At 32.1% G+C, this 111,075-nt stretch overlaps 9 protein-coding genes and 1 pseudogene across 13 annotated transcripts in view; 5 read left to right on the top strand and 5 right to left on the bottom strand.

Moving 5' to 3' along the window:
* Positions 1–4,806: 4,806 nt before the first annotated feature.
* LOC124832966 (zeatin O-glucosyltransferase pseudogene) lies at positions 4,807–6,344 on the bottom strand (annotated as a pseudogene).
* Positions 6,345–14,454: 8,110 nt separating this feature from the next.
* On the top strand, positions 14,455–16,059 carry LOC124832965 (zeatin O-glucosyltransferase-like). The gene has a single exon (XM_047307319.2). The coding sequence runs from the start codon at positions 14,499–14,501 to the stop codon at positions 15,888–15,890; it is 1,392 nt and encodes a 463-aa protein (XP_047163275.2). The 5' UTR covers positions 14,455–14,498; the 3' UTR covers positions 15,891–16,059.
* Positions 16,060–28,960: 12,901 nt separating this feature from the next.
* LOC124845685 (calcium-transporting ATPase 4, plasma membrane-type-like) lies at positions 28,961–37,861 on the top strand. Its single transcript, XM_088097859.1, has 7 exons — positions 28,961–29,280; positions 32,966–33,020; positions 33,130–35,069; positions 35,154–35,312; positions 36,012–36,183; positions 36,267–36,565; positions 37,305–37,861. The coding sequence occupies exons 1-7, from the start codon at positions 29,104–29,106 to the stop codon at positions 37,605–37,607; spliced, it is 3,105 nt and encodes a 1,034-aa protein (XP_087953985.1). The 5' UTR covers positions 28,961–29,103; the 3' UTR covers positions 37,608–37,861.
* Positions 37,862–49,264: 11,403 nt separating this feature from the next.
* Positions 49,265–65,778, bottom strand: LOC124843620 (threonine-tRNA ligase 2). Of its 5 annotated transcripts, none has more exons than XM_088096068.1 (5): positions 65,611–65,778; positions 58,692–58,734; positions 58,503–58,594; positions 58,322–58,414; positions 49,265–49,526 (listed from the first exon to the last, which is right to left on the bottom strand). In XM_088096068.1, the coding sequence occupies exons 1-5, from the start codon at positions 65,683–65,685 to the stop codon at positions 49,482–49,484; spliced, it is 348 nt and encodes a 115-aa protein (XP_087952194.1). In that variant the 5' UTR covers positions 65,686–65,778; the 3' UTR covers positions 49,265–49,481. The 5 variants fall into 5 exon arrangements, with proteins under 5 accessions (XP_087952194.1, XP_087952197.1, XP_087952196.1 ...); XM_088096071.1 differs by having other exon boundaries at positions 49,265–49,494; positions 65,611–65,773; XM_088096070.1 differs by having other exon boundaries at positions 49,265–49,497; positions 65,611–65,771.
* LOC148194084 (uncharacterized) lies at positions 49,778–52,246 on the bottom strand (the record flags this gene model as incomplete). The annotated part of the gene is made up of 1 exon (XM_088096358.1): positions 49,778–52,246. A coding segment is annotated over exon 1 (2,469 nt), but the record flags the coding sequence as incomplete, so codon positions are not given.
* A 6,573-nt stretch (positions 65,779–72,351) lies between the features above and the next one.
* Positions 72,352–72,924, top strand: LOC148194083 (uncharacterized). The gene is made up of 3 exons (XM_088097102.1): positions 72,352–72,502; positions 72,577–72,738; positions 72,816–72,924. Exons 1-3 carry the CDS (start codon positions 72,369–72,371, stop codon positions 72,922–72,924), a joined length of 405 nt encoding a protein of 134 aa, XP_087953228.1. The 5' UTR covers positions 72,352–72,368.
* A 7,410-nt stretch (positions 72,925–80,334) lies between these two features.
* Positions 80,335–81,798, top strand: LOC124846639 (uncharacterized). Its single transcript, XM_047323933.2, has 3 exons — positions 80,335–80,495; positions 81,096–81,288; positions 81,382–81,798. The coding sequence occupies exons 2-3, from the start codon at positions 81,112–81,114 to the stop codon at positions 81,505–81,507; spliced, it is 303 nt and encodes a 100-aa protein (XP_047179889.1). The 5' UTR covers positions 80,335–80,495; positions 81,096–81,111; the 3' UTR covers positions 81,508–81,798.
* An 8,003-nt stretch (positions 81,799–89,801) lies between these two features.
* LOC124846642 (putative glycerol-3-phosphate dehydrogenase [NAD(+)] 1, cytosolic) lies at positions 89,802–96,525 on the bottom strand. The gene is made up of 5 exons (XM_088097503.1): positions 94,983–96,525; positions 93,777–93,998; positions 91,040–91,287; positions 90,527–90,666; positions 89,802–90,102 (listed from the first exon to the last, which is right to left on the bottom strand). Exons 1-5 carry the CDS (start codon positions 95,638–95,640, stop codon positions 89,976–89,978), a joined length of 1,395 nt encoding a protein of 464 aa, XP_087953629.1. The 5' UTR covers positions 95,641–96,525; the 3' UTR covers positions 89,802–89,975.
* A 3,565-nt stretch (positions 96,526–100,090) lies between these two features.
* On the top strand, positions 100,091–106,083 carry SFGH (S-formylglutathione hydrolase). Its single transcript, XM_088097281.1, has 7 exons — positions 100,091–100,301; positions 100,393–100,510; positions 101,303–101,350; positions 103,448–103,644; positions 105,206–105,304; positions 105,381–105,446; positions 105,737–106,083. The coding sequence occupies exons 1-7, from the start codon at positions 100,155–100,157 to the stop codon at positions 105,917–105,919; spliced, it is 858 nt and encodes a 285-aa protein (XP_087953407.1). The 5' UTR covers positions 100,091–100,154; the 3' UTR covers positions 105,920–106,083.
* A 4,915-nt stretch (positions 106,084–110,998) lies between these two features.
* The window catches only part of LOC148194082 (uncharacterized), a 1,016-nt gene continuing 939 nt past the window's right edge, over positions 110,999–111,075 (bottom strand). The window contains exon 2 of the mRNA XM_088097870.1: positions 110,999–111,075. This exon is cut by the window's right edge and continues 641 nt beyond it. The gene's annotated coding sequence lies outside the window, so the exon portion shown is untranslated.

Below are 111,075 nucleotides of genomic sequence, written 5' to 3'. Positions count from 1 at the left end.
GAGTTTTATATCTAAATCTTTTTCTTTAATAAAATCATTTAAATTACATTTCTAAATTTATTTTTTTAATAAAAAATAGATTTTCTTATAAATATGTAACATCCCAAAAATACAGTCTAAAACTATATTATACAATAATCACATTTAATAATATTACAGAACAGTCTTATATTAATAGAGAAAGTACGCTTGTGGCCGAACGGCCTTACAGAAAGACAAGAAATTAAAACTGCACAAGGATGCAATTCTGACCGAACGGTTTTCAAAAGTTATATCGAACGGTCCTACAAAAGAAAAGGGAAAAGGTGATCACCTTACTATCAAACTATAATACTGACCGAACGGTTCTATTGTTCGGTCTTAACTTCTATCTCAACTAAGTTCTCTTCTTCCAACGCTTCTTCCAGCAGCTCGTCTCCTTCTGCTCACATCCACATGGATGATCATTGCAACAGAAAGACAACCGAACGTACAAAACAAACAAGACAGGAAACATAGGGTAAGCTTATGTAATTTAATTCATGTATAAACATATAATTCACACAATCAACCAAACAAGATAATTCATCACTCGCTCATGCAAAGCCTAATACTAGACTCTCATTGTCCGGACTGTATGAATTATGTGTAGCTACGACGTTCGTGCACCCGGATGATGTAGTAACTGGGATACCCTCAACAGTTGTCACCCGAGGTTAGTCCTCTCTGTCCAAATTAACCATAAGGACTAGGACCTCCTGTCGTTCCCACACATGACTTACCCTCCTCTACGTGAGGAGAGTAATCACGGAACATCAGGATGAACCGCCAGCTTAGCATGCCCACATTCATACTTTACGAAATTCCAATATCCATTCTTGAGATATTCCTTCCCGGAATACTCGTTCATAATCATACTCATTTCATCTACATCATATTCCATAATCTTTCATTTTCAAACTTCAATTTGAACGAAGATCCCTTAGGATGCCAAATACCGAACGTAAAAATTTCAACCCCTAACAAGACCGAACACTTGGATTGAGACCGAGAGGGTTCCAGTTCCAGAACAGATCAAAACCGAGAGAGTTACTATCGGGGTTAGGGAGAGACTGATTACAATAATATTTCTCAAGATTTAAAAGGATCGAACGTTATTTACAAAGTGAGTCAATTTGATGAACTGACCTATGAGCGTTTAGACTGAACACCTTAAAGCCTAGACCGAGTACTAAGACTCTAGGCCGAAACCAATGGAGACATACACTACAAGACATTCAAATAATAGTACTTAAAAGAATTATATGAAGAAACCGAGCGCTTATAAATACTTAGATTATTTGAGTTTAACATCAAGAAAACCGAATGTCAGTCAAAGACCGAGCACGATAGAGAGTGAACACCATTGAGTTTGGACAAACGCTATTTTCATCAAGGTAGATTATAGAAAAGAGAATGAGCGCTTGGTGTAAGACCCAGCACTAAATAGTACGAGCGATTGGTGAAAGACCTAGCACTAAATCGTACGAACGCTTGGTAGATATAAGATATTATTTAATTAATGTTCAAGAACGAACGAACGTACTAATACATATAGACATACTTAAATTTATATCAAAGTACCAAGGAAAGAATATCCTTGGTGGAACGCCTGTACACAAATTGTACTAGACGAATACGCTCGTCCTCAACATAAATTCCTTCCAAATGAAAGAATCCAGTTCTAAACGAGTCCCCAAGAAAAACCGAACGGTCAAAGACCATTCAGTAATGAACATACATTATCACATAGGGAATTTCATACTTAGAATTATTTATCTTCAAAATTTCATACATCTATATCATAGTCAATTTCCATACTTCATACAATCAGAACATAACAACAATCATATCTCATATTAATTCAGCAAATCAACGAACATACATACAATCCAACCAAACATACAAATCAAATTAAATAAGCTTCCCTTACCTCTGAACGTGACCGAACGTTCACAGATAGGATTACTGATTCACCTCTACGAATCCTTCTACACTCAATGCTCAACAATTCTCCAAAAACTAAACCAAGTAAAATCAAAACACTATCAGAACTACAAATTTTAGAAGAGTAAACAACACATGAAACCAGAACTTGGTTTGCATGTCCAAAAAACCGCACGACTGAGTGAAGAGAAGAACTTACCAGCTCAGCTTCACAAACCGATCGATTCAATCGAAAGCTCTTAACACCGAGAGAGTGGAAATGGTGCCTGAGTGATGATCGGATGAAGAAACAATGAGAATTTCTTAGAGAGAAGATGAAGGAGATGTAGAGAGAATGAGAGAATGAAGTTTTTTCAGAATTCTGGGAAGAAGGGTGCATGCAGAGAGTGGTGTGAATTTCTCAAAATCAGAGTTTTCCTTTCAATGCCAAAACGAACGTCCACTCAGCTGCTAACACCTGCCTTCCTCCATCTGAGTGTCGGACCCCTCTCTTGACACATGTAATCCACTAAGACGGTACGTGCGTGGATTTTACTGGTTCTGACAAAATCTAATTTTAAATTTATATTTATATTTTATAAAAGTAAATATACTATTTCATTAATACATAAATGGATACAAAATTGAAATAAAATATTGAAAAAATATAATAATAATAATAGAATTAATAATATCAAAGAATAGATATAATATATTATATAAATTCTGAATATGAAAAAATCTAAAACCACCTAAATATTCATATAATCTCCGGAAAAAGAAACTAAAATAATTTAAATATTCACAAAATATTTATCAAGAACAGATTAAGAGAATTTAAATTTGTATATAATAACATACAAGGTTTTCTTAATTAAAAATTGTAATTATTATTTCTTATATATGTTAATTTTTCCTTATTTATTTATGGGTTAAATATGTTTTTAGTCCTTAAACTATTGGTCGTTTCTGGTTTTCGTCCCTCTTTCAAAGTAAGGTACAATTTGGTCCTCATTCTTTTCGAAACGTTCGTTTTAGTCCTCGGAATTTTGGTTTTAGTCCTCATTTGTTGCTAAATGAGGACCAAATTTTTAAACAGTGTTTAGTTTTCGAGGACTAAAACGAACGTTTCGAAAAGAATGATGACCAAATTGTACCTTACTTTGAAACAGGGACAAAAACCAGAAACGGCCAATAGTTTAGGGACTAAAAACATATTTAACCCTTTATTTTTTATCATATAAGAGCATATGTTACTGACACTCGTGCAAAAAATACCTAGAACGATAGAGTTTAATGATGTTTATAAAATCAATATAATAAAATAAAAAAGTATGGTGACATAATTGTAATTAAAGTCAACTCTTTAACGATTTAACGATGGTGTGTATTGACCGTCGTTAAATGTCTAAAATGGTAATGATGTTTTCAATCCATCGATGCTTTGGAAATTTAATTTTGGTTAAAACAATGTGTCATAATATGTGAGATAAACAATTTTTACTTTTATATATATATATATATATATATATATATATATATATATATATATATATATATATATAAACTAAATATATTAAAAATTGGAAATTATTCTAAAAAATAAAATTTGATAAAAATAAAGATGTTTAATTTATTTCAAAAAACAAACTTTTAACTTTGAATTTCAAATTAAAAATCATGAATCAAATTAAATATCATTAATATTTACTAGTTCCAATTCATAATAATGTAAGGTAATTATAATGTTCACAAATACGTGAGAAATAGATTAGGATTATAAATGAAAGCTAGAAAAAATGAGTTGAGATGTAGTAAGAAGAATAAAGTGTTTCTATTCATGGAATTTGGATTAGAAATTTAGATTTTTCAATTTTAAAATCTATATTAACAAAATCGATATCCAATAAAAAAAAGTTACAAAATATAGACCAAAAGAAAATCTAAATTCAATAAAATGGATTCGAAATAGATTAGATGGAGAAAAATGAAATAGTTTTGTCTAAACAAATTATTTTGTCCACTCTACTTCATAGTTTTCATTGCATAACTTTATCGGTGATTCACCGGTAAAAAGCAATGGTAAAAGTCATGGTCTGTGGTTAGGAGTTGGTTAAATGATAGTTAGGTTTGGAATGATGTTTACTTACCTAAAGAAGTATGAGATGGTTAAGTTTATCAAGAAATGAGGTTACTAGAGAAATATAGCACCAATAAAATTTAAACTCGGTCACATAATTAAGAAATTGATATTACTTTCAATTCAAAATGTTAAGGTAACGGATCTTCACCTTTATATACTAAATGCTCTCCTTTTTTAGCTTTATCTCAAACTTAAGTAGGGGAGATACAACACCAATAAAACTTGAGTCCAACCACATAAGAAATTGATATTACTTTCAACTCAAAACCTTAAAACAATGAATTAATGAGTCTTTATTTTTATATGATGTTTTACTTTCTCATTTCTATCTAATATAAGATTTAGACTTAGATTACCAATAGACTTTGCATCAATGGAGCTAAACTCATACATTAAGTTATTTATAGTTATATTAGATGACTGTAATGAATTTATATTTTCATCGTCGTTCTATCTTATTAAACATGTGATAATTCTTCTATAATATTTATAGCATGGGAATGAAATGTTACAAAGTGCGAAGATGAAATCCCTAATTTTGGATTTTCCACTTTAATTTCAATCATGTGGACCAATCAATGCTTGACATGTGGTGGAGTTAAAATGTTGTTAGAGAGAGGAATGAAAATATCATTATTATTTAATGGTGAGATAGGATTGACTCATGGAAGTAAATAAAAATTTTGCAAAAATAGAAGAGTCCTAATTAAACAGAAGCTTTATTCTTTATTACTTGATATTGTCATAGTAAACTATTTTGCATTAACCACATGATGACAACTAACTTCTGCCATGTTCTGCTATCAGAACCAAGCTAATGGTATATATGACTAATGAGTGATGTGAGAAATGAAAGATTCCATTTCCATTCGAGAAAGTCCACCTTCATTCATGGCCCTATGGATGTCATTTTTAAGCCTCACTGCTCTCTCTCGCATCTCCTCACCTTCCTTTGTTTGCATCAACCTTCTCACACAATTCTCAACATCTGATGCAGTCACTAACGCATTCCTCTGTGACCAATCCTTCACAACCAGACCAACCTTCAGAACTTCTGTGACCAAAGCTGCGTTTCTTGGTTGGTCAGAGTGCATGGGCCACGTTGCTATTGGCACCCCCATGGAAAAGCTCTCCGTGCAGGAGTTCCATCCACAATGACTTATAAACCCCCCTGTTGAAGGGTGGCTCAGAATTTCCAATTGGGGTGCCCAATCCCTCAGAACCACCCCCATGTCTTTCACTCTCTCCTCGAATCCATTTGGAAGATAATGTCTTTTTGCTTCATTTTCATCAAAGATGTTCCCTTTATCAGCATCTCTCAGCACCCAGATGAACTTCTGTTTGCTTTGCTCCAACCCAGTTGCAATCTGTTGGATTTGTTCCTCTGTCAAAGTTGTTGTGGTTCCAAAAGACACATATATCACTGAATTTGGCTCTTGTTTATCAAGCCACTCCATGCATGGGTGCCTAAATCCTGCTGAATCTTTCTTCTCAATGGCCAAAAGGTTGAGTGGCCCCAGTGCCCAAACTTTCTTGCCACCACCGAGTCGGTCCAGAAAGTCAACGTAAGGACATTCAATTGCCCTGCTGGTGTTGTAAATATGACCATGGCTGAAGTTGAGGAACTCATATTGTGCAGAAAGAAAACCCTTGAATTGGGTTGTGATGCATCCTTCGTCAGAAGGAATTTCTGGGAAATGGATGTCTCCAACATGAGGCCTTCCTTTTTCTTGCCAAAGATAAACAGCGTTATTAAAGGCAGAGAAGATGTGAAAAGTGTAGTTTTCAACGTTAGGCATGTTTATGGCATCTTGTGCCACTGATGCCATGAGGGAGTCATGGATGACTATGACCCTTTTGGCTTGAGATGAAAGGGATTGAAGAAGTTTTCCCACAGGCTCCCGAAGGTGTGTGGAGGCCTCAAAGGAAGGAATGAGATGAGATGGGAAATCACTTTCTTGATTGTTAGGGTTGGGAGGAGGAGAAACAAAGGGTGGAACTTCAAAGGCATGGAAATGGATGTTTGGAATAGAGTTTTGGTGTCGAAGTGTTGCCTGACGAATGTGTGTGTCAGTGCCAACATAATGGACTGGTATGTTTTCTGCCACGATTTGGCGTGAGAGGTGCAGAAGTTGGTTGAGATGAGCTTGTGCTGGGAAAGGTATCATAAGCACCACCACTTTTGTTTGACGAGGAATGTTTTCGTCATTCAAAGCCATTGAGAAATCTGGGTAGCAAGATGGTCTGGTAGCTTATGTTTTGCTTTGGTGGGTACCAACAAGATGGTCTGGTAACCTTTTATACAACTCAAGATTTCTAGAAAATAGTCTTATTTAAGATCAGTAATTAATGTGGAATGTTCAGATGACATGATGTATAAAGTAAAGCAAAAGTCTCAACATCAATATACAATATGTAAAAAATAAAATTGAAGCATGAAAAATGTATTATGAAATATAAATATAAAGTATTAAATACAAAACATAAACTATAAATTCTTACAAAATATAAAACATAAAACTTAAAATAGGCATGCACATTTATTTTCCACTTAATTTACATTTACACAGAAAAGCCGAAATTGGAGAAGCTTTTAAAAAACATAAGTTTTACTAGCAGCTTCTATAAATATCATGACCAATAAATATTATATATAAACACCACACTTTTAAGTGAATGAAACGTGATAGATAATTATATTTTGACTTTTTAAAAAACTATTTTACAATCTCATTTTAATATATATATATTAATATCTTAAGTTCAAAGATGGAAATATATAATTAAATCATTAACCTAATTGATTGTTATGTTTTTTTTAATGGGACAAGACATATTGTCCTGTATTCAACCATACTCTGTTTATTATAGGAATTTTGTGGAAAGTGAATCACGCATGACTCCTTAGCGTGAATTAATAATTGAATAATACATATTTTTATTGTTTAGACATAAAAAATTCATTATGGTTATTAATGTAAGACAATCTTTAATGTATTATTTGTTTCTAATATCTCATAAATATCAAGACACTTGTTTTTCTTATTTTGTTTATGTCAAGATAAATAACTATCATCATTATTTTCGAAATATACGTTCAGGTGAATTAACAATGAGATGATTATACCAATGATAACAATAGAACTTTGAAATGGTCAACATTCGATGGTTTCGGTTGATTTTTCCTTCACCTTTATAATTTGATCTGCAGTCCACACAATTAAAATTTTCAAGTTCATTTTGTAGTTTAAGATTTTTATTTTGAATTTTGAAATACATAATCTGAAAATATTTTAAAATGTATAATGCAGAATATAAAGATTATATTTCAAATTATACATCATAAAACATCAATTTTGCATTTTAGATTATATAATCTAAATATATTTTTTATTTTGTATTTCATATACAATTAAAATATAAATTTTGTATATTCCAAATTATGTATTCTAGAAAATGCATCAATAAAAATAATATTTTTAAGAAGAAAAATGTGAAAAGTGGGGGAGAGGAATGATAGGGAAGCAAGAATAAGGACGACCAAGATTAAAACAAGAAGACAATTACTTTCTATACCCAATCATTTTCTTCCTGCATTCCATTGTTTTTGGAATTTCTTTTTTGGAAAACAAAAAACAGTTCTGAATTATTATTTTTTTTTTAAGTCAAACATCCCTTTTCTTTTACAGAAAGTATTTTTCGGAAGTTTTTTGTGGGATGGGAGAAGAAATTTGATGAGGTAAAGGAAGCAATTGCCAAACAAGAAATGCAAGTAAGTCAAAATATAAAAAAAATTCAAAACAAATATTTTGGAAGATAATTCCAAATTTGAAAATGATTTGAAATATTGGATTCAAAAATATTTTTTATATTGTGTTTTGAAAAGTATTTTTTAAAACATCTAATTTAGAAAATACTAAAAAATAAAGAGATGTAAGGATTTTTGTTATATTTTTTTATTGAGGAATAATTTGAGAATTACAACTTGCATGGTTGCAGAAAAAAGTAGAGTGCAGGTAGTAGCAAAAACCTGAGTAAAATGATGATCTTCAGTGTTTAACTGCTCTGATGTGGGTGTCACTCTCCTGAAGAGAGATTTTCCAAGAATTGTCTTGCCAAGAAAACTTTAAGAAAAAATATTAAGATTTAGAAGTGATTGATCTAAACTGAAAGTTGTTTTCACTTTATATAATCAATAATCAACATCAATTAAAAAAAAAACTATTCTACAAATATAGATTTTATTAAAAAAAACATAAAACTAAAAAATTGTTTCAAATATATCTTGATATTAACCACTCTTTTTAATGATGTGTATCTTTCTCAAAACCAACTATTAGGAATGATATCGGATCAAATCTTTCAATTATAATGTCTATTCAATATCCAACTCACATAAAAAAATCATACATGTTATTTGTTTCACTATCACTTACCTGCATAAAAAAATTCATAATTTTTTTTAACCTGTGAATAGTTATTGATACATACAGATATTTAAAAAAAATGTATTCTTAAATAAGATGCAAATTAAATTGAAAGAAAAAATAAATAATAGCTTATTAAAAAAATTGTACTCAAAGTGTTTATATGTCCACCAACACATTCTGCTGTAAAATAAGAATATATAACAATCCCTAATGACATCCGTATATGCTGCATATTTTTACAGTATACACCAGATTGAAATAGTGAAAGTTAATAGTAAGAACAGAAGAAAAGCTTTGTCATGAAACTCAGAAGAAATTTCTTTCTCTATATTAAGCTTTAATGCATAATTAAGAGTAAAACATTACAAGAAATTATATTAGTATTTAAGTTTTTTTTAAATAAGTTTTTATAATGAAATTTAAACTTTTTGGAATATATAGATAATATCTTTCAGAAATAATTTTTGAAATAGTTCTATATGAAATATATTTCGGAAAGAATTTATGAACCACATTGAAATAGCTTTCCATAATGATTCCTCATTTTGACTTCGCTTCTTACTTGTTAGAAGTGGACTTTAAGCCTAACTCAATCCCACAAAATCGGTTTATAGAGTGAGGTTTGCACTCACTTATAAACTATGAATTGGCCTTATCTTTACTCGATGTGGGACTTCTAACACACACCCCCACGCCGAGGTATATACATCTCGAGCGTGGGATTAAACATTTTTAATGGGTGGTCCGATAGCGGCCCGACAACGGGTGGAAACAGAAGAATGCCCACATAAAACTCGCTAGGATAAGCTTTAACCATGGCTCTGATACCATAATAGAAAGTGGGTTTTAAGCCTAACTCAACCCCACAAAACCGGCTTGTAAGGTGAGGTTTGCACCTCACTTATATATTATAAATTGGCCTTATCTCTAGTCGATGTGAGGCTTCCAACACACCCCTTCACACCGAGGTATAGACATCTCGTGCGTGATAGTAGAAATCTAGTCGATGTGGGACTTCCAACACACCCCCTTCACGCCGAGGTATAGTCACGCTGATGTATAGACATCTCGTGCGTGAGAGTATAAATTAATGGGGTGGTCTGATAGCGACCCGACAACGGGTGGAAACAGAAGAATGCCCACATAGAACTCACTAGGATAGGCTCTAACCATGGCTCTGATACCATAATAGAAAGTGGGTTTTAAGCCTAACTCAACCCCACAAAACACTTTCTATTATTACTTGTAGCAGGCTTTGGGGTTGTGAAGGAAAGTCACATTGTTTGGCTTTGAAATGCAAGAAGAAGCGTTTGAGTTTGAGGAAATTTAGGTTGTTTGGCTTTGAAATGCAGGAAGAAGACGCTTTTGAAATGCAAAAAGAAGAAGCATCTCAATGGGAAGTATCTCGACGATGCAGGCGACTGGGATGGTGGTAGCCTCGTCTCTATCTGAAGAAGAAACTAAGAAAGAAGAAAGTAGAGAAAAGAAAAAGAAGTAAAGTGTGTGTTTTTAGTGTTTTCTATGGTGAAATTATTAATGTTTTTTCTTAAATGAATAGGTTATTAGATTAGGTTAAATTTCATGTAAAATAGGTTTTTGGTTGATTAGAAGAGTTAATATGAACTTAGGATCACAACTGCACATGTTTGGGTTTATGTTACTGCTTTAATCGATTAAGCATATTCTTTAATCGATTAAAGTTGTGAACAAAATTTAAATCGATTAAGATAATAACATAATCGATTAAAATAGGTCTGAAGCACACAAAACATTTGTTTTCTTTTTTAATCGATTAATAAAATGACCTAATCGATTAAAATAATGTGTAAAGCTTAATCGATTATGAAAATAACATAATTGATTAAATATACTAGTTTTGTGGCTTGGCTATATATATGTGTTATAATTCCTTTTGAGGCATGAAAAACATTCTGAATTTTTATCAAACTGAAACAAGAACAAGTTTTTGAATTGTCTTGGAGAAATCTTGGAAGGATCAACCATTGTTTAAAGGAGTTCAAGGTTTCTAAGTATCCAAGGGTGTAAGAAAGATCAACCAAGAGTTCTTCATTGCTTTTCTTTGTAAAATCTGCACTTGTGGTGCACCATATTCTGCTTTTCGTTGTGTATTATTTGTATTAGTTTAGTCTTAACTATAGGCAAGACTCCTAAAAGAGTGTGTGTGTGTAGCCTCTATTTTAGGTTGATATTTTTTTGTATTTGAGTGTGGTGAGAACACATTGTGTCAATCTTATATTCTTAACTTTCAAAGATTAATGAATTCCCTCCAACTCAAGTTGTTGGAGGATGACTGAATGTAGACTTGTTTAGAGTTAAACCAGTATATGTCTTATTGTGTTCTTTTGCTTTATTTTTTTTTTCATTGCTTTGGTGGTTAAAGATCTTTTGAAAACTGCAACAAACACCTAGAAATTTTTAAAAAAATGTTTTCAAATCAATTCACCCCTCCTGGGTTGAGAAAAAGTCTATAATTATAACACATCATGCACACACCCCACATCATTCATAAAGTTTTATGCTCATAGACATTCATCATTTGGCTTCGACACTCTAAGAACTCTCTCCTCCATCGAATTATCAACAACTAAGAGAGATCATCTCAAGGCACCAACTCGAGAAACACATGCTCTAAAGAGAGCCCAAACCACCATCATATTCATAACTCTTAACTAGAGTCTACCAACACAAAAATTAAAACACCTTCAAAACTTTCAACTTTAAATAATAATTTAAAAATCAAAACTTTCTTAATCCAAAATACTCACACACAGTTACACTCATAAAACTAAAAAAAAAATCTTAAGAACATATTATTTTATAAAAAATATCATCTTTTTCAAAAACACCCTTTTGAAACCTTAAATCCCAAATAAATTATCACTTTCTTTCCGAAAAATCTCAACATACTTCAAAAGACAATAATCAAAACAATAGAAATCACAATTTAACCCAAATTATACGCACATACAATAATAAGTCAAAATAACAAAACAAGAATGTAACATCCCATATCTCTTATTCCTTATCTACCAATCTCATAAAGACACATTACCTTATCTACTCAAGATCAAGCTGCTAAAAAAGTATTAAAAACCATATTATCCTATATTTGGAAATTATAGGAAGTAATATATCTCATGTTGTCAAATGTAAATTGTTGGCAAGAACTTTATCAAAGAAGTCCACCAAAATTGAAAAAGATTATGTTGCTATTATGTCAAATAGTCTTTCATCACGTAGTAGTCAAAGTATAAGACTCCTTCTTTCTTCCAAACACGTCTTTTAAAATCAAAATTAAAATAAAATTTTATACTCTAAAACAAACCATGTAGGGTGATTTGTTATTAGAAAAACTTTGAATCGAAACATACTAAAAACAATTTTATTTAGTATCGGATTCCTTGCGAAGGGAACCTATTATAGAACTTTGGAAGAAAGATGGATATACGTGTATTTATCAATGAGTAGATTCTTCTTCTTCTTTTTGTTATATTGATTTTGAAAGACCCAATTTTACTCAAGACTCATGTCCGTTATAATTGTATATTATGTATATTGTATATTTTGTTTGGTTATTGCAATTTTTAATTCATTTATGGTTTAATCATTTCGGACATCTTATTTCTGTAGGATCCTTGTATTGTAAATTCAATTAGGTCCCCTATTATGAAAAATTAAATCAATTTAGACCTTACTGTTAGTTTCGTACTAACACCGTTAAAGGAGGTGACACGTGTCAGTTCATGATTTTTTAAAATTTTTTAATTATTGTTTTATTATTATTATTTTAATTTTTATTTATTTTTAATTTTTTTTAAAAATGTCACGTATCAAACTGATGTGTCACGTGGCAATGATAGTGTGACATGGCAATGACAATGCCACGTGACATTATCAAGCCACATGTTATTGCATTAGTCTCAATTTGGTCTATGTATTTTTATTATGTCTCAATTTGATCCCTGTATTTTTATTTTCTCTCAATTTAATCTTAATTTTAAAAATTAAAAAAAAATCTCCTCAAATTCAAATAAAATTTAAATTGTATATAAATATTAACAAATATTTTTATTAAAATTGATATTTTTATTAAATATTTTTAACAAAATTAAGTTTAATTATATTTATATTACTTAATCATATAAATGTTAATTATGTTATTTAAATATTTTAATTAAAATTAAGACTAAATTGAGACAGAATAAAAATACAGTATCTAATTGAAAGATAATAAAAATACAGGGACCAAATTTGAGATTAATGCAATGACATGTGGCTTGACAATGACACGTGACACTATTAGTGTCATCTGTCATTACTACGTGGCACAATATCAATTTGACATGTGGCAGTTTTTATTTTATTTAAAAAAATAAAAGTAAATAAAAAATGAAAATAATAATAATAATAATAAAATAATTCAAAAAATTTTAAAAATCACGAACTGACGCATGTCACATCCTATTACGAAACTAACGGCGAGGTCTAAATTGATTACATTTTCACAATAAGAAACCTAATTGAAAGCATTTATAATACAAAAACTTATTTGAGACGATCCTTCAGGGATGTCCGAAATGATTAAACCTTAATTTTGTTTAACAATTATTCAGTGTTGTTTATTTGGATATTTATTTGAGGTCGTTTTTTTTTTTGCTCCCATGTAAATGTGTTGACGCTCCTTTGTGTTATGAATACTAAATTCATGGCAGCTACATTTGAATTTTTCAACCCATTTCATTATTCATTTCTTTAGTTCACTTTTTAGTATACATTTTTTATTGTATTCATTTTTTTATGACGTAATGAATTGTATATGTAAAACATAAATTTTTGTAAACGTTTTCAGTCAATTAATATGGAAAAATTAAAATTATTTAAACGTTTTCAATCAATTAATTGTAGCAATTAATTTGACACTGCTTATTTAATATATTGTCTCTAAACATTTATTGTTTATATTGTTTTTTGATGTTGTTTTTTAATTAATATTAGTTAATATGAATTTATATTTTTCTTTCATGTTGAAATGTTTACAGTAAATATTTATAATATTTATAAAAATTTATTAGTGATTTAATACTAATTGTTGAATATACTTTGTTCACAAGTTGCTTATTGATACACCATGTTAACCTTATTTCATGTTGCCAACAGTAATTAATTCTATCAATTATTTATTACTTATCAATCATATGTTTTTTTGTTCTTACTTGGAAATTATCCTATTTTTTTATTCGAATTATCTGTTGGGCTTAAAGACAGTAAATGGTTTCAATGTTGGATCCATACTTCAATCTTTTATTTTTTTTTTTCTATCTTGGTGTTTAGATTATGGTTTTTAGGACTACAGATCGTTTCAATTTTTTACAGCACCATGAATAATTTCTCAATATTTTCATTACTTCAATTTTATGTAGTTTATTTAATGATATCAATTGCTTATTTATTAATTTATTAATGAAGTGTATATCAATTGGTTTCCAATCAATTAATTAATTCCTAACTGTTTTAAACGTTTCGAATTGATTAATTAATTTATTAATGAATTAATTCTATGATTTACTTTGACAAATGCTTATTTAATATATTATTAAAACATAATTCATAATTTTCCAAAATCAAAGATATTATCAATTAATTAACTTAACAATTCACACCTCTATGACTCATTCTTATATGGATATTTTTATATGCATATTTTCTTATGTTCTTATTTATTTGAACGAATAAAAACTCACTCTCAATCTTAATATTTTTTTACACTTATATTTTACTTTTTTATATTCTTATTTATTTTAGCGTCTCGAAATCTTCTACCAATATCTTCTTCTAATTTTATTTATAAATAAAACATTTTCCTTTATGAATGTTGAGTAGTATAAAAACATACCCATATGTTCCTATTTACTACAACCTAAGAATAAGCTAACATAGCCTCTTGCTACCAAAATTTTCCAATGGCTTTGAATGACGAAAACATTCCTCATGAAAGCAAAGTGGTGGTGCTTGTGATACCTTGTCCTGCACAGAGTCACCTCAACCAGCTTCTGCGCCTCTCACGCCAAATCGTGGCACACAACATACCTGTTCATTATGTTAGCACTATCACACACATTCGCCAGGTAAGACTTCGACACCAAAACTCTATTTCAGACATCCATTTCCATGCCTTTGAAGTTCCACCCTTTGTTTCTCCTCCTCCCATTCCTAACAATCCAGAAAGTGATTTTCCATCTCATCTCATTCCTTCCTTTGTGGCGGCCACACAACTTCGGGAGCCTGTGGGAAAACTTCTTCAATCCCTTTCATCTCAAGCCAAAAAGGTCATAATCATCCATGATGCCCTCATGGCATCAGTGGCACAAGATGCCATAAACTTGCCAAATGTTGAAAAATACATTTTTCACATCTTCCCTGCCTTTGTTGCCTCTGTTTATTTTTGGGAGGGACAAGGAAGACCCCCGGTTGAAGATATTCATTTCCCAGAAGTTCCTTCTGACGAAGGATGCCTCCCAGCCCATTTCACGGATCTTCTTTCTACACATGATTATAATGAATTTCTCAACTCCAATGGTGATATTTACAACACGAGCAGGGCAATTGAAGGTCCTTACGTTGACTTTATGCAGCGTCTCAATGCCGGCAAGAAGGTTTGGGCATTGGGGCCACTCAACCTTTTAGCCATTGAGAAGAATGATTCGACAGAATTTAGGCACCCATGCATGGAGTGGCTTGATAAGCAAGAGCCAAATTCAGTGATATATGTGTGTTTTGGGACCACAACAACTTTCACGGAGGAACAAAACCATCACATTGCAACTGGGTTGGAGCAAAGCAAACAGAAGTTCATCTGGGTGTTGAGAGATGCTGATAAAGGGAACATCTTTGATGGAAGTGAAGCAAAAGAGCATGAGCTTCCAAATGGGTTTGAGGAGAGAGTTAAAGGCATGGGGCTGGTTGTGAGGGATTGGGCACCCCAATCAGAAATTCTGAGCCACCCTTCAATGGGGGGTTTTTTGAGTCATTGTGGATGGAACTCCTGCTTGGAGAGCTTATCCATGGGGGTGCCAATAGCAGCGTGGCCCATCCACTCTGACCAACCAAAAAATGCAGCTTTGGTCACAGAAGTTCTGAAGGCTGGTTTGGTTGTGAGGGATTGGTCACAGAGGAATGAGTTGGTGACTGCATCAGATGTTGAGAATTGTGTGAGAAGGTTGATGCAAACAAAGGAAGGTGAGGAGATGCGAGAGAGAGCTCTGAGGCTTAAAAATGACATCCATAGGTCCACGAATGAAGGTGGAATTTCTCGCATGGAAATGGAATCTTTCATTTCTCACATCACTCAATAGTCATACCATTAGTTTGGTTCTTATAGCAGAATATGGCAGAAGCTAGTTCTCATCATGTGGTTAATGCAAAATACTTTCCTATGACATTATTCAGTAATAAAGCTTCTGTTGAATATGTCCCTTCTAATTGCACATATGATGTCGACTGTAACAAATATTGGACGTTTTATATGACAGTAACTGTTATTTTTTTTTTCTTTTAAATCAACCCATAAAATGTCACATTGATCAGAACTTCGACATATAATTGTGGTTTAAAAGTAAAAAAGGATAAAAAAATTAAAAAGGAAGTAACTTGACTTCTGGGTGACAAATATTACATCGATTCTCAATCGAATTCGACGTACTATTAGTGTTTTAAAAGAAAAAATAATTAAAAAGAACTAATATGGTAGAAAAGATGAAGCACAAAAAAAGTGAAAAGTAGATAGTCACTAGTACAAAAATATTGTATAACGTCGTTGTTTTGTGGCCTTTCATGTCGAATTCGAGGTTGACGTCATATCGGCAGACATTAAATTGACGTCGAAGATGTTAACCAAATTGACATCGAATTTTGTTAATATTCGACGTAAAGCAATGTTTTTGTTTTTTTTTAAGGCTTAATACCTCTTTTGGTCCCTCTTTAGGGGGGCAATGTTCAAGTCCGTCCTACCTTTTTTAAAAAGTTCAATGTGGTCCCAACTTGTGAAAAAAGTGTGCAATTAAATCCTTTTTGATTACGGTGTTAATTTTTTAACGGTCCAAGTGCCCTTCTGGACAAAACATAATGAGGTGTCCACTTTTTGTGATTGCGTGGCACTGGAAAGTTAAATGACATGTTCAGCGAGAGAGAGGAATCTGTGCGAGAAAAGGGAGACTGCGAAGCTAACGAGCTCTTCGGCGAAGTGAAGAACGCGTTCGGCAGCTGTTGTGGAGAGACGATGGAGCTCGTCCCGAGTGGTGATGTGCTGTGTGTCATCTCCGACGATGGCAGTGGAATGGATAGCGGCCCAAATCTTGCAATTTGGGATTAGGGTTTTCGAATTTGGGTTTTTGTTTGATCTGAGTTTGGGTTCCTTTGAGAGTTAGAATCCCGGCTGTAGAGCTGCGATGGTTGGGGCAGGTTGCTAAGGTGTCGTAGGCCCTAGCGGCTTCCTCTACTCTGATGGGTCAAGGCTTGAGCGTGGGAATTGATGATTTGGGAAATCATTGTCTTTGCAAGGTTGAGATAAAGCCATCGCTATTCTCAAAGAGAAAAGGGTCCAAGAATTTGGAGGTCCAATATGGTAAAATTGATATCTTTTGGGATTTGAGTTGTGCCAAGTTTGGTTTCGGGCCTGAGCCGCTAGAGGGGTTCTACTTAGCGGTGGTGTTCAACAAGGAGCTGATGTTGCTGGTTGGGGATCTAAAAAAGGAGGCATGCAAGAAGATGGACAGTGATTGTGCTTTTTCCCACAATGGTACCATTTTCATCGCAGCGGAGAGCCGCATGGCCACCAGCAGGCTTGATTCGGAGGCCGCTATGGAGAGCAAGAGATTTTCCATGGCGGAGTTATCATAAAGCTTTGATCCATGGCAGAGTTATCATAAAGCTAATGTGTGGCAAGTAAATTGTTCTTTTAAAGTTCAAAATTAACATATTATATTCCACGTATGAGAAAAATAGGACAGCTTATTAAGTGTTGGCCAACTAGGCAGCTCTACCGTTAAAATTTTGATGCCGTAACCAAAAAGGATTAATTTAATCCGATTTTTCACAAGTTGGGACTACATTGAACTTTTTAAAAAAGGTAGGACGGACTTGAACATTGCCCCCCTAAAGAGGGACCAAAAGAGGTATTAAGCCTTTTTTTAATTAAGTGTAATACTTTTTTACAACTCTTTGAGACCCGAAAAGTAGAAAAACAAAAAAATTTAGCTTTTGGTATTTTATAAATCATGAACTATGAACGTGCAGTATAGTATCAACAACAAACAACAAACAAGTTCAATCAAACAACAACAACAAAAAGTTCAACCAAATAACAACAAATAACAAGTTCAACAAAAAATAACAACAAACAAGTTCAACAAATAAGTTCTTCAAAACGAAAGCGAAAACTAACCTTCAAAAGGTGGGTTCGTCGGAATAAAGTGTTTTCACTAGTGGGAGAGAAAGCAGAATGTGTATATGAAAGACAAGAACACGAAAATAATCGGTCAAAACAAACGAAAATTATACATAAAGTAGTTAATTAACATGCATTTGTATCAAATGAAAGATGACATGTGATGGTCGTCAAACTTCGTTCGAGAAAAGTTTGAGAAAAGAATAGGGTCTTGCGCGCTAAGATAAAGTGAATGAATTTTCAATCTCCCGCTCAAATTAAAAAGGAGAAACTTTTGGCTGACAAATAATACGTCGAAGCTCCTACAAAATTCGACGTATTATATGTGGTTTAAAAGAAAAAAGAAAAAAAGAATTAAAAAGGAGGTATTTTTTGGCTTCTAGCTGACAAATAATACGTCGAAGCCCTTACAGAATTCAACGTATTATTTATTGTTTAAAAGAAAAAGACTAAAAATGGTGATTCTTTGGCTTCTAACGTACTATTGATGGTCTAAAAGAAAGAAGAAAGAAAATGACGCAGTGATTTAAATAATTACCATCAAGAACGTAGAATTGAATTGGGTTTCGATGTTCTACAATTGCATTTATTTACAAAAATGTCACCGATCATTTTTAACGTTGTTGGTTATTCAACGGTTGAACGTTAAACGCGTGATGTTATACGCTGTTTTTGTACTAATCACTATAAATAAATTTTGTAGAAAAGTGTAAAGAGTAGGTCAATAGATTCATTTTAGTATATTGATGGTATTATAAATTCATTCTACTATATTGTCTTATCAATATAAATAAGAACTTTAACATTGTTTTGTTTGATAATATCATCAACTTATATCATCTGATTATTGAGATTAATTGAACTTATATAATTTGATTAGTGGTGATTCTTTGAATGAAGCCCTTGTCTCGTGATTTTAACTTATACCATCTTATCTTGTATCATTTATTTAATGAACATTGAATCTACAGGACATTATTTATTATTTTTATATTCTTTATTATTTATTTATTTTTATTTTATATTTTTATTATTCATTATTATTTATATTTATTATAATTTATTACTACTTATGACTAATCATTTTATTGGCATTAATTATATTTATTTTATTGTTTATTTTTTATTATTATTCATATTTATTTTGATTTATTATTATTTATAGTTATATTTTTATATTTATTATTATTTATTATAAATTATTTTATATAATTTATTATTTAAAATTAAATATATTTTTAGTTTTTAAATTTTGACGTAAACTTGTCTTTAAAACTTTGTCTGATCTCTAAAATTAAAAATTAAATTAATTTATTTTTTTAACTCAATTATATTAACGTGAATATATCTACTCATATTTTCAAAATTTGAGAACCAATTTCATATCAGAATTCAGCCATATTTAACCATATTATTTATTATCATTTATATTTATTATTAATTATTATTCATTATAATTTATTATGAATCATTTTATTATATATATATATATATATTATTTATTATTATTTATATTTGTTATTATCGGTTACTATTGATTATGATATATTTTCATTTTATGAACTATTTAACTATTATTTATTAATTACAACATTTTCACACTCAAATAAAACTATTAATAAAACACATATAAATTGATTCATTACAAACAATAATTTAAGCAAACACGTTCAAACTTTTTGAAAGCATAGCATGTTATGGAAACTCAAGAGGTTTCTCACCTTCATGACTCTTGAGGACAATTATTAGTTGAACGGTCAACTGTGAAAACGTTTGTCAAGCGGTCAAATGTGACAATGTACCTTTGAGATTGAGAAAATTTTCGTTTCTTTGAAAACATTAACTGAGCGTTCAGATAAAAATACTCGTGACTACTCGATTATACGGTACAAATGATTTAATAATAATAATAATAATATAATTAAATAATTTAATAATTACATGATTAATAAACTAAATAAAAGAATATTGTAAATAATAGTTTATTTAAACATTTGACAACAGGAAAAAATTATGAACTTTTCAATGGAAATTTTGAATAGAGATAACGACATGAATATTAAATTAGATTTCCAATTCAAATATAAATATTACTTCTAAAAATACTACTAATGTTTCAAAAAACATTGAGGTAATTGTATTATCAAATAGTGTAAACCTTTAAAAATAAGTAATGATTTCTTAAATATAACCATTGCGTAGATATATTGACATCATCATTTAATTTTATCAACATTTAATTTGAAAATTTTAGTTTCAAATTGTAGATATAAATGGAAAAAATAATGAGTAATTGATTATTAATTTTTTATTTAATAATATTTGAAACTAAAAATTGAAAAATTGATTAATGTATTTTTTATTCAATTTATAAAATTTGAAATTATAATTAAGTAAAAAGGATTGAATCTTTTTATTGTTCATAACATTAAAATAATCTCAATACAAAAACAAAATTATTAGTTAAATTAAAAATAATTTGCTACAATTACTATTATAATATGCAACATTGTACCATATAGAATAAAATATAACATATCAAAGTAATATATTTAAAAGTAATTATTAATAATTTGAAATTCATTATTATAAAAAGGCATTACAAATTTTTGTCTAGTGCATTTGCAACTAATCGAAAGAGAAGGTCTTTTTATTAGTTGTGGATAATTTTAAAAGACATTAAAACCTTTACATTTTACAAAACTTTTATATCCTTTATTAAGTAATGACTGCTTTTGTTAATGTTTTTTTCTAATGTGACAGATGGTTATTTGTTTCCTTTCATGTGTATTTATGATTTTTTTTTTGTTAAACTTATACAAGATTACTTTTATTTGAACAATCAATATTTTAATAAATTGATGTATTATTTCTTTTACTTTCCAAAATATTAACAGAAAATAGGATTCTTTAACAAAATAAACTTTAAAACTCTAGTCTCTTACTACTGTTTGACTGCGTGAGATCACTATATGTTTTTCACTGTCCTTAGCCTTCGAGAGAAGCTTCAGAGCACTTTTTTTCTTTACTTTTACAACTATGATTAGATCCGCTAATAATTTTTTTTAACAATTTTTTTTATAATAAATTATGTCTTACTATTTTATTAATTTGTATATTTAAAACGGAAAATTACAAATTATTGTGTAAATTGTTGTAAAAAATTATCGAAAAAAATTGTTAAAAAAATATTTTTCCTTTGATTAATTCACTAAACATGAAAATACAACTCTAATAAACACAAATGATTAAGTAAGACGTATAAATTAGTGAAACCAAAATACGTAGTAACAAATTTTGAATTTAAAATTCAAAAAGGCATAATAATGTAAAGGATAATAATATTTTGACAGTATTTTTTAACAATATTTTAAAATCATTTACGTGTCATTATGTGATTAATCTAAAATTACTTCACAATTAATAATAATAATCATAAACACCAACATAAATCAATCACAGAATGACACATAAATGATATTAAAATGTTGTAAAAAAATGTTTTCAATGTGTCGTTATAAAATATATAAGTTTGAGCAAGTATTGTTTGCATAATGAAGACAATGCAAAGTGCGCAGAGTCATAAAAGTATTTAGAAACCCTTATCACCAAAAAAAAGTAATAATAATTCAATTGTACTTTTTCCAGAAATCAAAATGGGTTCTTTTGTTGGACAACACAAAATAAATGAGACTTTGTTACCATTATTAATTTAAAGATTTAATACATCATTTGGTCCTTACTTTTAGGGGTTTGGTTCAAAATGATCCTACCTTTTCAAAAAGTTCTGTAAGGTCCCATATTTTGTTTAAAAATGTTCAATTCGATCCTTTTCGTGGACGCCGTTAAAAACATAACGGTGCTGATGCCACTGTGGCCAAATCTGAGTGAGGTGTTATGTTGAATGATTACGTGGCACTGTGAAGTGAAGTATGGGTTTTGTTATTAAAATCAAAGAAAATTCCAATCTAAAACCCTAACGTTTTAAGAACCCTAAAGTGAAAATTAGAATCAGAAACCCTAAATTAGGGAAAAAAGAGAAAGAATTAGGTGGCAGGAATAGTAGAGCAGAAAGAATAAAAATGCAGTCATGTAAGCGCGAAATTAACCTCATTCCTACCAACTTAACGGATAGGACTTTATTCATACAATTTCTACAATTTTAGGACTTAATGTCTTCATTTTTAAAACTGGGTAATAAACAAAAATCCACCTCTTAACATGAAGACGAAATAAGCATTTAAGCCTTATTATTATTATTGCTATTATTAGTATTGTTATTATTATTATACTATTATTAGGAGTGTTATTATAAGTATAATCTAGTATGCTCTACTTTGTATCTTCATTTCTTTAACATACAAAAATCAATATTAAAATAATATTATTTATTTTTAATTAATTTGTTATAAAAATAACCTATAAATCATTATTTAATTGTTTTCACATTATCAAATTCTTTATTTAAATATTATATTTATAATTATACATAATTATAATACTTTAATATAATTATTTAAATACATTTTTCACTTAAATATAATAATTATCATATTACACAATTTACTTACATTTTATTTTAGAAATGATCCCTGCATACATATTTCATTTTAATAAAATATATAATTTAAAAGTTTAACTGTAAATTTTAATCATACAATTTGTTTAATACACGTCTCTAATAAATTATTGTTTTATAATTTAAAATAAACAAATTTATATCCAATTTTTATTTTTTAATTTAGTATTATTTTTATTTTTATTTTTATTATTAATAGTAGTATTATTAGTATAATATATTACTATTAATAATATTGGTATTATTAACTATACTTTCTATGATCCAATACATTAATTTAAAGAAATCAACACTGAAACAATACTATTTATTTTTAATTAATTTATTATAAAATATGTAACTACCAAGAAAATAAAGTGTTAAAATTTATAGGAGTTTTAAAATAATGAGATCGAATATTTTAAATGTTAAAATAATTCAATAATATAAATAGAAATTTATAAACTCGTCTCATTATCTAAAAACATTTACTATCTCTCTTGAACTGTTTCTTTGAGTTTTCTTTTTCTTCTCTATGATTTCTAACTCTTAAATTATTTATTTAATGATCAAAAAGTTTCTAAGAGATTAAAGCAGTGTATTCTACATTTTCATCTGATCAGTTTTCCTTTTAGAGTAAGTCAGTTTCTACTAATTTTTTTTAACTCGTAGTTTAAGACATATGTGACTACAAGTTTCTCCTATGTGTCATCCATCCCTCCTTTCTAGTTCTCTATTAAATCTAGGTCCTAAGGACTCACTTTTATCAAAATTATGTGGTTTGTAGGCATTCGTATGGTTTCTTGGATTTGAAGCAAGGGTAGATCATTGTGTAAAGCTTGGTATGTTTTATGATAAGGTAAAGGAAGCTAGTGTTCAGTCTTAGATTCTAATTATATAATATGATTTGTGGTAACTTGAATGATAGGATGATTCATTATGATTGAGATATCTACTCTAGTGTGCATTGTATTTTGATGATTTAATTAGTAGTATGATTGTTTGAGTTGCTTCATGCGATTTTGTTATGGAATGAATTTAATCTTGTGAATGTTGTTGTTGTGATGTTAGTGGTACTATATTGATGAAACGTTGAGTAAAAATGAGTTAGTAAGAGTTATATAGGTCATTTTGGTCTAAAATGGGGTTTTGATAGGTGAGATTTTGTAGGAGTGGTAAATAAGGGGGAATTAAAATTTAGGGTCTATTTTGTAATAATCTGGAACTTCTTTGAGTTGTGAGTTGATAAATATGAGTTAGGACATAGTGGTAGCCAATTGGTTGCGTTTTGAATGGTGTTAGATGCATTTTAGAGATTTTTAGTAGTGAGTTTTAGAAGTAGTACGTCTGAGGCAAACTGGAGGGCTTAGGATCTATTTTTGGATTATTTTGGACTTGTTCAGAATCCTAAGTTGCTTAGTTATGAGTAAAAGTTGGTATAATCGATTTATGGTCTATAAAGTTGTGTTGTAGTTGATTTTGAGTTAGAATTCAATGATAAAATGAGTTAAACTTGGTTTGGATTGGATCATATATACTTGGATAGGTCTATTGTGGCTTAGAATATCAAATACAAATAGTAGAAGTTGGTAGAATTGCATAGGATATGACATGTGAGGTTGAGGGGGGTGTTAATTTAGTAGTTTTGGGGTCTTGCAGAATTATGCATAGTGGTTGGGCAAGCAAGTAGCTCGTTCGACGAGTAAACAAGAGTTTTGGCAGTATGTTTCAAGGGTTGGGCGAGCTCCTTCGCTAGGCTGTGAGAGCTCTCTGTTTTCGCTCTAGGTGAGTTGGGATTGCTCGTTGGACGAGCTAGTGCTCGCTGAGCGTTAGGATTTCAGGCATTGAACTTCTAGGTTGCCCTTTCTAGGTTGTTATGTTTCATTTATGTATAAGTTTGGATGTAAATGGTATGATACTCAATCTTATGTTTTGTAATGCAACTTGAAATATATGATGGTGTGGAAGGACTATATGTAAAGTATGTGAATGATGCTTATAAGGATTTCAAGAAGAAGTCCTTGAGATGGTTATGTATAAGTGTATATATTGATATAGGATGCTAGTAATTAGGGGTTATTTTGACGCTTTTAATAACTTTGAGTCTCAACAAGAGAATGATAGTTATGTGATGGAGAGTAACAGAAAGTTCTTAGTTTATTGATTAATTGTTTGGCCATAGATGCTTGAAAGGATTAACCTTGAAGTGTGGTAATTGTTAACGAAGAAGTTGTTGTTATTCCACCTCCAAGACAGGGTCTCTATAGTTGGATATCAATACATGTATTCAGATGATCAGTCAAGAGTTAAATGGTGAAATGCGTATAAATATTATTAGTGGTTGATAATTGACTTATAAATTGATTTTGCAAATGATTTTATCTACTTTCTTTAATAACAATAACTTACCATTTTCTCTTTGTTTGTGTTTGTTTATTTCTTGAGATTGCAATAATCATCTTTATGATGTGAGTAGACGAGAAGCCTTTGTTGGATCAGGTGACGAAAATGCAATAGAGGAGTAGATTTAGTTTCTTTATCTTGTTGACCTTGTAAATTATATATATATAATTTCTTTTGAAAACATCTAGCTACACTTTATCTTTCAAGTTATACGAGTTTTTATTGATTGAGATTTTGTTTCTTTTTTCTAGTATATGTTATATTTTATAGTTATACCTGGATAACTATAACTGTTTCTCTATTTTTTTTTTCTACTGTTCCAGTTTTATTAAGGTGTGATCAATCTTATAATAATGTTAATACTATTGAAAATTTAGAATGTTACAAAATATATCCATAATTAATTATTTAACTTTTTTATAACATCTAACTTTTGTATTTAAATATTATATTTATAACTATTTATAATTGAATACTTAAATATAATTATATAAATAAATTATTTTTTAAATATCATAATAATTAATTAATTTTTTTAGCACAAATTAAAAATGAAGGAAAAAAAGACGATTCCTGTATTCCAACGGGTCTAAGACTCATTAGAGAGAAAAACAGCTTCAAGACTTCCCCACATCAATGTTCCAGACAATCAATAAATGTATTCATGTATTTATCAACTTAAAAATATTTTTAATTATAATATTTTGAAGGATATATAATTTTTAGAAATATATAATTTTTAAAAATGAATGTTAAGATTTTTTATTATAATCTTTTACATATAACATTCGTTTAATAGATAATTTAATGTAAAACTGTCAAAATATAGGATTTTAGAAGTGATTAATACATATTATTTTAGAAGTGCACTGTGATAAAACCTTAACAGGACGTTTGGCTTACAAGTTGTTACAAGCACATTTTTTTAATATCATAACACCAAATATAGTAGCTTTTTCATTTGTTTCCATTTAGATAGTAAAGAAAAGAAAACATGTAACAAGTATATAGAAAAACATTTTCATTTATATTTAATTAAGGTTACAAAGAGCTTATTAAACGAAAAGACTAAATTACACAAAATAAAAGCTAGTTCAATTACCACAAAAATATGTTTAAAAGTTATATATATATATATATATATATATATATATATATATATATATATATATATATATATATATATATATATATATATATATATGAGAGATTACTAATTAAATTTTTGGAGAAGATCTATGAAATAATAACCATTACTTTTAACATAAAGAAAATATGTTATTAAAAATATAAATAAAAATTGCAAAAGAAATTTGTTACCAAAATGTTCAATTAATACACGTGTAACTATAAAAATTATATATTTCTAAAAATATTATAATTAAAAATATTTCTAAACTATCTTTTATTTTTTATTTTATTTTAAAAAACAACTAATACACGTCACAATAACTATAAAGTCATGGATAATAAATAAGTATCTTTTATTTTTTATTTTAAATTAAATTTTAAAATTATTAAAATACTATTGGATTTAAAGTATGTTTTTTTTAATGGAGATTTTTTTAACCTAAAACTTGATACACTTTACTAAAATTAATAACTAAAAAAAATACCTTACATAAATTAGCAAACCCCTAATATTTAATATTTATATTTATAATTTCTTTCTTAATATTGATATTCCAATAAAAAATGTGTATCATTTTGACATTTGATACTTAATAATATGACATTAGTTTATTATTGTTTTTGCGGAGATTCAGAACATAGATCTTTAAATATATGACAAAATTATAGTGATGACTTAATTGTTCTTGATAACTAACATCAAAATTCTTATTTAGAGAAACAAATTCACTTGTAAAATATTTTTTGACGTTCAAGTCAATAATGAAATCACGCACAACCACTCCAAGAAGCAATAATCTTGATCTCCAAAATGTCTGGATGAGCAAAATAGATCGTAGGAAGAATTTTGAAGGTCGAAAAAAAATCACATTCCACCTCACAGAGATGAAAAGGGTCGTTGAGTCTCGTTCCCTTGTAGGGGTAACTCAACATTCCAATGCCTGAGTACAAAAAAAATTCAACGTTCCAACGCTAGAGTATAATAGTAACTCCACATTTTAGTGCCTAAGTATAAAAGTAGCTCGACATTCCAATACTCGAGTACATGAATAATTTAGTGAGTACAAGAACTACTTAACATTTTAGTGTTCGAGTACAAGAGTAAACTTTGTGTTTCAGTACCTGAGTACAAAAGTAGCTTGGCGTTTCAATGCTTGAATACAAGAACAACTCGACGTTCCAATGTCTGAATACAAAAGCAGCTTATTATTCTAGTGTCCGAGTATAAAAGTAAATTGACATTTCAGTGTCCGACTACAAGAGCAAGAGCAACTCAGCATTCTAATACCTAAGTACAGGAATAATTCATTGAGTACAAGAATAACTCAGTGTTTCAATGTTTGAATACCAAAGTAAACATAATGTTATAGTGATTGAGTATATGAGCAACTCGGTGTTCCAGTGTCCAAGTACAGGAGTAAATTGTCGTTTCAATACCCAAACATAAACTCCAAAACGAGCAATAGCTCGGGCTGAAGGGTGATTGACCTTAGCGATATCACTCAAAAAACTTGGATCGAAACATTGGTAACATAATAAAAGCCCTCACACAAGACATCGAGTTACTTAGACACTAACATAAGAAAAACCTTTAAATGAGGCATTGAGTTGTCTAGATGATAATATATGCAAAGGCATCAAATGAGGTATCGAGTTATCTATATGGTAACATAAATGAAAGTCTCAAACAAGGCACAAATTACTTAAACACTAACAAAAGCAAAACCCTCATATGAGGCACCAAGTTACTTAACGGTAACATAACAAAGCTCTCAGACAAGACATCGAGTTACTTAAACAATAACATAAGTAAAGCCCTTAAACGAGACATTGAGTCACTTAGACAAGAACATAAGCAAAGTCATTAAATCAGGCAACTAAGATATTTAGACAATAACATATACAAAACTCTTAAATGAGACATTCAAGTTACTTAAACAATAACATAAGTAAAACTCTCAAAAGAGGTACCTGAGTTAATAAATAATAACACAAGTAAAAAGCCTACCTAAGTTAGTAACATAAATTAAGCTTGCACAAATTTTTATGACAAACACATTAAGTTCACAAATCCTATAAATATACATGGTATATTACACTAGAAAATACACGCAATTTTCTCTTATTTACTCATATACTTATATAAATTCTAGAATTTTTTTACTAACTTAAACATAGTATATCCATTGGAAAAATAAGAACAATTATATTTTTATTTTTTGTAAAAAATATCATTTAATTAATATTTAAAATATTAAGACAAATATAAATATAATGTTTTTCCATAATTGAGATGAGATAATATTATTTTGTAAGAATGAAAAAAAAAACTACTTACCCATTAAATATGTAGATGAATTTTTATTTTAAAAATATAAATAAGATAATCCAACTCACATATACCATTTTCATCCTTAATTCTAACAATACCTATAAAAATGAATTAATTTGTCATCTCCACTCAATTATAAATATTATTGTGATGTTTTCTTACCATTTTCCTGTTCTCTCGTTTTCGAAAACATTTGATTGATAGATTGATATTGTTCTTCACGCAAACAATTATGTTTCACACAATATTGTTTTTTGTTCATGAGTTAAAGATCGTGAAAAGCAGTTCTTGATGTTCTTTACAGTCTTAGTTGCAAAGATATTTGTATTATTTTCCCATACATAAAATATGAAAGTTTTTTTTTTGTTTCCTATTTCAAACTTTATAAATTAATAACTAGAGTACAGGTAATAACAAAATCGTTACCTAATTTTTAAAATTGTTGACAAAATATGTGATAAAATCTACGTGGAACTCACTATGTCGTTAGTCTTGTGATCTAAGCTTTCCATTTTAATATTTTTATTTATCGCCGATTGAATCTCGTAATTGTTTTCTCATTTACGCGGTTGTGGAGGGTCAGAGCGATACCATTACTAGACACAACAAATAAAATATCCCATTCGCACATATCCTCAGAACCGACCCCTGCTCTGGATAATAAATGCAGAGTGATTCCTTTGGAGGAGCAGAAGCGCCATGGATGATTTCATGAATCTCAAGGATTTCGAATTGAATCCCAACGATCGCTCCATCGAAGCCCTCGCCAAATGGAGATCCGCCGTGTGGCTCGTCAAAAACCCTCGCAGGCGATTCCGTTGGGTTGCCGATCTCGCCAAACGCAAACACGCAGAGGAGAAGCGCCGCAAACTACAGGTTCTATCTCGCTTTTCTTCCTTTTTCCTCACTTCCACGTATGTGCTTTTACCTCAATGGTAGCTGGTAAAAAAGTTAGGTCATGAATCGTAATACGTCGTTGTAGTATAGACTCCGGAAGACGAAACCGACTGAACACTGTAGAGGAGTGTAGGAAAAACTTGAAACGAAACACAGTCACAGGCGAATCTGGCGGTGCCTGTTGTCTGAAACTGAAATTAGAGAGCGATTTTTTTTAGCAGCGGGAATTTGATACTGCTATAATTTAGGAATATGATTTTATGAAATAGTTAGTAGTAAATCTTAGAACTGTGATTCTAGGCATTTTGTTTGGGGAAAATATTCATTTTCATAATAATACATCTGAAAGAATTTGTGGAAGTTGGAAAAGTAAAAAAATGCAAAATAGAAGGGCATTATTTTTTTTATTAACGAAATTAATTTTTTAAGTGGATTTCCATTTCGAGAATGATTTTGTGAAGATTTTGTAAAAGATATTTCCGAAAATCTTTGTTTTTCAAAACATCTTATGGAATCATACATTTTCAATTTCTTATTTTTGAAAAATTAAAAAGAATCATCAAATTCATTTGATCTCAATTTCACTCTTGAATTGTAATCGTTACGTTTTCATAGGTGATTTTTTATGCAGTGAAAACTGACATTGCTGTTGTGGCTGTCCATTATAAAAATTTGGTTGCGAGGAAAGTCTATAATCTTTGACGATTCAGCGTTAAATGCGGATGTTGACCGTTTTTTAAAATCTTGAATTTACTTGGGAATATATGCCCTGTTTTCACATGCATGAATGATGCATTGCATTGCGGTAGTATTGTCGAAATTTTTTTTTTTAATTATTATTATAAATCGATTTGGCTGTTTTTTATTTAAAATCTGAATATAGTTTGACCTAATTGGATCTAGATTCAATTGGAGTCTTTAAAAATGTGAGTTTTAATTAATTTGTCAAACTTCACTGCAAACAATTTTATAAAAAACATAAAAAATCGAATATTAAATATAACTCTAATTGATTATCTATTGCAGAACGTATATTCGAATGGAAAGAAGAAATTCAGTTTATGTTAAGGCATACTAAGAATTCTGAATGTAACTGTCTTTAATATGGAAATAAAAAATTAATAAAGTTTGGCTTTCTATTGTTTCCAATATTTAAATTCTTTAATTGGATTATTTGTAATTAAAAATGTATATCTAATGCACTGTTTCAACTTAAATACAAATATAATAGACGTTATATTTTTTATTGATAAATAGATTTTGTTTGTGGTCATGAGTGGCCCGCTCTTATCTTTCTTGCGGATATTCAGTCATTTTCTGTGAAAATTATATTTGAGAAAATATTGCAGAGTTTTTGTACAATATTGCTTATGAATTATGTAAGTGGGTATTGGTAATTAAATATAAAAAGGGTAAAAGTCAATGAAGATGTCTCTATCGAACATTAGTATGATCTTTCTTTTTATGTAAAGCTCAATCAAAAAGTTAAGGACGATATTATGTAAAGCTCAATCAAACGAGGAATTTACCTTTGTACTAACTGAGGCGAACTTTCTACTTTTCTTCTTTCTTTAATTCCAGATTTTTAGTTTGTTATATTATACTTCCAGTACATAAAAGATAACATATTGGTTTTTTTTTAAAATAAAAATGACATAGTCTTATATTAAGATTGTTTAAATAATGTAAATTATTTGATTATTCAATACTAAATTATGCAGCAGTAATAGATTGATTTTTTATGTGACGAATGTTTTTTAGTCACATATTAAAAAACAATTTATGTTTTTGGTAAGATATTAAAAACAAATTCTATTTATTATAATATATAAAAATATAACTGTTACTGACCCAACGAATACTTTCTGTAGTAACTAGGGATCTTTATTTTGTGTGCAGATTAAACTATTGGAAAAAGTAGCCATGATATGTGGTTAAAGAAAAACAATATGCTCTGTTTTCTAAATACTCAAGAATAATTGTTTATATCGATGGACTTGGTCATTCAGTGGCTAACGTGTCGTTATCACGTTCGTTGTTGCCGTTATCCCCAAAAAAGTTGTTGGGTTTTAGTATATTTTAATTGGACTAAGTTGGGAATGGACGGCAACAAACGTGACTGTCGACGTTGAGGCGCACTGCAGAATGTGAAATTATGTTTGTCCTCTGATGCTCATTTGGAGTTTTTTCTACGGCCTTTCATTTTTTTTTCTTTTTTAATTTATCTTATCTATAACTTTCAGCAACGAAGTTTCCTGGAAATTTCCGCGACCAACAAGCATTTACTTTGATGATGTAGTTAATGCGATCGACCTTTTTTTGGTAAAGTTAATTGATAAGATGAAGATAAAATTAAAGATATTTTGGTATTTTATTTCATTTTTTAATTAAGCTTATTTTATGTTTTTTTTCTTTTCTATCTCCTTTTTCTATCTCTACTTTGTATGCATCCTAAGACAAACATTGTCCGTGTTAAGTGCTTCAACTAAAGTTTGCATCAGAAAAAAAAGTATTTTGACATTCTCGTTTAGAAAAACAACCATGTTACAAATATTTTTAATAGTAAAATATAATAAAATATTAAAATAAGATATTTAATTGAAATATACATTATATTATTTAATTAAAAAGTGATAAAAATAGGTGTGAGATGAGTGTAGAAAATTTAATGGTTGTAAATTATAGTTTAACAGTTCGGTTTAATAATATATGTTAGTAATATCTATGATAATTTCGAATAAGGTGATAAAGTTTGATTTTTCTTACAATCTAGCACCTGAACTAGGATTAGCTGGAATCTAACGAAGGCTTCCGGTTAGGAAAGGTTTAAGATTAAAAGATGCTTATACGATGGAGTTTAACAATTCTAAAATGAATGGATCACATTATTTGAGAATAAAGGAAGAAACGTGGATATTTCATCAGAAAATTAGAACACTTGGAATTTTAGTAAATTAATCATGTCTCATGTAGAAGGAACACTAACAACATTTTCTTTAACGCTCTTCTTCTAATATTTTCTCTGTTCTTTATTTCTTAGTAAAAGTGTTGTTAAGATTCCATGTTTACCTTCTTCTATTATATGTGAGGACTTATCTTAGAAAAGTGAAATGACATAAATATTGCATTTCATAACTATATTTGAAAACGAAACATAAAAGGGAAAAGAAGTCAATATCATCCTTATAACGGACTGTGAATACTGAAATTGGGGTTTAATTTTGATATTCATGAATCAGTATCATTCGTCAGCATTACACTGGGCTAAGAAGCTTACATTTATAACTCAGTGGCTGTTCTAAATTGATGTACTGTAGGAGAAGCAGTACAAGCAAGCCTTAGCCTAGAATAATTCTAACTTTAATTTTATACAGTAATTGACTTGATCATAAGATTCACTCTATTTTTTCTTCTAAGAATTCACATAAACATTCACAAAGTACAATTTTAGCAATGATTATATGAAATACCTTGTCTATAGAAATGATAAAGGATTTTGCATTTTTCTTTGAAGGGACATGTCATTCTTAGTGTTAAATGCTAACGCATGACCATGACCTCTATCAGATGCAATGATCCCTGTTCCCCTATTAAATTTTCTTTTGGATATACATTGTTAATTTGTTATTTAGTTTAACAATACTATGTTAATCTACTCCATCAGGGAAAGATTCGGGCCATTATCTATGCTGAAAGGGCAGCAATGCAATTTATGGAAGGTAAGGTGCTCCAATTTTATAATTAAAATTCATATGATTTTTTAGAACTAATTATTTTTTCTTAACTTGTGGTCTTTCTCTTATAAGTTCATCTGATTTTCTTATCCAGCTATTGCTCCAGCTGAATACAAGGTGTCAGAAAAGACGAGAGAAGCTGGTTTTGGCATTGAACCAGATGATATTGCCTCACTGGTTCGAGGCCATGATTACAAGAGCTATAAAAGAATCGGTCAAGTTGAAGCAATTATAGAGAAACTTGGTGCCTCGGTTGATGACGGTGTTGGTAGCGGCAGTATAGATACCAGGCAGGAGATTTATGGAGTCAACCGTTATACTGAGAAACCTTCTAAAAGCTTCCTGATGTTTGTTTGGGAAGCACTGCATGACTTAACACTAATCATTCTCATGGTCTGTGCGCTAGTTTCTATAGCCATTGGGCTTCCCACCGAAGGATGGCCAAAAGGTGTTTATGATGGTCTGGGAATCATACTTAGTATCTTCTTGGTAGTCAATGTTACTGCTATCAGTGACTATCAGCAATCCCTGCAGTTCAGGGATTTGGACAAGGAAAAGAAAAAGATCTTTGTTCAGGTTACAAGGGACAGAAAACGACAGAAGGTCTCAATTTATGATTTGGTTGTGGGAGATATTGTTCATTTGTCAACTGGTGATCAAGTTCCTGCTGATGGCATTTATATATCAGGATATTCTTTGGTAATTGATGAGTCAAGTTTGACAGGTGAGAGCGAACCAGTAAATATAGATGAAAAAAGACCTTTTCTTCTTTCGGGAACCAAAGTTCAAGATGGTCAGGGGAAGATGATAGTTACGACTGTCGGCATGAGGACTGAATGGGGAAAGTTGATGGAAACTCTAAGTGAGGGTGGAGAGGATGAGACTCCACTACAGGTGAAATTAAATGGAGTTGCTACAGTTATTGGTAAAATTGGTTTGACTTTTTCTGTGCTGACATTTCTGGTGTTGACAATAAGGTTTGTGGTGGAAAAAGCAATTACTGGTGATTTTTTCAGTTGGTCTTCAAATGATGCATTGAAGCTGCTGGACTACTTTGCTATTGCGGTAACCATAATAGTTGTTGCAATTCCTGAAGGATTGCCATTAGCTGTAACACTTAGTCTTGCTTTTGCAATGAAAAAGTTGATGAAGGATAAGGCACTTGTGAGACATCTTTCTGCTTGTGAAACTATGGGTTCGGCAACTTGCATCTGCACAGATAAAACAGGAACATTGACCACTAACCACATGGTGGTTAATAAACTTTGGATATGTGGAAGGAGCACGGAGATTAAAGGCTATGAGAGCGTTGACAAACTAAAGACAGAGGTACCTGAAGAAGTTTTAAGCATCCTTTTGCGAGCTATATTTCAAAATACTTCTTCTGAAGTAGTTAAGGACAAAGATGGAAATTCAACAACATTGGGCACACCAACAGAATCGGCATTATTGGAATTTGGCTTGCTTTCAGGTGGCGATTTTGATGCGCAGCGTGCAACATATAAGATACTTAAGGTTGAGCCTTTCAATTCAGTCCGGAAGAAGATGTCTGTGCTAGTAGGTCTTCCTGATGGAGGTGTTCAAGCTTTCTGCAAAGGTGCTTCAGAAATAGTATTAAAATTGTGTAACAAAGTTATTGATCCTAGTGGAATAGTTGTTGATCTTTCTGATGAGCAGGCAAAGAACGTCTCTGACATTATAAATGGCTTTGCCTCTGAAGCTTTGAGAACTCTTTGTTTAGCTGTCAAAGATGTAAATGAATCCTCAGGGGAAACCAGCATCCCTGAAGATGGCTATACTCTGATAGCCATTGTGGGAATTAAGGATCCTGTGCGCCCTGGGGTTAAGGAAGCTGTTCAAACTTGCTTAGCTGCTGGAATAACTGTCCGCATGGTTACCGGTGATAACATAAATACAGCGAAAGCTATAGCTAAAGAATGTGGTATACTTACGTGGGATGGTGTAGCTATAGAAGGACCCCAATTTCGTGACTTGTCACCAGAGCAAATGGAGAGTATTATACCAAGAATTCAGGTCGTGATCCCACATTGTAAATTCTGTGATTTTCATCACTCATTTGTGAAGTTTCTCTTTCTAAGTTTCTTAACATGGTTTCAGGTTATGGCGCGATCCTTACCTCTTGACAAGCATACCTTAGTAACCCGTTTGAGGAATATGTTTCGTGAGGTTGTAGCTGTTACTGGCGATGGAACCAATGATGCTCCTGCACTGCATGAGTCGGACATTGGGCTTGCTATGGGCATAGCTGGAACTGAGGTTTGTGTCCCTGATATGTTTACTATGGTGAACCTGACGGTATTACATGTAGCAGTTCATTATACTGTTTTTGGGTCGTTGCCGGTATCTTGTTTAAGACAAACTATTGTCTTCAGTTTTAGCTACATTTTTCCTTTCCCTCTTGTCCCTCCTTTCACTCTTTTGTTTAGAGTGGTGGAGCCTCACTACTACATCCTTAAACAAGTCTGCTATTATTTAAATTCAGAAAGGCGTATAGTCTATATACAATGGAGAAAAGAAAACTTCAATTTTAGAAAACCTGGCGATAGTTTCCCTCTTAAATTCGTGAACATTTATACCTTTCAAGGACATAATCTCCTATTTTACGTGTTGTACCTTTTTGTTTTCAAGGTTTAATTACTCATCTGATTCTTATAGCTAAAAGCTCTTATCCTTTTAAATTCCTAAAGATACCTTTTTTAATCTTTTTAGTCTCTGCATATACCATTTCAGTTCTTTTATTCCTTACACCAAAGATTTAAAGGGACTAAAAACGGTATCTGAAAGGCTAAATGAAGATTTTTCAAGTATAGGGACAAGGACACTAAGGAAAAGTTTTTGTAATTATAGGGACAAAATAGTAATTAAATCTATTTTCAAAATCCATGTCCTGTCTATTGCCTAGTTGTTGTTATCAAAATTTAATAATGTTTTCTTTTTTGAATTATCCTATTACAGGTTGCCAAAGAAAATGCGGATGTCATTATAATGGATGATAACTTCACTACTATTGTCAATGTGGCCAGATGGGGACGGGCCATATACATAAACATTCAAAAATTTGTGCAGTTTCAGTTAACAGTCAATATTGTTGCTCTGATTATTAACTTTGTTTCTGCATGTATCACAGGTTTGTCATGAATTTCTATTTCCATTGGTGTTGTTGAATATGTTTCAATCAACAGAAGACTTAGTCTTTTTCCTTATTTTCAGGATCTGCTCCCCTCACAGCTGTTCAGTTGCTTTGGGTGAACTTGATTATGGACACTCTGGGCGCATTGGCTTTGGCCACTGAACCTCCGAATGATGGACTTATGCTAAGACCCCCTGTTGGAAGGACAACAAGTTTTATTACCAAATCCATGTGGAGAAATATTTTTGGTCAAAGTATATATCAACTAATTGTTCTTGCGGTTCTCACTTTTGACGGGAAGAGACTACTGAGAATTGATGGTCCAGATTCAACTATAGTGCTCAACACTTTGATATTCAACTCCTTTGTATTTTGCCAGGTAAAATTCGTATGCACCCTCACATCAATTGTGATTGACAAATATATGATTAAATGTTTTAAAGATGAAAAGTGGAAGAAAATTTTAACATAATTAAACGATTTAGTGAAGTTTGACAGAATTGGTGTTAGAAAAATTAACAAATATGTGAAATAAATACTCAATTTGGTTCTAAAAAAGATTGAAAAGTCAAAATTGTTCATGAATAATTTTTTTATAACTATTGTATAGAATTCTCATAAAAACCCTATTAACAAAAAAATTTACAAAAAAATACTTAGATGGTATAATATTCGAATACTAATTTTCATAAATTACGTATTTATTCCAAATAATATGATTAAACTTTCTCGAGTGTATAGATGATTAAGTGAAAGTTTAAAGTAAATAATACATGATTTGACAGTATAAAATGTATTTAATTCAAGCACTTAGCAAGATACTTGACTTAACTGATTTAAAATGATTTTGGTTTCCTTAAATTTGTTGAATTCACTTCCTAAAATTGTTTTTTTTAACTTAAAATGATCAAACTTTGTCTATTATTTTTCCATAGTGCTAACCGTGTACGGCTATGAAACTCAGTTTTAGCATTTTAATACCTTAGCTATTACCTCTATGATACCTAAAAATTTGGCCTTAAATACTATTTTAAACCGTTGAGGCAAAATGATCAAACTTTCCACTGTATTTTGCTAATTTTGTTTGCTGTTTTCCTTTTGCCCCATTCCTTTGCCAGGTTTTCAATGAGATAAACAGCCGAGATATTGAAAAGATAAACATATTCAAGGGGATTTTTGAGAGCTGGATATTTTTTACGGTTATTTTGTCGACAGTGGTATTTCAGGTAGTGATAGTTGAGTTCCTGGGAACACTTGCCAGCACAGTGCCTTTAAGCTGGGAATTCTGGGTACTCAGCGTGGTAATTGGAGCAATTAGCTTACCCATAGCTGCTATACTTAAGTGCATCCCAGTTGACAAAAGAGAAGCCACATACCACCATGATGGTTATGAGCCACTGTCTGGTCCCGAGCTCACATAAAGTACGTCAACACTATTATATCTTTACCCTTCTATCATTTTCTTTTTGTAAATCTGGCTGAAATTTTGGCCTTTCTTGTCTGTGTTCTAATTTTTAAGAAACTTTCTAAACATTAAAAAAATGGAGTTAGGAATAGCCACACACGTTCTTAATTCATATCGATCAATATGATTGAACAAATTTATTTGATTCAGAGTTTTAGTCTTAATGGGATTCAACTCAAATTCAGTCAATAGAACTATTTGATTTTATTAGGTTGGATTGATTTGAGTTGTGAAAAAAAAGTTGAATATTTGAAGTCAGTTTCACGTGACTAATTATTGATTTGAATTTTTTTATTTTTATCTTTTCTAATCTGGAAACGGTTACTACAAAGCTAATCAAAGTTTTTTTTTTTAAAAAATGAAAAATGTTTTTTTTTTCTATAATGACTAGTTTTGTGATGCAATTTGGCAAAATATCATTTCCAAATTAGAAATTTGTTGTGTTTTTTTCTCTTCTTGGCTATAAATCTTTAATGGAGAGAGGAACAAAAAAGTTGACATTTGAAAATAGTTATAATGTAAAATTATAATAAAGTTTTATATAATTTTAAGAAGAAAAAAAGAGAACCTTTCATCTTGTCCATTTTTTAATAGATAATGGATGCTATAGAAATTTCAGATTTTATGAATATATGGTGAGAATACATATTTATGGTAGACAAAAAGGTATATACTTAGACTGACTTTATAATCCTGTTTAACCTAAATGTAATTCAAAAATAACTCTAACCTTCTAGTAATTTTTTTTCTCAATAAAATAATTATGGATGCTTGTTGGAATAAAACTAGCACCAAACTAATTTTAAGTCTAACAACATAGCATGTGTTTTTTTTATCAGCATGTGTAATCTCGACTTTACATAGCATTGCAATACCTACTTTACAAATTATATTTTTTTTTTCTATTTCAAAAAATAATGATAATTCTGTCATGAGATCTTAACAATTAAGGAAAGTACTATTTTTTTTGTCTCCCTGAAATAAAAGTTATATATTTATTTCATTTTATTCTTAACAAAACAATTACAGTCTTAAAAAATTTGGACTTAGAATCTTTTATGGTTGGATTTGTTCTTCGTTATGGACTTGCTCATGTGGCGTTCTCATAATCATAATTTGTCTCAGTTTACACTTCTTCAACAAACACATTTTCGTGAAAGTATAATATCAACATGTCAAGGTTCTCTCAAGGCATCTTCAAAGAATAATCTCTATTAATGATGCTTATATTAAGTAAAAATTTGCATATACATACATCAATCAAATAATTCTAGTTGAATAATACAAAAGGACCTTAAAATTGTAGAGCTAGCTTAAAAACTCTAGTTCACCTTATAATTACTTTACAATATCACCTCCACTAAGACTTATCACCTATTGAAGGGATGAGATAATTATTTATCAGCATAATGCTTCAGTACATATTGTCCCGTAGTTTATCAATAAAACCTTTTTGTTTAGAGAGATGGTTATAAATTAATTTTTTTTGAAAAAAACTTAATGATTTAGTTTTCTAATTTGCTAGTTTGATTCATTTTTTTTTTCAATTTAGTCGTTTAATTTTTTTTTTGAAAAGGTTTAATTTGATATTTAAGTTGTGTCAATTCTTAAATTTTTAATTTTTTAATTTATTTATTTATTTTAATTTAAAAGATATAACCTATCACATGTCAAGATCATGATTACGTAACCATCACTTAACACGTGACAATTTTTTTAAATTAAGAAAATTAAAAAATTAAAAGATTTTAATAAAAGGAAGGATTAAATTGAACCTAAAAATATTAAAGGATTAAAATAAACCAAAATCAACAAATTAAAAGACTAAATCTCTAATTAAGTATTAAAAAACTTTAAATGAGTCTCACATGTGTTGTAGTTGTTAAAATAGGAAGATGTTTGAAAGACTTTTTTTCATCTACCTCCAAATAACATGGTGCCAACAAAGGATGGTGGGTTGTTGCTATTTTATCATGAAGATACTTTTACTCTCCTAAGACAATCATGATGTTGGTAGTAAGTGGTGGTATTGAGTGTGATGGTGTTTGAAATTATTATAAGAGAATTACATAGTGTAATGATGTGAAACACAGAATGAAGAAAATAAATAGAGAGCTCATGGTAGTGTGTGTACCGAGTAGAGAAGAATAGTAGTGAAGTCACATTAGAGTGTGCATACCGTGGTTGTGAAGTAAAAAAAAAAAAAAGTGTCTTTGAGCAATTAATAAAATTGAGGTTTGGGTTTCAAAGCAAAGTGTCTCGCTAATATCAAATTAGTATCAGAACTAGTTAGATCCATCATTGATTTCGTGAGTTAGTGAGGGAGTTGGTAAACAAAATTAAATGTGTGAGGAATAAGAGAGTTCTCACTTTATCAAATTTTTAGAGTTTATTGAAGATGGTTACAAATTACAATATTGTTTTGTTTGGTCACAAATTAGATGGGAAACTAGATTATAAGTATGGAGCATGATTGATGTCCATCCATTTGAAAGCTCACAGTATTTGGAGTTTTATTGAATCAAGTTTAAAGTAAGGAGTTGATGATGCACTCATAAAAAGAACCTTCTGGCACTATCACAAATTCATCCAGTGTAAACTACTGATTTTTGGCAAAATAGTAAATGTCAAACCAACCAAAGAAGCGTGGAATTTTTTGAAGTGGTCATACAAAGGAGTAGAGAAATCTCATAAATCCATACTATAGTTTATGCGTCCAGAATATGAAAAGTATGAGATGTCTAGTTCAAAAATATGAATAATATTTTCCATGGATAACAGACCTTGTTAATAAGATGAAGGTATATGGAGAATCCTAAAAACAAGGTGATGGAAATTTTTTTATGTAACATGCCAATGAAGTTTGATCATATGTGGTGGCTACCATAATTGAGTCCCTCACATACTATGATAGTTGTAGAATTGTAAGGTAACACTGAAAGTCATGTGAGTAAAAATTTTAAGAAAATTGAAAGAGTAAATAAGTCAAGTGAATTTGATCAACATAACAAAATCCAGTCAAAGTGAAGACAATAAAGGTTGCGAAGATGAAAAGATAAATTTTAGAGGTGAAGGTTGTGATAACTTTAGAGAAAAAGGTTTTTGTAATTTCAGTCAGCAATGGAAAGACAACTTTAGGCTACCTAATCAAGAAAGAGGTGAACACAATTTTAGACCTATCAATTGTGGAAAAGGAACAACTACTAAGAAAGGACAAATTTCAATTACACCAATGTTTAAAGTTCGAGCATATAGTTGTATATTGCATATTCAAACAATAGCCAGATATAATAGAAAATCAATATCAACATACTAGTGAAACTTTTGATAACTCATATACTTTACTTCTAGTAGAGAATAATCTTGTCGGCGATGAAATAATTTAATACTTAAATACTTACTACAAAAACCACGTGTGGGGAAAATGAGTTATTTTCCCCACTAGATGAAACAGTCAAATCTATTGTGAAGTTTAGAAATAATACAAATATTCTAATTTTGGGGAAAGGAAGAATTGCTATTTGATTAAAGGATGACTATCAGAATTTCATCTATGATGCTTTCTATGCTTTTGGTATTCATCAAAATCTATTGAGTATAAGACAATCATCAGAAAGAGGCTACAACATGCATTTTAGTAAAAATGACTTCTAATCGCTTATTTCCTTTGAAATTTCAACATAGAGAATTATCTTGCTTAAGTTCTTTCATACCAAATGATGATTGGCTATGTCACATGCGCTTTGGACATTATCATTTTTCTGGATTAATTTTTTTTATCAAGAAAAGAATATGAATCTAGATTGCCTGTTATAAAAATTTCGGAAAGTGTTTGTGAGACATCATGTGAAATTGGAAATAAGAACAAAGAATATTTTCCAACCAGAAAGTTGTGGAAAGCAAGAAAGCCATTGGAGATTGTTCGTTTAGATTTGGGCATGATTGAGATAATCGACCCATGGCGGTAGCAGATATTTGTATACTTTCATTGAAGACTTTAGCTTGGGTATATTTTTTGAAATAAAAATTAGAAGCATGTGATGCCTTTAAGTCATTTAAGGCATTTGTGGAGAAACAAAGTGATTGTAAGATTAAAGCACTAAGGACAAATAGAGGCAAGAATATCTTACTTGTGTAGATTTCTTTGACCACCATGGGATTTAACATCAACTAACAAACAAATACACTCCTCAACAAAATGGAGTTGAAGAAGGAAAGAATAGAATAATCATGGACATGGTGACATGCATGCTTAAAGTTAAACAATTTCATAGAGAATTTTGGACAAAAGTAGTTTCTATTGTTGTGTATATTTTGAACAGGTGTCCAACTTTGTGATAAAACACCAAAAGAAACTTGGAATGGAAGGAAGCCCTCAATTCAACATCTCAAATTTTTTGGATGTATATCATATGTCCATGTACTAGATCAAATCAGAGAGAAGCTTGATGATAAAGGAGAGAAATACATCTTTATTGGTTACAATACTAACTCAAAAGTGTACAAGTTTTACAATCCAATGGCAAAGAAAGTAGTCATCAGCAAGGACGTGACATTTAACAAAGAAGAAATGTGGAATTGGTCTTCCAAAGCTCAAAATAAACCTGCAGTAAATCTATACAGTTATAAAGAGGAGGACGATCATGTAGATCTAACACTTGCTGAACCAGAAATATCAAGCAGACCACAAAGGCAACAAAAACTACTAGTTAGATTGGAGGATTATGTTATAGAAAATGATAATGATCCATCTGATGAAAAAAATATTGATTTTTCTTTATTTATAAATTGTGAACCTGTAACATTTGAAGAAGTTTCAAATAATCAACATTGGAGGAAAGAAATAATTGAATAAATCCATGCCATTGAGAAGAATCAAACATAGGAATTGACATACTTACCAATAAACAAAAGGCCGATTAAGTAAAGTGGGTGTACAAAACTAATTCCAAACCCATTGGAGAAATGGATCGCTACAAAGCAAGGTTGGTAGCAAAAAGGTACAAACAAAAACAATGTATTAATTATTTTGAGATATTTGCTCCTATGGCTAGATTAGATACAATCCGTATGATTATCTCTCTATCAACTCAAAAATAATTTGAAAATTAATCAAATGGATGTTAAGTCTACTTTTTTTTAAATGACACTTTAGAAGAAGTATATGCTAAGCAACTTGCAGGATATGAGATTGAAGATGAGATTGAAGGCAAAGAAGATAAAGTCTACAAGTTGAAGGTGTTATATGGCTTAAAACAAGCACCAAAGGCTTGGTATAAAAGGATTGATTCTTACTTTGCGCAAAATGGTTTTCAAAGATGCTTGTTTATCATACTCTGTATACCAAATATGTTGACGCTAATAATATTCTTATTGTCTACCTTTATGTTGATGATCTTATTTTTATTAGCAATATTCTAAAGATGATTACAGAATCTAGGGAGGTCATGATTAAATATTTTGAGATGACACATTTAGGCCTAATGTCATATTTTCTTAGCATTGAAGTCATTTAGCATAATGATAGAATTTTCATCTCTTAGAAGAAATATGTTACAAACATTTTGAAGAAATTCAAAATGGAGAATTCAAAGTCAATATCAACACCTGTTGAAGAATAATGAAGTTGAAAAAAAACAACGATGAAAGAAGAATTAATTCAACCTACTACAAGAGTTTGATTGAATGTCTTAGATATTTGATTGCTACTAGACTAGACATTGTCTTTGGAGTAGGATTGTTGAGGAGATTCATGGAAAAGCCACGTGCATGTCACTTACAAGGAGCAAAGAAAATTCTCAGATATATCAAAGGTACTCTAATCGAGTAAATTTTTTATGTTAATATTAATGATATGAAGCTTGCTGAATATACAGATAATGATTAGAAAGGAGATGTTGAAGTAGGAAAAAACACGTCAGGGGATGCACTTCATTTATGAGTAGGTGCAATCCTCAAAGAAACAACCTATTGTTCTTCTCTCAATCGCTGAAGCAGAATATATGGCAAGAACTAGTTGTTCAACTTAGACAATATGATTAAGAAGAATTCTTGAAGTGATGCATCAAAAACAAGATACTTCCATAATGATATTTTGTGACAACAAGTCAGCAATTGCATTATGCAAAAATCCAGTATTTCAAAATAATCAAAACACATAGATATTCGGTTTGACAAAATTCGAGAATTGATAACCGAAAAATAAATAGTGATCGAGTATTGTGCCATTAAAAAACAAGTTGTTGATATCTTTGCAAAGTCACTAAAATCTAAGTTACTTATAAAAAAAAGAATATCTGGAATGGTAGAAACTTGGTTTAAGGAATATGATTAAAAGACTCTTTCCCAATCGCCTCCAAATAAGGTGTTAATAAAGATGGTGAGTTTTTTTTTTATCATGAAGATATGTTTACTCCTCCAAAGACAATCATGATAACTGTAGAAGGTAGTGGTATTGAATGTAATGGTGTTTGAATGCATAATGCAATACATTATGTGAAACACACAATGAAGAAAACAAATAAATAGAGAGTTCATAATGAGGAAAACAAATAAATAGAGTTCATGATAACGTGTGTATCGAAAAGAGAAGAAAAGTACTAAACTCATATTTAGTATGTGAAGTAAAAAAGAAAAGAAATGTATGTGTATGTGAGAGCAATGAATAAAATTAAAAATGTTTGAATTTTAAAGCAAAACGTAAGTTCCATGTCTCATTATTGTTATCAGATATACTTCATTGTCACCTTTTCCTATAACATTAGAGCGCTAAGGGAAGTGAGGTTGAATTGTAATGCAACTCTGCCTAATGCAAAAACATTTCCCATAACTTCAATTCAATGTCCACAAAAGCTCACAGAAAACACATTATTTATCAACGACCCTTTACTGACGACCTTCTCGCCTTCGGTAAAGGGATGATGACATAATTTACTGAGGGCTTCTGGCTTTCCATAATGTCCTCGGCGGCTTTAAGTCAAAAATTTGGGGTTCGTCCCCAAATTACCCAAGTTTCAGAAATCCCTCTCTCCCCAACACTTTTGTCGTGCTTACCCTAAGCCAAAGAGGAGAAGGTGCTTTGTTTCTTGGAGTGCCATTTTGGATGCCCTAAGGCGTTCTCGTGTTATTGACGTGGAGCTCTATTCGTTGGTGGTGGTGTTTTACGGTTTGTGTGGGTAGGGTTCGTGGTGTTTGCGGTAGGGTAGTGAGTCGTGGTAGTTGGCGTTTGCGGCAGTGGTGGTGGGTTGTCAAGGTTGGCTTGACGGCGATGTTGGGGTAAAGTGGGCTTGTTAAGTTCGTAGGGTCGTGGTGTATAGAGGTTGGCATTGCCGACCATTTTGCTTTCGAGGTAAGTTTTGCGTTTTAGAGTTAGGATTTCAAAATTGATTCCCTTTCTAAGGAAGGAGTCAGTCATTAACATGAAAGAATTATCTTTGTATGAACTGTACTCTTACTTATTGGCCAATTGCAAGGATGCATATTAATAGTCCCAAATTTGTGTGTCTGGTGTCAGTGCTCTTGAAGCTATATTTTATACTAAAGTTTCTAGATCACTTGAGTTTCACATATCAACCTTGTCTCTCTAAGTTATAATCAATTGTATTCATCTTTCACTTCATTTCTATTAGAGGAGCTGCTTATATGTTATGTTGATTTTGGAAGTGGGGAAGGGATGATCTATAAGTTTACACTTAGTTCTAGTTGAATTGGATATGTATAGGTGATTTCCACTTTCAATGATTTAATGTATATATATTTTATAATGTAGATTAATCTTTTTGTTCTAAACAACAATCCTCTATAGATATATGGCTTGCAGTTTGTGCAACTGTAAAAGCAGCTTGCTCTAAAGATAAAGTTGCACCAACAGAAGTACAGGGTCTGGGATTTGTAGCTACTTGTTTTCTTGGTATGATATAGTTTTGAAATTGTTGCTCCCTCTCCCTTTTACAACATGGATTATTTTGTAATATGACACTAAATGACTCTTAAAACACTAAAATTCTTAGCATTGTCGTTGTTATGATAAATGAATCATGTTTTAATGCTCAATTTCAGTTTTAGTGGTACTTGATTTTTTTGTACCTTTATGTGGTTTGTGGTGCATATTAAAGGTTATTTAAAGATTATTATATGCTGCAAATGTAGGTTTTTGGAGGAAGACCCAGTGTTCATTAGAAGTTGTTTACAAATTTTGAGGTCTTCCAAATTAGGAGAAGTTGCGCATCTAAAAGTAGTATGTAGTTAGTGATATTTAATTGTATTTTCAAAGTCTTGTTATTGCTGCCTGAATGTGTAATTATTGTAAAATTTGTTGGGTATGTGCTGATTTTAGCAATGTAGATAAACTTATTGGAATATTGTGAATTGTCAACTTGTATTGGATATAAACTGTGATCTATATGGTCAAAAACTGTATAACAGACCTAGAATCTGAGCCTTAGGTTAATCTTTTTGCATGAACTTTGTTTGTTTCTTTGTATAAGAATGCTTTTGTCTCTAGGTTCCTCTCTTCTGTTGCTTGGTTCCAATCCCTTTGTTGAGCAGGGATTGTTTGTGATAGCCCTCCTTAATAAACTTTCAAAAACAGAGTGTGTGTGAGACCTAATCACAATGCTCTAACCTTGATCTCACTCTCTCCCTCTCTGTCCAACATCCAATCACATTTAAAATAAGTGTTATTCTTTGACCAAAAAACACATAATACTAAAGTAGCCTAAGAAACTACAAAGACATTGTTCTAACAAGTTTCGAACGGTAAAACCTATCTAATAAAAAACTGACACTACAAAAAGTACCTAAAACTCAAAATATGAGATTCTAGAACCTAAAACTAGTAAGTAGAATAGGCTAAAAGTGCTAAGAATTAAAACTGTATTGAAATACTTATTGACACTATCTAGACAAGTTTTAAAAGATAAAAATGAAGTGACAATTCCAAAATAACAACAAAACAAAATTTGAGTATTGAACACCTAAAAAAGTCTACTAAAGAGGTGAGAAATTGACAATTCATCTAAAGTAGGCTAAGAATATGTGATGTTCATATCCTAACAAGTTTAATGTACTTAAATGAAGCTAGGAAACAAGTCTAAATGGTTCAATTACCTAAAACTCAAAATGACACTACTTAAAACATTAAAAAGTGTACTAAAAAGGTGAGAAATTGGAAATTGACCTAAAGTAGCCAAAGAATGTCTAATGTTGATATCCTAACAAGTTTAATGTACTTAAATGAAGCTAGGAATCATGTCAAATTGGATGAAGTTGGTAAATCTCAAATTTTGGCTACTTAAAACCTAAAAAGGGTACTAAATAGGTGATAAATTAGGAATTCACCTAAAGTAACCCAAGAATGTGTATTCTACACATCCTAACAAGTTTAAAGTAGATAAATAAAGCTAGGAAACTAGTCAAAAGCAAACAACTCCCTAAAACTCAAAGCTTGAGTAGTTCTAACCTAAAAAAGTCTAGTAAAAGGGTGAGAAATTACAAATTGACCTAAAGTAGACCAATTTTAACTAATGTTAACATCCTAATAAGTCTAAAGTAGTGAAATGAAGCTAGGAAAGTAGTCAAAAGCAAATAATTACCTAAAACTTAGTTTGAGTATTTTCAACCTAAAGAGTTTACTTAAAGGCTGAGAAATTGCCAATTCACCTAAAGTAGAGTAATTTTAAGTAATGTTAGCATCCTAACAAGTCTAAAGTAGTGAAATAAAGCTAGGAAATTACTCAAAAGCAACCATTACATCTGGCACATTTGACCAGAACAATGTCGTTAGTAGAGAGGCTTATGATGCACTTCTTGCCAGATTTGACAATCTTGAAAATCTGGTCAAAACATTGTTACCTCAGCAAGGACAGTCCCCATCATCATCCCAGCAGCCACGCCTACCTTAGCAGCCTTCCCAAACCATACCTATGCAAGAAGAATATCATGATGATGATTCTGATGATTACAATGATTATTAGACATTTAGGAACATTTGAAAACATTAAAGTTAGCTTTTTAATTTTCAAACTTTGTTATGCATTTAGGAACTTTTGAAGACCACTAAAGTTAGCTTTTTAATTTTCAAACTTTGTTACGCATTTAGGAACTTTTGAAGACCATTGAAGTTAGCTTTTTTATTTTCAAACTTTGTTATGCATGTAGGAACTTTTGAAGACCATTAAACTTAGAATTATATTTCAAAACATTGAAGTAATCTTGATGAATGTTGAATAATTGCATTTGATGAATTGTCTGGATGAATTGGCTGGTTGAATTGATGTTTGGATCATTCATTACTATTGATTGCTTATTTGCATGTTTCCTTATATTGGATATAAGGCACAAAAAAACTTGCACTGGAAATGGCATGTAGATTACCGACGGTCATAGTTCGTCGCTAATGCAAACATAGGCTTCATATTACCGACAACCTTAGACCGTCGGAAATATCATCCAGTTTTGCCCTTATTTACTGCGGGCTTTTGTCCCTCAATAATTACCAATGATTTGTAGCCTTTGGTATTACCGACGACTTTTGATCTTCAATAATTACCGATGATATTTTATCTGTCGGTAATATCAAAGGTCAATATCCATCAATAATGTTTTCCGACAACATCAAGGAAAATGTCTTTTCGAACTAGAGTAAGTGAAAAAATGGGTTATGACGTTCTTTTATTTGAGTTGTAAGTCTCCCAAACTTTTGTCACAAAATCAAGTGGTTGAATAGTAAAACCTATAATCTATGATGATTTTGTTGTAACTTGGACAAATATTATTATTATTCATTTGGTATTTACTTGTATTATCAGTTCATAAAGACAATATGCATAAATTATGCATTTTTGCCCTAGTCGTTACTTTTTCTTTTTTCCAAAGAGACTAAAATTTATTCAAAATTTATCATTTAAAAAACCTAACCATCTTAACTATAAATACCTAAATTAGAGAACAGCTTTATAAATGTAAAATTTAATTCTTATATTTAAATTAGAAAACATAAATTACAAAATGTGTAAAAAAATTTATTAGAAAAAGTAAGCAGAAAAAAAGAGTAAAGTTTCCATATGCATACGTACTTCCCTTAAAAAACAAAAATATTGAAATCGTCTCATAAATAATGACTTTTATTCAGAGTCACTGAAATGGTAACTTTTATGACGATTTTATAATTTAAAAAAAAAACTTAAAGTCATTAACGACTATTTTATAGTGAGCTGTCCACCAAAATGCAACTTCGTGATTTTTTTCATAAATTCTCAAAGCCATACATTAACGACAAAAAGTGCACATTTTGACGGAAAACCGAGAACAAGAGACTGGGTTGATAATAGGTCAATTTTGGAGTAACGTTTCGTTTGAGTTCTTAGTTGCAATGGTATGCATGGCAAACAAAAAGGCAAAGTATTCACTATAATTATGAAACTAATGCAAGTTCTTTCTCTCAGCAGACAGTCCTTTTCTTCGGCTCGAAACTATTTGTTTACTGTGCCATTTCCTTTCAAAAAGGATTCTCTACTTTGCAGATTCGAATTGCCAAAAGTATATTAAACGATTGAGTTTTGCAAGGACTAATGTGCAGTTAAAAAGAAAAAAAGAAACAATACACAAGTTAAGTGTCATCAAACTAATGGCCCACACTGTAGAGTGTAAATGACCATGTACAGAAAAATTCACATAATATTTAATACAAGAATATATTATTTGTCCTTTCATATGGTTATGTTTAGTTCAAGTTCAAATTTATATTAATAAAAAAGATTATAAAAAAAAATAACTTCAGTCAGTTCATGTGTCCTCGCTTCATCTCTGATACCGAATGTTTAATCCTGGCTCATTTTCTGTGGCTGCTGTGGAGCAATAAAGCCAAATGTATGAGCTAAAGCCGGAAGAAATTTGTCAATCATAATGTGTGAGCTAAAGCTGGAAGAAATTTGTCTATCATAATGTATGAGCAAAACAAAGATCTGATTTATAAGTTGTAAAACCAATAAAGCTTAAACATATTTAGCATCGCCACGAATATCAACTATAAACCAAAATACTCAAAGAAAAAGCTTCTGTCAATCTCAGCTCGTAAACTCAAGAACTCTACAATTTCATTCTCTGTAGCTGCTCGTGCGCTGCTCGTAAACCGAATATTTTATAGTGAGTTGTCCTCGGCTCTCCCCATTCCACCACGGCTTTCGTCTTATCACCATCCATCTCCACCCCCTGTTCTGAGATTTGATGGCCTAAATATTGGATCCTCCTTCTTCCAAACTCACATTTCTTTTGGTTGGCCACCCATCCATTCTCCTCTAGCACCCGTAGCACTCCGTCTAAATGCAGCAAGTGGTCTTCCCATGTGGAACTGTAAACAAGGATATCATCAAAAAAAACTAACACCCATTTCCTAAGATACTTCCGCAATAGCTCATTCATCGTACTCTGGAAAGTAGCAGGGGCATTGGTGAGCCCAAATGGCATAACAAGGAACTCGAAATGGCCGAGGTGAGTGCGGAAAGCAGTCTTGGGCACATCCCCTTCCTCCATTCTAATCTGGTGATATCCAGATTTTAAATCAATTTTCGAAAAGTAACGTGCACCGGTCAGCTCATCTAGCAATTCTTCTATCACGGGGATAGGAAACTTATCGGGGACAGTTGCTTTATTTAGGGCCCGGTAATCTACACAGAATCTCCAACTCCCATCCTTCTTCTTCACCAAGATGACTGGACTAGAGAATGGGCTCGTGCTCGGACGAATGATGCCTGCCTTCAACATATCTTCCACCTGCTTCTCAATCTCCCCCTTCATGAGGTGAGGGTAGCGATATGGCCTCACATTTATGGGGTCTACTCCCTCTTTTAGTTGGATGCGGTGTTCTCTGTTTCGGTTTGGAGGCAGCCCCTGAAATTCACGGAAAACGGAATAGTGCGCCTGTAGCACCGCCTGTAATTGTTTTTTCTGCTCTTCCGTCACATCACTATCCCACTCACTGCAGTTTTCCTTCTCCACTTTGCACAGATTCCAAACCACAGCCCCTGAGTCAGCTTCCACTAGTTTAAACAAGCTCTTAGCATTCACCACCTGTCTCGATAATGATGGGTCGCCCCTTATACGTATCTTCTTGTCCCCCACTTTATAAACCATAGTCATTTTTCCCCAATTGGTGCTTACTTCTCCTAGTTTGGCCAGCCATGCAACTCCCAAAATTACATCTACACCCCCCAGCTCAAAGACGTAAAAATCTTCCTCCACATCGACTTCCTCCAGCTTCACCGTCACCTTCTCACACCGGCCCCGCGTCATTCTCCGATGGCCATCACCCAAACTCACGCAGTACGCCGGGGTGTCCGTCACCTTCAATGCTAATTCCTCCGTCAGCTTCCGGCCTATGTAGTTGTGACTGGCGCCGCTGTCTATCAGCACCACCACCCTCCTTTCTCCGATCATCCCCGTCAATTTTAGCGTTCTGGCCGACGTTAGCCCTTCTGCAGAACAGGCCGATAACTCCAAGAGCTTCTCTCCTTGGGTTTCGGGTTCTTCTCCCACTTCCTCCTCCTCGTCTTCCGCTAACAATAATACCCTCAAACTCTTATCATCACAACGATGGCCGGGCGCGAATGGGCCACCGCACCGGAAGCAACGACCCTCCTTGCTTCTCTTGAGAAACTCCGGATATGGTAGGTTTCTCACCATTCTTCCACGGTTATCGTTCCCACCCGCAATATTCGGTCTCGTATTCGCGTTCGCGATACCCCCATCTCTTCTCGCATTTCCCGCCGTCTCCACTCGGCCTCCTTGGTTTGCCGGATTACGAATCGGGTCTGTTCGTATCACTCCTCCCGATGATCGCGCCCCTACAGGGTTCATTCGGAACCCACTCGCAAAACCCCCTTGCGCTCTCACCATCGCATCCTCCACGTCCCGAGCGACCCTCATTGCCTCCATTAAATCCCGCGGGTTCTGGATTCGAACCTGCCCCTTTATGTCCTCCCGCAGTCCGGCGAGGAAATATCCGAGTACTTGCTCCTCCGGAATGCCCCTCGTCTGTCCAGTCAATACCTCAAAGGTGCGCACAAATTCCTCCACCGTGCCCTCCTGTCTCAACGACGCCAACCTTTCGAACACCGTTCCTCTGAATCCCCCACCGAACCGGTTGATCATCGCGGCCTTCAAACCGTCCCAGGAGCGATTTCTTGCTTTCTGTCTCCAGAACGTAAACCAGTACGCTGCGCTTCCCTCCATACTCACATACGCGATTTCCACTTTGTCTTCATCGCTCATCACCTTCTGAATGTCGAAAAACCTTTCCGCTCTGTTGAGCCAACTCAAAGGCTCGTCTCCATCGAATGTCGGCAATTCAATCCTTTTCCGCCACGACTTTTGTTCCTCGCCTCTGTTTCCATTCCCTCCATTCTCATTTTCCCCCACGACTCGGTGTCTGTTGTCGTTCACCGAACTGGCATCAGAACTCCCCTCCGGTGGATTAACGCTCGTACCCAAGACCCTCATAATTTGCTGCAAGTCTCGTCGTACAGCCGCTGACTCAGCCTTCATTCCCTCCATCGTGATCTCAATTGCCTCCAGTCTCGCATCGGTATGGTTCTCCATCTTCGTTCACTTCTCGCAAAATTTGGAATCCGGCAGGTCGGACCAAATTGATAGGTTTCTTGTTAAAGAATTCCTATCTCTCACTCAACAACTCTCGGAAACAGTACAGAAAGTCTGTATAACCTCTGATATTATTGACTTTCAAGAAAGAATGCAAGAATAGGAAGAACAAAGGAAGCTTAACCTTCCCCAACAAGGATAACCAAATCCTGTTTTAGAAACTACTAACTGTCCAATCCCTCTCCCCTTATTCCCCTTAACTATTTATACACAATAAGTGTTCCCCTTTTTAACTGTCAGACAGTTAGGCCAGCTAATGCAACTAACTACTCACATACTCTTCTTTCTCCTAACATACACCCTCATCATCCTATCATTACCCCCCCCTCCATCCATAACCTTGTCCTCAAGGTTAAATTCTGGAAACTGTTCCTGGATTGTGGTTTGATCTTCCCAAGTTGCTCCTTCTTTTCCCCCTGTCTGCCATTCTACCAGAACTTGGTGACATACTTCATCTTCTTTTTGAATTTGCCTACGCTCCAAAATTCTTGCTGGCCAAAAAGCAGGACCGTCAGCTTGCAACTCCTCTGGCAACATCTTTTCAATCCCATGGTCCCCCACCGCTTTCTTTAACTGCGCCACATGAAACACTGAATGAATCCTGGCAGATTCAGGTAACTCCAATCGAAAAGCTACACTCCCCACCTGCTGTAACACCTTGTAGGGCCCAAAATAACGTGCCGAGAGTTTTGGGTGTAGTCTAGTTGGCATTGAAGATTGACGGTGTGGTCTAATCTTCAAGTACACCCAATCTCCTACTTTTATATCTATCTCCCTCCTCTTCTTATCTGCTTGCTGCTTCATTAATTCCTGAGCCCGATTCAAGTGATACTTTAGCTGTTTGAGGGCTTCATCTCTTGTCATCAAATCCTGCGCCACTGCCTCCACTGGTGTTTCCCCCGGAATGAACCGGCTAAATGAGGGAGGTGCTCTCCCATATACAACTTCAAACGGCGTGCATCTTGCAGCTCCTTGATAGCTCGTGTTATACCAAAACTCAGCCCAAGGAAGCATAGCATACCAGCTCTTTGGTTGTTCAGAGCAAAAGCACCGCAAATATCCTTCAACAATGCGGTTAACCACCTCAGTTTGCCCATCCGTCTCTGGATGATACGCCGTGCTCATTTTGAGCTGTGTTCCCTGCATCTTGAATAATTCCTTCCAGAAAATACTCAGAAATAAGGGATCTCTATCACTCACCATAGAAACCGGAATCCCATGTAGCCTGATGATCTCTTTGGTGAACACATCAGCTACGGTTTTAGCAGAATATGGGTGTTTCAATGCTATAAAATGCGCGTATTTACTCAACCTGTCCACCACTACCATAATGGCATCATACCCCTGGGATTTAGGTAATCTTACTATGAAGTCCAAGCTGATTTCCTCCCAAACAGCTTGCGGAATGGGTAGGGGTTGCAGTAGCCCTTGAGGATTTGCTGCCAAGTACTTATGCTGCTGGCATACTGCACAACTCGCCACAAATTCAGTGATTGTCTTCTTCATCCCCACCCAATACAAAGATTGGGCTATCCTCCTATATGTACGATAGACTCCCGAGTGCCCCCCAGTTTTGGTTACATGGAATTCATCAAGTAACTTTGGTATCCAAACTGAACTGGACGATATCACCATCCGGCCTTTGTAATGCAATCTTTCATTTTCTAAAGTGTAAGCTCCATGAGAGTTTGAATCCTGTTTCAGATCAGCAATCACTTTCTGCAATGTCACGTCCTCCTCTACCTCTCGCAGGATGTCGTTAAAATCCTGCCAAAAGGGTCTGGAAATGAGCTGTAATTCTCTTTCTTCCCTCTCTCCTTCATCTCTCCTCGAGAGGGCATCAGCAGCCTTATTGGTACTTCCCTTTTTATATACGATCTCAAAGTCATATCCCATTAATTTTGCCAACCAGTTTTGCTGACTTTGAGTGGTAATTCTCTGTTCCATCAAGTATTTCAAACTGCGCTGGTCAGTGTGCACGGTAAATTTCCTCCCCACCAAGTAAGGTCTCCAGTGCTGAATGGCTAAAACGAGAGCCATTAATTCTTTCTCATAAATTGACTTACTTAGAGAAGCCGTAGACAAAGCCTTGCTAAAAAAAGCTATCGGTCTCTTATTCTGGGTCAACACAGCTCCCACCCCACCTCCAGAGGCATCACACTCGATGTGAAACTCTTGTTCGAAGTTTGGCAAAGCTAACACGGGAGCTGAGGTTATCGCAGCCTTCAACGTATCCATCGCTTGTTTTGCTTGCTCGGACCAGTCAAACTTACCCTTCTTCAATAGCTCCGTCAATGGTCTGGCCAATTTTCCATATCCCGCCACGAATCTTCTATAGTAACCCGTTAACCCCAAGAAACCCCTTAATGCCTTCAAGCTCCTCGGCTCTCCCCATTCCACCACGGCTTTCGTCTTATCACCATCCATCTCCACCCCCTGTTCTGAGATTTGATGGCCTAAATATTGGATCCTCCTTCTTCCAAACTCACATTTCTTTTGGTTGGCCACCCATCCATTCTCCTCTAGCACCCGTAGCACTCCGTCTAAATGCAGCAAGTGGTCTTCCCATGTGGAACTGTAAACAAGGATATCATCAAAAAAAACTAACACCCATTTCCTAAGATACTTCCGCAATAGCTCATTCATCGTACTCTGGAAAGTAGCAGGGGCATTGGTGAGCCCAAATGGCATAACAAGGAACTCGAAATGGCCGAGGTGAGTGCGGAAAGCAGTCTTGGGCACATCCCCTTCCTCCATTCTAATCTGGTGATATCCAGATTTTAAATCAATTTTCGAAAAGTAACGTGCACCGGTCAGCTCATCTAGCAATTCTTCTATCACGGGGATAGGAAACTTATCGGGGACAGTTGCTTTATTTAGGGCCCGGTAATCTACACAGAATCTCCAACTCCCATCCTTCTTCTTCACCAAGATGACTGGACTAGAGAATGGGCTCGTGCTCGGACGAATGATGCCTGCCTTCAACATATCTTCCACCTGCTTCTCAATCTCCCCCTTCATGAGGTGAGGGTAGCGATATGGCCTCACATTTATGGGGTCTACTCCCTCTTTTAGTTGGATGCGGTGTTCTCTGTTTCGGTTTGGAGGCAGCCCCTGAAATTCACGGAAAACGGAATAGTGCGCCTGTAGCACCGCCTGTAATTGTTTTTTCTGCTCTTCCGTCACATCACTATCCCACTCACTGCAGTTTTCCTTCTCCACTTTGCACAGATTCCAAACCACAGCCCCTGAGTCAGCTTCCACTAGTTTAAACAAGCTCTTAGCATTCACCACCTGTCTCGATAATGATGGGTCGCCCCTTATACGTATCTTCTTGTCCCCCACTTTATAAACCATAGTCATTTTTCCCCAATTGGTGCTTACTTCTCCTAGTTTGGCCAGCCATGCAACTCCCAAAATTACATCTACACCCCCCAGCTCAAAGACGTAAAAATCTTCCTCCACATCGACTTCCTCCAGCTTCACCGTCACCTTCTCACACCGGCCCCGCGTCATTCTCCGATGGCCATCACCCAAACTCACGCAGTACGCCGGGGTGTCCGTCACCTTCAATGCTAATTCCTCCGTCAGCTTCCGGCCTATGTAGTTGTGACTGGCGCCGCTGTCTATCAGCACCACCACCCTCCTTTCTCCGATCATCCCCGTCAATTTTAGCGTTCTGGCCGACGTTAGCCCTTCTGCAGAACAGGCCGATAACTCCAAGAGCTTCTCTCCTTGGGTTTCGGGTTCTTCTCCCACTTCCTCCTCCTCGTCTTCCGCTAACAATAATACCCTCAAACTCTTATCATCACAACGATGGCCGGGCGCGAATGGGCCACCGCACCGGAAGCAACGACCCTCCTTGCTTCTCTTGAGAAACTCCGGATATGGTAGGTTTCTCACCATTCTTCCACGGTTATCGTTCCCACCCGCAATATTCGGTCTCGTATTCGCGTTCGCGATACCCCCATCTCTTCTCGCATTTCCCGCCGTCTCCACTCGGCCTCCTTGGTTTGCCGGATTACGAATCGGGTCTGTTCGTATCACTCCTCCCGATGATCGCGCCCCTACAGGGTTCATTCGGAACCCACTCGCAAAACCCCCTTGCGCTCTCACCATCGCATCCTCCACGTCCCGAGCGACCCTCATTGCCTCCATTAAATCCCGCGGGTTCTGGATTCGAACCTGCCCCTTTATGTCCTCCCGCAGTCCGGCGAGGAAATATCCGAGTACTTGCTCCTCCGGAATGCCCCTCGTCTGTCCAGTCAATACCTCAAAGGTGCGCACAAATTCCTCCACCGTGCCCTCCTGTCTCAACGACGCCAACCTTTCGAACACCGTTCCTCTGAATCCCCCACCGAACCGGTTGATCATCGCGGCCTTCAAACCGTCCCAGGAGCGATTTCTTGCTTTCTGTCTCCAGAACGTAAACCAGTACGCTGCGCTTCCCTCCATACTCACATACGCGATTTCCACTTTGTCTTCATCGCTCATCACCTTCTGAATGTCGAAAAACCTTTCCGCTCTGTTGAGCCAACTCAAAGGCTCGTCTCCATCGAATGTCGGCAATTCAATCCTTTTCCGCCACGGCTTTTGTTCCTCGCCTCTGTTTCCATTCCCTCCATTCTCATTTTCCCCCACGACTCGGTGTCTGTTGTCGTTCACCGAACTGGCATCAGAACTCCCCTCCGGTGGATTAACGCTCGTACCCAAGACCCTCATAATTTGCTGCAAGTCTCGTCGTACAGCCGCTGACTCAGCCTTCATTCCCTCCATCGTGATCTCAATTGCCTCCAGTCTCGCATCGGTATGGTTCTCCATCTTCGTTCACTTCTCGCAAAATTTGGAATCCGGCAGGTCGGACCAAATTGATAGGTTTCTTGTTAAAGAATTCCTATCTCTCACTCAACAACTCTCGGAAACAGTACAGAAAGTCTGTATAACCTCTGATATTATTGACTTTCAAGAAAGAATGCAAGAATAGGAAGAACAAAGGAAGCTTAACCTTCCCCAACAAGGATAACCAAATCCTGTTTTAGAAACTACTAACTGTCCAATCCCTCTCCCCTTATTCCCCTTAACTATTTATACACAATAAGTGTTCCCCTTTTTAACTGTCAGACAGTTAGGCCAGCTAATGCAACTAACTACTCACATACTCTTCTTTCTCCTAACATACACCCTCATCATCCTATCATAGCCTGAAATCAGGAAAAGAAATAGTGCGAAGCCATGAGCCAGATTCCAAACAACAGCATTACATAACTTTCACCAAGTAAAAAGGTATACAGTAAGTAGAACAAATTTCATTAATCATGTTTGATAACCATTGGAAGAGCAATCAAACATTTGATGCAAATTCTCACCGTCCAGATCGAGTTTCAAAACTCAAACATAGTTTAACACTCCTTTTGACGAAATTTAAAAGTTATAACAGAGAATGCGGTTTCGAAACAAAGCTGGTTGTGTATAAGAACTTACCAAATTATTAAACTACTTGTTTTTCTGACCTCAAGAAGAAGAAGAAAAGCAGTGGCACATAAAACCAATTTCGGCTGCAAGGCTAATTCTAAGCTAATATTTAAAACATGATTCCTATATTAAAATTTTCAATCCATATTAATTTTATTCTTTCTTTTATAAATAGATATATAATGGCCTGATTTGAACCTCAAGCCAAGCTACATCTTAAAATATGCAGAACATCTTGAACCATAGATTCCTATATTAAAATTTTCAATCCATATTAATTTTTCTTTCTTTTATAAATAGATATAATGGCCTGATTTGAACTTCAAGCCAAGCTACATCTTAAAATATGCAGAACATCTTGAACCATGTATTTCTCAAAAGTGTAACAGAAAAAGAAAATCAGTTGCCTCATTTCTATATGAAAGGTATAATCCAAATAATTGTATGACACTATGGGTACAAACTTCTAAAGCCACACTCGTTGAAATAATGCGCATTTATTAATTAATCAAAACCATTGAAAGAAACATCAGCGATACTCACTTGCTCTAACTTTAAATTAGCTTCCTTGAGTGATCTCGCGAGATGAATTAATCGGTATTGAAGTTTTGCATTTTCTTCTGTAAGCGTTCGAATCTGCAAATTAAAATTATTAGTAATGAGGTATGATATTGAACCATTACCAAAATGTAATGTATATAAACAAACCATAGATGAGGACAACCTTCTCTTTTTCCGAAATAATTTCTGCATTTGCAGCTTTCAGCTTTGACTGAAGATCATTAATCACTTTCGTGTTTTCCTCATTTCTAGCATCTGAGCAAAATCTCATATAAAGGTAATTTAGGTCCACAATCTCAAGGACAGTCAATCAGAATATACTAATGGTTGTCTCGAGTACCTTAGCACGTACCTTCTTTATTATTCAAGGTAGCTTCTAGTCTTGATAAGCGCTCCTATAATAGAGATAAGCTGGTAAGAGAGTTGTAACTTGTAGGAAATCCTTCTTTTAAAAAATAAGTACAGGAAAAACTGAAAAAAAAAAGAGTTGTGCTGTATTTGATTGAAAATAAGATGAAAAATTTGTAATTAAAATGTCAAAACAAGAAATAAAAACTCAAGTAAATGCTCTGCAAGTTCTTCCCATTCTGACATATTATTAACAGCCGTGTCTCACAAGTCACAACAGTGCCAAAATGTCACGCAGTTGGTATTGCAGCAAGTTTGTCGTCAGAGAATACAGTGGAAGCTGATTTAATATCAGCCCAAGATATGGAAAGCAAAGAAAAAAGAATGTCTGGGGGAAGTCCTTTACATATCCATTTTTCAGAGTCAAATACACTCTAACCTCAAGCCATACGCAGTTCAGTTTTACATAATCTAGGTAAACGATTTAGCAACTTACTAAACAGTTCAACCTAATACTTGAAACAGCAAACCTACCATGACCTAGTCTCCATTCCAAATAGAAGGAACGTTGGTGCAGAACATGCAAGAAAGGGGCTCAATTATAAGTTATAACAATATTTTTTATTATGCACTTGTGGTAAGTTATTATCATAAAACTGAATTTACATGAAAGCAATGTAAATCATCCATTTCCTTGAAAAATGATGACCCATAGGTAAGGTATAAGGTACCAATAAAGGATGTATCTAGTGAACTTTTCAATAGAGATAAACCTTTTCTTTTCACTCATGGAAATCATTCCAGGGATATGGTACCTCTTAATCTAGTGAACTTTTGATCTGAGGTTTCTGCTCTTAAACTCTTCATTTTGATAACCCAAATTCTGTTTCAAACTATCGTCTCAGCCTTTCCCTCCAGCATGAAGTGAATGCAAACTACTAAAACACTCAAAACCAACTGAAAATAGATAAAAAGACAGAAGTAAGGCTATGTTTGCATTGTTGAAAAGTGATGAATGGAATGGAGTGGGTGAAAAAATAGAAATAAACTTCAGTCCTATTATTTGGATGTATTATGAGTAGAAAAAAGTTTTATTTCTTTGTTTGTCCAATGAATAGAGCCGAATAACTCATTTTTTATTCATATATTACCCTTATCTTAACTATGTAAACTTCAATCATGTGTTATCTTCATCTTAACAAGCTAATGACTGTTGTAATATTGCAAAAGTTAAACGTTGGTGTTTGAACGTTTTACAATGTTAATATTCTTTTACTAATTGGCAACGTTAATATTTTTATTAATTAGCAACAGTCAAATTTTTAAGTGCTGCAACTGTCAAATTATTTATTGCTTTTATTGTCTTTTATTGATTTTATTCTCCCCTAGCTCTATAAATAGAGAGTTCTTCCTCCATTCCAAGACAAACCAAAAGCAATCTTCTCTCATCCTCTTTTCTTCCTTTCCTCTTCTAAAAATATTTTGGGTTATTTTATACTCTTTTTAGAGATCCTTGCTAGTTCTAAGATCCTCAGAAATATTCTGGGAAGTTCCTATTGTATCCTGGGGAGCTTGCGCAATACACCGCGGATAAGTCCTTAAGGATAGTGAATCTACACGCCTTAGGAAATTTTGTTCGTGTTTCTGTCAGCTTTTTACAACAATCTTAAGGACTTAAGGCTAACATCAACAACTCAATCCCGGAGGATCAAAATATTGTTTCCGAAACTTAGACAGTCTTCGCGAAACCCTTTCCGAACATGTCAAAAGTCGAGGTTTTCTCTGGATAGAACTTTCAAAGGCTGGCAAGGTGCTCACAGCAACGGTGGCTTTTGATCGCATTTGTAGGAACCGCGGATGAGGATGAAGAAGAGGGAGACGAGGTGACAACTTAGAGTTCATTGGAGTTAGGATGATGAACTCTAATTTTCATGTGTCATGCCTTTCTAATGTTTGAGGAAAGGTGGAAAAGATTTTCTCTCCAAAGAAAGGAAAAGAAACAAGAAGATGAGGTACTTGAGTAAATTTTCGTATACTTTACCTACAAAGAGAAAAGCACAACCAAATATTTTCTCGTTTACCAATCTTAAATATTTTAAAATTGTGGGGGTGTAGGTAATTTTACTTAATTACTTGAAGAAATAAATTTGGCTTTTCACCTAATGATGTTACTCTAAATCTGGAAGTAGAGAATATGTCGTTATATATTTATATATGAACGACATGTTAATGATTGTCACATGCAATAAGATAATATTTAAAAATCAAGGTTTTTAGATCAAATTTTGAAATGAAAGACATAGGTGAAACTAATGTGATGTTAGGTATTAGAATCATAAGGAAGGAAGATAGTATATTACTATCCCAAGAACAATATATTGAGAAACTTCTTAAGAAGTTTAGGTTTTATGACTCAAACCACTGAGTACCCTTTTTGATGACAATTCTAAATTAATAAAATAAATAAATAAAGGAGAATCTATATCTCAGCCTTAGTATGTCCAGATAATTGGGAGCTTACTACACTTGGTGAACTTTTCTAAACCTGATATTGCTTATGCAGTAGGTAGACTGAGTAGATACACTCAATGTCCAAAACAGGAACAATGGAACAATGGATTATGCCATTGAATACAGTGGATTTCCCGCTGTACTAGAAGGGTACAGTGATGCTAACTAGATCTCTGATTCAGATGAGGCAAAATCCACTAGTGGTTATGTAATCACACTTGGGGGTGGTGCGATTACATGGAGGTCAGCCAGGCAAACAATTATTGCAAGATCAACAATGAAATCTGAGTTTGTTGCTCTTGAGAAGGCTGGTAATGAGGTTGAGTGGTTGAAAAACTTTTTAGCTAACATTCTACTAGGAATGAAACCAACCCCATCGGTATCAATACACTGTGATTGCCAATCGGCAATAGCTATATCTAAAAACAAGAATTACAATGGAAAGAATATACATATACAATTGAGACACAATTTGGTGAAGCAGCTGCTAAAGAGTGGAACCATTTCCATTAATTATGTGAAGTCATAATGGAATCTAGCAGATCCTCTGACAAAAAACCTAGGAAGATTAATGATATTAGAATCATCGAGGAGAATGAGACTTAAGCCACTTGCAAACAAACAAGTGATGGTAACCCAACCTATGTGATTGGAGATCCATGAATAAGGTTCATTTGGGTTAAAACAAGTAACCTGTTAGTTCTGATACCACTAAATTGATTTTAATCAATTATGTCCCTTCCTATAGTGTGTGTGTGAAAGTGATAAAAGACTACATTATTGAGAGGCTAAACTTTGTCATTAAAATTCTATGTAGTGAAAGAATTTTAGCTTAAACAAAGTTTTTAATGATTTTCATATCCCTCATGGGTGGTGTATGATTTGCAGCATACACTTGATGAAATAACCTATATGAGTGTCGAGTGGGGCCGCTTGCATGAGATCTTGGCATGACCTCTAAAGCACTCATGAATATCGGGCACGCGCATGGCCTAGTAAGCGCAACACAGCGATAATAGCAAGGATTGTGGGGGTGTATTGTGATTGATAAACCTCTAACACACGTCAATTGTCTTTAGTTCATATAGTTTGCTATACCAACTACACTCTGTGTTAAGTATCTCAATCTAAGACTGGTTCATATAACTTACTATACCAGCTCTGATGCATTACATCCTTTGAGACGCAGAATAAAAGTTTCTTATCTTTTCTTTCAACTCTCTTTTGCAATATGTGGGGGATTGTTGTAATATTGCAAAAGTTAAATGTTGGTGTTTGAACGTTTTACAATGCTATTTGAACGTTTTACAATGCTAATATTCTTTTATTAATTGGCAATGTTAATATTTTTATTAATTAGCAACAATCAAATTTTTAAGTGCTACAACGGTCAAATTATTTATTTCTTTTATTGTCTTTTATTGATTTTATTCTCCCCTAGCTCTATAAATAGAGAGTTCTTCCTCCATTCCAAGACAAACCAAAAGCAATATTCTCTCATTCTCTTTTCTTCTTTTCCTCTTCTAAAAATATTTTGGGTTATTTTATACTTTTTTAGAGATCCTTGCTAGTTCTAAGATCCTCAGAAATATTTTGGGAAGTTCCTGTTGTATCCTGGGACCTTACGCAATACACCGTAGATAAGTCCTTAAGGACAGTAAATCTCTACACGCCTCAAGAAATTTTGTTCGTGTTTCTGTCAGCTTTCTACAACAATGACAACATTTTGCAGCAACTTGGCAGTAAAAATATGTTCCAGAAACTAAAATACGTTGAGGATAATGAAACTAAGATTTCATGAAAGGCTTGACTTGGTTTGGATAAGAACATCACGATTAAAAATGTGACAAAATCATTTTCCAAAATTAAAAACAAAGAAAATAAATTAGTTGCATATCTACATGCCTAGAAAAATGTGTTGAGAGATCAGTGTAGTTATTGCAAAAGCTAAGCCAAAAGGAGGAGCATGCAAAATATAATAATTATTAGTTAAATCATAATTTTAAAACGAAAAGAAAAACCATTATTGTACTCTTATTTTAAAGCGAAGGAGAGCAGTCCTAGTGGAATTGTTGAGTCAGGAGAAAATATTTTGTTAAGTTACAAGAGGATATTGTAATCATTACAAGTGTCCTCCTGTAACATGCTAGAGATCTCTTTGAAATTATTAGCGACAAAGATCTCTGTATATGGATGCTTATGTATTGTTTCATTAATTTAATTCAATAAGAACTTTTCTCTCATAAGTTGGTATCAATGCTCCAGATCATCTGGAGCTATGTTTCCGCATTTTTCCTGTTGTCATATTAGCTACTTTTTTCATTTTTAGGGGTTGCCTAAAGCACACTCCTTTCCTTTATTTATTTGGGTTGCTTGAAATGCACCCAAATTTAAAAACCACTATCACTATCACCATCATCACCACCACCATCATTGGTGCTGGAGCCGCCAACCTAAAAAGCAAGCACATTAGGAGGGTCGTCATCCTCCAATTTCGCAACTGCTGGAGTTGCACCACCATCGGAACAGCCATGCACCCACACACTGCCCCTTCTTTGTGCATGGAGCTCACGAGCCACCCATTTTCGGTGTGTGACAGCTTGTTTGATTGCCATTCTTGCCACCGCTTACTTCGTCAGAGCAAACTTGAGGTAGCAGTTCCAAACATGCCCCTGTTCAGCACTTTAACCTCGGGTTGCATATCTCTCCTTTAAAAAGGGGCATATTCACTACTTTCTACGTGAAAACAAAAGGCATAAGGAATCTCTTCATTTGATATGGCAACTCTACTTAGCAATGTTGATCTTTCACATTCGCCTAATGATAGCCCTCTTAAAGGTCAAAATTATCTCTAGTGCGCTCAATTTATTAGACGCACATTGAAGGGTATGGATAGACTCAACCATATTGAAAGGGAGGTCACACCCTAAGATCTAACAAATTTCTGAATTTGGAACGATGATGACTTGCAGAGTATTACATGGCTATAGGGATCCTTAACTATAATGCCAGTGAAATTTGGGAATATCTTGGAAATACTTATTCTAGGCGGACATCTCTACGTGTTATGGGTTATGAGTTAGAAACCAAGATATTAGTGCCAAATAGGAGGCCCTCTCTGTTGCAAAACAGTATGGAATACTAAGGGGTTTGAGGATTGAGTTGGACCAATGTTAAAATCTGAAGCTTGAAAATAGCATGGATGTCATCATTTCTTTCCATTAATCGAAAAGACAGGCTAAAAGTTTTCTTTAGCTATGGAACCAGAATAGAAAAACCAGCTCTACTGCACTAGTGTTTCAAGCAGTAAGACGTACAATAAACCCAGAATCGCCTTTTTTGTTGTTCTCTCAAGAAGCTAAGATATGACTGTTTTAGAAAATAAGCTACACAAATGGTACAGCTCCCGAATTTACAAGTAAATTCCAGGGATGCAAATTTGTGATGCCGGGTTAGTCAAGGGAGAAACCAACCAAACAAAAACGAAGAGTTGAGTAATATTCATATAGAGATAGTTTTGAAGTGAATCTTGAATTGATTATCCGAGTTCTTTTCAAATATGCCTACAAATGCTACTTATACATCTGTTAGATCTCTTACATTCAACCAATGAACTAATTAATCACCTAAAGCCGTGTGGTATGTCTCAACTTGTTACTGGAAATGGAAATTCATGGAATCATGTTAGAAGTCTCACAACAAATAGAAATAAGACTAATTTATAATACAAATCTTATCTTACAAGTTATTTTGTGAGGTGAGTTAGACTTAAAGCATTTCTTACTATAGTATTCTAACAAGATTTGTTGTTTTATTGGACATATTAGTCCATTTCTTACTATGGTATTCTAATAAGATTTGTTGTTTTATTGACACCCGCTAAGAAAATTACTTTCAAAATGTCATAAGAGAGGCACAAATGTGAAAACTGCACCCTGTTTACAACATTCACACATTTCTGTTCTACAAAGTAAATACGACAATAACTTTCGACCCTACTATCACTATAAAATATAAAAAACAAGATAACATGTCGGGTAAATTACTAATCACTAATTTGACGATAAGAAAGAAAGAAAAAACTAAACAAGTAAATGCTTTCATGCTTCGAGATGAAAACAGCGAACAAACTAAACTAATCAAAATGTACACGTTTCAGTAAGCAAAACGGAGTTTCACTCCACTTCATGCGCTGCTACAGTATTATCTTTAACTCAACTGATTTCTTCCAAAACTTATCAAACAATTGGATTCTTCGTACCAACGAATACGAGTTTGATTTTGCTTCAACACTAAACGAAAACGCGAAGGGCTCGAGTAACGGATTTTCAATCGCAAATAGGAATGATAGGTTTTCAAACAAAGAAGGAATGAAAGAGAGCGATAAGATGAGAAAATGAAGAGTGAGTGACCTCTGCTTCTGCGGCTCTCTTATAGAAAGGCTTTAAGGTGAGTTGAAGGTCCACCATTTTCGCGCTCTCCGCCATTGTTGCGTATCGCACTCACTCAACGCTTCGAACTGTTCCTTCTTGCTTAAATACACAAATATGAAATAGGTTTAGCTTAGTAAGGTGGGAGACTAATAGATGTGACCACCATGGGAATTTCATTTACACAGTTGGATCCTTTTCAATTTTAAGTAAAAATTTCATACATACATATATATATATATATATATATATATATATATATATATATATATATATATATATATATATTAGATTATATATTTTTAGATTTTTCATCTCTTTTTATAACCAACTAAGAGCAAAACAATAGATAAAGTGAATATATAATTAATTATCTCACAAGCATGGTTAGCATTTGATCCATTATTTGGTGAAATAATTAAATAATTTATTCTAATTGAGTTTCCAAATATATCAAAGAATAATATAAATATAATCAAATGTTATTAAATCTAATTAATGAAGTTTTTTCACTTTTCTATGATTTTTTTTTTTTTGTGTTTCCTTTTATTAATCAATTATAATTGCTGTTGAACAGTTTGTTAAATAAAGAAGAATTTGTTTTACATACTTCGTGAAAGTTTTTGATACCAAGATACTTTTGTTACTTTGTTGCATGGTTTTTTATGATCTTGTGAAACATTCCACACCTTGTTTAGTATGTTCGTGCGAAAGATTTATGCATTGGATGATATTTCTTGAGAAGCGTTTAAGAGGTTTAATTCCTATTAAGTAATTACAGTTTTGTGTGTAAATTGTAGCTATGATGTGAATAATTAAGATAATCAAAACAATCTCCCTCAAATTGAAATAATTATAATTAGATGTAGGATTGAGTAAAATCGAATTAGTATATAAATCTTTTATACACTTTTTCTGTCTCTTGTCTATTAGTTTTACTTTCTAATATATTTCTTTACTTTTGCAAATCTCAGATACTTTTAATTATTTTTGAGAAATATAGATAATCTTACATACTAATTACTTTAATGATTATTTCATAGTTTAATTTAGAATAACAATCAAAATACTCAATATTATGAATGTGAAATATAAATTACTATAATGTAAATTTTTATTTTGTTACTATAACATCTTATTTGAATAGTATTAATACTACTATGCAAACATCATATATCCATTAAAAAAATAACAATTAATTTAAAAGAGGACATATAAAATGTTATTATAACATATAAAAAGACAAACAAGCACACAAATAAGATAAAAGGGTAAACTAATTTGACCAAAAATACAATTGAGTTATGAATATAACAATTAAACATAAGTAAATTAAACAAATTCTAAGCATACAAACATTAATGGTAGACTTGATCATATTTATACATGTACTGATGTTAAACTCTGATAGGTTATGTATTTGTGGTGGTCTCTCTTGCTATCGAGCCATTACCAATGGGTTTTATACTATCACACATAAGGTTACTCCGTTAACGACTTAGGTCAAGGTAAAACTCTTAGACTAGGATCTCGTGCTCTTTTCACCACATATCTCGCCCTTTTCTGCTTGAGATTGGATGATTACTAAAATATCAGGATAACCATTAATACGAAATCTTTACATAAACACATACACAACTTGAAACCACATGAGAAACTTCTCCTTGAAATTTCTTTCACATCATACTTGATACATAAATACAGTCATAACAGTTCATAAAGCATCACAAACTTTACACTAAAAACATACATAACATTCATAGAAAACTACTTCAGATAAGCAACAGTTAGAAAATCACAGATAAGCAATGGTCAAAAAATCATAGAATAGCACGTTGGCGTTCAAACTAATGCTCAGCGTAGAAGCTCTTGCAAAAGAGAGCGCTCAGCGTTAGTTTATGGCGCTCAATGCCAAAAGACAAAAAATAACTCCAAACCTGCAATGGTCACTGGTGCTTAAGGCCGCTCAACGGTGAAAACTGACGTTGAGAGCGTCATACCAAAAACATGCATATTCTCAAACTGTGATATGATGAACCATGTGCTAAATCAAATGAGCAAATTGATATTCCTAACTCAGGGATTGATCCAAATACATGTTTTGATGTCTAAAGGAATGACAATTTGCTTATCTCATCAAATACTTATTACATAAGTTCAACCTCAAATCAACCAATTCTAACATCCCACGATCATATTTCACTAAACAGAATTTCAGCACCATTTCAACTAATAAAGACTTCAATTTCATCCATTTCAAACATACCAACAAAGATACTTTCAACCAAGAGTCCCAACATAATATATATATATATATATATATATATATATATATATATATATATATATATATATATTTTGAGCTATATGATAGTGTGTTGCTTGACACATTTTAATTGGCCTATAATTGGTAATAGGTTATATATATATTTTGAGCTATATATTTTGACACTTTCAAGCAACACACTATCATATAGCTACTGATGGAATGAATCCATTTGGTAATTTAAGTACCAATCACAGTTGTTGGCCCGTTATACTGATAATTTACAACTTATCTCCTGGATTGTGCATGAAAAGAAAGTACATGATGTTGTCAATGTTGATATCTGGTCCAAAGCAGCCTGGAAATGACATCGATGTTTATCTAAGGCCACTAGTTGAAGACTTGAAGTTGTTGTGGGTTGATGGGGTTGAAATATTTGATGCCTTTGCTTCAGAAACTTTCATGATGCATGCCATGTTATTTTGCACCATTAATGACTTCCCAGCTTACGGTAATTTGTCGGGGTACAGTGTGAAGGGTCATAAAGCATGTCCTATATGTGAAGAAAACACTGCAGCTCAACAATTAAAACACGGAAGGAAGACAGTGTATATGCGTCATCGGCGATTTTTACAATCTAATCATCCATATCGAAGGTTAAAGAAAGCATTCAATGGAGAACAAGAGAAAGACAATGCACCCATTCCACTTACTGGACTTGAAGTTGCTGAGAAAGTTAATAAAGTACATCATATATTTGGGAAAACGTCGAAGAAGTCTTCTGTAACGACCCCTTGGAAGAAGAAATCAATATTCTTTGATCTTCCATATTGGTCAAAGTTAGATGTTAGACATTGCATAGATGTCATGCATGTTGAGAAAAATGTCTGTGATAGTTTGATTGGTACACTACTAAACATCCAGGGAAAAACAAAAGATGGAGTGAATGCGCGTTTGGATTTGGTTGACATGAAGATCCGAGAAGAGTTGGCACCAAGAGAGATTGGTAAACGTACTTATTTGCCCCCTGCATGTTACACAATGTCCAAACAAGAGAAGATAAGTTTTTGTCTTTGTTTAAAGAGTATCAAGGTACCACAAGGATACTCTTCAAATTTCAAGAGCTTAGTGTCAATGCAGGACTTAAAGCTTGTTGGACTGAAGTCTCACGATTGTCACGTCTTAATGCAACAGTTGTTACCAGTGGCAATTCGTGGAATTTTGCCCAAAAAAGTTAGGCTGACCATAACTCGATTGTGCTCATTTTTCTCGTCAATTTGTAGTAAAGTCATCGATCCTACAAAGTTAGATGAACTTCAAAGCGAAATTATCATCATCTTGTGTCAACTAGAAATGTTTTTCCCTCCATCCTTTTTTGACATCATGGTGCATTTACTTGTTCATTTGATCAGAGAAATAAAGTTGTGTGGACCAGTATACTTAAGATGGATGTATCCTATTGAGCGTTATATGAAGATTTTGAAACGGTACGTCAAAAATCAATATCGTCCAGAAGGTTCGATGATTGAAAGATATATTGCTGAAGAAAGTATTGAGTTTTGTTCTGAGTATATGACTAAAGCAAATCCGATAGGAGTCCCTCGGACATCATGGTTGAGTAGATATTCTACAAGTAAAAGCATCCGAGGTGTGAATGTGGTGACGAAAAGTCGTGAAGAATTGATGCAAGCACATTTGTACATATTAAACAACACAGATGAAGTGATCCCATTTTTGGAAGCACACAAAGCCGTTGTAAGGGACAACTATCCACGACAATCAGAGAAATGGCAGTTGATGGAGCATAACAGAACATTCTTGTCCTGGTTCAAATCTGAAGTTTCGAAAGAATCACGGTCCTCTGAGACTTTGTTGTGGTTAGCAAATGGCTTGAAGTTTGATGTTGTATGTTGTACAGGCTACGAAATTAATAATTGCACATTTTATACAAAGACTTTGGATGATAAAAGCACAGTACAAAATAGTGGCGTCAGTCTAGAAGCTGAGTCACTACAGTTTTCAACATCCAAAGATCAAAATCCTATAGTTGGATCCATGAGATACTATGGTAGAATTGAAGAGATATTTGAAGTTGATTACACTAAGTTTTCCGTTGCACTCTTCAAATGTAAGTGGGTAGACAATAAGAGTGGTGTCAAAATAGATGAATCTGGTATGACACTTGTTGATTTTCGAAAGGTTGGTTATAGAGACGAACCGTTCATCATGGCATATCAAGCAAGTCAGGTTTTTTATGTCAAAGATCCTGCGTCTGACCATTGGTATGTTGCTCTCCAAGGAAAAAGGCAAATTGAAGATAAAGAAGAGAATATAAGTAATCTTCATATCGCTGACAGCCATCCATTTAAAACGACAATAAATTTGGATGACGACCCTCTAATTGATGACATACAAGCAATACGAGAAGATCACAATGAGGGAATATATATATGACCAATCCATATGATTATGTATGAATTTCATGTTTGTGTAAATATTTATGGCAATTGTTAAATAATATGTTATTTTATAAGTGCTTTATTTATATATCATCTTATTTATTGTGACAGATATATGGCTGAGTCACCTCATTCATCAGGCGATGAAGTCCCCACCACTTCTAGACGAACGAGAGGAGCAACGAGGTTACGACAGCTTATACTTAGAAGAAATGCAGGTGAGAGGACACCTATCATTATTGACGTGGTCACTGGAGTTGCATCTGGCCCAAATGCAGATGTATTTTGGTCTTACCTTGGAGTATTGGCACGTGATCGTATCTCTATACTTACTCCATCCTTTGACCATGTTTCTGAGGCTGATCGGAATCTCATCTGGCAAGATCTATTGGTAAGTTAAGCAATATTGCTCCATCTTCTATATTCATTATATTGATAAATCTGTATTGATATAAGATTATTACTTTCTTTGTTGCAGATAACATTTGATATGCCAAACATCGAGAGCTTAAGGAATAAGTGTTTATCTGCAATTGCAGAAAGATTTCGAGGGTTTAAGACAAAATTGACGTCTAGATATATATTTGGACCAAAAAGTAATGAAAATCCATGTTCCAAATATTCAGCAATTGACGAAGCAACATGGCGTCAGTTTGTAGAGCTTCGTTCATCTGAGGCGTGGCAGGTAAGTACAGTAAAATCATTCAATTCATCATTCATAGTTCTATATTATGACAATTGTTTCATATTGTCACAGGAAAAAAGGTCAAAAGCACAGGGAATAAGCGCTCAGAATAAAAATCCACACATACTGTCTCGTGGTGGATATAGGAAGCTTGAAGAAAAAATAATGAAGCAGAAGTCAGATAGCAGACTTCCACTTTCTGAGGGTTGTGACCCTCCTCCTCCTCCTTCACCACCATCTCGGCACGAGAAGTGGAAGTTAGCCCGTATAAGACCATCGGGCTCCTACACTTCCGAGTCTGCCAGAGAAATATCTGAAAGAATTGTAAGATGTCATTCCTTATATTTTTACATTAATTTTGTTATATATATTACATAGATTTTTCTAATGATTTTGAACTTTTGTTATGTGACAGGACTCCTTGGTTGAGCAGAGCTCCCAAGGTCAATTCACACAAGAAGGTCGTCAAGATATTCTTGCCACAGCTATTGGACGACCTGAGCACCCAGGACGAGTGCGTGGTGCTGGGACTGGCATAGGCATACGACAGTTTTTTGGGTCTTCCTCGCGTCCATATTCATACGAAAAGATGAAGGAGGAAATAAGAAAAGAGATGACGCAGGAGATCACAAAGAAGGTTCGAGCAGAGTTGTATGATGAAGTTGCTGATATGGTTGCGCGCCAGTTCCAGCAGCATTATGAGGATTATGGCAATCGTCCTCCGCCATCTCCTGTAGTGGAACATGTTGTGCCCCCTACAGGTAAACTTATTTATTTATTTTTGGTAACTAATTTACTTTTTGCATAACCTAACATTTAATTTGACAGGTAGAAGCGGTAAAGGAAGTTGTTCAGCTTCCGGTGCCCCAGGTGACGACATGGATGAAACTCGTCCATGTCAGTTATTTATTCTTTCTGATACTGGGACCGTGCTAGTGGCTCGTGGTACAGTTTATGAGACAGCCACTTTAGTGCATGGTGTACAACTTTCAGAAGATGAGGTCAAGGTCACGGTGGATGAAGTTGTCATAGCGGATGCTGTTCTTCCTGTGCCTACAGATGAGTTCTTCACTGTGGAAGAAGCATTTAAGTCCTTTGTCGCCTGGCCTAGACATTTGGTTGGTGATGTATCTAATCCCCCGGTAAACACTTGTACTATATACTTCTCAATTTTAATATTTACTTCTAATTGACGTTATAACATAACCATTTTTGCATTTAACAGCAGATAGGTAAAGAGGGAAGTCCTCCACCGAAGAAGACTCATTTATCTGAGGATGACCCTCTTGGTGCGTTAGACGAGCTCGCTAAAATCATTTCAAATGTGCCGATGAATGTACACTGGGATTCTACTACATTTGGAAGAGAAACTCAGATCCCATTGTACTTGCATCATCAAGATGTTAGGGAGCTTGCGTCGGGTAGAGAAGAAATTAATATTACACTCATTCAGCTGTGGATGATGTAAGTTTATGAAAACTTTTTTATACAATTCTATTTTATCAACTTACTTATATCATATTATTTCTTCATTTTAGGTATATGTCTGATGTTAGTAACAAGAAGGGGTTCAACGATGTATATGGGTTCATTGACCCCTCTATGACTCATGAAAGAAATAAATTTGATGATATCCAGACATACATCAGCACCTGTTTTGGAATGGGGAAGGAGATATATTTTCTCCCTTATATACATGGGTAAGTGAAGTTTGTTAACTTCAACACATTCATTTATTAATTTTGGTATATGATTCATAAGTTATTACCAATTTCAGGTGTCATTGGCAGCTACTTGTGATCTCCATACCGGAGAACACTGCTGTCTGGTTTTGTTCATTGCAGAAGTCTCCTCCCAGCTCTCTTAGACATGTAGTAGATTGGTAAGAATCTCAATGTTTCTACTTTTTTTATATATAAATGTATGCTAAAGGAATTGCTTTTAATAGTTCCCTTGCAACACATATGATGTTATCTGGGAGATCTACTGCTACAGCTAAAAAGCTTGCATGGGTTGCCCTTAAGGTTTGGTATTTTAGTCCATACTCATTTACATTTGGTTCCATTCAATTGATGTTACTTAACATTTTATAATTATGATGATATATTGTAGTGTAATATACAAACGGGGTCATATGAATGTGGTTACTACGTCATGTTTTGGATGATGACCATTATTCGTGCACATTACACCAGTGGATGGGAAACGGTATTATTTAGGTTTCAATTTTATTTTCCCTATAGTTTAGATTTCAAATACACTAAGTTAAATCATTGTATTTTATGCAGAAATTCAATAGGACTGCTCCAATTCCGGAGAAGTCACTTCAACTTGTGAGGAAAGCACTGGCTAAATATGTAATTCATTTATATAATAGTATATACTAGATATTAAGATATACTAAGTTCTAAGTTTATGTTTCTAAGTTGTTTGATGTTTTTCTACATTATTATTAGTTTAACATTGTACATTCAGTTTTATTTATGCTTCAAACTTGATTTAGGATTATAATTTGATTGATTTATGCTTATAAGAAGTTGATTTATGATTCAATTGAATGTATTTATGTTTTATTATAATTTTCATTCAAAATATACGTTTCTGGATTATTCTCGACTGTTCTGGCTGTAAATATATATGCAGGTCTGTTTCTGTTGTTGGGAATGTCGCAGAAACAGACCTCATTTTAAAAAAAAAAACAGTGATATATGCCTCGGTTGGTGTCACAACCGAGGTAGAAAAGCCATTTATGCCTCGGTTATAACCACAATCGAGGCCGAAAGTACTGCGTAAAAAAAAAAAAAAGAACTCTACTGCCTCGGTTCAGAGTACAACCGAGGCAGTAGAGTGAAGAAAAAGACCTCTACTGCCTCGGTTCAGACCACAACCGAAGCAGTAGGTGAACATACGGCCTCGGTTGTAGATGAACCGATGCCAAATCACCTCTCTTTATGCCTCGGTTCAAACCGAGGCCAAAAGTGGTACACTTTTTGCCTCGTCTGCATATGCCTCTGTTCGAGAACCGGTGCCTATAATGAAAAACAACCGCTGTCTTTTCTCCTGCTTGTACTAGTGAATATTTTTCTTTTGAAAATTCTACTTTCCTATTAGTGTATAAATATTACTTACTATGTACATACTTTATAAATGACTGTAATATGGAAGATATATTTCTATCTCACTTGTTTATTGATTTTCATTTAAATAACTTTTATTTAGTATTTTTACAAAATTAAGATATTAGAAAAATATTGATGGATAAATACCTATCGTTACTTGAATATTTAAATATATTGTAATTTCTGTAAGATTAGCTTGTTTTGGTTTTAGTTTTTATTTATTAATCTTTTATCCTTTTTAATTTTTAGAATTATTTTTTTAAACCCTTTTTAAATAAATAAATAATATTCATTAATAAATTATTTTTTGTAAATATAATATGTTGATATAATTATATAAATCTAAAAAAGAAAAAAATTCCAATTTTTGATGGTTATAATATTTTTTAAAGTTACTAAAATTAAAACTGTTTATTCTTTTTTAATATATGAAAAAAGTTAAATATAATATGTAATTATATAATTTAGATGTGTATCTCATATACTGGTATATGATAATCTTATTTGATTACAACATTAAATTGCAATATGAAAATTGATATTGATAATAAAAGATAGATTAAGATATTATTATATTCTAATCAACAAGAAAATCAAGAGGAAAAGTGAAATAGTCATCTTTTAAATATTTGTCATAAATAAATGGCCAGAGAATTGAAAAAAGGTGTAAAAAGAAAGGTTTGTCTTGTTGAGAAAAGAAAGTGACCAAGATGAATGGTAAGGGTGGAAAGAGTTGTTGGAAGAGTGAAGAAGGGATGAAAGAGGAGCAGTGCTGTAAAAGAAAAAAGGATGATGAAGTTAAGGTTGAAGGAAGAGAGAAAGTGGTAAACGAGTCTTGTTCTGTGTGGAAAAAATGTGGTGAGAATGGTTCAAATAAGAAAAGAAAAGCAGCATGGGAAGATGCAGAGATGGACCCAGAAATTCAACATTTGATAGAAACAATATGGGAGGTTGATAACTGTCCCCCAATGCTAACAGGAGAAATAACTCTTCAGCTAAAACCAAAGCCACCATTGCCTCCAAGACCAAAGTTACAGAGAGTTTACAAAATTCAAGATCTTATGTCACGCACTAACCAAGGACCCTCGTCTTCTCTATAGTTCTCATCAAACTACAACCATCTTATTCTCCGACTTTTGTTTTTCATTTTTGAGTTTGTTTGGTATGTTTTTTCTGACAATTTTATGTTCTTATGAACAGTCTTAGTTTAAGTTTCGAGAGAGTAAAAGTTCAAGTTATCCTTTAATATTGGTTTAACATTCGTGTACAATCATCTCTTCATTCTTGAAAATATTTCTGATGTATAGACATATTTAGGTCTGTAATATTCTTTTATGGCAGAAAAAAGTTCTACATTTTATCTCATAAGTCTAATTTTATTTAGATGTTATTATTTTTTGAAATCTGAAATCCTCTTATACGACTATATATATTTTTTCATAAGTCTAATTTTATTTAGATGTTATTATTTGTTGAAATATAAGACTATATATATTCTTTAATTATTTGAGTTTGTTTGGATTTGAATATATGAATATTTTGAAAATCTCTAATTATAAAAATGTTCAAGAACGGTCATCCCAACTTCTTTAATTTAAGAGATAAAGGTGTCGTCAGTCTTTATTAGAAAATAAGTCAGGTCTTATTTGAAAAAAAAAGAAAGATTAAACCATTCATGCATTATTATCTAAAAAAAATCATATTATATGTGGTTTATTATAAATAAAAAGATATTTATGATATTTCTCCAAATAAGTATAGTAAGTAATTAGTTTTCCACAAAATATTGTACAAATTTTCTGTCATAAACAATTCACAGAAAAACTGCAATAGAAAAGTATTTGTTTGTGTTATCTGGAATATATTATATATAATGTATTTGACATATTTATGTATTCATAAAATCTTTGTTTTGACAGCAATAATAATCCTTGTTAGATAGAGAAACTCATGGTTTTAAAAATTAAACATAGTAACATGGTCATCATAGAGGTTTCACAAACTACAAAATTTTAATACTGAGAGTTTTATAAAACCTTAATGCGCACAATATGTCAAAATTTAAGACTCAAAATCTGGGTGTTATATATAAGATCCTATATCATAAGAATAAAAAGTACATTTAATCATGGATAATATTTAATTTGTTTTTAATTAAGTATGATGAAGAAAATGAATATATATATATATATATATATATATATATATATATATATATATATAGATTATATATATATAGATTATATATATATAGATTATATATATATAGATATGTTTTTGTTTTTATACTCAATTTAACACATATTTTTCATGTTTCATTATTTAAATTATTAAAATATTTATAGTTTATTAAGTAATTTATATATATATATATATATATATATATATATATATATATATATTATTCTTTTAATATTTTTCACTACACACTTTTCTTCACATCTTTTTTAATTGTTTGATTTATTTTATATTTATAAAATTTACTCATGTAACATCCAAAATATATATAACTACATAGTAGAGTTATCACATAAAATGATACCATAGATCAATCAGCTAAAGTATTAATTGTACAGTTATCCAAAATAACCATAAAATTAAAATTTTGCAGAAAATGTCTAACAACCAAAACCTATTAACACAACCGATCGGTCCAAAATCAACTCTTCTCATGACCGATCGGTCCTAATCTACACCGTTGGATCCTCTCCGTCCAGCGCCTACTCCACCGAAACTTCTCAATTCTCTGTTCACATCCACCGGATGATCATTGCACAGAAGAAAATACCAAACGACAACATGGCAAAACATAAAGTAAGGGTAAGCTAATGTAATAATAAAATCATATTAACATACACTTCAAAACACACCAAGCAGATAAAATAATTAAACACAAGTAGAAAAACATATAACACATATTGACTGATCACTTTAACCGACTGTCCAGACTAGTATGAATATGTAGCTTTGGCCGTTCGTGCACTCGTGAGTGTAGTAACTGGAAACCCATCAGCTGCCACACGAGGTTAACCAGTTATTACTCACCGTAGGACCCCCTCCTCGGCTAGAGCCTCCTGCTATTCTCACGACATGACTTACCCATCTCTACTTGAGACTTGGTAATTATCAGAATGTCAAGATGAATGCTGTAGATTTCGCTATCCATATTCATACTATACCACCACTCTTGCTTATCCAATCACTGAGACATTCCTCCTTGGAATTCTCTTTTCACACCATTTTAAACATCATACTTTATTTGAATTCCAATACAATAGCTCATACAAGATACATCAAAGCAACTCTAATAATTGAACCGAACCAAACAATGAAATCAACAGTAAAGACCGAATAACATTTCATAGAACAGAACCGAACAAACAACACACAACCTCTGAGTATGACCGAACGAAAAACTAAACATAACTAAGGAATATGATCGAACGGGAAAACACTCACAACACGTATTCATGACCGAACAGTCCTTTAACAAGCAATACTCGAATACTATCCTAAAACAATTGAAGAGTCAAAAGCTAGAACAACCAAACACTATCCGCTAAGATCGAACACATAAAACTTAAACCGAAAACTAAGAACTTAGACCGAATACTCAGATAAAACCAATCACTAAAACATGACCGAATGGTCATTAACAGGTAAGGCCCATAGAAGGACGATCACAGTTAATACCGAACACCGGTACTATACCGAACGATACCGCGAGACCAAACACTAGTGAGAGAACGAACTTTATAGATAAACCGAATACTACTAAAACTGAACGTTAATCTAACCCTGAGTCCTACGCAAAAGGAATATGAATACAACACCAAACATTATTAAGACTGAACGGAAATACAAAACCTAACCATTGTACAAAACCTAGTAATACTAACTCAAACGATATTATCAAATCAAATATTGTCAAGGCCGAAAACGAACGTTAGTACGACACCGAACGATCCTAAGACCAATACTACTATGAAAAATGAATACCGCTAAGACTGAATACCTAAACCTGACCGAGCGGTCAACCACGAATACTCAACATTCTGCATAATTCTGCAGAACTTCTGCAGAATGAAATACACACTAGAATTTACCAAAACTGAATGTTTTTCAACCTAGAATTCCTTCCAAGAGAGATATAATCTACAACTCAACAATCACAACATTTAATATGTCAAACAAACAAAGTCGATCATTCAAACATTCAACTTCTCCCACATGCAAAACCATCAAACCACGTTTTCATACATCATCAACCAAACAAATAAGTTAATTAGCTTCCCTTACCTCAGAAAATCTAAACAGCTTAATCCCAGAATTCCCAACTTAAATCTTGCATCGAAAGAAACTCTATAAACACCTATAGATCACCGTTTGGTGAGAAAAGACCAAACATAGTACCAAAATGAAGTCAGAACCCAGAAAGGAAATCTGATGAACACATGCAACTCGAGACTTGGCTTGCATGTAATAGAATCCAGAATTTTTGAGAAGAGGATGAACTTACCAATTCAAAGATTGTTTTTAATTGGTGAAGAAGGAAGCTTTTGACACAAGTAAAGCTCAGGCACGACCTTATTGATGATCAGATGAAGAAAAGTGAGAATTTTCTTAGAGAGAATTTGTAGAAAGAAGGAGGAGAAAATGAAAACCAGAAACTTGGAGAGAAGAAGTGCATGCAGAAAATGATACGAAATTTTGAAAAGTTTTTTTATATATTACTGTCAAAAACCAATCGATCCAAATTTTCTCTAAATTTATAAATCCTTACAACTCACATCTTCAAAGTATTTCTCTTATTGTCACAATCTTTCATTACATATTTTTTATTTGTGTAATTATGATTAAACAATGTATTATTATTTTCCGTGAATCAAATAATTTTTGCATTTCATGTTTGATTATTTTTATTTTTTTAGGATTTTTATTTATTATTTTTTTCATATAAAAAATGTTTGATTATCTTAATTTCAAGTGTTTAATTACGTAAATCTTTTATTTATTAAATAATTTTTGAAAAATTATTTTTAATCTCTTTTATTATTAATTTTTGTTTCATTTGTATACTTTTTCGGTTAAAACTATTTTTATTATTTTTTAACTTTTCAACTAGTTCTACATGTTATATTGAAAATTTTTATAAGATTTCAAAAATACTTTTTATGTTATCCTATTATTACTTATACGTATTTTTTTTTATGTAATTTTACTTGATAGTAAAATGTTTTTACGACCTACATTCGCTCGTTTTTATTTTTTTATTATATAAAACATTGTTTTAATTATTTTTTATAATTATTTTTAATTTTAACTCATTTTTATAAATTTAATTTTATCACTTAAATTCTACATAAACCTTTTATTTATTATAATATAATAATTTCATGTCAATCTCATTTGATGAAAATATATTTTTAGATTTAAATTATTATTAGTTTAATCCTTAATTTTATTTAATTAGTTTATTATAATTTTTATTAGTGTATAAAAAAACTATTTCATCACAATCTAAAAGATAAATAAAAAACATTAGAAATATTTTTAAATTTGAATATTTTTTTATAATTTTTAAAAATATATTTTAGTTTTATCAATTTTATTTTATTAATATTTCTATAATTTTTTCAGTTATTTTATTGTATTTAATGTTTTGATTTAAATTTTATATAATTTTGGTTATTTAATGTATTCTTTAAATGTTAAATATTTGATAATATTGTGTTCTTTGATAAATTTAATTAATTAATATTGAATCAATATATATATATATATATATATATATATATATATATATATATGTATGTATATATTTATCTAGTAGAGATGAAATAAAATAAAATAAAAGTTTCTCACCCATGAACCATGAGTATAAACTTTTATTTCGAACATAGAATGAAATAATAAAATTTATTTCCGTTCCATCCTAAAATATAAATAATAATTATATTATTTTTATGTGGTAAAAATAGAAATAAGAAATAGAATATATATATCATATATATTCTTACATACGTTTTCCCTCGTTAATACTAAAATGATTTAGTTTGATAGATGAAAATATTTTATTTAGGTAATTTAAAATAAAAAGATATATTTGGAAAGAAAACTTTAAATGCAAAATTGCATTTTAATATTTAACCGTAAAAACGACCATAGTTTAGATGATTCTAGATCCATTGAACCCACCGTTTTCTCCTGTTTCATCTCTCTCTCTTAGTCTCTCCTTTTAAAGCCGCTCATTCTTTCTCTGCAAGCAACAACGCGATCACTCTCTCTCCTCGCAACCGACTTAGCTGCTAGTTAAACCTGCGCGCTCCGCCAAGAAGGTTCTCTCCCCCCATCATTAGCTATTTCATTGTTTCCTTCTTTCATTTTGTTTTTCAATTTTCATTTTCAGAAATATTGGAGACTGTATGTCGTTCTAAGGTTTTACATTATAATCAATGTTATTTTCTTTGTCTCTTGTATTGAAAATGATTACTTGGAACCTATGCTTATAAGAATTAGGTTAACCATAGTAGCAGAGTGTTTTGGGAACTAAGTTCATTACTTGATTAGTTTACGGCCTTTAATAATGCTGACTGACTTTTGCTTGGAATATTTTGGGTCTTGAAGTATGTTTGTCTGAAATTATTTTTAAAATCAACTATCTCAAGAATAATGGTTTAAATCTGTATAGAACAGAATCTGAAAAATATGTTAAAACCATTATTTTTCTTAATTCTAATTATTTTTAGTTTATTTTTTTTCAATAGTTTTTATTTTTTTTACTTAGCTTCGTTCACTCCACTTTTCTTATGTAAAAGTTGGTTTTCGTACATTCAGATGAATTGATTATCTTAAAAGTAGTTTTCTATAAATTTATTTGAAGAATTTTAATATTGGATTTTATAAAATTGATTATTGGAATATATTCAATTTTACAGTTGCCAAACATATCCTATGGATTCCACAAAAGGGGACACTGGAAAACCTTCATTGGCTGCAAATGTTACTTCATGTCGAAAGAAGAAGAATGAAGAAGCCACTTTTTTGGAGGACATGAAAGATCACATTGACGAGTTTATTCATGCTTCTATGGATGAGCATAAAACTTGCTTCAAGAACACAATTCAGAAGGTTTGTGTTGTGTTGAACCTAAGCTTTCTTATCTGGTCCATTGTGTGCACCTCCTTGTTAACCTACATATTATGCGCTTTTGGTTTATTACAGATGTTTGGTATGTCCAAGGCTGTTGCAGAGAGGAACACCACTGACGCTGCCAAAGAAAGGAACACCACTGACGCTGCCAAAGACGTTGAGAGTTCTCTGCCTCTTCAGACAACTTTGGAAGGTTAGTTTCTCGTTTGTTCTGAAGAAATAAATGGTCTGTTTCAGAAGCTCTCTCCAAGGAACTTGATATAAATAAGTGATAGATTAAGTTGGTTGACCATTAATTTCATGAAAAAATACCAAGGTACTCTCGTCCAGTAGGTTGTTCAGACTTGTCATTCAAATGGAGTGTGATTGGCACACATTGCTTGATGATACATTTTCCTTCTTTTTAGGTATTAATGGTTTGTCTCTGTTCAATGACTAAACAAAAACCTGTTTTCAATTCATTTATGTTTAGAGAAAATATTTTTGCTATATACTATTATTATTGACTTCAGAAGGCATGTATATATAAGGTCTTACCATTGACTTGGCAAGAACAATTATTCAACTGCAAGTCTATTACTCATTTGCTTGAGCATCAGTCAAACAAAAGATTGCAGATGGAGTTTTAAGCGTTTAATGGGGAGAGTGTTTTGAATATTTAAATCAAATAATCAATTTAAATCATTGTTCGCTAATTGAAAAAAAGGTTGACAGCAACTAACTCCCTAATCAAGGTGAGACACATAAAAATTGAGCATAGAAAATTATGTTAACTTTATTATATTGATAAGAATATGGTAGGAACTAAATATTGAAAATAGAAAAACACTCTTTTCCAAGAGTTTCTCTTTTACAACAAATTTCATTTTTTCACAAAAACTAATGGTCAATCACCAAAATGAGCATCCCCTTGTCTTGTTCTTCTTCCCCTGTTTATATTTAACTAACACCTCAAAATTCTCTAAACTCATTAATTTTCTAACTATTGAGTGGTTGATTCTTCATGTTATCTTCAACTACAAGAAAGTAAAACTTGGAATCATGGGATATGTCCTTCTAAAACAATACTCAATTCTTTCATATATTGCGAAATAGTAGTCTAACACCTCAGGCATCCCATATTAGAACGGAACTACGAATGGAGAAAAAGAATTAAAAGTTTTGTTGATGTCAGTTGGACACTGGATCTTCAGATTTCTAAGCCTGAAAATTAGAAGTTACATAGAACAACCCCAATCCTCCCCTCAAGAAAAAAGTCCAAGGAGCAACTAAAATTGTTGGCAGAGTTAGTAGAAATGTACTCAACTAAAACTAATGCAGCATATGACGAATGTGAAGCATATAGCTATCAGTAATTGCGTGGTATTGATAGATATATAATTTTAAGCATATAGGAATTTCCCATGTCGTTCTACCTAGTTTAAAACTATGGCTCTAGTAACCATTAGCATATTATACTATCAGTGAATATCAATTAAGTATTCTATTTATATTTTATCCTTTTTATTTTTTGTTATCCTTTATATCAGTTACCATATTTCTCAATCCTTGGTATTCTAATTACCAGGAGTGGCATCAAAGTAAAAATTAATATCACGTTCTATGAATACATTAAATATATGAATACGTGATCATACATTTAAACTAACAATGCTAGAAATATGTTATTATTATGCTGATTTTTCTGCGGATATTTCAGAAAGCCTTATTCATTATTTATTTTATTTATGATATACATTTAATATCTGAGTAAATATTTTAATTAAATATATTTTACAATCCATTATGATATATATTTAAGATATGAGTATATATTTTGATTTGAAATATTATCATAATCAATTATTAATTCAAAGATTTCTTTTATAATGATGATAAAATCTTGTTTGTTATTATAATTTTTTCATTCTATAACAATATAACAATATATAAAATTGATAGTACTCAAGGTGTCAATAAATGTGAATATGAAATAAAGGTCTAAAAAAATGGAGACTGTGTCCACTAGACTAAGATGGTTTTGAAAAAAAAAACTGCTATTTTATTTATATATAAAAAATAAGAATAAATATTTTTTCCAAATATATAATTTAGATATTCATGAATGTATTGGATTAGACCTTATTTTTATAATCAGTGGCAATCTTGAATAATATTCATTAACATTCTTAATATACCGTAAATATACGATATTTTTAAAAATATTTAAAGTTTTAAGATAATTATCATTTAAATGATTATATATATATATATATATATATATATATATATATATATATATATGGGTTTGTTAACATAGGAAAAATGTGTTTTTAGTTGTTATACTTTAGTACAATGTATCAAATTTTAGTAAACAAAAATATTTTCATATATTATGGATTCTAAGTTTTAAAATAAAAAATATTTGAATAATTTCTATTTTAAACTTAAAAAAGAGAAAACAAAAATTTTCAAATTTTTATTCATCTCTTTCATTTCTTATTTCTTTCTATTCTTTCTTTTTCATTTTTCTCATTTTAATATTTTCTATTTCATCCTTACATTAGTCTTAATGGGATTAATGAGCTTTCTCTTTTCTAATGAGAAGGAAAATATTCTTCAATATTAAAATAGTCATTCTTCAATAACATTTGAATAATATGGTTACATAATATCTCAAGAAAATTCAAATTCTTTACAAGGATAATGAATTGAATTTTTTTTCTTTATCCAAGTTTCAGAATAAGTTTCATCCAGTTTGGTATGATGATATATCATGTAAGAGTCATTGTCAATCATACTTATTGCATATTTTATAGATAACTCAATCTCATGTTGAAAGTAACTCAAAGATATGTGGTGTGAGTATGGATGTAGCATGTTCCTTGATTGAAAAACTTGTTTTCATTAGAGGATTATGATATTTTTGATGCATTTTCGTTTTTTCTCCAACTTGAATTTTAATGTTTACAACAACTCCAACCTTAAAAAAAAAAGAGAAAATATAAAAACCTAATAAGTTGATTATAAAAAAGAAAGAAAAAAAACTTCTAGCACCAACCAAAAATATATTCTTATTTGATTCACAAAACCAAACTCGTTTTAACATCCAAAAATAACTTAATATATGAATTTATAGATTCTAAACATTTGGTTATTGTCATCTTAGTGAAAAAAAATTCTTTTAAATAGACTAAAACCCAAATTGACGATGAGAATATAATGTCTCAATATGCAAATGTTATTACTTACATAAGAATGTCCAATCATTAAATCATATTGTCGTTTCAAATCACTTGCACATTTTAAATTATATAACTTATAAACTCAATTTTGAAGTAGTTATATTTTGTACCCAAAAGGAAAAATCAAGTTCGTAACTTTATTCCAATATGTCATATACAAAAAGCATGTTTTGTATTTGGTAATTCCGTTAAAACAACTTCTTTAAATGTATGGTCTTGATAAGTTAAAATTGTTTGTAGATATTTTTCTTTGACAAAGCATATAAAACTCTGAAAATATAACAAATAATAAAAATTATGAAAGAGTTTTGTACTCTTTGTCAAAGGGAAATGTCCACAAACAATTCTGATTGATCAAGACCACTTAAAGAAGTTGTTTCAACAATTGTCAACAAATCATGCTTTTTGTATATGGCATATTGCGACAAAGTTGCCAACTTGGTTTTCTTTACTTTTGGGTACAAAATATGATACAAAATATGATGACTTCAAAAATGAGTTTTATAGGTTATATAATTTAAAATGTGCAAGTGATTTTGAACGACAATGGAATTTGATGGTTGAACGCTTTCGTGTAAATAATAACACATATATTGAGGCATTGTATTCTTATTGTCAATTTTGGGTCTTAGCCTATTTGAAAAAATTCTTTTTTGTTGGGATGATGACCAAACATTTAGAATCTATAAATTCATATATTAAAAAATTCTTGGATGTTAAATTAAGTTTAGTGGACTTTGTGAATCAAGTTTTTTATAATCAACATTAGAAATCAAGCTGGAATAGATGCAAGAATGCGTTAAAAGTATCATAGTTTCTTAAAGAAAACGAGTTTTCCAATCGAGGTATATGCGGTATTCATACTCACACCATATGCTTTTGAGTTGCTTCAACATGAAATTAAGTTATTTACAAAATATGCAACAATTATCGTTAACAATGACTTTTACTCGGTGTGACATCATACTAAACTTAAGGTCGTTTCGAAAGTTTGATAAAGGAAAAAAATTCAATTCATTGTTTTTGTAAAGAATTTAAATTTTCTAGGATACTATGTAGACATGCTATTTGAGTGTTATTGAAGAATGACGATGGAAAAGAGAAATATCATTGATTCCATAACCAAAACACATTATCAACTCTAATATTAAACAATTTGCTGAAAATATAAAAAACTTTAGAATGTACTAAATGATTGTTTTTTAATAATCTTTTATCGCTAAAAGCCAAATTTGTAGTCGCTACTTTATTACACTTCCTTTTTACATGAAAAAAATAGCAATAAGTCCAAAATTGTGAAAGTACTTATTAACATATATTTGAATCACATGTGTTTTGTGTCAAGAATTACTCATACTTTCAATAAACTAAATGGATAATAAATTTCAATAAAATTAGCAATAAGTCCAAAATTGTGAAAGTACTCATTAACATATATTTGAACCACATGTTTTGTGTTAAGATAATTTTATAATAAGTTTTCATTTTATATATAATAATGTCTCAATAAGTCTCTATTTAACGGCGTCATTATTATTTACAAAAAATAGGGACACCCAGAAACCTGTTAAATAATCTTACAAAAAATAATTTTATAATAAGTTTTCATTTTATAATTTTTGTTTTATCTAATTAATTGGCTTAGAAAAAATCAGAAACACTCGTTCTTAAACAATTTCTTAAAAAAATGATTTATAATGAATTTTCATTTTATAATTTTTATAGTATATAATTTTATCTAATTTTCACAAGTATCATTCGATGATGATTCAACATATGCAGATGATGAAATTAGAATGGTTAGTGAACATGGTGAAATTAAAGAGATTTTGAATGAACCTTTGTGAGAGAGGTGAGTAAGGATTTGGGTCTTTTTTTTTAGTTTGAGAATAAAAATTATTAAAATATCCTTAACATTAAAATTTAGAATCCATGATATATAAGAGTATTTTTGTTTACTAAAATTCGATACACATTGCTAAAATATACCAACTGAAAAACAGATGTAAGCGTGTTAGAAAACTCATATATATATATATATATATATATATATATATATATATATATATATATATATATATATATATATATATATATAATATTTCAAAATAATTATTAAATAATAAAATAAAACAATGCATATAAAAAAATAATTAAATTAAAAAAATAATATAGTTGAAGGTATAAAAAGAATGAAGTTATGATCACCTCATTAAATTAATTAAATTAAATTAAATAAAAAATAAAAATAGGTCATGAACACTTCACTTAAATAAATTAAAGTATAAATAAAAATAAAGATATGAACACCTCACCAAATAAATAAAATAAATCAAATAATAACTGAAGTAATGAATATTTCACTCAATCAATTAAATAAACAGTGTAAATAAAAAAGAGGTTATGAACACCTAAGTAAAGAAAATAAATAAATAGAATAATAAATATAAATAAAATGAGATTATAAATAACTCACTAAATAAATTATATAAACAAACTAATAAATATAAATTAAGGCGAGATTATTGATAGTGAGATTATAACTACTTCATTAAATAAATTAAATAAATATAATAAAAATAAAATGAACACTCACTAAATAAATTAAATAACCATAATAATAAATATAAATAAAAACGAAGTTATAAATACTTCACTAAATAAATTAATAAATAAAAATAAAAATTTGATATTATGATAACCTTACTAAATAAATTAAAGAAACAAAATAATAAATATAAATACCATCCCACCAAATAAATTAAAATAATAAATAAAAAAATTATGAACCTTTCACTAAATATGTTAAATAAATAGAATAATAAATATAAATAAAAATAAGGTTATAAATATCTCACTAAATAAATTAAATAATTCAAAATAATAAATAAAAATGAGCTTATAAACACTTACTAAATAAACTAAATAACCATGACAATAAATATAAAAATAAAAATAAGAATAGAGATGGGATAAATTTCTCTACCTTAAAATAACTTGTCCATACTAAATTTTATTGTTCAATAGATTAAGTCACTCCCAACTATTTTAAAATTTGATTAATAATTTCTTTATTAATTTATTTTTTAAATGGAAACATTATGCAACCAGGAAAGAAGTAAAAATATTTCCATTTCTCTTCTCTCAAGTATCAATTTATAGAAGTTTATATTACTATTACATTAATATTTTAATATTCTTTTTTAATGTTCATTCACATATCATGCATTGTATATTCACAAGTTATTTGACAACATAATAAAATATGTATTCATCTTCATGACCTAAAAATGCTAAGTTACATGTTTAGCTACTTTTCTATATTTTATGCATTCTTGAAATTTGATAAAAATTAATATTTAAAATTTATGAACACATTAACATGATACCATTAATGTAATGTCCTAAATGCAAAAATTATATTTCTTACTACAAAACTCTAATATAAATCCGATAAGTTAGAGTGATGAGTAATATCTTAAGAACAAACTGAAAAAGTTTGAGCTGGATCAATGATTAATAAAGTTGGAATCTATTTTTTATTGAAGTAACTCAAAATCAAGACATAGGTGGCGTCATTTCACTTTGTGAAAAAAGATTTCTTTAACCACAAACTTCTAAATGGAAATCTTGACGGCCAAAATGAAGTATTATGTCTTAAGAACTCTAGATAAAAAATTTCATTTCGATCAAGTGGTTAACAAAGTGGGAATAAAATGTTTATCAAGGCTACTCGGAATTGGATAGTATGTGAAAACTTAACTTTTACATTAAAATGCATTAATTATTTCTCTTAGTATAAACTTTCAATTGTAAATCTTACCAATCATAAGGAGAAGAGAAACAATATTTCAATAATATTTTGTAAAAATTTTAGTCTAATCCAATGATTTATGAGGTTATGATCACAATTTTACCAAAATACTTAAGAATAGAAACTAATTAACATCTTAAAATCATCTTTAATTTTTATATGTTATTTATATTGTAAATATTTAGACAGTACAATTATAGATTAATTTTCTTTCAAGATAATCAACTATTTATATAGTATAAGTTCATCAATTAAAATAAAAAGAGTATACTTTTATTTAGGTATTCTTCATCTCTTATTAAATTTATTAATCCTCTTACTTTTTCTTCATCCTCATTAAAATTGTCCACTTCTTCGTCAAGTCCTTATTCACGAATTTGTCTTGTCTCAACATTAATATTTTCTTCATTTTCACAACCCTATCTATACTTTCACCATCATCCCATGCCAAATCTGACACAATTTGTTTTTTCCCCAATTCCATTACTTCTCTTCCTCAAAAATCATAACTTTACTAACAACAATCTTTTTAGCAATTAGATCAAACAATTTGTAACTCTTGGATTCCTGACTAACACCCAACAATACATAAGTAATACTTCTATTATAAAGTTTAGTCCTCCTTGTTTCTAGAACATGAGCTATGCACCTAAAGATTCGAAAGTGATCAATTGTAAGTTTTATTCCATTCCATGCCTCTTTTGGTGTTAAATCCTTAATTACCAATGTAAGACGCCAATTCAAGACATAGACAGTCCAATTCCCCAAAAAGTGTTGGGAATATTTTTCTCAAACAACAAGGAATAAACAATGATCATCATAAGCAACACTATTCTATTACAGAGTATAAACAGTTGTTATAGTCTCTTAATCTCATTGTGCTTGCAAATTTCATTGAACTCATTTAAATTGAATTATCCTCCTCTATGAACTAAATAGACATTTCAGCTTCCTTCTCAACATTATTCTTAAAGCATTTAAAAGAATATACCCATGATTTTCTACTATAATCATCAATAAATAGCAAAATGTACTTCTTATTACTGTTGGATGTCAGAGTGATAGGACCATATATATCTACATGAACAAGTTCCAATTGTTTGTGTTGTTCTCCAATTACTCTTCTTTGGAATGGAATCGATGTTGTTTTCCATTGATGCAATCAAAACATGTCACAGTTATGAAATTAGGGTTTCATAGAAAATTTGAAAAAGATTCTAAGTTGTTTGTTCCAAAACCAGCCTAAAAAAATGGAAACTTTTTATACAAAATATATTTATGTCGATTTTGGAACACACATAAAAAGTCTTTTTTAATCGACATAGAAAGCCATCACAGTATTACATTAACATATACCTTATTTAATTACATTTAGATGAGCATGTTAGACTATTAACAGAAGAAAAAAAAAAGTGATGAGCTTAGTACATGGAAACCGAATTGGCGAATTAGGAAACAATGAAAACCATAAGAGATTCAAATTCACTATACTTGTATGAATTGCAAAATCCATCATAAAATGCTGCATTCTAAGCCATAAACAAGAATTCGTGAAATGGTATGCATAGAATTAAAACATTGAGAAATCCCCCACACAAATGGATAATTTTGGCAAGGTAAAAAAATAATCATGATTGTCCAAGAAGTGAAGGCATGTAGAAAGCATGGCTTTGTGCAATCTCAATGCGTTCACGGGGATCATTCTGATTTTCATCTCTCAGAGCTTGGAGAATAGCTTCTGATGAAGAGTGTTCCCTGAGAAATGCAAAATGCATCAGTAGCAAGGTAAAGAAACTTGTGGCATAGCTAAGGTGCATTCAGCCCTTATATACTTTAGTTTATGTACAATTTTCATTTCTTTACTTAGTCTAATATATGCAAGTAATTGAGTAATTTCTCTAATAAGTATAAAATATTTACATAATTAACCAGTTAAAGGTTATTTAGTGGAAAACATGTACATAATTAACCAAGTAATTAAGTTATAATTAACCTCTACTTTTATAGCTCTAATAAGCAGAAATTATTTTATCCTCTTTTATGTGTGAAGAACATGTACATAATTAACCAAGTAATTAAGTTATAATTAACCTCTACTTTTATAGCTCTAATAAGCAGAAATTATTTTATCCTCTTTTATGTGTGAAGAGGCATGCAATGGTTGCAAGAAATGAATTACCTGGATATCAATATTTTATAAAGTGTCTTCAGAATGGGGCAAAGTTCAACAGGAGCAACCGGTTTGTTTTCTTCTGGGTGCAACACATTCAGGCTTGAATGGCTCAAAAGTTCAAAAAAGGCCTCCACTGCCGAAACACCCTACAAATATAAACAGCAACCATATTTTTTAAATCAGAAAATTTCAATGAGTATGAAATGCTGTGTACAAACTAAGAAAATCCACAGCTTATGTAACAAAGCATTTGAGGGACAATTATGTTAAGTTTAATTCCATTACTTTAAGATAGTTTCAGAACTTATTCTAATTAAGTTTGTTGGGTCGTATAACATACAAAAGTTCCACTAAACTACATTTAAAATTACTGAAAGTGGAACTATAACATTTGTTCATAATATTCACTTTTTAATGCATATTATAATACTATTAGTACATTCTAAGGTGCAATTAGAACAGTTAAGGAATTCAGAGTATGTGTTTGGAACAAACCAAGGGGAAAAATACACAACATACCTGAATCATTCCTTTGCCACTGATGCTGTCACCCATATCTGGGCTTAATTCACCCTTAGCTAGCATCTGGCCATACCATGCATTACGACCTTTTAGTAAAGTCACATAAGTGTCAGCCAATAATGGCCCTGCAAGTTTCTCAGGTCCTTCAGCCAACAAGTGAGTGATAAATATCATCTCTGATGTGCAGTGTGCAAAGTATACAGATTTGCTGGTAGCACTCTCATTGGTAAGGGCTGCTACCATACCTGACAATAATAAGGGCAATATGTAGTAAAGATTGTCAATCAAAGTTAATGCAAGCTATGGAAATGAATAAGGGGGATGCTAGTATCACACTAAAAACATTCCCATTTTCCATTTGCTATAGCAATACTAATCAAAAGGAAGACAACAAGCAATGGCATTGACACCCAAAACACTGAAGATCAGAAGTGTATTATTACCAAAAATAACAAAGGTGATTTATTAATGTACTGATCTAGGCACTTGCCATTGGGAGAATCAATCACACTTTGCGAACATGAGAAATACAATTTTGGTAAAAACTGCAATAAAAGTAACTCTTCTGTTATGACTTCTTAAGAAGTTCATAACCACTAGATACCACATAGTTGCAGAGCTATGAAATTACTTGATAGGTTGCAGTAATATCACATTGAATGTGCTTCTTTTGTTTTATTTAACTGAAGAGTAATGTTAGTTCCATGAATATAGATATGCAAATAGATGAGTCCATCCCTAAAACTTTCAAGCAGACCACAGAAACTAAAGCTGTTATTGAGGTCAAAATTCAGAGTCAAAAGTGCATGGCTTTGTAGTTTCTGCTGCATGGCTTTGTAGTTTCTGCTGCATGGCTATGCAGTTTGTGTTGCATGACACGACTACACAATGTTTTCAATCAGAAAAGTGAAGCCTTCGTACGTATGTAAGTTTGTAACATTTCTCATATAGTTGCTGCTGCATGACATGACTACACCTTATTTTCAATCAGAAAAATGAAGGCTCCGTATCTTTTATAGTGTATACACCTTGGGAAGGAGTAGAGAGATAGAACCAAAAAGAGACAAAATGATGTCTATGATGGGGGTGATGTCATAGAAAAGGAAAGGAAAAGAGACGCGAGAGATGAGTGTAAAAATTGGTGTATGAAAAATGAGGCTGTTCCATTAGCCTACTTAAGGCATAGTTACAGAATTCTCTCAAAAGTGCATGCCCTCTAACTCAGTGCGTTCACCTCAGGGAAATCTTGTAATCACAATGTAAACAAGTGTCCAAGGCATGACTGTCCTAATTAAGGGCTGTTTCCAATTCAAGTATTTGATTTTGGTTTCACATCAGGGCACCATTTTAGGCATGGACCACCAACAACATAAACCTGATCTTTGCTAAAGGACTCTGACACGAAACATATTATGCATAAATAGACATCTAGAAGCAAAGAAAAACATATATTTCTTGGGGGATAGTTTAGAGAGCCATCCAACAGAGAAGATAAACTCTTTCACAATGGAGAGAAAACTTTAGGATTTAATCTCATGATCCATAAAGAGTAGGATTAATCTTCTTTTGTTTTTATCTTTTTATTTATGGATTATGTATGTTTAATAAGATTATATTGATGAGAGACAAAATCTTTCCTTGTGATAAGATAGGGTTTTGGATCTCGACACAAATATTACTTGACCCAGTTATTATCTGTTGAATTTTATTTGAACTTGTATATATTCTTCTGTGTATGTCTTATGGTGAAGATTAATTCCTTAATCAGTCTTTGATATAAGAAACTTACCTCCAATTACCCTTGATAATTAGTAGTTTACTTTCTTAACTTACGAAAGTATATTGGTTAGGTAGTAGAATAACCCTCAGTCACTAAACTATGTACCAGATAAACTTTATAGTTTGTTGTATAATTTTGGTAAGGTTAGACTTTGATTTGTACACAAGACACTAAGATTCTTAGCATAGTAGCTTGGAGTCAGTACTGAGACCAAGCCAGTACTCCCAGGAGAAACAGAATTCAATGAGATTTCGTCTAAACAACAGCAAATATGGAGCTCAGACATTTGGAATGTGAAAAAAGCAAAGTTGAATACAATGTCAGGAAAAGGAAGCAAATCAACAAGTGAAATTGACTTACAGCCAACTACACAACTAGCACATCCAAGGAGAAACGATCATAAGAAAAAGGGTAACGTCATATTTAATCACATTGATCAATGACAAAGCCCTTAAGCCCTTATTTGAATTGGATATGTTTCCCAACCAGTTTTCTTTCTTCTGTTCATTTCTCCTATAGTCATTAATCAAAGTTACTTATTAGCACATTGTAATGCTTGAATAGCATTCAGAACGAAAATTGGGGGTGAAAACTGAAAAACTAGAATTAGTTATCACAAAGGGTTATCTTCAAATGTTGCAACTATTTGTAACAAATAAAAGTCATGGCAAACAAAATACGACGAGTTTCACAATAGCCATAAAGCTTATGTTATTAAAGACATGTTTAGACAAGTTTCTCCATAATCACTTCTACTGTAAGATAAAGTTAGCTTATGCACAAGTTAAAATTATAAATTTAGAGAATTTATAACAGTTTCTACAAATTAACTTATGCCTAAACTAACTTTAGCTTGTGCAAAAGCTTATTTAATTTTTTTCCCTTTTACTTTCCTTTCTGAATGTTTTTAGGGGGAAGTTTGTCCAAACAATCTCAATCTAATTTGAAGCTTACCTGCACCAATAGCATAGACATTTTTCAAGCCACCCATGACTTCATGGGTAACAAGGTCACTGTTGTCCCAGACAATAAAATGAGGTTGTCGTAGAAACTTTGCAAGAGGTTTCCTCCATTTATCAGCTCCACATATTCGAGCATTGGCATACTCCTTGTTGTAGATTTCTGAGGCAATATTCGGACCACCAAGATAAAGTATATTCTCCATAGGCACTCCAGCTGTCAAAGAATATATACATTGTAAACAACTGACAATGAGGGTAGATAAAATAGATATACTACCAAGTTACTAATTTCCATTGGTTGGCATGATGTAAATAAATTATAGATAACAAATAGCAGTACCTAGCCAGTGAATTATCAAATTTTATATAGATTTCCGCCTATAAAGTGTGTTGCAAACTTCATAGGATAAGTGCAGAGTTAACAAGTTTGAAATGTAAACAACTTCATAATATATTTTGTATGCATTTATCATATTTTCTGCTGTTAATTTCTGAATCAAGATTTATTGCTTCACTTTATTATCATTGATCTGTAGTATACCTAAATACGAATGAGAACTTTAAGTGAATTGAAGTTGCTAGGAGTGGGTGAGGAAGGTTGAGATTGACATTCATTCAAAATAAACAACATTGTCTCCACCAATAAAACTCACAAGAATGTTGCGGAAGTTTCTTTGGCTAGACTTCTTCTCTAGCTGTACTGGTCAAAAGATGAAAAGTTATTCAAGAAGTAGTATGCCATATATACCAAAAATCGGTGGATGTGACTATATGAGAAATGTTACAAAAGGGAGATATCAATGAGTCCAGAACATTGACACATAAAAGTGTCCTCAATGCTTTACAGAGTTATCATCCTGTTCAGAGAGACAGATGTTTTCTAACTCCTACCACACCCGACCAGACTGATAATAAAAAAAGATACAAAACCAACCATCTATTAATTATATAATGATATCTTTAATACAAAAGTAAAAAGTTAAAGCTATATGAGAGTTCATGCAACCCAAGGTTTGCAGTTTGCAGTTGTATAGTGATTATCAAAATTGCAGGCAAATGCAATTTAAAATCTTGGTGGAATTCCTTTACTTCTTCTATTGTCTAAAGTGCATGAGAAAAAGATTGCCTTTTAAGTATAACAAAGAAGCCACAAGAATGGAGAAAAGATAACTCATGATAATAAGAAGAAAAATCTTACTTGCTTGGTTAATCATTTTTGTGGGAGTTATAATATGGGGAACAGGCTCCAATGCAGCCTCTATACCCTTTGCCAAAGAGATTATCACAGGCACTGTGATTCTCTCCTTCCAATATTTACTTATCTCTTCAAAAATCTCCCTTGTTTCTGTTGAAGGCAAACCATTAACCACAATATCAGCATCCCAGACAGCTTCTTGCAAGTTTGTGACCACCTTCAATGGACAAAGTGGTGTATCTATCATATTCAAACAAAATCCATCTTTCAGAATCTCATCAGCTAGAAGAGTCCTATCACCAAGCCTGGCCTCAACATATTTCAGATAAGCACAACGCCTGATCAACCTTCTCAACACATCCTCCCTGGAGTTGATAACTTCAAAGAGGTGTTTTGCTGTTGCTCTATCAACTGTCTTTCCTGGCCTTCTCCATATCCTGATTTGCACCTTATCACGGAATTGGCCAAAAGTATCTTGCAACAAAGCAGCAAAAACACTGCCCCAAGCACCAGCACCAACACTCACAATTCTCAAAGGATCACCATCAGCCTTCCCAACAAGGCTGCGAAGATCATCAAGCTTCTCCTCTGAACCATTGCAGGCCTGAACAGAGCCATTTGAGTACTCATTACTAACTACTTCCATGATGCTTCCCACCATGCATAAACACAAGCCTTGAAATGAAATCTCAACACTTTATTTGCTTCTAGTTCTATGAACTTTTCAAAAGGTGACTTCTTTCTATTCCAGGTTTTATACCCATAGATAAACTAAACACATCACAGAATCCTATATGACCCCCCTAAATCGTAGGCCCTTCACATTCCTCTAACTCAACTACCCAATTTGACCCTTTTGATCAGAGGTTTGTGTTATCGCTAAGACGTAAAATAAACTGCAAAATCAAATCTTTCTGGTGGATCTTCGTGGATAAAAAACTCCACTCCCAAACTTTAGTTGAAATAGAAGAATGAATGAAATATATCATATAATGACCACTAAAAAGATGCCCCTTTTGGCTTTCTAGACAGCTCACATGCCCAAAATCCAGAGGCAAAAAACAAAAATACAAAATGCAAACACTAATGTAACTTTGTTTTCTCCGTCTTGAGTTGTTTATCTACCCAGCTAAGAACGCAGCCACAACCAGTAAAAAACAAAGCAGAATACAAAATACCCTTAACTTTTCTGTGGGAATAACAGTTATGTTTATTCAACCAAAGGGTTGAACAAAGGACACAACAAACAAAAATTAGGTGAGAAATAATATTGCACCAAAAATGTAAGTGAAGTTGGGCATAAGAAGTGAAAACCACTAACGGAAGTGAAAAGCACAAGCAGCTTGTTTACATTTGGTCATGCCATAAACAGAAAGAAAGAGGTAAGAAAGATAAAGAGAAGAGAGGGTGTAGTATAAATTATAATGAAGGTGTATGGTTGAAGCCTATGGGCATGCATTTAAGGTTTGAAACTGTTTCCACCTTCCCTCGGTGGTTCATTAATATGAGATGACTTTGCTGATCATGCTCCATGTGACATGCTTCCTTGGCACTCTGTAAGAAATTTTTCTTACCAACTAAGCATAAAAGAATTTCTTAGTTTCTTGAAATCATGTGCTAAGTAAGAAGGGATGACCAAATTCGGCCCAAATTATGATGAGACAAACAATGATAACTGTATATAAATAATATATATTTTTTAAATTTTATATTTATGCAAAATGTAATATTTTATTTTATGTGAGTATACAATAATTAAGTTTTTCTGACATCAATTTCTTAGCTTTTAGTAATTTCGTTTCCAACTTTTTCACTTTTATATTTTTTTATTTATATATATTTGTGTTATTATTAATTTTAAATATGTATTCATAATATTATTTACTGTATAAATTTGATAAATTAATTTTTGAACTTAAAAATATTACTTTTATTTTTCAAATGGAATGTGTCAAGAGTGATAAAAGATATTGAAAAAAAGTTGATTAATGTAATTTTCCAATTTAATAACTTGTAACTGATAAACAAAGTAGATTATCTTAACGTATAACTATATGATATTAATATAATTATCTAAAAATAATAATTATAATAATAAAATATATTTAAAGTAATTCAGAAAAACTTTTAAACGATAAAAAATAATATTGTGAAGCAATATCATCCTCATTAGAGATGTTTTAGTACATACCTATCATCTGCTCAATAAAAAAACAAACATACAAAAGTATCAAAAGAAACAACAAGGTAAGCTAATGTGTAAAAAAGTTATTATAAACAATTAAATCATCTAGAAACACACAAAGTATGTTATTTGAAAACATAAATCATACAAAACACTTAATAACATCTTAAATTTCATTAGCAACTTTCACACATTCATACACGAAATCAGGCTTTTCTAATCTCAATTTATCCGAATATGTGCACTTGAGTTAGACTTGTGAAGTCATGCCCTTATTCTTTTGTCATTCTTACAAATTAATCATTCTTGTTTCGACCGAGAACGCGATCCACTCCAATGGGTTGTTGACCTGCAGAATGACGCTTTGACGATCACTTTATATTTAGGGAGTCTATCTTTGATGCTTTAAGTCTTCATTGCTCTATGTACCAAGTGGAACCTGAAAAAGCGAACTTAGGGCTTTAAGCTTAACTTAACCCATAAAATTGGCTTGTATGATGAGATTTGCATCCGACTTATATATTATAATTTGACTTTATCTCTAGTCGATATGGAACTTCCAACATACTCTTGAAATCTTTGAATTGTAAATGTTTTTCCTTTAAATTTTTTCTGGTATATATTCATGAAATAATCCTTTATCACATAGTCCATAATCACTTGATGATCATTTACGACCAGTAAGTATAATGACGTTAACTTATTTTTCCTTTGTAGAATAACTTTTGAGATGTAAGTAAATTTAATAAATTTTGAATAAATTGAATCATTGGAAGAGAGAACAGAGAAGTGAAATGAAACTAAGAATAAAAAATAAACGAGAACATACATTTTTAGGTTACCTAATATATTTAGGGTTTATGCAATTGAATAATGAAAATTAAGAGTCCAACCTTCTTACACAATAATGAATAAAAGTATTAAAAAAAGGTATAAATAATCAAACATGTACGTGAAAAATGAGTCCGTTTAACAAAATCGATATTATTGTTTCTTGAGTTGCAATACATTATTTAAACAAAACTAGAAAAAAAAAAAAAACAAACGTGTAGTTAAAATTGTCATGAGAGGAAATGTACTTTCAAAGTATGGATAAACTTGTATATGTCAAACAGTTAAGAAAGAAATTGAAAAACCATGACTAAAAAGAAGGACCCTTAAAAAAATAAACTAAAGATGTTTTAATAATTAAAAAAAGACACATACGAATGGAATTCATTTATTGTTATTTATATATATATATATATATATATATATATATATATATATATATATATATATATATATATATATATACGTAATCAATATGGATAGTTTAGAGTGGATGTATTAATTTTATAATTTCTACCAATACAAAATATATTCAATTAATTTTGTTGTTAATTTTTTATAATGAATTACATATAAAAAAGAAGTTGAAGAAATGAAGTTATTTATCAAAACAAACTAGATATGGAGAACGTATAAGGTCAACATTTATACATTTTTTAATTTTTAAAGCATAATTACACATTAATTTTTCACGGAGATACTTCGTAAAATCAGAAGAAGAAAAATGTATTAACACATACATTAGTAATCATATTTTGGATATATTTTCCTAGACTTACATTTGGAGTTGTCTTGATACATTTGGCCAAGGTTTATTGTTGTATATTACTTTTATAGCTTTAATTGATGTATTTTTTGGACATGCTATTAATTGCTACAATTTTATAGTGTGATGAACATTTTGCCTTTGTTATTTTTCATCGCTAGCAATCTTTTGTACACTTTTCAATTATATACATATATTTAAATGGATTATTAGCTCATATCTAAACTTAAAAATTACAATCCAATCTTAAATATAGATCACGTTTTTTTTTCTAATTTTTTTTAGTTTGGGCCTATGTGTTACCCAATTATCATGGGTGTTGCTCCCTCCACCCCCACACATCTCTTCCTCCACCTCTCCTTTACTATTTTGCCCCTTCCTCCACCTTTCCTTTACTATTTTGCCCCTCAGTAAAATTTTATTTTTAAAATTGTTGTTTTTTAATTTTATTCATTTATAACATATTTCACTGATAACCTACGTAGTTTCTTGTATGAGTAAAATATTTTTCTACAAAGCTTGGTGATCGTGAAAAGAATTATCAAACAATCTTCTTCTTGTTCTCGGTGCAGTACGTGGTGCAGTGCGTTTATGGTGTAGTGTCCTTGTCGTGGTTCCTCTCCAGGTACGTAGTCATAATCCTTCCAATAATCCTAAACCCTAAATCCTTCCCATACTTTCAATAATCCTTTTAATATCCAAGCCTATAATCCTTGCATGAGCCGCAAAACGTAGTAAAATAAAAACGAAACGTAAAAGGAACACTGCCTATGGACGGATGACATCCTTCAACGGATGTCAACATCCGTTTAAGGCAAAACGGATGTCGACATCCGTTTTGCCTTCAACGGATGTTGACATCCGTTGAAGGATGTCATCCGTCCAGAGGCAGTGTTCCTTTTACGTTTCGTTTTTATTTTATTTGTTTATTTTATTTACAGTAATTTATATTTAAATTTATAATTTTAAATGTTATATATGGTTAGTTTTTAAACGTAATAATTTTGTTAAAATATGAATTTGTTATAGGTGGAGAAGAAGCTTAACGGAAGAGAGAAAGGTAAACGAAAATGGAAGAGAGGAAGAGGTGCAGAGGGAAGTAAATCAGAAGTTTTAAATAAATTAAAATATTAAAATAATAAAAATAAAAAATTTTAACTTTTGAGGATATAATTGTCATTTTAGAAGGATATAATTGGCATTTTAAAAAATTGGGGAGGTGGAGGAAGAGACGTGTGGGGGTGGAGGGAGTAACACCCAATTATCATCTCATGAAAGGTGGCCATGAATTACATTGGAAATTAGGCCTATAAAAGCTAAATGTCATGAGAAATTTTTCCTCACCACCCAAACCCAACTTCCTCTGTGTGAGTGCAGTAATCAGAATCGAGCGATGGAGACGAAGCCGAGCGAGATCAGCAGTGGCAAGATGTTCGGAGGCTACAACAAGAGGTTCAAGCATTTCAGTCCCACACTCGGCTGCTCCATGAACTTCCACATCTACTTCCCTCCTTCTCCTTCCCCCTCTCACAAATTCCCAGTGAGTTCCTCTCAATTTTCCCTTTTCTCATTCCAATTCAACCTCTCACACTTTCTTCATTTCATCGTGTTGTTATGCTTTCAATCAAAAGGTTCTGTATTTTCTCGCTGGCCTCACATGCACCGATGAAAACTTCATATTCAAGTCTGGTGCTCAACGCGCAGCTGCTGCTGAGGGCATTGCCTTGGTTACTCCCGACACTTCCCCAAGTAAATTACCTTTTTAATTTTTTTTTTATTTTTGCCTCGAATTCCCCAAATAAAGCTGCGAAGCCTGATTGAAGGGGCTTGGATAATTTTTTGTTGAGAATGTCATACTGAATTAGTAATGCATGGACAGTGGGAGGGTATTTTTATACTTTCCTTCAAGTATAATAAGTTTGTTTATTTTTATAGTAATTACTTAAAATTCATATAAAGAATTTTTTATTCCGGATTGCATGTCTGTTAAAGTAAAGATGTTTTCGTTTTTTCATCCTGAAATTATTTTGGTGTTTTGATACACTGTTGTTTTTCATTTCAGTCTCGAAAGATACTTTTTTAACTCTATAAAATTGTAAACTTTTGATAAATTTTATGAGAAGATGTTTATTTTAGTCCATGGTTAGAAGCATCATGCATACTTTCTGAAATTAGTTGTGTTGATACTTCGGAATTTTATTTTTTCATTTTACTCTCTGAAGTTGTTTATTTGAGCTTTATAAAATGGTAAACTTTTGATATAGGTTATTGTGGGTAGATTTTCATTTTAGTCCATGTTAAGAAGCAATGCGTATTTTCTAATATCTGTTAAGTCATGTGGTCACTTGGAAGAGAATACCGACATGAAAAAGAAAATTTAGAGACCAATACAGAGAGAAAAGTTTAAGAGGGCTGGAATGCGAATAGTTACATACTACAGGAATATGTTTTTATCTACTACAATTAATTGGTTATGGAGTTTCTACTTTTCCTTTTGTTGTTAAGCTTTTATATGTTCTCAGTTTTAACTTGATGATGCAGGAGGCTTGAATGTGGAAGGAGAAGCTGACAGCTGGGATTTTGGAGTAGGTATGCCGTGTGAGACCATTACATTTGGGCTTTGAATTTTGAATAGAACTGGACCTTAACCTTGGGCCTTTCTTGGTTTGACTTGGGAATGGGGATGGGCCTGTTTGAAAATTATCCGACTCAAGCTTTGACCAGCTTCACATTTCGCCTTAGTTTTAGTCATGTTGTTTGTTTTTATTTTTGAAGGAAGTTTTGTTGTTTGTTTGTTTGTCATATGAGAATTGTTGGAAGTCCACGTCGACTAGAAATAAGGTCAATTTAGAGTATATAAGTAGGTGCAAACCTCATCTTACAAGCTGGGTTTGTGGGGTTGAGTTAGGCTTAAAGTCCATTTCTTAATATGGTATCAGCTCTATGGTTAGAACCTATCCTATACATTGGCGTGAAAGTGGGTGTAAACCTCACCTTACAACCGGTTTTGTAGGGTTGAGTTAGACTTAAAGTCCACTTCTTAACAAGAATGTTGAATTTCTTAAAATTGCCATTTTGGTATGATACTAGACTTATAATGGATGTTTTGTTTTCTTCTACCTCTGGTGTTTGTAGCTAAGTTGATAAACTTTCACTTTGTATGACCCAATCATGTGCTGTACACTTGGTAGTGAATATATTATGCATATTGAAGTGCTATTGAAAACGAGTTTTGTTTTTGTCATCTTCAATGCCATTGCATGCATGGTACCATGGATGTAATGTTTTATCTCCTTCTACCATAGTCTGTGACTTGCTGAGTGAGCTTTCATTTTATATTATCCAATCTTGTGTTTTACACTTGGATGAATATATTGTGAATCTATACTCTTAATTACCCAATTCTATATTGCATAAGGAATTTATATTTGAAAATAAAAAGAAACATTGCCACTATAGTTCCTTCAACAGCATGGTAGTGGCAAAGATATCAAGAAATACTCATCCTAATAAGGGTTTATCATTTATGAGACTTGTCAATTAAGGGGAGTAAAAACGTTTTTTTATTCTCTGAGGCTATTCCATTTTTTTAATTGAATTGACTCTCATTCGCATTGTAAAATTATGATTGCTTTGTTTTTCTCCTTGTTTTTTTCTTTCTAAGTAATAATCTTCATGTCTATTTTGAGATTAGATATCTAACTTATGATGTAAATTATAAACCTTCATTCACAAAATTTGAGTAAGGGACAATATAGTATGTGTCCAAAGCCAAATGACATATTAATACATTCTGATTAGATATCACTAGTACTTGTCCAAAGCCAACTGAAATATTAATAAATACTGATTAGATGTCTCTAGTAATAGTCCAAAGCCAACTGTCAAGATTTAACCAAATTCTTACACTCACTCAAGGTGGAGTTTGTTATGCTTTAAACTTGCTATGGGTAGAAAACCCACAAACATGAAACAAATAACTAATGTTATGTTAAAATTGAATAGCACAATTACTTAACTGAATTGTCTGTTTGGACTGCAAAGGATTGAAATGGTTCTTTGGCTGGCTGTTGACATTGCCATTCCCCATAACTCAAAGAAAAACAATGCTAAGCTGGATCAAAAAGTGTTAGAACTTAGAACTGCTCAAATGGCTGCCCAGTTGTAATGGGCCAAGGAAAATAAAAGAGGATGGAAATTTACAGCTTGACATGCATATTTTGCACAAAGACAGAAAAGGTTTAATTTTAAGATCCCGCACCTAACTTCTGTACTTAGACCATAGCATCACCGTTACATGTCAATGGATGATGAAGCTTGTTGTGGTAGTGCACTACTAAACCTAAAACTTCATCTAATTCTGTTTGGACATGGAGGGGAAAATGAAGGCACTGATTTACAGAGTAGGTGTTCCCTGAGCATCTTAACATGATGTATAGAAAATCTGAAGTGCAATAAGAAAACAGATTAAAAGTTCTTTTAACTTATTCTAAATATCTCCCTATTGTAGCAATTCTACTGCATTCTCCTTATTTTGATAGGAAAAAAGCTCATTTTGTTCAGAAGATGTGATTGTTGTCCGGGATAATTTTAATTGTTATGGGCTATAGCTAAAGAGTTAACTTGCAATTTGTATACGTTTTAATATGCAGAAGATATTTTAATTCCATGTACATTCTGGAACAGGTGCTGGATTTTATCTCAATGCCACACAAGAGAAATGGAAAAATTGGCGCATGTACGACTATGTTGTCAAGGAATTGCCAAAGCTTCTCAGTGATAATTTTCCACAGCTCGAAACATCAAAGGCTTCTATATTTGGTCATTCTATGGGTGGGCATGGTGCTCTGACTATCTACCTGAAAAATCAGGATAAGTATAAGGTTTTGATGATTATGCAACTGAAAACTTAAAGTTAAAGAGCCAGTTTGAAAATATTTGAATTTCTTGAAAATAATGGATAGTTTTACTGTTAAGCAACATATGGTTTTTTATTAGTTACCTTCCCTAACTATGATATGGCACGTTAATAAATTTATATGCTACATGCTCATTGTACAGGTATTACTATTATTTTATTTGTCTGCAAATACATTGTACAGGTTTTTTATTAGTTAACTTCCTATTGGAATCTTTTATACTAATGATGAATTTTTATTTCTTGAGTTCACTTTGCATCGAGGTTAGTGGCTTAAGATATTTTTCAGGATATGTGGTACTTTAGATGTGATGTGTATAATGCTTATCTTTTATGTTGAACTTTTCCTATTTAACTGTTGGAAAAAATGTCTGAGCAATGGACGATGATCACCAGGTTCATGCTTTCCTTATTGGATATTTGGTACCAAAATCTAATGATAATCTTCTTTTGTTTCATTTAAGGTCCAATTAGAACGTTCCTTTTTCATATGTTATAGCTATGCAAGTTTGGAATGAATAGGTAATGAGTGCAGTGAGCTTAATGTTTATTGATTGATCTTTATCAGAACAGCTGAAAATGAATACTGATAACAACATGGCAATCACTCAATAAAACTTGTGACCTTCAAGATATGAGAGCCCTGTTTTGTAGTTAAATGAAACCAATATATCTTCTCTGCATCAATATTGAATACTGATTGTTAGGACATTTCTTTAGGAGTTTTAATAGTTTTGAAGCTTCTAAGTTAGAGTTGGGAGTCTACAATAGGATTTCCTGTAGGTTTGCACCAACATTTGACATTGTGCCATATTTTCTTACCTTACTATAGCTTTATGGGCATATTTAAGTGCATAATACTAATGATGCTTCTTAGAGATGATGGACTCCTAGTTGATGCATCAAGGAGTGTGTTCTTTGCAAACTTAGAAAAATACCAGTTAACCATGTTTTGAAGCTAAAATTAGGGATTATATCACCAATTTCATTGTTAGCAGTCTTACGCATCCATCTTATGAGGTGATGGAGATGCAACACACACAATATTCTAGTTCAGTGGATTGTGTTTGCTTATGCCTATGAGAGGAAAACTGTACCAGATACTTTTTAAGTCTTGAAATGCTCTATAGTGGTGAATGTTGCAGAACAGTACAGTGCTAGTAAGAGAAAAATATTCAGTGGAAAAGAGAATGTTGAGGGGAAGATGGTGGGACAACGGATAAGATTAGAAACGAATGTATTCAGGAGAAGTTGATAGCAGCTATTGAGAAGTTAGACACCCACTTATAGTTTATTGTTCCAAAAACATGTTAAGGTAAACTTGATGCAATCTGCATAGCATTTTATGTCCTTTAAAATTAGAACCAAACCAATTATTAAATCCTTTGGGTGACCTTATGAAATTTGTAGAACATAGTTTTGTAAGTTAAGATATATGTATGGACCATATTTTGTCATGATAAATAACTTTTATTTACTTAATTAGATTCTTGCTTATTTTGGTTTGCAAAACATGTTTGTTTCAGTCAGTTTCTGCCTTTGCTCCAATTACAAATCCTATAAATTGTCCTTGGGGACAGAAGGCATTCCCAAATTATCTCGGTGACAATAAATCTGAGTGGGAGGTAAATTTGATGAGGAAACTGCATGTTGACTTTAAACAAGTCTTTATATTTCCTTATAATAAGTTGAAAAATGCAGGAGTATGACGCCACTTGTTTGGTAACGAAGTTTCCCAATGTATCTTCCTCCATTTTGATTGATCAGGTAAAAGATTTTGGTTTTTGTTTATTATTTTGAAAATACTTGTGAATGATTGATTTAAAGAGTGGTAAATTTTTTACCTTCCTGTCCTATACAGTTTTATTATATATGTACTTGATTTTTTATGTTTTAAGAAATCCAGTTTTAGCATGAATATGAGTAAATGAATACGTTCTGCCAGATATTGTGCTCTCTGTCTTAGGGCATGATTTCACTTTATATAAGCATGTACTTAAATGATCTTGTTGAGTTTTTGCTGGTTTTATATCTGTTACTGTTAATCCACTTTTCAGGGCGAGGATGACCAATTTTTTCCTCATCAACTGCTGCCTCACAACTTTGAAGAGGCTTGCAGAAAAGCCAATGTTCCGCTACTGTTACGTTTCCATCCTGGTTATGACCACGGTTACTATTTTATAGCCACATTCGTAGATGATCACATCCAACATCATGCTCAGGCTCTTAGGCTTAATTAAGTTGTGTGCACTTTGATGAATTATGTACTTTTCTGAACTCTGCTGAATCTGCTCAGTTAATTTTTCCTAGTACCTTTGGGTTGCATTTGAGTTTGGAATGAAACTTTTTTCATTGTAGTTCAAAACTAATCCTTTGTTTACTATGAAATATGATATTTCTTCTACTGAAAAGTTTCTTATACATTATATTATATTTTCTTAGTGAAGTATGCTAAATAATTTACTGAAAATAATCACATGATCATAAATTGGCATCTGAAAAAAAAAAGCAACTTTGGATATAATACTTGAATTTGTTTGGATATAATACTTTGTTGTTTTTTGAATTTACCTATAATTCTAATTAAATTAGAAACATAAATTAATATTAATATAATTAAGTCTAATTAAATTAGAAACATAAATTAATATTAATATAATTAAGTAGATGATATGAAAAAAAATAATACTTGTAACATGGATTTCAATTCATGTTTCATAAAACTTGAGACAATAATATAGTTTATTTATATAGTTTATTTTTAAAAGTTTTTGCATATGGTTACTGTGACATCCCGATTATATAGAAAAACATATATAATAAAAACGTTATCGTGCATAATATAGGAAAACAGTCAGGAGTAATTAGGATTACAGTCATCCTCAAAATAGCTTCAGAATTTAAACTTTAAAAAGAGGTCTAAACTATAAACTTAAAGAGGAAAAATATTTCAAAATGTCATCAAATGACTAAGAAACCCCTAGGAAGCCTAAATTGCAGCATTGTCGTCTTCTTCCAAAGTTGTCTTCAAGGAAACCTTATCGTCATATGCTTCTATCCAAGTGGATAATCATCGCAAAAGGAATCATACACAACCACACAAACAAGCAAGGGTGAGCTAGGTATAAACGCATGTTATACAGTCACACACACAACATGCATAGTTCACTCAAAACATGGTAAATGACATTACAAGACTTGTTGCATTATAAACCGACTCGTCCGGACTAGAATGATTGTCGAGCTATGGCGGGTTATACACTCTTGGTGGCCTCTACTGCTTTGCAAAGTCATTGCCAATGGGTTCCACCCTACCATACTCACGAGGTTAGTCCGTTCCGCCCCCTGGAGCATACTGGAAGCCTCCAAGACTAGGACCTCTTACTACTACTCACCACATGATTCAATCCTCTCTACTTGAGAACGATTGATCATTGTAATTTTAGGAAAACCCCAAGACTGAGCTGCCATGCAATCATTCTACACACTACTAGGGTACCACCATGTATTCTACACACATCTTCGCTAAAATTCGACGCCAGCACATATAACTAGTCACAACTAATTGGATCAGACTAGGGCTACTCTATGATCAGGGATGTGCCAACTCAGGTTTTTAAGATTCCTCTATCCTACCAACAAAGTACTCTCAACAAAGTCATAATTGATTTATCTAAGTCATCCAAACTGTCCTATGGTGTTCTAGACTCCAATTGCCCAATTTCAATACCTCACTCCCCCTCACAGTAACCTAAAACAGTACATGTGCATCTACTTACTATCCATATTAACAATATTACAGAATTCTTACTCCAAACCTCTCCAACAAAATCAAGTATAGCCAACAAACTCATCCAAGTCAAATAATAATCAGCATACCATGGTTACACAAATTTCACATTTTCAACAAATGCAACTCAACATGCTCACCATAAAAAATATAGTATAATAGTAAGACAAATCACAATTTATCAAACATGCACATCATACAGCTCCTAAAAAAAATATAACTAGCTCCCGTTACTTGGGTTTCTCCAACCACAACTAATTGAAACTGCCCTAACAGTACCCTTCACAGCACGAGAACTCAACCTAACCCTACAAACCACCAAAGTGGTGACAACAACAACTATTAGAGCTTGATTTGGCAGAAAATATGAAGACGAAACCCCACTAGCAACATGCAACCAGTAACGTTGCTTGCTCTAGGTTCCAGAAAGAGCAAAGGAAAGGGGAAAAATCACTTACCGGTCCAAACGAAAATATGATCGGGTCAAAAGGAAGCCTTCGGTGTGGTGAACGCCTGAGCACCTTCAAATCCAAGATTGAATGGTTCAGTGAATGGAAATTTTTAGAGAAAAGATAGAGAGAATTTAGGACAAAAGAGCTTTAGAGAAAGAGCTCAAGCAAATGAATCAGACTTCTGAGAAGTCTTTCCTAAGGCTAAGTTATCCTTAGTTTGATGGACTTGGTTGCCTCACATAAGGCCCAATGACTCCTTTATATTATTATAGGTCCTCTCAGTTATAGGTTGTACTTGGATTTGTTTTTATTTTGTGCATCATTTTATTTATTTTCACAGTTATAAAATAATTTTTTTAATATTTTCATTAATTCGTAATGATATTAGAAATTGTTTTTCTTAATATAAATAATTAAACGTGACAACATGAAAGAAGTTTTAAAAATTTCCTCGTCAGTGTTTTTTCCTTTTAATCAACAATATTATATCTCATCATTCAATTTTATTTAACAAAGCACAAAGTTTTATTTTCAAATCTACACTTACAAGATTGAAATACTAACACCATTAAATATCTCTTATAGCTAATGTTAAAATTAAGAATATAGCTTCCTTTACTATAGACTCTGTTATAAGAATCTTAAGTCTTGGAGTAAAATAGTTACATAGACAGGATATAAAAAAAATGTTTGTTTGGCAAAAAAGAAAAATGTCAAGTCAATGCAAAAAAGCATAATTGGAAATTAAGCGTAATGGATAGGGTGTAAAATTGCAAAAAGTTTGTTTGATTGATTTTGTCATATGGCACCTAATAATAAATATATTATATTCATTCTGTACATTATTAAACTATGTCCAAATTATGCAGATATTTCAGGAAGAAAGTGGAAGATTACCTGTGAATTGACTATGATTATTTCATTGATTTTTAGCACAACCAAAATAAATCAATCTATAATACCAAAATAATAATAATAAGTTAAAAAAAGCACTGTAAGAAAAGACACTGCAAAACTTAACAAGAACAAATAGTAAATAGATTCATATAAAAAGACGTCATTTTTTTTTATCTAAAACCTTAAATAAATAGGTTCGTGATTTTTCTTTTTATATAATACTCTTCTTATTCAACTAGGAATAAATAATTATGTTGAAATAATAGTTTCCATTAAAATTGATGTGGTGCATGTTAATAACAAACTAAATAAAATTAAGGTGAGACTATTTGAGTAGCAATGCTTCTTATTTAGATTCTTGGACATTTTTAATGAAAACTAAACACATAATAAATTTCACAATCGGTTTCTTTCTCTATTCCTTTCATTTATTTTCAACTATTTTAAATTATATTTTGGCGAAGTTAATGCAAAGACTGTTGGGACAAAACCCAATGACTAATGAGAAAGAAAATGAAATTCAGAAAAGAAAGAAAAGTATTTCTATAAACTAAGTTTCCCATAACCTATTACAGGGTCCTCCACCCAACAACATAATGAGGTTTTCAAACATCACTTGGCTAGGGTTTAATGATAACTTGTTGAATGTGACAATTCCTTCTTGGTGTTTATCTTTGTCATCACATTGAGGCATTTTGATTTGCCCAATAATAAATTCACAGGGCATATGAGTGCAATTTCCTCATATTCCTTGCTGTCTTTGAATTTATGGAACAAGTTGCAAAGGGAAATATTCCAAAATAAACCATTTGTCTCTAAATTTTAAATCAATTGTTAACTACATTGGCAACAACGGATGAAACAGAATGTTCACGTAGATCTCGATAGGATAGATTTCAATCATGACTCTAATACTATATTAGGTGGACTTTTAAGTCTAACTCAACCCTACAAAACTGACTTTTTATGATGTTTGCACTCAATTATATATTATAATTTGGTCTTATCTCTAATGGATGTGTTCCAACATTAACATTCACCAAAAATCCACTAAAATTTGCATACATTGATTTATCAAACAATAATTTTGAAGGTAACAAACTCAGTGGTCCTATTCCTTCCTCCATGGGAAATTTTATACACTTGGAATAACTGGATCTCTCATCAAATATGCTCAGTGGTAGGGGAGTAGTTTTAAATATTTCTCATTACAGTCTTGTGGGAGAAATACAATTTCATACTTTTATGAATGATTCCTATGGGGAAAATTTGGGGTTATGTGGACTTCCTCCACCTTCATTGATTTGAATTTGGATTTTATTTGAAATATTGTTTATTATATTTACTTTCTATTTTCCAAAAGGTCATTATTTTCTAATTGAAAAATACACATTTAATAAGTATTATTTTTCATTTCCACTTATTTTAATAATATCTTCATATTAATCTAGCAAAATTTATTTAAAGATATGTAATTAAATTATAAATATGAATTACCAATATCCTTCTCTCTTTTTTCTCTGTCCTTATCTTTCTTTTTTTCTCTATCCTTAACTATAACATGTTAAAATTGTAATAGAATCACCAAATTTTAAAACAATAATATATTAAGTAACATCAAATATATTAAAATTTTATTTTGTAGAAGGTAATATTCACATTCAAGTTACTGCAAACCGTTCCCAAAAGCTTTTAACAATGACATGAACAATTATTTGAAAGATAATAATCCTAAGACAATGAAGAGCATATTTGCCATTAGTAAATATGAATTTTGTTTTGTTTTTGTACTGTTTTTTCAACAATTCAACCATCATGTAAATGTGACTTAGACTTATTAAAACTCGTTTTGTTGTTCATTGTATTAAAAAGGAAATGTTCTCATATAATAAGTGAAATCATATTTAATTTAGAAAATGTTTTGATATTATCTCAATAATTATATACATTTTTGGATAATGTAGACTTTAGGGATATATAATTTTATATTATTTACTTAAACAGTAAAAGTATATTATTCATTCAATTGAATGTATATATTTAACAAATCTTCAACTAACTTAAATTTTATCAAAAAAATCGTATATACTCAATGCAATAATATCCTTTAATTATACAGTTGGATGGTTAAAATGAAAAAAATATTAAACATATTCTTAATATATGTGAAAAAAAAAATGTTACTTAATACATGATGAAGAAGGTACACTTTTTATTTAACATAATCACCATCAACAATTATTAACGATTGAATTGA

The sequence above is a fragment of the Vigna umbellata genome, chromosome 8 (genome assembly GCF_029865625.1).
Source record: "Vigna umbellata cultivar VRB3 chromosome 8, Vumbellata_1.0, whole genome shotgun sequence".
In the NCBI taxonomy this organism is placed as follows: Eukaryota; Viridiplantae; Streptophyta; class Magnoliopsida; order Fabales; family Fabaceae; genus Vigna; species Vigna umbellata.
The sequence above is the reverse complement of the archived record's forward strand: the minus strand, read 5'-3'. Positions and strand labels throughout refer to the sequence as shown.

Excerpts from the sequence above, each read along its gene's own strand:
- LOC124846642 (XM_088097503.1), bottom strand. The coding sequence starts at position 95,640 with ATGGTGGGAAGCATCATGGAAGTAGTTAGTAATGAGTACTCAAATGGC. Across the intron at positions 93,999-94,982 it reads AAAAATGATTAACCAAGCAA|CTGGAGTGCCTATGGAGAAT; the intron begins GTAAGATTTTTC and ends ATTCTTTGACAG. Across the intron at positions 90,667-91,039 it reads GTGGCAAAGGAATGATTCAG|GGTGTTTCGGCAGTGGAGGC; the intron begins GTATGTTGTGTA and ends TTATATTTGTAG.
- LOC124843620 (XM_088096068.1), bottom strand. The coding sequence starts at position 65,685 with ATGGCGGAGAGCGCGAAAATGGTGGACCTTCAACTCACCTTAAAGCCT. Across the intron at positions 58,735-65,610 it reads AGAGAGCCGCAGAAGCAGAG|GAGCGCTTATCAAGACTAGA; the intron begins GTCACTCACTCT and ends TCTCTATTATAG. Across the intron at positions 58,415-58,502 it reads TTATTTCGGAAAAAGAGAAG|ATTCGAACGCTTACAGAAGA; the intron begins GTTGTCCTCATC and ends TTTAATTTGCAG.
- LOC124846639 (XM_047323933.2), top strand. The coding sequence starts at position 81,112 with ATGGATTCCACAAAAGGGGACACTGGAAAACCTTCATTGGCTGCAAAT. Across the intron at positions 81,289-81,381 it reads TCAAGAACACAATTCAGAAG|ATGTTTGGTATGTCCAAGGC; the intron begins GTTTGTGTTGTG and ends GGTTTATTACAG.
- LOC124845685 (XM_088097859.1), top strand. The coding sequence starts at position 29,104 with ATGGATGATTTCATGAATCTCAAGGATTTCGAATTGAATCCCAACGAT. Across the intron at positions 35,070-35,153 it reads GTATTATACCAAGAATTCAG|GTTATGGCGCGATCCTTACC; the intron begins GTCGTGATCCCA and ends ACATGGTTTCAG. Across the intron at positions 35,313-36,011 it reads TGGGCATAGCTGGAACTGAG|GTTGCCAAAGAAAATGCGGA; the intron begins GTTTGTGTCCCT and ends ATCCTATTACAG.
- SFGH (XM_088097281.1), top strand. The coding sequence starts at position 100,155 with ATGGAGACGAAGCCGAGCGAGATCAGCAGTGGCAAGATGTTCGGAGGC. Across the intron at positions 100,302-100,392 it reads CCCCCTCTCACAAATTCCCA|GTTCTGTATTTTCTCGCTGG; the intron begins GTGAGTTCCTCT and ends TTCAATCAAAAG. Across the intron at positions 103,645-105,205 it reads AAAATCAGGATAAGTATAAG|TCAGTTTCTGCCTTTGCTCC; the intron begins GTTTTGATGATT and ends TGTTTGTTTCAG.
- LOC124832965 (XM_047307319.2), top strand. The coding sequence starts at position 14,499 with ATGGCTTTGAATGACGAAAACATTCCTCATGAAAGCAAAGTGGTGGTG.
- LOC148194083 (XM_088097102.1), top strand. The coding sequence starts at position 72,369 with ATGAATGTACACTGGGATTCTACTACATTTGGAAGAGAAACTCAGATC. Across the intron at positions 72,503-72,576 it reads CTCATTCAGCTGTGGATGAT|GTATATGTCTGATGTTAGTA; the intron begins GTAAGTTTATGA and ends TCTTCATTTTAG. Across the intron at positions 72,739-72,815 it reads TTTCTCCCTTATATACATGG|GTGTCATTGGCAGCTACTTG; the intron begins GTAAGTGAAGTT and ends TACCAATTTCAG.